Source organism: Poecilia formosa, unplaced genomic scaffold (genome assembly GCF_000485575.1).
Source record: "Poecilia formosa unplaced genomic scaffold, Poecilia_formosa-5.1.2 Scaffold80, whole genome shotgun sequence".
NCBI classification, from domain to species: Eukaryota; Metazoa; Chordata; class Actinopteri; order Cyprinodontiformes; family Poeciliidae; genus Poecilia; species Poecilia formosa.
This window is the reverse complement of record NW_006800019.1, coordinates 2,020,035-2,163,126: the sequence shown is the minus strand read 5'-3', so window position 1 is coordinate 2,163,126 and position 143,092 is coordinate 2,020,035. Positions and strand designations below refer to the sequence as shown.

Sequence of the window (143,092 nt, the reverse complement as noted above, 5' to 3'; positions counted from 1 at the left end):
ACTTTTGGCGTAGTTACGTTTGTGTTGGTGTGTGTTTGTTGTCAGAACGGAAAATGTTAGTATCGTTGTTATCACTCATTTTCAATGTGCGCTCGGCCTGTTGGCGACGCTAGCCACAGCAGCTAGCCATTAGGTTTCTTTTTTGCGAGCGCACAAAAAAGTTGATACGAAGCTTTGGACCAATAAGACTTGGCTCGTCGTTGTTATTGACAGGCTCCGAAAGCAATGTGCGAATGAGATGCGTATGACTGACACGCTGGTGACCAATTGCTGTACAGAATAGGCGGTTTGGTTACGGGAAAAGGCGGGGCTAAAGCGGTGAGCCAAGAAGGTAATGGAGGCTAAAAGAGAGAAACTTTTTTTAAGAGAGTCAGCGCTGTCTGGAAGAGGGAACTAAAGTTTGAGTGGGTCCTTTGGAATTCATCTTGACCTTTTCGACTTTTGCAAGCCCGGATCTCAGCATAAAAATATCGCACTATCCGTGAATTGTAATTCTGACAGCAATTTGCGTCTGCAAGAGGAACCTCAAAAGAACTGAACGTCTCAGGATGCAGTGACATCCACAGCAATGCAATTTGAACTGTCGGACGCCCGACGATCCGTGTCCCCACGCATGTCAACACCTCAGCTAGGAATGTAGGTCATGTTTTTGGCACAGTTGTACCTCATTCCATCACTTAGAGGTGTTGCACTGAGGGAAAAAACCCCGCAGTTTCTTAAACTTCGCAAAATTTGACTCACTCTCAGAAAAAAAGCATGCATTTTAAGCTTTGTGCAACAAAGAAGGAAAGTCCAAGAATATAGAGTGGAGATGTGGGTAGAGTACCCGAAAACTGCAATCAAAAGTAGAGTAACAATATTTTAAGTAAAAGTAAAATGCAGCCATGCAAAAAAAGTGTTTTTTTTTAAAGAAGGTTAAATACTGATGATCTGATCAGAACATCTAATTTATTATTTAAAAATTATGTTGCAAGACAGAAAATATAAAGTTTAACAAAAACTAAACAATTACAAAAAAACAAATTCAAGCACTTTACCAAAATTTTTTTCTGCATAAAATTGATGAAGCTAATATCTACTGCAAGTAGCATACATAAAAGGCCAGGCACTGCATACATATCATTTGAGCAGCAACGCTTGTGTACAAACTCAATCACTTCAGCATTTAAACTGTAGGCTTGTGTTTGGTTCTGGAACATTTTTGGTTAAAAGGTGTTCACTCTTCATTCAGTGAAGATACTCACAGAGAGTAGCCAGAGGTTTTACTCAAGTAAAAGTAAAAAGTGCACTGCAGGAAAAGCAGCCCTAAAAGTTTTTTTTTTTTTTTTTTTTTTTTACTTATTAGTTTTAACAAGTTACTACCCACATCCAAGTACAGACCAGAAAGCTAAAAAAAATTTATAAATGCAATGCATAATTTTAATAAAAAAAAAAATCATTAGACATAAAATTGCACAACAATAACAGCAAAGTTTAATTGTCGCTGCTTCTGTTTTAGAATATTACCATGCCTTTATTTTGCACTGTCCCGAGGGCTTGGCATAGATTTCAATTTTTCTTAGCCATGAAGATATGGGTTTAAGGTTACGTTTGTTCCATTTACTAAATCTTGTGTTCCCATTGCTGACATAAATAAATACTGGCTGCTGGACTCAGCCAACCACCATCCAGATCTCTAGTATCATCTGTGATCTGATACAAATCCATGTTGCTGTACTTAAAATGCCTTGTAAAAGTATTTTTACCCATTTTACAGTTTTCAAATTTTGTCACATTAAGGCCACAGACTTCAGTGTTATTTGAGTATTATGTGATAGATCAACACTAAGTGATTGTGAAATGCAAGGAAATTATATTGTTTTGTAAAATGTTTCAGGAAAAAAAAACAAATCTGAAAAGTGTGGTGTACATATATGTCCAGGTGTTTGTGGAACTGCCTTAAGCTGCAATTACAGCTGCAGGGATTTAGGATTGTCTCCTCCTGCTCTGCATACATAAACTGATTTATTTTTTTATTTTTTTGCCCATTTTCTATGTAAAACAGCTCAGGCTCTCAGACAAAATGAATACATTCTGGAAATTTGCAAAGTTTGAAAATTAGGACATTTTGAGCTCTTCATTCCTCAACCATGTTTGCTGTGTCATGATGATGATGGATTGAGATGCTCAAAGGTTGAGAAATGTATTTGTGTATCCTAACACTGCTCCAAAAATGTATTTTTAAATTGAATTACACACAGATGGACTCCATTTACTGAATTGTGTTCAGGTGCTATGCCACACTTTTCAGATTTTTGTTAAAAACCCATGTGTAGTTTTCCTTCCACTTCACAACCATGTTCTACTTTTATGAAGCGCATAAGAGTACACAACGTTAAACTCAATAAAACGGACGAAGTTTGTGGTTGTAATGTGAAAAAGTTTGCCAGGTGCGACTACTTCTGCCAAGCCTTGCAACTTATTTCTGTTTTCCCTTCTGTCTTTCTTTACCTCCTTATTTGCTTGGTGGGGTCTCCCCTGTCCTCTAGCAGTTTAAGCTTCAGAGTCTCGCGTCATGGCTGCAGCAGGAGCTATTAATACAGTTTGTTTAGTCAGTTTCCTAGCAGGCAGCGTCAAACACTGCCTGGCTGTGGCTGATTATAGCTGAGACTTGTTCCCCTACACCTGCTGAGTTGGAGAAACCCAAAGTTGTGTGGGGTTGTTGGGAGGAAGGTGGCGGGGGGTGATGGCAGTGGCTCAATGAGAAGGAGAGGAATCCGGACCCTTTGAGTGCTTCCATGTCACCTTGGCTGAAAGGAGGCAAAAACAGGTGGAGTGTATTGAATATCGACGACGTGCATCGGCACCGCAGTAACTAGGAGAGTGATTGATTGTCTTAACTCTTAAGATTACTTCCAGAGTTTCCTCAGCGAGGAAAGATGCATTTACTGCAGCATTTATTGTTGTATGCACAGGAATTACGCAGAGGCACATATATTGCATCAGTTTTTAGGGCTCTGACTTAATAAAAAAAATAAATAAATAATTTCAAATTGCAGCGTTGCACTGAAAAAGTGCTTTAATCGGGCCTAAATTTTCATCAAGGCAGCTCCCACAACAAACGGTATTTTCCGCTTTTGTCATTTGCGATTTATGAAGGACTTTCCACAAAATCAAATCCCACGTTTTAGCTCTGGTGCCAGTCAGCCAAGTTAATGTCTAGCATGTCTTTAGTAAGATGTAAACTCTAAAAATCTGTTCCCACTCCTGACGCCAGATGTGTCTGGTTCTCCACTCAGTCCACACCCTCGGTATAACGAGCTCGATGGAGTATCTCGTTTGCAGACGAATCCCTGCACAAATAGACTCGGTAAATTGGAGGCAGTTTGCGAGGCCCCCCTTCACCGACCTGTTGCCTCTGTCCGTCCTCCAGCAAACCAGAGTCTTCTGTCTTTTTGTCCACAGAGGAACAGCTGGTGCTTGCAAATGTAATGCAGCTTATTTTTGCCTCTTGAGAAGAAAAGGCCCGTTGCATGTTCGGCGCACGTCTTCCAGCACAAGGCTTCAGTAATCATGTGTTGGCTCAAGGGCAGCTGTCCTCAGCAGAGCGAGAGATGGCGGGGGGAAGGAGGAGGAAAATTTACTGACTTCAACACTGGGAAAACTTTCAGACATTTATTCCTGGCCAAAGTAATGAATAATATGTCCCATGCAAGAACGTTTGGCAACGCGGTTCACCCATATATTAGGTACAACAAGAGTTTATGTGGTCAGTGCCTCGGTGATATTAAAGGAATGAAATTTGATTCAATATTCTTCCCTTTTCAACTATTTGGGTGTCAGATTCAAACAGAAACCCGGAGAAGAGGCCCGGCTTAGCCGAGATCATTTAGGTTTAAACTTAGCAGGGATATTTGCATCTGTATTACAAACTTGTGGTTTGTACATATTCTGACTGTTTGCCTGTGGTTTAATACATAAAACCATACTATATATTGGTGGCAGCTGCTTTGTCAGTGGGACGGGATTGCATAATAGCAGCCAGACGTCACTTTGTGCCAGCTGAGAATGCTGAAACATTCATGTCTGCCGCCGGCCCTCTCCCCTCCCGTATCCCCCCTGATTTATCTCGAATGTTTTTTTCACTTAACTTTTCCAGTTTCTCTTCACGAGGAGTTTTGTCCAGCTGTGCAGGGCGGCACAGGGTGGAGTTGCTGATAGAAGTAGCAGCCGGCCGCGCTCAGTTTTAGCTTGGCATTACAAGAGGAGAAACCAAACGGGAGCTTGTGCATATTTAACTCTTTACAAGAGCATCCACTCAGAAGGAGCAGGATGAAGTGATTATTTTGAGAGCTGTGGAAAGTTGTGGTGTTTCCTGCGGATTCAAGCATCCACTTATGTGCCAATTTTTGCTGTGTTTACAAATGATTTAGGATGTGATAGTAGGATATCCTGAAATGAGTTTATACACATGACCTCGAAATATAATGTCATTTGGAAATTTTATTTTATTTTATTCAGTGTGCAATTTATTTTAATTTAGTGCATTTTATTCAATCACTAAATCTGAACAAATTTTACATTACCAGCATTAAAGCATTGTTTTGTTAAGCTTTTTTTTTCAGCTGGAGGAAAGTAAAGGTCTTGGTTATACTTGACTTGACTAATATTTTCATAAAGCTAAAACAAAGGTTGCACAGACTTGATATCCAGAATAAATGTCAAAATGCACTTTTGTATTTTAATAACAATATAACATAGAAACAAGATGGAGTTGAATCTGAGGTGCATAATTATTGATTTCAATTCATAAATGTTCAGATTTTCTTCTGTTTTTGATTGTATTACAAAAAATTTAAAAACGGGCAGTAAATGTTGTGCAACCTTGAAATAAGTTTGTGCAAAACCTAAACATTATTGTGCCTTTTTCTTCCAATTATAACTAAAAAGTGCAAAAAAACAACATATTGTATTATAAAAGTTGCATACTGCAGCTGCTGATTTGTGTTGTTTTATAGAGCAACACATGTGAGAGTTTTCTGTGTTTAATCAATGGGGAGAAAAAGAAAATCACATTTTTTGTTTTATTATTTGTGACCTGGTAATCAGGGAAAAATGAGAATTAATTGGAGCAGTCTTGCTTTTACTACATTACATACCTCTATACAACAATATTAAGCAAATAACTAATATTTGTCTCGTGCTACTTCAACATGTCAAGTAACATAAAAAAAGAGGAATCTATTGTGTGAGTTTTTCCATTATTGTCTTTTAGCAAAAACGACTGAGAGCAAATACAATCGGTAACAATTTAATCCGTGAGAGTGTTCCTACTCTCTCTAAGCTTATACACTTTTGCTATAAATTCATAAGTAAGTTTTTAAAAACTAACAGCCTAAGACAGACGGCTGAGTTGGAGCAGGAGATGCTGAATCCTGGTTCGACGGTGCTGGAGAGGTAAACGGAGGGAGTGGTCATGAGAGAACAAGGGCTTGGAAGTGAACTTAGGCGAGGTTGAGCAAAAGGTAGCAGGGGAGGGAGCTGTGTTTGTGTAAACGCCGGCTGTCGCTCCTGACTGTAAGCAGCTCCTCATTGGCCAGCCACAAGCCCCTGTGCGTGAAGGAAATATCACCAGGGAAACTTCTCCTCGCTGCCTCTGTGCATGTTTTCCTCCGTGCCAGGGTTATTTTTGAATAGCGCTCGGCTTCCTGCTCAGACTGAAGTCTACAAGCCGCAGCATCCCCGTTTTGTTGTTTTCGGGATTTGCCAGCTCTGAGATCCATAAAAGCTCGCTGCAATGTTCTCTTCTTCTCTCTCACAGTTTCATTGCAAGCTCTTTGCAAAAATGGGGGACGACAGACCTTTTGTGTGTAACGCTCCCGGCTGTGGACAGGTAAGACTTTTTAAAAAAAAAAAAAATTTCCCCCCACCTCCTTTCTTATTTGTGTCTCTCTACCCGTTTCTGCTCTTCCATATTTAATTGTCACCGTTGGGCTGAAAATGTTGTACTTGTTTTATAATTTAAAGCTGGAACAGATTGATGCTTGGGAAGAGACGCTTCCTTTGATTGGAGTTTGGCGTTTCTCCTGAAGCGCCAACATAAGCAAACTGTCTGTGATTTATGCAACACGTTTAATGAGCAACACGTTCGTAACATTCTACCTTGCACGCTCTGGTGGGACAACGCTGTCTCCTCCAGCCGTGACTCACTCCAAGCTCCAGTGAGCAATCAGAGCGCAGTTATTGTTTCAACCTGTCACTGCTGAGCGCCTGCAGACACAGTTTTGAGCCGAGGCAGTGACTCAGCTGACTGCCAGTAGTACACTCACATGCAGCTTACACGGTGTTCGGCTGCGGCTTTGGCTTAATATCGAAGGAGGAATAAGAAATGATACAAACTTTGTCATCGAACTTGTAATTGTTTAACACAGGAAACATCATGTCTGATCATTTAACTGCTGTGTTCTCTTGGGTGCGATAATCCTCAGACTCTGTATTTAATTAAGCCTTCCTGTGTCTGAAGAAAATGCACATGTAGCTGCTAAAAGATTTAAGTCGTACAAGGCTTTTTCATTCTCTAGATTAATAGTTATCTGTTGCAAATGTGAACGTAGCTCAAACAGAAGTCATACAAACCAAACGATAAATAAGTCATTTGTTTGCCTTTGTTGTCGTGTATCATGGATACACAAGGGACACATGTCTTTTCCCTGACAAATGTTACCAATGTAAATCAGTTCGTATTTAATTAATGGCGTTATTAATTTAGAAGAACAGTTAAAACAGGATCGTGGCAGCTTCTCAAGGCAAAGCCGTGTTGATGACAGTGCAGGTCCGCAGATGTGGCTCTGCCAGCAGTTTCGTTTGAGTGTCAAACTAAACATGTCTGGAGTTGTGTTGTGGTGTCAAACACTGTGACACATTTACAATATCACCTCATCACCTCTCCCTGTGGAATGTAAGCAGATCTAGCTTCAAAAACATTGTCTTTTTGCAACTTTTCAGGGCCATGTGTCAAAACAAAGCCCATTATTGGTTTGCGGTTGCAAAGTTTTCGCCAGGATTTGAGTGATTTATATCAAGTTAATATCTAATCCACCATATCCGTCATCTTTTGGAATTTGTCGAGTGTAGGCGTAGAGGTACGTCTCATTTTTTTGTTTTGTTTTATTTGGCAACTTTTTGTTAATTTTGGTGCTGTTATATTTAGGAATGCCTCAACACGTTTGGTCCTGCTATGAATTAGTCATTTAGCGTGACGTGTTGGTCAATAGAAAATCTCTGTTTGACATCTAAACAAAATAAATGACCCCTTGCATGTCTTTTTTTTGTCACCCCTAAATATTTCTGATCATGAATAATAATAAGTTTCTCTCATAAGGAAAACAAGCTATCCAAGTGTAAAATAAAACCCAGATTAATGATGCTTTGGTTCAGTTCTACTATATTGAAAGGTGACCTGTCAAACGATACTGAAAAAGCACTCGTTTTGATACGGCATAAACCTTTTTTGAATTCATAGAGTTCTTATGAAAATGAGAAAAATCCAACCAATTGGACTTTGAAAATGTTTTTATTGTACTAATTGGGCTAAAATGTGGAAGTCATTTAGACAGTAACTGTTTTAAAGCGTTGCTGTCTAAACAGCATGGAAGATGACACTTAATGATCAGATGTGACCTGAACTGATAGTTTTTTCCCCGTTACCTTTTCATACCTACTTGCCGCTGGACGTTTCTCTGCCTGTAGATGGACGCAGCTGATATGTAGTTGCAGGAGGAAACGTATCCTTATCGGGGAACTAAGACAGGCGGAATATGCTTCTAACACTTAAACATATAGGGTTAGTTCATGCCATTCTTCAGTGTTTCAGATACAAGAGTGTCATTACGCTGTTTAGTCTCTCTCAAACAGCAGTTAGTCTTGGAGATGCTGCGCTGGGGTTGTGGTGCTACTCTGCTTTGTAGTCTTGGCTCTGTAGCACAACTAGCATCAGGACTTGTGGCATCATTCGGTTTTCTCTTTTAGTCTTCCTCATAGACAGTTTTTGTAGTTTTGACTACAGTTGATCAAAAAGCTCTTTTCTGGTCCTACATGCCATATTCCCAATGTTTCAGACTTCCACAACCGCTCATGTGATGCTTAGCATTTAATACTCAGCTATTAGAAAGAGGGCAAAATGACACACAGATATTTTTGTTGCTTTGTCTGGTTACATTAGACATAGAACCAACAAGATATTTATGTAAAAACATTGACAACAACAGTGAAACATGGGGGGCATTGTGTAGTTTTTGTCTGCTTTGCATCTGGACAATTTGTCATTATTGATGGGACTGTGAAATTTGCTCTGTACCAGAAAATCCCAAAGGAGGATTTGTCCAACCATGAGTCTGTCTCTAAGATCAAGCTCACTGAGGTTGTGCAGGGAATAGACGGCTCTTTTCTTAAGATAAAACTAACAGGCTTCATTAGATAAGTCTTCAACCCTATAATTAGGGTTGTGATTTGAGGAAAATGTAAAATATTTTTTCTTATTCTTAAAGATGTGTTTTTCCTGTTTGTTTGTTTTTTTTCCATCTTTGAACATCATTTGTTTTATTTTAATGGTTTTTGGAGGATGAACACGTTCGAAACCTGACCCCACATTTCAAGTATCCCTTTGAAAATATAACAATAATATTTATGCTAAAAAAAAATCTAGAAATTTTCAATCAAACTTGCGGTGAAACATTGACTGTACGCCAGTAGCAGATGTTAAAAGTTTGTCAAATCGGTGACACTGATCTTTTTAAAACGTTATCGTTGGGGCCAGGTTCCACCTTTTTTGTTGGATGTGGACATCCCCTGTTGAATTAATTATTAAAGCAATGCAGTGTCTGGCTGAAAAAAGAAATCGGACACTAGAAATAAATGGACTCATTATGAATTATTGTGCTTGTCCCTGAACATCTCTAAAAGTCAGAATTGAGACCTTTAATTGCAAGAAGTAGTGACTGGGAATCCAGAGCAAGTGACTTAACAGTTGTGATGTATGTGAGCCCCTACAAGAACAAAAGCCTTCCAGAAGCATTTGGATCAACTTGCAGATTGTCCAAGTATCTCTTGTTACAACATTTAATAATAAACTGGAGTAGTCATGAAGGGAAAATAGCTTGCATAATTATCAGTTTAGAGTAAGAGACGATACATTTTTAGAGGCTAAAAACATATCGTAACCAGATACTTGACAGAAACATCCAGAAACTTTAACAAATAAGCCTAATGGACCAAGAGGCTTCACCGCCAACAATCTGTCAGATGTACAACAGGTGTAACATTATGCAACTTGGAGGCATCTCTGTGTTTACAAGAAATGGATAATTGAATATCATCTGAAGGTCCAGCAGCGATGTTACCCAAATGTGATCAGTAAATGGCGCCTTGTGGCGCAACAAGAAATAGAAGTAGAGGCAGGCAGCCAAATGACAAGAATTGCTCAGAGATGAAGAAAACTATTTCAAGGCAGAGCCCAGAACACCCACCCGTTATTGGACGTGATGTGATAATGAGTGGAATCAAAAGCTGAGAGCTGAGTTCACGTTCAGCATGAACAGGACATATTTCAACATCCCCTCGTTTTGTGAGAATGAGGTCTCCACAAGCCAGAAGCCCTGCGGCAAGCTGTTTGTTTTTAAAAACTAAATTTTACATTTTATGAGCTTTTAGGCCAATTGCTGTCGTGGTTTTTATGTGCATTGGACATATAACACCCTTAACGGTACGTGATCTTAATGTCCAAATGCCGTTTTACTGCTGCCCTTTACGTGCAACAGTTGTCTACCAGGAAAATCTGAATCCTGCCCGTAATAGAACAAGGGTGATTGACTTTTGGCTTTGGCCAAGGTTTTCCTCTCACCAAGTTAACCACAACAACAACAACAACAACAACAAACACCCTGAATTGGTGCCCAGTATTTATTGCCTCAGGAAGGTAATCCTAGCCTCCATTATCTTTGGCACGGAGATTACCTGGAGATAGTTTCTCCCACAAAATGTAGTTGTCTCGTTCAGAGGACAGAGACGGATGAGACATGTATTGGTGATGCTTTTTAGTCGGGCTAAAAATAAGGCTCCTGACACTCAACTGTGTTTCCACTGCGCTCTCTTGACTGAAGTCGCAACTGTAACGCAGTGCCCTAAAATAGGCTGCAGTGAATAGTGAATAGGCTGGTGCGAGAGCCAAGATTATTCCTCCTACGTCTCAGAGTGAATCACATTGCCACATCTCAACAGAAGACGCTCCGTGTCTCACAGGACGCCGGCCGTCCCTTCGTCTATATGTCTGATTTGTGTCCTGCAGTGGAGCTCCCGTAGCTGCTAATGTGATACCTGATAGGAGGTAATCCAATATTGAAGGGCCAGTCATAGTTTACATTATCCCTAAGCCTTGCACGTGAACGTTGGTGACATCGAGTTAACTTAAACGTTCACTCCCTGCATTTTTACGCCATTAAATTCATTTGAAACAATTTCAGCTCTAATCCACGCTGATCTTTTATCTTTGTCCGGTAGTTTCATCTATGTAAGGTTATGTGAGCCCATGTCTTCAAGCTATTATTGGCCTGTACTTGCAAGAAACTTTATACCAAAGATTTGGTGTTCTTTGTGGGTTTTCCCTCATAATTTTTGCTCAATTGCCTGCATATGATGTGCTACATCTGTGTGTGATTATTGCAATTTGATTTCTGGATTACAGTAATACGGGCTGCCTCCTTAGGTAACAGTTACAATTATCTGCTGGCTTATTCACGTAATATTCTCGTGTTTCTTCCCCTTCTTCTTGTTCCCTTGCTGCAGAGGTTTACCAATGAGGACCACTTAGCTGTGCACAAACACAAGCATGAGATGACACTGAAGTTTGGACCAGCCAGGACCGACTCTGTTATAATTGCAGGTACATTTTTTGTATAGCATACAGTATTGTTATAAAGCCATTACTCTTCCCTTAGTTTTTATATTCTGCTTCCCAGAAGCCAGAACTTTCTTTTTTTTATCATTTACAGTGGACTTTATGGCTTCTGAAGGTCTTTTTTTTTAAATTCTTAATGTGGCTTCTGACCATTTTTTTAGATTATTATTTGCAACTAGCCATTACAGATGAACAAGCATTGTGTCATTTGATGTTGTCCTGTGAAATGTCATAAGAAATAGTCATACTGCAGTAATGGCAATAAGCTCTAATAAGATTTTTACCAAGACAAAAACTGATGGTTTGATTGGGATTGTTGCTTTTACTGATTGAGCTATTTCCCCCTCCCAATGCTGCCATGACCAATCAGTGCTGTGATTACCTTTCAAAATGTGATTTAATGTTATTATAATAGGGAACAAGTTTATTTTTATAGCAATATTTTTTGTGAGTTTTTAGACTGTATTGAAGAATAGATGAATAGCCAAAAGGCTGGAGAGAATTGTTTTTTTTTTATTCAGTTTTAGCATCTTCGTTATAAGTACAACATATCCTGATTTCAGTTTTAAGACTAGATCAAATCTCTCCACTAGCCTGTATATAAATTTAACATGAAAAGGCTCCTAAACTCAAGGAATTCATTATTGTGACAGGCATGCACAACATGTCACAGATTTATCTTCATCGTAATGTCAGTGTGTACATTATTATTATTATTATTATTATTATTATTATTGCAAATCTATTTAGCTTGCAATATATATTAGTTAACCCACAGAAATGCCATGCTTTTCACTGTCTGGGCCTACAATTTTATTAAACCCAAAGCAGAATGACATTAATGCTGCGTACTAAAGGATTTTCTTATTTATTGCTTGTCATATTGTACATGCTTTCCTGGTGTCATGCAGCCCTAGTCTTCAGTTCACTTGTCAAAGAATCAGCTATAAATGTTGTTTTTGTCAATTTTTTTTTAATAAAAGAAGGCACTAGTAAAGATAGTTTGTTCCTATTTCTTCACAATCTGCACTTAAAGCTGACTTTGAACCAATAAAGTTACTCAAAAATATTAATCAGTTTGGCGAGAATGTTGCCTACCTGTGCAGTGTATGTAAGAAAGGGTCAGAATGAGATTCTGATGGTATAGCTTTCAGTAAAAATATTACACACTTTAATGTCTACGTTAGTTTTTAACTTTTGCAATTGCTTTTAATTAAAATAGAATATGTTTTTCTTACTGTAGCTAGTTATTGTTGCTTATTTTCAACGTGATGGAGTTTATTTATTAGTTTATTAGTTTAATGTTTTTTATTTTTATACATGGACACAATAAGGGACTGAGAGGAACACAAGGGAGCATGTTGACTGTCCTCTATATTGTGTAATCCTGCCAATGATTCACAGATAAAATGTTTGTCAGCTGAAGAGTTTTTTGGCTCTGTGGGTAGAGTAGTGGTGTTGCAATCCAGAAGTTGTGGGTTTGATTCCTATTTTGTCCTCTGCCACGTGTTCTCATTAATACGACTAGAATAGTTCTTTATGTATTCAGTCCATTTACCAGTTAAGTTAAAATAAAAAAATAAGATCTGATCAAGTCATGTAGTGATGCAGTTTAAGGTGTTTTATCTAAAAAAAAAAAAAAAGGTTGTTTTTGTGTCTGAGCCACAGATGAAAATAAAGCAGGTTTAAAAAAAAAAGTTCTGCATGATGTTGAAATACTGAACTGGAAATTATGCACTTTAAAAAAATAAAATAAAGAAATGAGTAGTGATGCAAGACCTTTGCAAAATTATTGAAAAAAAAAAAAAGAAAACAAAACTCAAAAATGTCTTTATCGTAGCTGCTAGGAGTTAACCAAGTGTGATATTGTTTTAAGTCATTTCCTTCGTTGTCGTTGCTCTTTCCCAGATCAAACGCCTACCCCCACTCGTTTTCTTAAGAACTGCGAAGAAGTCGGTCTGTTTAACGAACTCGCCAGCTCCTTCGAACAAGATGACGAAGACAAGAAGGCGAAGAACTCTGTAAGAAATCGAAATTGGGAGGACATCCATGACTGCTTTTTTCTGTTGCGCTAATGTTCATCTCTGCATGCATCGTTATGTTCAGACTGGGGAAATTTCCTACATACTCCAGTGTACTAAAAAAAACCCTCATCTTTACTTCCCTCTTTCGAACTCAGTTGCTGATTTAATCAAAAACTACAGTTTGAAATTCCTGTGTTGCACAGTTTTTTTTTTTCTGCATCATTAGAATTTCAGTTATTGCAGAAGTTTGCAAGTATAGTTCTCAGTCGATGCATTGGTTGTTCATTGCACTGAATATGGATTTTCATGAAGCTCACTGTGACGAGCAGATTTGTATAATAAATGCCAACTTCCCTTTTTAATGCTTTATTATTCTGAGTTTTTTTTTTGTTGTTGTTTTTTTTCTTTTCTTTGTCACATTATAGCTTCCTACAGCCAACTCTGTGGCTTTAGACATGAGCCTGCAGACGCCGTCAGATGTGAAGGTGAAGCGGGAGTCACCTGTGGAAGTCGACTCCTCGCCTCCAGAAAGCCCTGAATCGATATCTGGGAAGTCGGACAGCAACCAGGAGCCAGTGGTTAGAGGAAAGGTGTGAAGGATAAAAAATAAAAAAAAACAACAAACTAATTTATCACTGCCGCTTTGGCTCTACAACATTCAGTTCTAAATGTATTAATTCCATTTTCTGTAAAATCCTGTTAGAAATATATTGAATCGTTTCTCTCTTAGGACACACCACCAAGGAGTTCAGCTCCAACTCCAACTATTGTCCGCCCAGGTTCTCTTCCACTACACTTGGGCTTCGATGCCCTTCACCCCACCATGCCGTCACCCACCTCCGTCATCACACAGGCTCCGCCTTCAAATCGCACCTTGGGGTGAGTAATTTTCAGCCGTCTGCAGTTCACTAAAAATATACCAATGATAATTTGATGATATCCAACTTGGACTTGCTGATGCTGATTTTAGCTGGTGGTTGTTGCACTGCACTGCTACCGGGATTTCACTAAGCAAATGAGTATGAGCCTTCTACTGGATATCCAGTTATCTTTTAGCTGGCATCAAGCTGTATAACCCAAATTGATGCAATGAGTAACTGCTCATTTCTTAAGCATGTTGAAAAACGTAGCCCATGTTAGTGGAAATAGATGCTCGTCTGTTAAGAAGGGTCGAGTCTGCAGTTACAATTAGCATCAAATTGGAGATGGAAGATGTTAAACAAAAGCTAAAAGTGGCTAAAAGGGCTCTTCTCAGCTGGTGGAGAAGAGCATTCAGCTCTTCTCCACCAGCTGAGTGCAAAGTCGGAGAACTGGAAGGGCTTTAAACTGGTAGTTGTGATGTTTTTCTCTCCTGGCGGGTTTTCTTCTGGCCTCTAACTAGAGTTGATTAGTCCATTGGATCGCCTTCGGACACAATGTTTATGGCCTTGAGCCGGGTTCGTTTTTTTTTTTTTTTACTTTTAGGCCTGATAAACTCTACTCCCGTTGTCAATGCACGACTGGTGAAAAATGTATGCAACACTGGATGGAAATAAATCTTGTGACTTTGCAGAAGCTTGTTTAAAACAATGCCACAGAAAATAGCATAATCAAAGCTGAAGGCCGTATAAAGTAATATTGGTGTGTGATGGGTTTTTTTTTGTGGCAACGTTTTTTTGTCCAAGCATTGTATAAAATAACAGAAGAAGAGCATCCGGTATATTTTTCTCAGCCTTCCAGCTGTGAGACACAAGTGATGATTATTATTTTGGGGTCAGAAACATCACAGCTTGTTTAAAAGAGCGTAAAAATGATCAATGGACTGAACTCGTATAGTCATACTGACCACTCAAAGTGCTTTTTATCAGAGCTGCATTCATCCACTGATATGCTGATTGGTCAGCAATTTGTTATCGAGTGCCTTGCTCAGGGGCACATGGATGTGTGGCTGGGCTCCGTCCCTCAGCTTTCTGATTACATCCTGACTACTTTGCTGACTGAGCCAGAGTCAGTCATATCAGGGTTTTACGATTTTAAAATAAAGACAAAATGATTAACAGGGTTTTCCTGCATACTCTAGATAATTTAGGCATTTTTGATTTACATTTATTCTGATAAGCATGGGAAAAAAATCTGGAAATGCATTTATATTTCCAGACTTTATTCCCTCCTTTGTCTAAATGTTGTTGCCTTCCTTCCAACCTGCTTCCTATCCTTCCTTTTATTGTGTCCAGCCTCCCTTCTTTTCTTGTATTATTTCTTCCTGCCTTGTGCCCTCCTTTGTTAGTCGTTATTAGTTTTTTTTTTTAAATTGGGTAGTTCTATATGTTCTATAAAATACTGCGTAGGAACTGAAAACTTTGGGACACTTAATGAGGAAAAGTCTGGGAGTTTTTCAATATAAAATGTGTCGAATCCCTGAGTTAAAGAGTTGTTTTTAGCTTCTTATTACTACTAAAGCTGCAGTATTTTTGTGTATTTCCTAGAAAATATAAATCGCTACTTTAACCACAAACTATTGAAAAGACTCAGTGTTTCCTAATGAAGCAGGTACCCAGATAAACAAACATATAATTAAAAAAAACTAAAATAACAAAAATATATCGTAGAAAATGTTTCTACATGCTTAACAATGAACTAAGGATGTAATATTTTACTAAACAAGAAAGTAGTCTGGATCAGCCTTGATCCAGACTACACCCAGCAATAACCATAGGGAGTTGGTCACTTTTTAGTTAAGTTTATAAAATTCATTAAAAAGAGCTTTTTTAAAGTTATCTCCTCTAAATGTTATCTACAGATTTTAATTTCAGTTTCAGTCTAATCTGCATATCTGACTGTTTTTGTTAATTATTTTTAACCTCTGGTTAGTTGTGGATAACCAGAGATAAACACAGATAAACTGTGTTGAACACTGATGACAGGAAACATTTTAGAAAACCACTTCTGAATTGTCCATTGGTGCTTTCTTATTGTAAGTCTGTTGCAATTTGCTCATGTGTGTGCTGTTTTCAGAGTACTTCACAAATGTACTGAAAAACCCAGAGTGCCAGCTTGTTTAAGGAATGACGGGTTTTTTTTGTCTTTTATGTTTTGTCTAGTTATGTTTGACCTTTAAGAGTTCCCTCAATATGATACAAGGGTTAATACTTCTGCTTAAAAGGATGACTGCACATTAAAAGCAATTCATGCAAACGTCTCCTTTTTTTCCCCTCTTGTTGTCTCTTAATAGTTCACCAACTAGCCATTACCCAATGATGATGCTTCCCACTGGTCAGGCTGTGCCTGTGCTCCCCGGTCCTGTCCAGATACCCTCTGTCATTAATGTAAGACAGACCAGCAGTATGTACAATGTCATCGTTGGAGGGAATAAGTCTGTTATGTCTTAATTTATGTGCATTTATGCATCATGTCTGACTCCAGCTGGCTCGACCCATGTGTATGGTACCCAACATTCCTGGAATCCCTGGTCCTCCTCTGGGAGGCAGCAGCAGCGGCTCCAACTCCCCCTCTGGCTACAGCAGCATCCACTCAGAGGCCAAGATGGTCAGCACTAAATTAGCTCTCTATTTCTGTCTCTTTATCTCTTTTTCTTGTCTGCATCCTTACCCTCCAGACTTGGTCTGCTTTGCCTTACTTTGTACATCATATGACTTTTTACTGCAGTAACTTATTTAACCCTTTCATGCATTGCCACAGTAGTTGCTGAAAAAGTGAAGGCTGCTGCTTTATTTTGGCATTTTAGCTCATTTGAAGAGCAGTAGTTCCCATAAAAGCTTTGGCTGTTTTATTCGTGCCCAGAAAGTTATTGTTGTTGGATTAATGTGCATGTTGTGACTGATAGGTTTTTATACCTTATTGGCCAGGCTTCGTTGCCAACAGGACAATAGAGGATCACAGTGCAACATCATAATAATCGAGTATCATCATCTGAAACTTTTCCCAGGGACATGCAATGCCTCAAGAACCAAGCCCCGATTAGATAGATCACCATGTCACATGAGTGTGATGCAGAAAACAAACCTTTTTATATCCACTCCTCAGAGAATTGTTGCTATTCCCCCTATAAATAAACTTGCATCACACAGCTCACCTTTTACATCAGTGGGAACAACAACTTGCTTCAAACTGTCTAAAACGGGAGCTGGATGTGAGTTATTATGTTGAGTTATATTTTTGAAAAAAGCCTTAAAATGACTTTCCAGGGATCCTATTTTTTTTTCTTTGCTGATGATAGAAAGCTAGCTGAATAGTGGCTTATCCACTGCAGGATCTCACAAAATACTTTTTAAAAAAATAAAATAAAATACACCCTTCGGTCTTACTTCTGCTTTTAGGGGATGTCGGTAAATGACATCATAGGACACACAAGTATCAGGCTGATTGGTGAACCTTTTTGCAAACAAGTGACTTTTGACAGATTTTAACTTAAGCTCTGAATTATTCAGGTTTCATTAGAGTAACAGAGGTTCAACCACCCTCACAAGTCTGAGCTGGAGTTTGACTCCGTTACTCAAACTACAATAAATGGCAACACTGAGTTAAATGGTAACACAATGGTATATTTCTACTTAGATTTTTTTCCATTTGATTTGTTTCCACTGATGTTCGGCTGTGATAAAATAAATACATCCCGTGTTCTGCTATGCCTTGTTATCATTTTCAGCTCAGAAAGTCGATGATGTGCTCAGAGAACTCTGATCAGGGGCATTATGTCTGTTGCTTTAGGGTAGATTTCAACTTGATTGTAAGTAAAGATTTTATCTTGTAGGTGAATGCCATTTAAAATAAATTGGTGTGGCTGGAAGTTTTGGAGTTAACATGGACTTGCTGCAGTAATTTTATTACCTCAAAGCATGCATTTTTATACCCTCTGTGTTTTGATCATGTTCACAACAGTAGTGCCACTTTGCTCATAGTGTCAGCTTGGTATGAGAGTGCAACTTCCTGTGTTTGCCAGTGATATCTCTCTTTTAACTGTTTTTCCCCTGTAGCGCTTGAAAGCAGCGCTGTCGCAGCAGAGCCCTTCGGGTCAGAACTTGGGATCCATGGTGATGGGCAGCAGCCCCATGGTTCCTCAGAAGGCAGAGCAGAGCCAGCTGCTTGTCCAGCATCCGGACGCGCCTTCGCCTGCACAACCTCAGGTGTTTATGTCGGCTCCTGCTGCTGTTCTCCATAGACTTGAAACTGAAAGAAAACGGAGATAAAAATTGATCTTGATCGATTGTGAAGGCTGAATAATCTTTTGAAGTCATCAAAACTTGCAACCAAGCACTGAGATGACTGGAATGTGTTTTAGTTTTAAATACTGAAACTGTGAGTCAAACTTCCCTTTTCTTTCTTGTCTTTCTTCCGCTCCCCTCGCCTGTCTGTCTGTTTCCTTTTGACCTCTTGCCATCTCTCTCCCTCAGGTATCCCCAGCACAGCCTACAGGTGGGCGTCGACGGCGGACGGCAGACGATGACCCAGATGAGCGACGGCAACGCTTCCTGGAGAGGAATAGGGCGGCGGCATCACGCTGCAGACAGAAGCGCAAACTGTGGGTCAGTTCTCTGGAGAAGAAGGCCGAGGAGCTCAGCTCTCTCAACGTCTCGCTGTCGGTGAGTGGGCTCGGAGTGGGTGGAAGAGGACTGAAGGCTTGTACTTTTTCAGAAGTTTAAGTGCTGCAAGACTTAAATCTTGGAGCAGGTACATCTGTTTAAAACCCCTTTAAACAAAAAAATACATACATGAATGCTCAGCTGTTTCAAATAATGGATTCCAGTGGTGCCATTTTATTTTTTATTTTTTTCTTATGCAACATAACCCACAAATGAAGCATGACGTTTGATGTTTTTTGTTCCGTTTCATTTCAGAACGAGGTTTCTCTGCTGCGAAACGAAGTGGCACATTTGAAGCAGCTGCTGCTCGCCCACAAGGACTGCCCTGTCACCACCCTACAAAAGAAAACGGCATACTTAGGTACAGCCCAGAAGATGTGTGGCATTAATAAGTTTAAATACTAAGCAGCCTATAAACGGATACTTTATTCACACGCGTTAAAAACTGACGCGGCCAATATTTGACTTTTCACCCATGGGTTTCGAAAGGCTGGAGTGCTGTGATACGAAGAGGACAGCACAGACTGAAGTGTTATTGAGAGCGGCAACAAAAGAGAAACAGAGGACGCGCGTGTTTGAGGCCTTGAATGTTTGCAGGATACTATCAGAGAGCATCACTGCACCTGACCCACACAGCCACATCCCCAATGCGCAATAACACAAATACAAGCCGCATGTGCACAAAGGACCTGCCGCCCATAAACAACAACTCCTCAACACGCCCCTGGCAGTCAGTTTCTGACCCACACAAATATGACACGCGAAAGCGATTCACACGAAAACGATGCACCTGACAAACCCCAACGCACACGACTCAACACAGGTGCACACATGTACATCTATATATTGTATTTGTTACAAGTTACTTAATTATAAAAAAGGAAAACAAAACCTACCCAATTTCACTTTCCATATTCAGGCTCTGCGTCTGTGCCATTTGGTTCATTTTTTACTCTTCTTGGCAAACATTTCGACCTGACTTAGCTGTTTAAAAGACTCGTTTTTAGTCATCTTCACTGCACAGTCGCATTTAGCTTATGGAAAAGCAGCAGCCACCAAATAAACAAAAGTAAGGTAACCAATGAAATCTTTGTTTAGCATGGACATGTCCCACCCACACAGATGTGCATAGCTAAAGACACAAAGGACAATGTTTAATTCTTTTCCCCACAATTTTGTTAATAACAAAGTGAAAAATATCAAATAATTAATATGAAACATTTTTAATAACTCACAGGGAAAACCTCAATGCGCGCACAACTTCTGGTGAATTTCTGACAGAATCTCAGACATATATTTGCTTCGTTGCAAATAACAAATATCCAGCATTTTGTCATAAATTAGTGCTTACAGTTTTCAAGCCTCGTTTGTCCTGTGTTGCTTTTTTTTTCTCCCTTGCAGCTGCAGAAGAGAGCCTAAAGGAAACCTCTGAGCCTACAGGGTCCCCGGCTCCAGTGATTCAGCACAGCTCTTTGGCTCCCAGCCCCTCTGCGATTCAGAACGGCCTGAGCACGAGAGCCGCGGCCGAGGCCATGGCCATGTCGGTGCTAGCAGGAATGGGTCAGCAGCACCAGAGGGTCGAGGGTGGACCCTCGCACATTATCATGGCTGCACAGTCCCAGTCTGCTGGCAGATGATGAGCAGCGCCACCACTGGCCCAGGCTTGGCTCGCCACCCAGGGGTAGAAAAGATTCCCATCATCCACAGCCTTTAGGTCCAAATTTCACATCTCCCGCTACCCTCTTTCCACATCTCCTCTTTTGATCCTCCTGTGGAGCCATCAAGCTGTGGCCTGGAGCTCAGCAGCAGCAGCAGCCGCAGCCTTCTGGGAACGGACTGAGACTTTTGGGAGAGCTTCCTGTTAACTTTGCCATAAACTACAGGGGCTGGACTCCGATATCCCTTCCTCTTTGCCCTCCTGCTCATCTCCCCTCACCCTCGGTGAATAAGACGACCCTCTCACCAGGCTGCGAGAAAGTGCGTGGCGTAATCTGCCGTGATTATGAACTTCCTATATGTGCACAGTTTCAAACCCACAGGAGTTGCATAAACGTTGTTGATCAAATCAGATCCAGCACACAGGACTTTATGCTGTTTTCAGCTGGGAATAGTGCCTCGTGCCCCTGGACATTAATCACCATGCTCGCAACCCACACGCCCGTCGCTGCATATCTCATTCATCTTCAGCTCAAAAGACGCAACAACTTTCCCCACTTCTGACGATCAGCTTCAGCTTCCTGCTAACGGTTCTGCATCAATGTGATCTGATCACGGACCCAAACACCTTTCCTCATTTACCTCCTCTTTATGTTTAAGACATATTTTAACTGTGTGTGATTGTATACTTATGTACAGAAGAACATGAGTAGTTGCTTCAGATTTGACACATTGTTAGCTGTGATGTTTGCATGTAACTTTTCCCGAGTGGGTGTAAAGTATGTGCAGCTATCTGATTTGGCATATCATCCGATATCGGTCTCTAAAACCAAAAAAGGATTAGATTTTAACTTCAAACAAGTTTTTTTTTTTCCCTAAAATTTTCATTTTAACCTGAAGGGAATTTATCTTCTGCTGTCCGCCATGTTTCCTTAAAAATCAGGCCGACCGTTCAGCTAGGTTGGAAGTTGCTTTCCTTTTTTTTTTTTTTTTTCTTTTCTTTTTAATTTTATATAAAATTACTCTGATCACATTTCTGTGTGGGTCCAGGACTTTGTATAACTGTTATTTTCACACTTTTCAGGATGGCGGATCATCCTTGCTGCTTGATGGAAGTATGATGAACCCTTTTTTAAAGTCGCTGTGCTCTTTACCAAACCTAAACTTAGCCATAATCTCTGAGTCTCCAAAGACCACCTGGTACTTGTTCTGAGACAGGAAGTAGTCTGACTGTTATTTTGTGTCAGAGTGACAGAATCTAGTCTATCACTACTTGTTTCTTGCACTTTGACACAGTCACACACACACACACCCCTGAAGATTTTTTATTTTATTTTTTATTTTTTTTGCCTTAAGATCACATTAGTGCCTCTAATATTTCTTCTTAAATGTCTAAGAAAAACACACCCTGGTATTACTAAACAATTTTTACTTGGAGAAATTATTTCGCATCACCTGCAAATCTGCAAATAACTTCCTAAAACTAAACTCAACAGTTTTCTTATACTGTGTCAGCAACTTACTGTTTTGAAAATGAAGAATTGGGGGAAATACTTTACTTGTACTTGTCTGTCATCTGGTGGAGAAACGGAGAAAATATATTTTCTAGTAAAAGCTTTAAGAACAGAAACATCTAAAAGGTTTGATTAAAAATCTATCCAAGATACTCAACTAAGTACCAATAATTCCCCCGCCCCCCCATAAACACAGAAATGACACGCTTTTCCTGTTGTCCTCGTGCACTTCTGTTCTCCTTTTTGCCTACTATGGCCATATATTTGCAAGATACTATATTTGAAAAGCAAGATATCTCTCTGTCATTATGATACTTTAATATGCACTAAAATAAGAGTGTATTGTGGCTTAGTATTTCTCTTCATTGGGTCACGTTTGTGCAGCTCTTTTGTTTTTCAGAACAGAAGTTTGTTCATGACAATTTTGTAAAAGTCGTACTGTAGATGTGAATGGGGAATTTTCTCACCAACTTCAAAACGTCATGCTCAGACTGAACCTCTCATCCTACAGTCCCAATGGCGACCTTGGCATTTTTTTTTTTTGTTTTACCTGTTGGCACTATATTTAGCCAGCAGTCCCATATAGATATATGAAATAAAAATTTTAACTAATATAGCTCTCATATTTTTGTTTCATTTGTGTGATGGGCACCTTTTCTGTCATTTACTGTTCTTTTATTGTTGTGTGGTGTTGTAAACACTGCGCAACCATTTCTCATACTACTTTTGATTGTACTGATGAATATAGACTAATTTCATTTAACAGCTTGTTTTTATTCTCTATAGAAGAAACTTAAAACCTTTTTCAAAAAGAAAAGTCACCACCCTTGGCTGTCTTTGTCTAACTTATTTTTTTTGTTTTTAAAAATTGGTCAATTTACATTTTGCTTTTTCACTCTTTGGCCTTTTTAATATTTGACTTGTTATGAAAATGACAGATAAATGGAAAATAAAATGCAACTATGGTAACAGTTTCACATCATATATTTCTGTTTTTATTTTTCACACTCCCATTGTCAGATGGATGATTTCAGAAATGTTTATTGTACATATCTGTACTATATAAATATATATACTTTTCCATGCATGTCCAAGTGGAATACCATGAACACTTTAAAGTGCTGCAGTTTTAATTAAAGAAACTACATCATAAGGAAATTTGTGGGACTTTTTTTCTTTCACATTTTCCTCTTTTCTCCATTGTGATTTCTCCCAAATATTGAAGACCCTGCTGTTTGTGTGGAGAAAAGTAATGGTGCATCTGAATTTCTGTTGAAGGACTTTCATGAAGTTTGAAAAGATTTCCTGTTTTTCATGTTTCAGACTTGCTGAGAGCACAACAATCATAGCTGCACTAAGGTTTGGATAGTTTACAGATTCCTTATAGATTCAACTGAACCTTTTTTGTTATGCCATTAAGTGGAAATTAGAGGCATAGTCAGAGGACATGCGGATCTGTATCTCCTGTTGTATCTGCTGTGTAGGTTCATAGTAGCGTAGTGGTAACAACATAAAGTGACACAAGTGAGGAACTGAACCATCTTGAAATGATTTAACTTAAAGTTGTGTTACCTCATCCGCATAAACATCTTGGAAATACAAACGACAGACTTCCATAACCACTAATCTTCCAGCAGCCATTGGGCAGATTACACATTTGACAGGTTACTGGTCTATCACAGAGCTGCATGCTTTACTGGTCTAGCAACCAACTGTGCATGTGTTGGGAAACCATGGATTTTCCTCCTTTAGTTATATAGTACCTTTCTCAGACAGCAGTCATAAATGCTTCACAAACAGTAAATGGAAAACAAAAACCAGCAAAGGCAAAAAACAAACAAAATAAAAATAAAAAAAATAAGACACATTTAAGTAGTACATCATAACAACAGAATTGGCATGGCAGCCCACATACCAGTGTGGCAAGAATCCTTGAGCAAGTAAAAAAAGCTAAAGTATCACACATGTATTTAAGTAAGTGAGGCAAAGAAAAAAAAAAGTAAAAATTTGTCTTTTTTTAACCTCTATTAAACATGACAACTATACTCCAATTAATTTAACATTAATTGGAGTATAGGATTACATTTTTAAGATATCTATTTTATATTTCCTTTGTGAAAAGTTTATGTGCTGAACTTCTGGAAAAAATGTACCCTCATTCTGGTGTCATGCAGTTCTAGTGAGAGGCGTGCGTGTGCTTGTGTCAGTTCGCCGCTAGGGGGAGCAGCTCTAACAGTGCCCTGTCGCCTCGGATGCGGTGAAGCAACAACAGAGGCAGGCGGAGGTAACGTGACTACACGTTGCCGTTGGTGAGTCCCCCCCATTATGGCGGAAGGGCAAGCCGTGCGGATGGGCCGTCTCTCCCTCTCCGATGCTTGTTTTGTGTCTTGAGGGAGGGGTTTTATTTTTGTTTTTCAAAATCTCTTCGCGACGGCCAGATTTCTTCCCACATAGACTGTTCTCGTGGTTTTCGGCGAAGTCATGGCGGACCGCGGCGTGGATCTGTCCGCCCTGCCGAAGGAGGTTCGAGACCAGTTGGCGGAGTTGGACCTGGAGCTGTCTGAAGGTAAAGGAAGAGAGGGTTGGAGGTAGACGGAGGATGCTTTAAGTAATTTTTCGGATAGCATCGTGTGTCTCCTACCTCTCTGTGTCTGCCGGCTTTAATTAAAACACCACTTCTTCTTCACCTGCTCTACTTTTCTCTATGGTAAATTGAATGGGAGCACACGGGAGGCGTTCAGGCTTAGCTGGTTTAGAGCTAATACAGGATGTAGGGACTACGAGCTAGCAGAGCATGACAAGCTGCATTGTGTCGGAGAAGACAGACTTTCTTCCATTTTTTTTTACCCCCTTTCTTCCTTAATGTCGTGAACCCAAACGTGACTTCAGACATGTTTGGCAAAAGCAATTCTCTTCCTTTGTGTATAAAATGTCAAGGCCACAGCTCATTGTGTGTGGCTGTCTGACCTACTGGGATAGCTTCTGGGAAGGTCTGACTACCAGAGCTGGACTCTCTTGTCACCTTGGCTCCTCATGTTTTTTTTTTTTTGTCTAATTCTTCTTCACCTGTGACCACATGTTCGTTCAGTTGAACGTCACACAAGCCCCTGACAGGGTGTGTTCCTGCTCAGGTTTCCGCTTCAGACAAGTTTTATTGCTGTGCAACTGTGACTCACACTGATTACTGTTGACATGTACTGACTACAGGCCTACAGTCATCATCTGCTGTGGTGTCACAGGAACAAAGAGACTGTTCTGAGTGCTGGAACACGTATGTAGCTATATTGCCGTGTGCAGGACCTAATTCATCTGTGTAAACCTGCCATTATCAGAATTACAGGCTTATCCTCCTGTGCTGCTCATCTTTTCTCAATCTTGTGGTCAAATGACTGTACGGGCATTTTGCAATTTGTTCTCTAGTGGAAGTGAGTGGCTGATTTATCTGTTTATTTTGATATCGCTGGACATTATCTATTTATTTATCCATCCATCCAGTACATGGTTGAAGGGAGCCCTTCCCCCAGAGCAGCTGTGCAGCTTCCCTACAGAACCAATGACACACTGTCACACATCCCTGACAGAATCCCCTTTGCCCTGCTTCTCGTAACCGAGACTACACGGATCCAAATAAGTGCAGTCCTTCTGTGCAGCGGTCGTGTAAATCCTTCACAATCACGATTCTATATTGATTCCTAGCGGCGTGATAATTATATCGTTACTAATAGGGTATGTTCTTGTTGACAGTATCAGGGCATACTTTCAAAACCTCTAAAATGTTCTGTAATACCGTTATTACGGATAAAATCTGTGTAATAAAAGTTCTGAACTAAGTGGATTGAGAACAAGCCATTTGGTGCCCCTCCCCGCTGTGTTGCTACAAACCGCTGGTCAGCTGGCTGAAAAGGAAAGCAGTGTTTTTGTATTTTATTCATTTGAAAGAAATTGAGAAATTTGGCCATCTGGAAATTTTCCTAAAACTGCCTTACAGTTATGGTGTAGTGTCAGCCATCGTCTTATTAAGGCTGTTCTAAAACTACAGCTGAAAACTACCTTTTAAGTTTATTATCGAATGCTTTCTATTTTTTTGTGAGAATATATCAAAATAATACACACATAGCATAGACAACATTGTTATTACTGTAAAAATCAATGTTTTGGTTTTATCTCTGTAGGAATAATAGTTGCTTTTTATTTTAAGTAAAAGCAAATAGATCGTGTAATGAATATTTTGTAAATACTGTGTTACTGCAAAACTGATATTCTTACTCAAGGTTGTACCGCGAGTGTTTGGTTCTTAATTACTAACATTTTAGATATTAGATGAGGGCTCTCAGTTTTCTAATATGCGATCCAAAGCTCTTTTTCAGTCAACCATATAATTAACGGCTTACAAAGGGCATTGGTGCTTGTGTAAAAGATAATGACTCTTAAAAATAAAAAAAGAAAGAAATTTAGATTGTCTTACATCTTTGAGCTACTGATTCTGAAATCTTTGAACTTCTTCTTTCTGCGTTTGTGTCTAAGGCTGAAATCCCATTCAAATTTTAGAGATCGTACAACTACAGATGGACCAAGCAGAGACTTTCTGACCGACTTCTGGTCACTGACTTTGAACATCTCTGATCAGACGATAAACTTTTATTTGCTGACATTAACATTAAATAGTTTCTACTGACTGCGTAAACTGAAAACCAAACCGTCTTAAAAACAGGCCAAAACGAGCAGATCTTTGACTTTAGTTTTCTGAGGATCTACAAATAGAGTGAAATTCCTCACGTTGTGGTAACAGAGATATCGGTAAATAAAATCCAACAGAAAAGATGATTTTATTTTTGATATTATTCAGCAGTAAACGAGTAGCATTGTCCGACAGTTTATTCTTTTCATTTCAAAAAGTAGTCGGTGTAGAACCCACTGGTGATTACGTTTTATTTGTTAGTTATTAAAATCAACATGCCAGATTTGGTCATTTAAGATGTGCTTAACCTCCTATAGATTAGTATTTAGGGCAATTAGCACCATTAGCTTGGTTAACGTTGCTGCTCTGCCCAAACATTTTTCTTTTCTCTTGCTTCACTTTTGCACACTGATTCTGAAAATGGATGACGGTCGCCTTCTCACAATAACAGCTTCCGCACCGATGAGTTTGAGTGTCGTCAATGTGACACGTTGAGCACGGAGTGATCAGATTTGTGGCTTTTGAGCAGGTGATCACTGACCAGAGCCAGTCAGCCATAAAATTGTCTGATGATGGTCACCAGACAACAACAACAACAAAAAAACCCCACTTCTTTCTTTTTCTTTAGCGAAATACTTAATTCCTGTCTAATAATTGAGTATTACTGAGGTCCCTGACATTTTAGATAATTAAGAAGTTCCTAATTAACTCCCTCTCTATTGTCTTTATTCTGTAAATGCCGTCTGTATGTTTTCTGTAGCCTGGCTGTTTTGGTTTCAGTAGTCGTCTCATCTCTCTATTGGCTCAAGAGAAGAAACATCTGTCAGTTTTTTCCATTTGGCTTTGCTGTAGCTGCGTTTCACTGCCATCTTGTAGTCCCTGTTATGTGCAGAATATTGATATACACAAATGGCCGTTTTGATATGGATTTTTTTCTCCTAGAGAGTGAAAGCTGAAGCAGAGTTTTTAATCTGATCTACCACCATTTTAGGTTTTTCTTTTTTGTTTGTTTTACATTCATCCAGATACATAATGTGTAAAATCACGATGCTGTCATTTAAGTGGATAGAGCTCGTGGTTTTGCAGCATCCGTTCTTAAAGCAAGCAATGAGCACACACACAAGAAGTGCAGTGCCTATGGCTAAGGTGCTAAGCTTAACGCTTTAAGGCTGCAGCCCACAAACCCAATAAGAATGTTACACAATCTCTTCTTTATAAACGGCTCATGTCAACTAAAGACTCAGCGATCAAGGTCTTCCTGGACGATGCTGAGATCTGGTTTTCTTTCAGGTCTGAAATGCAGATTCCAATTTTGACACAATCCAATGTATGTTTCTAAGATTTCAGAGAGTCAAAAGGAAAATAAATGCAGAAAATGACAGAATTGTAAGATTATCTCTACGTCCATAAGCTATATTTGCTTTTTACCAAACTGAATGACATGCCGTTGGTTGATGGGGAGGGAAATATTAGTTTTGAAGCATTTTTTCTTTTATCAATTGACATGTTGACCACTGATCAGATCAAACGATCAGATTCCAATCTGTGGTCGATTTATTCTCAGCTCGCTCTCTCTCCAGGGTCAGAGACAATTGTAGTAGTTTTGTGTATTATCTTTCTATTACACATCCGTCACTGCTGAGGGTGATGCTGGTCTATGTGCTGCAGAGCCGGCTGACCCATGAGGTTAATGTGTTTTCCATGTTCAGTACGGACACAGTGACTGCAGACCTGCAGGGATTCTGGTTTTAGATGTTTAGAAAATGAATCATTGACAATATGCAGCTGCAACACTAGATGATTAAAGTATATTATAGATGTCTGTAGTGACTGTTATTTTAATGATTAAGTTCTCTAAAGTAATGTTAATAATGTGAACATGCCTATTTTATCTGGTCAAAAATGTACATTATCTTTTTTTTTTTTTTGTTATGAATTTTTTATTTTTTTTTCTGCCTGGGACTCTGCAGTAAAAGTTAACAAGATGGTGCAATGAACCATGAAAGCACCAGGCCAGGGATGTGTGCTTTGGGCCAGATAAACAAACAAGTCCACTTGCACCAATAATAACTTTGGCATACATAGAGAGTAAAAGCACAGCAGAGTGAGGAGATGTGGTCTGGACATCACAGGAGGTCTCTCAGCAAGTCTAACGGGGGTCTAGTTCTACAACAAACGAACCCGATAACTGCACTTAAAAAACCCTCAAAACAGTCCAGTTGATGCGTTAAATATGTGAAATATTTAAGCTTTTCTTGATCTGAAGGTATAGTTCTTACCTGGTTCTGGAAAAGAAGAGGGTTTATTTATTTCTTGTGTGTTTTTGTTTTTTTCATTTGTATAAATGATTTTCTGTGGGTTTTTTTTTTTTGTTTTTTTGTTTTTTCATGTCAGAAAACAAATGTCTGTAAGGAGAAGAGGAGCGACACGCATTACAGAACCGCTTTCTTTAACTCCTGTCAAACAAACGTTTCCCGGCAGGATTCACCAAACCGACCTGGCAGTATTGAAATGAAGACTCCGTCTCTGTGAAGTTGTTTCGAAACTGAAATTCTAAGTAATCGCAGCTGCACCGCTCTCTACCACGCACTGACCCTCACTGCTGTATTGTGAACCAAATCAAAACAAATAAGTGAACATGAGAGTGAACTCTTGGCACCTGATCGGTAATGTCACCTTCTATTCATGTTGAATAAATTTAAAAAAAATATTATTTCAAATATTCAAATGAAAAATAAAACTAACTCATGGGTTTTGGTAAATGTTGCTGGTGGGTCTTCTTGAACACAGCTCCATGTTCTGAGAGGAGTAATGTTATGAATCTCCAGTCTGTTTGCTCTTGAAGGTTCCAGCTTTACAGGCAAAACGCCGTCCCATTCATCAAGCTGCTTCTTTTTCTTTAAAATTTGTGGCCATTTTCACGTGTCAAACTTGTGACGCTTGCTTGTGGGGAAGTTTCCTGCTGAGACGTTTAACCTCGATGTTTGTCCAGTTAAACGCGGCATTGTGGCTGCCACATGAGATATTTTCAAGTCTCTTCTTTGTGAACTTCTGCTCCTCATCACACGTTTGAAATTCAAGGGTTTGTTTCTGCTGCGTTATGTGTGTTTAGGTTCACTGTTGGTGTTTATATTTCTTAAAAAATCCGTCTACGTGTCTAAATGTAGTGTGCTTATAAAATCGAACAATCGTCTCGACAAGCTACGGTTGCTTCACATTTGAGTCTTTGCAGTAATGTAGCTGCAAGTATGTCTTCATCCTGTTGTCTTTTATGGCTGGAAGCCTGCTTCATGTCACTACCTGATGGGATTTTTCTTTTCTTTTCTTTCCTTTTTTTTTTTTTTTTTTTGGGATTTTTCTTTTCTTTTTTTTTTTTTTTTTTTTTTTTTTTGGGTCCATTGCAAGCCTCCATCTGATCCAAGTGGAAATGCCTGTTCCATGCGTTGCTGGGATAAGAACACAGGCCTGCCAAAATGGCCTCCTAAAAAACAGCTCAGCTTTGCTAGCCCCCTGTTGACTGTGGGGACACAATGAGAATCATTCAGCTGGACTCTGTTGCTCTGGCCAGAAGCTCTGCTGCCATTTAGGCAATTTTTTGTTGTTGAACCCAGCCTTTTGTGTGCATGAAGGAATGAGCGGCCCCCGTACAAAGGGCACGGAGGGCAGAGCCTCTGATTATGACTGGAGAAGATGAGTTCTTCTGCTGCACATGAAGTGACCCGCATGCCAGGCTGACATCCACCGTCATCTGGAAAAGTTTGTTGTGAAGAATTTAATGTTGCTGACCCAAGCAAAAAAATTTTACACGCACATGTTTTCTGATTACCTTTCGTCTGTGGGTTGTCACCTGATGGTGCTTGTTGACAGGCTGCTGCAGAGTTTTAAAAGTCAAGCGTGGTGAGAGTGGGGTCAGCTCGTTTTTAGCTGCTCCAAAAACAAATAGAGATTTTATTTTCCCACGATAAGTCGACGCACCATAACTAAGCGCTACCAGTGGAGTTTTCCTGCAGATACTGTTATTGAAGAATACGCTAAGCTATTGTTAGTTTCATGAGGTTTAGACTACACACTGCCTCCGGGACAGTGAGCTTTTACAAATAAGACGATGGAGAATATTTCAACATTAGTGGGAAAACCTGTTTTTGCTGAAGTTATATAGAATCGAGAAACTTCCAAATTGGAAGAAAAGCAGTTGAAGAAACTCATACTGATTTGATGTCTGAAGAAAGAGCGCACTTCTCATAAGTTTCTCAGTGGTTTGAAAGTGGAAAGGTTAGCTTTAGGAAAGCAGCATCTTAAAGAAGGGGGTATTTTGCTGCCAACGGTGATGATAGAGACACACTGAGAAACTAATTGATGACAGGTTTCGGACAATTACCTGATTAGTGTCCAATCAGTTGGGAACTGGTAAGCTGCGGCTGGTGGGTAGAGTAGTCGTCTTGCGATCGGAAGGTTGTAGGTTTGATTCCAACTTCCTCCTGCCACATGTCAATGTGCCCTTGGGCAGGGCACTTAAGCCCAAATTGCCAAATTATACACCGACTCAAAGAGTCTGTGTATAAATGTGTGAGTGCAAATGGGTGAATGTGACTCTAGTGTAAAGCGCTTTGAGTGGTCAAAAATGACTGGAAAAGCACTACATAAGTTCAGTCCACTTAAATTTGATGTGCACACTGACTGCAACGCTGTTCAGTGGAAGTTGAAGAAAACTTGGTCTACTATTTTAGTATTTCTGGGCTGTGTGAAATGAAGTCAGCGCAAAAAGTTATTAAAAAGGGAGCTAAAAGCCCCTACGACACGTCAACACGACGTCTGTGGTGCATTTTAGCAATGGAAGAAAGCGGGACTTTCAGCAGATAACAGTAAGGCTCAACGTGTAGCTGCAAAATAGTTTCAAAAAACCTCTTAAACTTCTTGGTTGTGGAACAGGGTGTATTTAGAAATGTTGGTGATCTTTCAAAAGTCTTGGGGTTAAAGTACGAGTCTTTGTTCTCTAGATGACGCACATAAACGTCTTAAAATGTCTTCTTTCTGTTTTAACATGACAATAAAACTCCTCATTCTCTCGCAGTAGGTGTGACGTTGCTTCTGCTCCTAATTTGAATAGTTAATGACTGTCTGTGGCAAGGACTCTTGAAAAATACGCTGAATCCTGTTCAGTTATCTTCTAAAGTTGTTGCTCTGAAGCTAAAATCTAATCAGTCTGCTAAAATTGGTACCAGTTTCTCAGAGCTTTACAATAACCAGAGCTGAAAAATAGGCCACAGTACTCTGATCAGTGAATCTTCTTAATCAAGTTTACACTTATTTGGAAAATGTTTTAAAACCACAAAAAGACACAGTGACTTTGTTTTCCCACTGACAAAAGCGCAAGTTAAAATTTTTCCAGTTTTAGGTCAGTTAAGACCTATTTGCTAAACGGCAGAATAATAATTTCTTTTAAAACAGTTTGCATATTCTTAGACAATGCTTTTTTTTTCTCTGTGCTCTACCTTTAGACAGTTGTGAAAGGCCCAATTATGATTTTAGGCCTTTGTGACTTCTAATAGGTCATGTAACATTAAGTTAAATTAAGACACACCTGCTGATGTGTTTTAAAGGCAACGCCTCAAACACACCGCTCACATGTGTGACGACACGGGAGACAAAAAAACAACGACAATCTGCCAAGGTATCAGGAAGAGAACGGTCTGGTTGATCCATGGGAACAGTTCTTAAATGTCTGAAACTAGGGCTACGTTCATCTGCTCACAAAACTGTATAAACACAAGGACTATAAAAATGTAGAAAATGGGCTCGGTGTCTCAGTGATAAACGTGTTTTGTTTCAAAATCTGTGAACAATAAACAAAAGGCCTCACAAAGACACTGGCTGAAGCAGGTAAAACGTTTTTATCCACAGTGAAAGAAGTCCTGCACCTACATTTGCTGAAAGATCACTCGGAGAGGAAGAAGCCAATACTCTTAAAAAGCAGCCTAAAAAGACAGATCACACTGTTCTAATTCAGTCCAGTGCAAAGACCTCAGCTATTTACGGCAAGAGGTGGGTACAGGAACCACAAATGTTTTTCACGTCAGCGTCACTTTAAGATATTTTTATTGGAGTAGAAATAAAAGTTACCAAAAAAAAAAACCCTCTTGTAAGATGCTAATCAAGTACAAAGTGCTTCATTGTACAGATTAATTTATCTTAATCTTTGAATAGAATAGAAGAGAAACGACCTGTTATTTTCTAAGTGGAGAAGTTCAACCAGCAGTGAAGTGACAGGCAAGCAGAAGCATGTAGCGTCGCACAGAGGAAAATATATAAAACCAGAAAGTAAGAAAAGGAACTCAACAGAGAAGGCAAACATACAACAAGAGAAGAGTGAGGAAAGATGTGATCATACGGATAAAATGTAGAATTACGTTACTTTAGATGATGATCCTAAAAGAGAAACTTTAGTCTGATTTACTGTGACTTTGTGTTCAGACCTGGTTTGTGGAGCCGCTGCTTGTTTTCATCTGATCCGCTTGTGGAGGACGGCTGTCCTCATGACTGCCACTTGATTTATTTTGAGGCCCTCGCTCTGATGCAGCAGAAAGTAGGGTGCGTGCCATTGTGTATTAGGGAAAGGCTCAGCAGAGCATGACGGCACCGATATGGACCCGGTTCACATCGGCCATCTATTTTCTTGACCTTACCTGCCAGTGGCAGCGAATCGGACAAAACCTGACGACAGGCGGGTTTTCATTAGACAAAGAGCCTCCTTCTGAGACAGATTGGAGCCAGAAGATCTCGCTACTTCCTAAAACTTAAGTGTGTGTGACGAGGAGCCATAGTTTTACATGTTGAAGTTTAGCACCGTCGCAGCAAAAGAGGAACTTGAGTCATACAGAGACTGAGATATCTTCACAGCTTTTGGTTTGCAGTCTGATGCAGCAAGATTTTCTGCTGTCAAGTTCAAACTTCATGTGTTTCGTTATGCCAAACATATTTATTTACATGAAACAATAATTGTACACCAGACAAGAAACCTGTACACTTAACAAATGCAGAAAATTTGACAGTGTTTGCAATGAGGCGCTTTTATAATGAAAACAGAGAGCCTAACGTACCAAACAGATCGGTGGAAACGAGGCATTACAGTTCGCCGACTGATTATCTGAGACAGTTTTTCGATCAAACTGAAGTCTCTCACAGTTATAAGGAAAACCTGCGGTAAACCAAAATGCCTCAACATGAGGATTTTGTAACAGTATGATTACGAAGACGTATGCAGAGCAATAAAAAAAAAAAGTTATTGATGTGTGCTGCTTGGAACTTGGAGCATTTCCCCATTATTTCACTCTGCAGGTGAGTGTTGAATTGTTTCTTATCAGTCTCTGTTTTCACCTGCAGGTATCCTGATAGATGTTGTAAGTTTGTGCCTCTGTTGGGTTTGAGCGAACTACTACGTGGGTCTGAGTAAAGCAAGTAAATAAATAAATGGGTTTCCTTGAAGCTTGGTAGGCAGAGCCTTTGGGGCTGGCAGATGGCTGGGTACCCTTGGCAGGAGCCTTTTGTTATGTATATTTGTACATTTACAGTATGTTTGCACATGCGAGTGTGTGTCCATCTGACATGATGCTGGTTCTGTGAATAGTTAATGATAGCTGCAGTCCCTTTTCGATCTCCAGGCCATTGGTAGGGGTGAATTATTCACACGCGCTCGTTAAATACGAGGACACACTCACAGAGGGCGGGTGGTGTGTGACTTTTTGATGTTCCCCAAGTCGAGGCATGCAGGAAACCTTTACCCTCCATCTTTTTAATATTTACTAGACAATGTATTGACGCTCCCTTATTAGCTCTTTGATACTTTCTGTTGTGTGATGTCATTTTTTACAGACGCTGAACTTGTTGAGCCGGCTCACGTGGGAGATCTATCAGGGCTGGTTATTACGACAAAATACAATCAGAAAGTTTCAGTAATGAACAGTTTTGTCTTATTTTGTATATAATTCTGTATTAATATTGTAGAAGTTCAACAAGACGTGATTTTTTTTTACACCGTTTTAAGTTCTACATATTATTGCTGCATCAGACAACTCAGATTATGTTGTAAATTATTCTGATGATTAATAGGTTTATCAGGTAAGACTGCATTTTTCATTTAAGCTTTTTTATGCAATTTTGGAACTGCATTAAATAATTATTTCTCTAAGGAGGAAAATAAAGATTTTATTACCTAAAATTCAATAACATGGCATTTCTTTAGTGCATGCTTGATCATTTGCAGCAAATGATCAAGCATGCATATATTTCCTTTTACAGTTTTTTCTTAATTACGTCTCTAATGTCATTCTTTTGGCCTTTTTTGAGTCTGTATACTCCTGTTTAAGATAACTCAATTACTCAATTAGTTGATGATTATTCCAATAATCAGTTCTTCAATTGATCCGATGAATTGTTCCAGCCCTACTAAATATAAGGGTTGGGCTTTTTTATATACTGTTTTATAAACTGTGTTACTTTCCACCTAAATAGACTTGGCATCTAATTTGTGCTATTTTCCTGACCGATCAACAATCTATCATTAGATTATAGGCCCAGCACACAAATATTTTATTTTTATAGAACAAAGTGATCTTCATGAATAAATAAACAATCAAAAAAACAACTTATTACTGTTGTCATGTTACACAACCAGAGATCAACCTGACAGTAGATTGACCTAATCAGGTCTTGAGCAGAGAGTCACAGACATAATAAGTTATTACTCAGCTTCAGGATTAATGCTTTTGTATGCTGAGAAAGTCTGAAATGGTTCTTGGAAGTCATGAAAAGCTGAAGTGCTCTGATGAGGGACTTGAGCTCCGAAGCATCCATTCTCCACTAAGTGTTCTCCAAGCCCGACCAGCTTTGACCCGAGGCTCACGTTACATTACCACTGATGGGATATCTGGCTGACTTCTGTGTCACAAGTCAAAGTTTCCAAGGAAGGACACATTTACAGCTCAGACATGTCTCGTACCCTGCGTCGTCGTAGGTCCATGACTCACTGCTTTTAGGCGTGTCCTCGTCTCCGGGGCATCGCCGTCGAGCACGGAGTGAAAGAACCTGTTTTAGGCTCACGAGTTTTGGAGGTAGAGGTAAATGGTGACTCATGACAGGGAAGAACGAGCGCGGATATTTGAGGCATCAGACCCAAACTCTGGGCTTGCACAACATTCACCGGCTTTCGCCATATTTCGCCAGCGTCTGATCCGTATCTCTTTGGCCCAGGACGTAAACAAAGAAAGCGTGGTTGTTAATTCACGTCAAGGTAGTGCATTAAGCAGCAGTTCTCCGATCTATTAGTGTCTATAGCTCCTGTCCAGCGGGGGCCACATGACTGCTAAAGCTCAAGAATGCCCTTGTGAATATAAATAGACCTTCACGGCAAGACGGATTTGCTTTCATGCCCGAGGAGGAGAAATGAAGCTTTTTATTTGACACAAAAGCTTCAACCTGATTGTGCTGAAAATCGGGCTTTCTAAAGTCTGAAGGAGCCCAGTGTGATCGTGTGTCGTTCTTGCTGAAAGCATTTCATGGTTAGTGGAAGGCAATCGTTGGTAAATGCGCCTTTCACTGACGGATGGATGGTTGATTGCTGCTGTGTAAATGTATGTATGCACTAGAGCTGCACTGCTCAGAATTTTGTGGCCATTATTTGTTTGTTTTCTCAAGCTTTGACCTGCTGAAACCTTCGGTAGTCTGATATCCTGTTTGAGGATTGTGTTAAATGAAAGGCATTTTTTTGAAGAAAGTGGATTGCGTTTAATCACCTCTAGTCCCTCTAACCTCACTTAGAGTTATGAATCAGTAAAAGACGTATGTTTGCTATAAATGTTGACGTATACATTGGAGTCCTGCATATGAGTTGTGGAATGTAACAATAAATTCTTGATGGAAAATCTGTCTATTCACGGATTTTTAATATTTTTTAGTAGAACATAAAACACTTGCTTCTTGGTGGTTTGGATAAGTCATGTAACAAAAGATTTTCGCAGATTAGACTTTGTGAGGGGAGTGTGCTTTGGTTTGTGTGTTGCGTTATTGTGCAGGAGGAGGGTCAAGGACCACCACTGGTTAAAACCTTGTGTGTGCGAGGACTGAGGCAAATGTGGAGGATTGTGGCAAATGACGCAAGTTTTACTTGCGTGGGGTCGGTTGGACCCCATTTGTGAACACAAGGGTTAAAATATCTCATCTTGACAGAAGCTGCTCTTCTATGGCCAGCAGTCAGACTGTCAAACTCCTGAGAAACTTGTTATAAACCTGCTAATTTTCTGAGTGTCAGACCAGTTCATGCGATTGTTTTCCTTTTCTGCAAGGTTTAACTTTTATATCTTCATGTTAGCAAATTAGGGCAAATTCAAAGTATCGCCACCTCTCTGTTAAAATATTTAGCAAATTATTTTCAGAGATAGTTAAAAGCTTGTCTATGAAAAAGATAAACCGGGGACATTTATCTAGTTTTTTATCTCTATGTTTTATTAGTTTTACCGTAATGTAGCCGTTAAAACTCTGCTCATAAAAGCCCTGGATAAATGTGACGGTCATAAATCCCGTCACTGACTCTGACACGCTGACTCTGTCTCCCACGTGGCCTCCTCAGCCGATCATCCACAGATGAACGTTCAGGCCTTTTAAGTGGGTGTGAGGAACATGAGGCATTTTCTCAGCAGTGGCCCAGTTTCTATATATGAAAAGTGAGGCCCGGGTCACAGAAAGAGCTGATATGGAAACACAGATCACGGGTCAAGCAGTGCTGTTAATGCACCAGCAAACTTTCAAAAAGGTCAGCTACTTTCTTTGTCAACTGCTCATCTGGCTGGTTTTAAATTCTTTTTATTTATGTTTTTTTGCTTGGCTTTTGGACGTTTGCCTTCCCTTTTAAATAGTCCCTTCCTAAATCTGCGTCGAGCCCGGAGACTTATCAAACATTCCCAGTGCTTAGAAATCCTCAGGAAACCCCTTCAATGAGCCGATGTGTATCTTGGCCTTTCAGACCACATTGTGCTGGAGCTTGGCTTGCAGTTGTAGACTCCCTTCAGTCGAGTCCCCAGAGAAACAGGTAAAAACAAAGCACAAACAAAGTCAAACATGAGAGAGACCGAAAGGGCGGGGCTTCGGTTTAATTCCTGCAGTTTTTATGCAAATCTATTAGTTGTTTTTTAGTAAATGCATCAAGTCGGCAATTGAATTCCTTTGGCAGAGTTCGCTGCTGTTCCTCTTAAAGTGGGTCTTACTCATTTCCTGGAGATGAGCTAAAATTGATTGTTTATCTGCGTGCCCGTAGACTGTGTTGTTACAACCCTGACATGCATTTTGTGATGGATTGTGTTAGCAACTTGCCTCAACGAGTAGCGCCATAATATCAGTGCACATTATTTTTTCACACCCTTACATCAGTGGCAGGGCCAAACTCCGAAGGAGGGTTGTGTCGTGCCTGAAATACACCCACAGGCACTGACGAGACTCTGGCAGTTATGCAGTTATTAAAATGACTTGGCTCCACCGCCGTGGCGAAACAGTCGTCTGAATTTAAAAGCACAAGAAGATCAATTGAATCCTCGTCTTGGCTCGGCATGGGGAAAAAAGAAAGAAAAAAGAACACGATAATGCGTGATATCATTTTCTCTGGCAGAATATGTTTGGTCTCGGTTTCAACACCTCAGCCCTTACCAGACCACCCAGTCACAGACCGGCTGCTCCCATGCATGGTCAGTCGTTGGGGCATGGTGCTCAAAGCTACATTACAAGTTTCATTGTTTGTGTTTAGTCAGAGTACTTTCAGTTATGTACAGTCAGGTCTGTAGCTGTAGTTAAAATCATCTGACATTAGACAGTGACTTGACTTTTAATGTACAGTTGACTATGTGAGTGTCCGCTGACCTAAGCTTCTTCGGGTATCTTTACCGCAAAAACACTCCGATGGCTTCCAGTGTCTATGGACTTCCTAAAATATTTTATTATGCTTTCCATATGTTTATAATGTGTGCCCTCTGAGTGACCTTTTAGAGTGGGAACATCTGTAGCTGTAATAGGTTGGGGCAGGCATTTTTATTTATTTATTTTTAATATTTGTGCTGCACGCAACAAAAAAACATTCGTCATTTTTAGACGATGTGATTTTAAATGATTTTTAGATTTGAATACCAGCCTATGGAGACACCTTTCACCTCCATGTTGTTTTTCTGATTTTTCTATTTAGTCCTTTATTTTTCCGCACATTTCTTTGACATTACGCTTTTGGAGCCATAAATTGCATGCAGCTTATGGTTCCCACACGGATGACAGGCTGTTTAATGAGTGTTAGTGGTGGTGGATGGGTTGAGGTCAGCAATGAGCTGACCATGAGCTGTCTGCAGAGGGTACATGTAGGCTTTAAGGTTTGCAGTGTCAGCTTTAGACTCGGTACTTAAGTGTTTCTCATACAGGCTAGTCATGGCCAGTTATGACTTATTAAATTGATTTAGTGAGTCAGCTGCCAGGGTAACATGATTCCTTTCACATTAGTGCCTACTTTCAACTCAAAAGCAATTAGGCACAATGAAGGAGCATCATTTATCCGTAGCATGTTAAAGTTAATCCAGAAATATGTAGTTTTATGTGCACTTGCAGTCTACGTTTGTGTCTGTATCAGCAGAAAACCGCTGGAAGGTTCCAGTTGACAGATGGGGCTCGGTGATCCTTGGGTCATGTTCGCCACATTATTCTGACCTCTGTTTGGTTCCAATACTGCTGTGCTGAAATCTGAAGCCTCTTAATTCACATTCAGCACTCAATGCTATGTGGTTACTTGGCAATGCTGAAATACTGGTTTGTTGAGCACTTTGGATGCAAGTGTGTCTAAATAAAACACTAGATAGAATTATGGCAGCATATATTGATTTTTTTTTTTGGACTTTAATAGTTGTGTTATACCTTGGTGGCACAGCTTGACATCTTTATTGATCTTCTACACAAGAAGTCTTTATGTTTTGCCGCTTTTTTTCATTCATCAAATACTTGAAACTCCTTGTATTGATTGAGTAAATAAGTTTTTAGTTCTGGTTAATTTGCAAAGGGAGAGGAAAGGAAAGGAAACGGAAACGGAAACGGAAATGTAATTCCTCTGAGACCCGACTTCTTTCGAGTCAATACGTTGTCTTAACTGTATTTTTGGGTCATGTGGTCGGTCACAGCACCAAGGCTACTGGACATTCCCCGTTGCTCACAAAAAAAGATGATTTTTTTTTTTCTCTCCAGGGAAACAATTTTGATTGTGAAAAACAGTTGCTTCTTTATTTACTGGTGTCTCTGTGAAATGATTAAGGTTGGGATCTTGTTTTGGTTGATCTTTTGGGTGATCATCCAAGAATAATAGACAATGTTAGACTCATAGACGGTGTATGCTGAATGTCTTTGTTTGAAAATGATTTATTCCTTAATGGAAGAAGACATACTTGTTTGAATTTGGACTGGTGTCAGTGGGTGAGAGGCCATACCAGAAACTAATTGAAGCACTTTTATTTTTTTTTCACGATTTTTAGAAGCTACAGCGGTCTGGGGAAGTTTAATGCTAATATTTTGTAAATTAACTTATATAGCACCTTACCAGTCATTTTGACCACTCTTCACACTAGAATCACATTCACCCATTTATACACCAATACTTTTGACCAGAGGCACATCGATCGACATCAAAGCTGGAATCGAACCTGCAACCTTCCGATCGCGAGAGGACTACTCTACCCACACAGCCACAGTCGCCCCACTCAAAATGTCAAAAATAGTATAAAAACTCCAGGGAGCATCTGATTGTGGGAAAAGTACAGAACTTTAAAATGGTATAGAAAGTCTGCTAAAAGGACAAACTCGTGTTTGCTAAATCCCTGTGGGAGTCACGTCGTGCCTTAGGGCAGAAGGAAACCTCCGACTGCTCACAGCCGACTTCGACGCTGACGTCAGCTGACTGATTGTGTTTGATCTTCTTATCGCTTTTCAACAAGCTTAATTTATCTGTATAAAACAGTTCACCGCTCTAATGGCTGAACAACCTGTTTGTTGTTGTTTCCAGACAAAGCGACCTACATTGGAGTTAAAGTAGCGTAACAATACATGCAGTACAGTCGCATTAAGGGACAAATGAAACGGATGATATAGCTCCTGAGATTGGTCACTTAGTGGAGAGAAACCGCCTTCACTTTTTGTTATTTTTTTCTCATGTAACAGTTCTTCAAGCGTTCCCGTGTCGTTATAATTTACTGCACTCTCTCAAACTGATGTCAGATCAGCCAGTAATAAATAGATCTAATGGAGGAAGTCTGCACTCAACAGAAAGTTAATGCGGTAAAAAGTTTGGAAACGACATTAATTTTCTTTCTTTGCCAACACCAGCTTTCAGGATGCTGTCAGTCGAGTCTCAGTGAGCCACAGCTGCCCAGAAAGGTTGTGCATACTTCTGAGTGGATCTAATCTCATTTTTTATTTTTTTTATTTTCGCAGAACACAATTGAGCTCAAGTGTTTATGTCCCGTACAGGAAAGTGTGATTTTTTACAGTATAAAACAATTAGGTGCTCTCCTCTGGCAGGGTGTTTACGTACACGCGGGTGTGTCTGTTCAGGTTTTTTTTTTTTTTTTCCTTTTGTGGTTAACATTTACAGAGTTGAGGAAATTCTGCATTTTGCAGGCTTTGATGTCACTAGAGTCGAATGCTGTGTATTTCCCACCATCTGTTTGTACCGCCAGCGGCCCTTTAGCACAGTTTTGTTTTGCCGTTTTCACTGTTACTCGTCACACCCTATGCTACGTCTTTTCATGCTGCCTGCAACCTATTTGGAGCCGTGTGACAAGTTGTATAATGACAAGTGTTAAACATCCTTGGAAGTTTAAAAAAATAAAATAAAATAAACTTTTTACTACTTTTAAAACTAGTTCAGTCACAAGTTCTAACTCAAGCAGCTGTTAAATATGTTTGATTGTGATGTGCTGCCGTTTTAGAAATGCGTATTTTTCTATTTACCCACTGAAAGAGAAATCCCTATTGTTTTCTGCATCATTCATCACTGTGATTAATGGCTCTTCACTGTATTTTTGCCACTGCAACTTTGTCAGTGATCTGTCGAAACCTCCCTCGGAGCAACCGAAGTCGAACGCGGTCCAGTCTCGGACGGAAAGTCTGCCAGGGGAACCGAAACTCCCCCAGTTCTGTTCTCAGATGGCCGGCAGATTTCCACAGCCGTCCAGAGATTACTTCATCCTCCCTGTCTGAATGAAAACCCCCACATGAACTTGTCCGTTCCCAGATGAATTGTTGGCTGGGGTTTGGAGTTGAAAACGGAGGACTTGGGGGTGGGAAGTCTATGAACAACTGTTTGAATCATCGTTCAGATATGGACGTCACCACCCACCGCCCCCCTCCGCCCCCCCAGCCTTCCTCTGAGGAAAAACATTGATGGTTTTAAAGCTGGGGTTTAACTAAGAAAAAGTCTTTACTCTGCAAACTATAAACCCTTGGCTGTGCCTTTGCAGAAGTGTTTATACGTTTTCAACCTCTCTCCCCCCCCTACATTGTATCAGGTCATTGGGATTTTTATGTGAACAGCAGAAACTAGTGTATAATTATGAAGTGCACAATAAAAAGATGTCTGGTTTTTAATTTTAGGAAAATACATTTGAAATGTGTGACCTTGGTTACTCGTACACCCCTCGATAAATCCAGTCCAAACATTTGTCTTAGCAGTTCACATGTTCGTAACGTCTCCTCTGTTTAAATCCAGCTGTTCTGTGAAAACTTGAGAGGTTTCTTAGAGAGAGTTAGTGAGAAAACAACAAAGAGAAAACCTTTAGTGGGGTTCATACTCTATAAACCTGACTTTTGTGGAAAAATGGAAAGAAGAAACCAATTGTTGATGAGCTAAAATGTGATGTGATCGAAATGAAAGTTTGTTTTTTTTTTGCCTACATTTAAAGGGCAGTGTGTGGAGGAGAACTTATTCTGCACATCAATCTGACACACCATGAAACATGAAGGCGTCTTTATGCTGTGGGCGTGTTTCCTCCAGTAGTTAATGTAGGGCAGGGTTAGAGAAGGGTTGAAGGTTCACCGTCCAGCTAGACACAGACTGAATATGTACAACCAGAGCTGCAGTGGGACATTTTAGGTAAAAGCATATTCATGTTTTAGAAATGGCTCAGTTAAAGTCCAGATCCAAATACCAATAAAGGCTCTGCTTGAGCTATTTTTTCTAGAAAAAAAAAATGGTTAAAATGTCAGACTATATAAAATACCCCAAAAGTCCTGTTAATTTAATATTTGCAAAAGGTGGTGAACGACATTGTTTCCTAGGAGTTTCCTTGGAATTCCAATGCACACCGCACATTTCAGATTTCATTAGTAAAAAAAACCCCAAAAACATTTCAAACCATTTATTGGTTCCACTATCGATTTACAACTTTGCGTTTGTTGGATAAAATTCCAGTAATACTGCTTATAGTTTGTGATTGTAGCTTGTGGAAAAAAAAAAAAAAAAAAAAAAGCTCCAGGGATATGAAATGTGTTCATTTTTTTAGCCACTGTAAAACCAAAACACAAGGTTACATAATGCACCAAAAAAATGTGAATGAACGCAGTTGTAGATCCTGTTGCTCATCAGAGAAATGCTCTTTAATGTATAACCAGTCACTGTAAATATTTTCTAGCTACTTGCATATCCTTTGACTAATGACCAGGTGTCATTAAATGTCCTTTGTGTCAGGTTCAGTCATTTGCATTTCCTGTTAAGTGCTGTTTAGCCATGTTCTCAGCACAGCCTGCCCATTGTTTTTGCGTTTCTGCTCAGAGTCTCTATAAATAAGATCCTGTGGGTGACGTTAGTTCCTCCTCTCTCAGCCCTGTGTTTATCTGTGTATTTATATGTAAATGTGCATTCTGCGGCTGTTTGCACGATTCGTCTCTCTTTTATTTTCGCGCGCGCGCACACACACACACACACACACACACACACACACACACACACACACACATCTCTTGGCTTTTTGTCATGTTGTGGCAGAAGGTGTTATTGGTGTTTAGCGTCCGTCTCTCCTGTGTAACAGTCCATAAATACAAACACCTCCGAGGAAGCAGAGGTGTTGCTGCAGGGCAGCGGGCTGCTAGGAGCTTCGCAGGGTTTAAAAACAGTCCAGCGCTGAACTGTAATATATTAATATTCTGATCCATGTCACGTAAGATGTACGGATGACATTTGTTTTTGTTAGAAAAGCCTCACGCTGCAGTGGACGACGGCGATCTAAAAACGAGTCTTATTTTTCACGAAGTGAAAGGGAGCCTCCGTTTATTACTCATTCATAATCCAGGCTTTATGTGGTTCTGTTAAAGGTTGCAGTGTGTGTTCGTGTGGCGCTATGTGGTGCAAGACACCTGTCAAATGAATGCGTGTGTGTGTGCAGACAGCGGAACTGATTCAGTGAAGCAAGAGGAAATTGTGGGTGGCAGTCATGTCACTTGCTAATCTGCCCGCCTTTAATTACACAGCGCTCTGGGTCTGGGGGGGGGGATAAATGCTTATATACGTAAATAAAGGGAAACGTATAGACATGTATTAATGGTAATCAAAAATTCCCAAATCGCATTTGATCTTCTCCAGTAGGGAAAAAAAAAAGAATAATCCAATGTAGCATCAGTAAGTGTATAGAGCTAGTCAGAAACTGAATTATAGCACAACATGGGCATGAATCTTATTATTTTTAGGCTTTGAAATGACATATAAGAACATTTTTTTTCTTCAGTATCATAAAATGACATGACGAGGAAAATACAAAATCTACAATGAAAACATTGGGTTTAAATTTGTAATTGGCTTTTTTTTTGTTCCCTCCGAACCTACATATGTTGAAAACTAATAATTATATTTTTCAGCATGTGTTGAAAAATATGTCTACAGTCAGAACAAAGACTGAAGCTTTTTGACCTCCAAAGAAGAGAAGTTCCAAACTTCTTCTCATTTTTACATTTGTTAAAAAAAAAAAAAAAGGTAAACATTTAAAAAGCAGAATGTTTCATCTTTCAAAGTGTTTTTGTTTTGTCCTCTTTTATTAATCACTTAGTGGGATGGTGAAAGCTTTTACTCAACAAATGTATCCTTTCAAGGAAGCCCTTGTGTTTTAGGAAGCATTTTTAAACAAAGTCCAGGTTGTAACGGTCCAGCTCTCATATGTCATAACAGGCAGAACAGTCTGTCATCAGATACCCCCACATTATTGAAAGTGTGCTAGATTCCCTTACCAACATTCAGATCTTTTTTTTTTTTCCCCTTCACTTTTGAGTAGGAAAGACAGACACCCATGTTACTACATGAGATGACTTCATGTAGTATCAACATCCTTAACAGACGAGTTCAAAACTTATGACTCAGTTGCCTTCTTGTTAATTTCACATGAATGTGAGTGTGCTGGAGGGCTAGTCAGCTGATTTCTAATGCATCGCTCCCACATCAGTCTTCTGCTCTCTAATGTGCTTTGCTACCATTGATCTGATTTGTGTATATGTGGAGAAAGTGAGCGTCAACTTTCCATTCCAGACTCTCTTGTCTGCTTTTTTTCTTTTTTCTTTTCAGGATATTGGGTCACGTTAGAGGGGCTGCTGGCTGTGAACCGGATCGGGGGGGAAAAAACCCACCAAATCTTTTCTGCAAATTATCACTGTTTCTCAAATGAAACATGTTTCTCAAATGTTTCATTTGAGAAACATTTTGAAAATACTTTATGTATTGGTAATAAATAGTTCTGTACATACGTGCAGTGATTTGTAACTAATTGTTTTCTACAATGCTAAATCGCTAAATTAATTTAAAGTCATGTTTTATTGGGGGGCTGGGGAGGTTATGTTATTGTTTGAGACATTGCTGCACAAAGTAAGGGAAATATGCAACACTGCTTGCCTGTATTGGTTGACGGCAAAAATAAACCACTGATGGTAAGAGATCTATTCACGTACTGTGGGAAAAAAAATCCATCTCAGCAACAAGGTTTTAGGGAAAAGTTGCCAACATCTGTTGTTTGGGTGTTGAAACAACTTGTTGTTTCTTCTTGATTTCATAAACCTCTTGTGAAGTCATATGTAAAAAGTTTTAAGACTTTTTACACTCCATTATACTGCAGTTTGTCCCCAAAGACATTTGCTTGTTTACACTTCTTGCAGTCCAGGTTGTTCTTTGCGATGTGCGCATTGTGCGCAGCAATAACGAGGTAATGATTAATAAATGATACGTCGAAAAGCTCCAATAGATGTCCTAAGTGCACAAAGGAGCGTTTATGTAAATCTTTCCTCCTAGCACCTGTTTGACTTTATGACCATCACTGCTCCCAAAAAACTGAATAAATGAACATCCCTGCCGCTATTTGCACAGTTTTTATATCTCTGTCAAAAGTATTTAGTGTTTCAAATATCATACTTGGCTTACCTGAGTATGCCGTTTTTATTAACTCTCTTTTTCTTATGTTGTAAATTTGCCCTTACCATACAGTCTTTTACTTCATATTTTTGTTGATATAGTTTAACTTGAGATGCTCATCAGATATGGGTTAATATTGGTGTTAAAAGCCGATGTTTGTTTCCATCATGTTGCCGTTTGTGTTTTCTGGCACAGGAAGTGAAGGGTTTGGCCATGTTGTATTTGTTTGGGCATGCGGCAGTGAAGCAGTGCAGGATTGTGGGGTGTTTACCTAAAGCAGAGCAGCAAAGTCAGGAGTCAAAAGGCTAGGAAAATAGTATTGGCAACTATCAGTTATTGACCGTAATGGCAATATCAATATCTGGCATCAGTCCAGATTTGTACTGTTCCAGTGCTGATTGAGTCTCCAGAAATATTGATCCAAATTAGTGACGGATATTGATCACTGGGTTTATAAAAAAAACCCAAAAAAAAACCTTTCATTCCTGAAATGGTTTTAGCTAGTTTTGTTTGTTGGTGTAACTGGGATTGATGCTGCATCTCTCCCCTCTGTGGCCTTGTATGGTCAGCTGTGAGCGGATCAACCCTCTTTCTGAGCTGGCCTCAGGTCAGAGATCAGTAGCTGCAGTTGAAAAGAGGAGCCAGAGGTCACTGCTGCGCCGCCTCATATGAGCTCAGAAAGCGTCATTGCACTGATCAGACATTTTTGAAGCCAGTTTGGCAGATAGATCGGTAGATGCAGGTACCAATCCGCTGGATTCGGTATTAAGTGGTTTTCTTGTGATCTGGTCGGGGAAAAAACGGTTTTCATTAAATGCATCGAAACTAGACTAGACTTCTGCCATATTTTTTATCTTTAATTACAACATCAACAAGCATATACCTTAATTCACTTTGTTGAGCTTTAATGCACGAAATAATCTTGTTCTTTCATTTTTGCAGGAAAAAGAAAAAACTAACCTGTACTGAGAGAATATTTCCCATATGTCATAGTACTTATGAAGAGGAAAATTAGGAATCTCTGTTGGCCAGGAAAAGCCTATTAACACATTTCCAGTTCATTATCTGGTCATTACATATGTGTAACTGAGAAATGTGACCCTCCACTACTAGTTTGGCTGGAAATGTTAAGCAGGGTCAGGCTGACATACTGACACACATCTGACACAGAAAAGCCTTGTACGCCACCATCCTTTTGCCCTGCGTCAGCATTCATTCCTCTTGGTTTGTTGCACCTTTAACCTGTACCAGCTGCGTACACGCACTCCGGTTTTGCTGCAGCTCAGGGGGGTGTGGGGGATTAGTTGGCCACCGAACGGGCTCTCTTGGCCAGTTGGCTGTCACCGTCAGCTCGGTGCTTTTCCAATCAGCACATTCCTCGTTCTCCAGACAGGCACAGGGAGACGGTTTTTTGGCAGCGCGCTCACTGGGTGGGGTAATGTTCATATCCTGTCCCCTGACCTCAGATTACACACACGCACAGTTACTGTACTGTTTTGCTTGTTCTTGCACTCAAAACACCACATTCTTACTCTTAACGCGCACAGCTTTTTCCTTCTGTTCGGAATCAGCTGTTACAGTCAGTCTTTCAGCCCAGAGTCCTTCAGTTTCCTTTCCGCTCGCCGTCAGCTGCTGAGCCAGTGCCAATCCGTGCCTGTTGTGCCCCACCAACAAAGACTCTCTTCTGTCAGCGTTAATGACTGTCCTCCCCCCCGTCTTTCCATCTATCCCTCTTTTTTGTTTTCCTCCCTCAATGATGCCGCTTGAGCTACAGATCTGGGCTTGGTTTGACCCTCGTCTCGAACAACAATGATGCTCCAGTCTGCTATGATCAATATGCTGCTGATAGATGGCTCATTCTCTGGATGTGTTTGAACACGCAGCCAGCCTCTAGCATGGTTAAAACTTTAGGAACCCACACTTTTGTTGGCATGTTTTCCTCCTGAGTGTGTGCACCCAAGGGTAAACACCAAACTGAACGACAAAGAGCCAAGCATAGAATTGCTCACTCCCTCTCTCTGAAAGGGTCTGCCTTTTTTTTCTTTCTTTTTTTTTTCCCCCTCTTCACAACAGTCACTCCCTCTTCCTCTATTTCTTATGATTTCGGTGTTGTGAAACCTTTAAGAGAGAATCTGAAGTTACAGGATAACTCAGACCTACCTCACAATGGGAATCTACGTGCTCCGTTCAAGAGGCGTTCCCTTGATGATTTTGACGTTTCTCCGGACAAATCCTGAACTCTTGTTCATAGTAACATGAAAACTTTTGGAATAAACACTGTGTGGGACTCTCCACAGAGCCCTAATAGATCCCACCTCCCTGCATTCTGTCTGCTGAACTCTGGCACTCTACACTCTTAATTTCTTTCCATTGTTGTTTCAAACACTCGAGGCTACATTTCTTTCCCCACCCGTGGCCCTTAGCATGTGTTTATCACCCACTCTCACACAAACTAGCTTTGACTTGGTAGATATGTGGTTCTGGAGACTGGTGAGAAAACTCTTTCCCCTCTCAGCAGGCTGGATGAGGGTCTCCAGTCATTGTGGAGTAGGTGTCAGAGGATTGGGACACCTTGTATAGCTAAAGACAAAAGGAGGAGAACAGCAGTGTAGGGATTGGAGGATTGGGATTGTTTGTCTGTCCTAGAGGGGTTTGTGTTGGTTAACTGGGCAGGGCGTGTTTGCCTGCATGTTTGCTGCGCAAGCAAGCTGTGTGTTTTGGGGTACCAGAGAGGTGGACTCTGTCATACCTCTCTTGCCATCTACCAGACTGAGTCAGCTGTGAGAATCTTGCACAGTCCAAGGCCGAATGAGGGAGGAGAGAGTGCTGGAAGAGATAAATGACCAAATTGGTTTGTGATACTCCCTCACATGCACTAATTTTGTGGCGGAGATGCACATTCAAGAAATTTCGGACGATATCCAAAAAACGACTCGCATAGAGGAACAGCATTGTAAAACTTGGGGTCTCTTGTTACAATTTTTAACAATTTATATTTGGAGTAAAGCCATGTTGTGTGTGTGAGAGAAACAAGTTGCTGCTGTATATTAAGACAAACTAGTTAGAGTTGATATTTTAGGTCATCTTTAGCATGACTCGGTGGTAGCTTTGCATAGTGTTCCTTATTAGTTAACTACCTTGTTTTATATATCATATTTTGTTATTATGTTTTCCATTCGACTAAATAAGTTGTCTTATATTAGCGATTAGCACAATCAGTGTTACTGAACATCAGCTTAAAATCTATTTCTGTTTGAAGACTCAAGAGAATGCAGACCCTTTCTTTACCTCTTGAGGTTTCCAAAAGGCTGCCAATGTATAGTTGACCATTCTGATGGCGATATTATTGACATCACTACACCATTTGTTACCCAATCATCTGTGTTGCCGGATTTTTTTGTTGTTGTTGTGATCCTTCACACCCTGGTTTGGGTCAGACGCAAGGTATTGCAAGGTAAAAGGTGCCGCCATATTGTAGTCCCAACTTCTCCGACTTCTTTAACTGGAACGCTGTTAACTTGGGTGAGTCGTCATTGCCAACTCCGAATTTTGACTTCCAATGGAAGGCATCATAAATCCAGCATGTTCCGTGACACAGAGGCTGATAGTTTAAAGAGAAAACAGCATCGTTTTGCTGTACTTTGAGTCTTACTGTCTCTCCAGCTGGAAGACTAAGTTTGCCAGCCAACATTTTGAAGTATTTTCTTGCATCTCTAAGAGCTGAAAACAGCCAACTTTGAGTCTTGGCGTAGAAGGGTGTTATAAACATAACCAGGTGGGTCTTGGATTATTGGTTAAGATCAGATTTTGTCATTTCTCCTTCTGAGCCAATGACGCTTTCTCAGTGTCTAGGTTTTGCTCCGTTTTCTCCAAGTCTCCCGGGTCTGTCATCGTTCTCGTCTACCTTCTGGAATCACGGTTGGGTTTCATTGCCTGGAGGAGCTGATCATTTTCTAATCATGTTTGTTCATAGCGGCTAATGGAGAGCCTCACAATGGTGTTATCTCTTTGTGTAGCTGTAATTAGACTTAGCTGGCAACATGTGGAGTTCAGAAGATTTGCTTCAAAGAGGATTAATAAAATGACTCAGCTACTTAAATGTGTTAACTAAAGCAAAATCCCTGTGTGTGTGTGTGCATGCGTGTGCGTGTGTGTCAGAGGAGTGGCCTGTGTGCGCAGTTGTCTGGTGTTTGCGTGGTAATTATGACTAACATGACGGTGTGATTTTGCTGTCCTCTCTCCTAGGTGACATCACACAGAAGGGCTATGAAAAGAAAAGAGCCAAGTTGCTGGCCTCCTACATCCCTCAGCTGCCAAGTAAGACCGGTTCTTCATTCTTTCTCTGCGATTATTCCTCATGTTAGATCTGAGATGTCCTTCCTCCAAAGTCTTGCTATGACCTCTTTGCTATTTTTGAGGCAAAAACTTGATGTAACTGCATCAAAGTGAACTCATCAAGTACTCATTTCCCCAAATTGAAAGGTTAAAACGTTACGGTAGTTTACTTAAAACGTGACATGTTTTACATAAAGCAACCTTTATTGTTTTTCATGTTGAGTTGATTTATAAAAAAAATGATCTTTTTTTGTGTGTGTTTTAAGTATTTTCCCTTTTAGTCCAAAGGAATTTCTGGATTTCTGTGGCCCCCTAGTGTCGAAAAGTGAAGCTGCATTTTCCATATGAACAGGCAGCCTAAGAAGAGCAGGAAGCTCTACAGTCAAATCAGCATTTCTTTTCGTCTTTGTTTCTATTAAATTAAGTTTCTCTAGGGACTCAAAACAAAACAAGTTTATAAAGTTTTTATAAGGATGTAGATTTTTTTGTAAGTTGTGGTTAAAAAAACAGTTTTTTCTACAAAGAAACACACCACATAAAGGAAAAAAAAAAATCTCATAGTTTGCTTCCTGGTGGCATTGTTTTGCTTCTCTCTACTATTGATTTCATTCAGATGTGGAAATTGTTTGCAGATGTCACATGATGACACATAGAAAAGCCAGCATTTTATGTTTTAAAACACTGCTCATTCCTATGCCGGTTATTAAAAGCCGCTGTGGAGGCCATGATATGTGTCACAGACCCCCGCCCTAATCGTGCTGCCGTTGTTGATGGTTCACAACATTTCAGCCACTTATCTCAAGTTGGTTTTGGATCATAGTTTCCTCACGCTACAGTGAGACTTGCTGATTCGAAATCCAATCTGCTGAATGTCTTTCATTAGCTGCTGCTCAAAAGGGTGTCGTTTCCTTAGGAAGAACTGCACCACAGTTAGCAGCAGCATGGAAAAATGTCCTGTTTTGGTGCTTCATTGTAAGCTATGTCATGTTTAAAAAGAAACACTGAACTCACTTTTGTTTTTAGTTCATCCTTGGCCTCATTTAGCTTGTGCTGCCACCTCATTCTTGCTGAATATTCATGCCCGAAGGCAACGAGAAGACCTATATGAATCTAAATTTGAGTGCTCTAGTACTTGAAGCATATTTCTTAAAGTGACCGTTGCGTTCTGTTGTGTGGGTTTATGGTACTTGTTTAATGTCAGTGCAAATAATAGAAAGCCTTGTTTACCTGAGAATTAACTTTGTTTTGCTCAAGATGTCTCTCAAGAATTATTTTATTCTCAAACTATACAGTCTATATTGCATTTACTCCATTTAAGTATAAACTGCATCGCTAACGATGCTGTGTTATTGTTACCTACATGTTGCCATGGTATTATGCAAAGTGGGTGTGCATCCTGTCTGTGTGTAGCAAGGGTGACTTCACTCATTTGCCTTTTGTACTTTTGCAGCTTTAATTTATTTTTTTTTTTTTTTTCACATGGCTTTTTTAGTTCACAAATGATCAATTTTAGGGTCTGGAGCAAGAACATATTTCATATTTAAATTCTTAAATGTAATTTAAGTCTTAAATATACCCAGATGTTCAATACTAGGTCTAAAATTAAGTGTTAAATTTGTAATTTTCTAATACTGGTAAAAACAATTACCATACATAAGTAAAGGTAATAAAACCAATTTAAACAAATGAAAATAAATTATTTCAATACATTTCTAATAAAATACATGAAATAATATAAATACAAATAAATTAACACAAAAAGGCATTCGAGTCACATGCTGAAAGCTGTTATATTTAACATACTTTTAACTTTTGTCAAACAAATCTGTAATCAAGTTTCTTTGATGTAAATGTTTAAGTCCCTTTGCCATTGAGCTTTTATTCACAGTTTATTTAGGCCTTTTATTTAAATAAAAGTATCTTCGAAAACCACAAGAAGTCCTAAATTTTACTTACAAAAAAAAGCCTATATTTGACTTACACATATGTGTCGTACTTTTCTGTAACCTGCTCAGATGTTTGGGGAAGGAAATATTTGACTATATTTGATAAATGTAATGTGTTATTAGCCAAAGGTCAGTCAGGGTTGTTTTGGTTTAATCAGGGGTCATGATGATCTGTCTCAAGTCATTTGGTTCGATTTTTATTTATTTATTTAAAAAAATAATCATTTATGTCCATAATTCACAAGAATCAAGAGAAATAAATCAACATTTATTTGAAACTGTTCACTCTCTCATACTTACTTACTTACCTCTGTTTTCTAGAAGCGGACCTTTCTCTGCCAGACGTCCAGCCTTCCCCAAGCCACAGTGCCAACCCCAGCCCAAGTCCTGAGGCCCCGGGCCCCTCCACCTCCTCAGCCTCTAGACACCATCGTGCACATCGCAGTGGAGGGGCCAGAGATGAGCGCTACAGATCAGGTGCAAAGCTCACTACTGTTGCCTCACAAACTCTGCAAAACACCGTCAAGCACAATTGAGGCCGTTAATGCACTGTTTTGTCTTAATGCCTCGCCCTGTGAATTCTTTCTGTTTAGACATCCACACAGAAGCTGTGCAGGCGGCTCTGGCTAAACACAGAGAGGAGAAAATGGCGCTGCCCATGCCGACCAAGAGACGCTCATACTTCGTCCAGTCTCCCATAGATAACTGCACACCTCCAGGTAGGATTAAATGCCTCTTTGTTTGGATGTAGCAGCTTAAAAATACGTTGGCTGAGTAGCCAGTTAGACCACAGATAAACAAAAATGTAAGCGCGAGGAGCTATAAGGAACACAAAGTCAGATATTTGGGATTACTGACCAGACGGATGTGGTAACCCACAGGATGCTGCTACTTTTAAGGAACTCATGAACTAAACTGATTCTAAAGTAAGATTCAAACTGAGATGATGGATTATTGGAGAAGCGCTGGGCCTACAGCTTCAGCAGTGTGTGTTTAGGTGAATGAGGGTAGGTGAGACTCCATAAGCACCAAGAAACAAGCCTCATTCGTTGGGCAACAAAGTTATATAAGAAGTTATATAAGAAGTTAACAAGATTTATAGTGAAAATGAAGAAGAAACAAAACACTTAAACAGCAGTCAGAAATGCCTGATGCATTTGACCAATTGCCACAGCCTAATTCCTGATCCTTTAACTTTTTATTTTTGTATCTATCCTGTGTGAAAGAGTGAGCAGAAGGAAGCCATTGTTGAAAGTAGGAGATCCTATTTTCAGTTTTACTAGAGCCTTGCTGAAGATGCAGGAATCGCATGTAATGACTTGCTCTGGTCACATGAAACAAATTAAAATGTTTTGGTCTACATGCAAAATGGCACATGTGGTGGAAAAACAACACATCGCAGTGAAAACGCCGTTCCTTCTGGACTTTGGAGGAAATGGATGGAGCCAAATATGGAGCTGTAAGAAAACCTGTTGGGGTACGGACAAGACTAGTGACTGGGGTTCAGGACAAACTTAAACATTCAGAACTACATTGGAGTGGTTCAGATCTGAGCATGTTCATGAGTTAGAACGGCCCGGCAAGCCCAGGTATTAATCCAGTTAAGCTCCTGTGGCAAGGCTTAAAAATAAATGTTATCTATCCAGTCTAAGTTTGAGCCGTCTTGCGAAGAAGAACGGACAGAGTTTTCCATCTCCAGATGCACAAAGTTGGTAGAGACGTAAGTCTTGCATGTAAAATGGTGGTCCTGGAAAGGATTCACTTGGGCAAGCTGAACACGGATACAAACAACGCAGATTTTTTGTAAAAAAAACAACAACAAAAAAACAACATTAAAAGAGAATCTAAAAGTAAATTTTTTTCTTGTTCTCAGATACATCCTCTGCATCAGAGGATGAAGGCTCGCTGCGCAGAAAGGCGGCTCTCAGCGCCATGCTCGCCCAGACCCTCCAGAGCTCCGATTACTGGATCAACCGCTCCGTCCAAAGCTCTTCCACTTCCTCGTCTGCTTCCTCCACCCTCTCCCATGGAGAGCCCAAGACTCAGCCTCAGCCCCAGCTTCAGCCGGGGGTCTCGGTGCTGGCCGACGTCCTGGCCCACACGCGCATAGGTACACCTCAGCCGTGGAGACGGCGACGACGATTTCATGGTTAAAAATCCATTGATCAGGTTTCGTCAGTGATGCTTTCCGTGATCCCCACCGATAGAAAACAGCGTCCCCCCAGACGTGACCTCCTCCACTCCACAGGAGAGAGGAGGATCCAGAGTGGACCTTCCTCCAGCCATCAGGGGCATGAGCCGCGGTCAGAGCCGCTCCAGCATGCTGGATACAGCTGACGGTACACTCACACATGCCAGGATCTGTACGAAATGCCCGTCGAGGGACTCGTATGGGGTCAAATCCGGAACCTGGGCTTACTGTCGTCTGGTTCTTCCTTTAATTTGTGGGATTTGCTATTGGTGGGATTTGCTATTGTCATGTTGTAATTGTAACAGAGGAGTGATTTCTTCCTGTAATACTTTGACAAAGTGGTTCTAAATGAATGTAGAAAAAAAAAAACTAAACTCAGAGGCAAAATGATTTCACAGTGTGGTGAATGGTGCTAATGACAGATGTTTTGTGTTCTTTCTTTTGGGTCCATTAATCCTGTCCCTGTCTTGCCTTTGATTTAAAAAAAGGAAAAAGAAAAGGTAATATACAACAAACCCGGGGAAGGGGAGGGATGCTGACGAGGCCCCGACCAGCTTGCTTTCCAGCATCTTTTTCCATGTTTGTCTGGTGTCTTAGGTTTAGAAGTAGAGAACTTTCTGTATTTGGTTTCTCCTTAAAAAAAAAAAAAAAAAGTCGTCCAATCTTTGTGTCTCCTTCTTCCCTTTCGAATCCTTCCTGCTGCTGATTCTGACGCTGACTGTGCTAGATTGTAGCGTTCTGCCTGCGTGAGAGATAAAGTAGACATGCGTGTTGGGGCAGAACTGCATGCTTGTTTCCATCCCCGGCTGTTTGCCTGGGTTCCTGACTGATTCTTGGTGTTTGTCCAGGCGTGCCGGTCAGCAGCCGGGTGTCCACCAAGATCCAGCAGCTGTTGAACACTCTTAAACGGCCCAAACGGCCGCCGCTCAGCGAATTCTTCCTTGACGACTCAGAGGAAATTGTAGAAGGTGAGTCCAGTCAGGGAACAGGGGAACATTGCTTGGATTGTCAAAGTTGGTTTTACAAAAGTGTACAATCTGTTGGAGGTGTCCTTCTGTTCTGAATGTCTTAATTTTTAAGTCAAGCATGAGCACAGTGAATGTTCATGCCGAGCTAATAAACACGTCTTTAGCTGGTAATTGGCACATATTCATTTTAACAAATGTTTTCTTGCTGTTCTCCCCTCCTTCATGTCCAGTTCCAAGGCCAGATCCCAACACCCCGAAGCCCGAGGGGCGTCAAATCATCCCGGTGAAGGGAGAGCCTCTGGGAGTGGTCAGCAACTGGCCTCCCGCCCTGCAGGCCGCCTTGGCCCGATGGGGGGCCACGCAAGCTAAGAGCCCTGCCCTCACTGCCCTGGACATCACTGGCAAACCCCTCTATACACTCACATATGGTGAGTGTTGACGATAGAAACTTTAACTTAATTATTTGTTCAATTTTTGCTCCCCAAACCCACGTTGACGTGTTTGTTTTTTGTGTCAACTTTATCCAGATTTGATATTTATTACTTGTATATAAACTCGTTGTTTGTCGATTTACCTTAACGCAATGGTTAAAAAAAATATACTTGAAGGAGTATATTTTGCAGTTCATGCAGTGTGCAGCTACGGCGCCCTCTTCACTTTCTCCAATAATGAAACGGCATTCTCCCTCAGGCAAACTATGGAGTCGCAGTTTAAAGCTGGCTTATACTCTGCTGAACAAACTGGGGACGAAGACCGAGCCTGTCCTACAAACTGGTGATCGGGTAAGAGATGATCAGAGACTCATCTGTACTAAAGTCTAAAAGGAGCACAGAAATGAGACATTTTTCTGGCTCCCAGGTGGCGTTGGTGTATCCAAACAGCGACCCTGGGATGTTCTGGGTGGCTTTCTACGGCTGCCTGTTAGCTGAGGTCATTCCTGTCCCCATCGAGGTGCCGCTGTCACGTCAGGTAAATATTTATGCAGATGCTTAAATAAACTACCCTCAAGAGCCTTGGTTATTTTAGATGTTTGAGTCCCTCAGTTTAGCAGTACGTGCGTCTGAAAATGGTTTTTTCATTCCCCTGTGTAGGACGCAGGCAGCCAGCAGATTGGCTTCCTGTTGGGCAGCTGTGGTGTGAGTTTGGCGCTGACCAGTGAGGTGTGCCTCAAAGGGCTGCCCAAAACCCCGAATGGGGAGATTGTCCAGTTCAAAGGTCAGCAAGCTCAAAATTCGAAAGACGACATTGTCCGATTAAGACTTCAACAATAAACACTTAAAGTTTTCCAAGTGCTTTATTTTCTGACGCTCGTTTTTTGGGATGTTTTTCCCAGGATGGCCGAGAATGAAATGGGTGGTCACCGACACAAAGTACCTGACCAAACCATCCAAAGACTGGCAGCCTCACATTCCCACCGCCAACACGGACACAGCCTACATAGAGGTGACCTAAGAGCAGGAAACCTGCTTAATTCTGCTTAATTAAGAGCATCACTTAGAGGTTGTGGTTAACTGGTGCCTCTCCACTTGCTTAATGCATCAGACTGACATTTGTTCACCTGTTTCCGTCTGTGACAGTATAAAGCGAGTAAGGAGGGAACGGTGATGGGAGTTGCCGTTTCCAAGATCGCCATGCTGACACACTGCCAAGCCCTGACTCAGGCCTGTAACTACTGTGAAGGTTAGAACTGCAACATATGAAACTTCTCTCTCTCCTGCTTTTTTTTTTATTTTTTATTTTATTTATTTTTTTAAATTTGTATCACCATCAAAATCTGAAGCTAAAACATGACGTTTCCAACACAGGGGAGACGCTGGTCAACGTGTTGGACTGCAAGAAGGACATGGGCCTGTGGCACGGCGTCCTGACGGTGAGGCTGGTGCATCTGGGATGTTTTTCACCTCCGCACTCGGACAAATAATAAAAACTGACTGTGTGTGTTTGTTTTGTCTTGCAGAGTGTTATGAACAGAATTCACACCATCACTGTGCCGTATGCCGTCATGAAAGCCTGTCCCATGTCCTGGGTGCAGAGGGTGCACATCCACAAAGGTTCAGACTGTTTTTTTTAGTTCATACTTTCAGTGTCGGCTTTCATGTTTGTAGTTTTTATGCGTCTTTTTAAGGCGATTTGGATGTAATGGTTTCAAAATCGACAAATATTGGGTGTGGCGGTGGCGCAGGGGTAAAGCATGCGACCTGTTGACCTTTGCTGAATGTCTTTCCACTCCCTCATAACGTATTTTCCTGTCCACTCACTGTCAAATAAAGGCCACTAGAGCCAAGAAAACCTTTAAAAAAAGCATGACAAATATTTGCCTAATTGCTCACAGGTTCAACCTTTTTACTTCTTCTGTCTTTGTCTTGTAGCACGGGTTGCCTTGGTGAAGTGCAGGGACCTTCACTGGGCCATGATGGCCCACAAGGATCAGAAGGACATCAACCTGTCTTCTATACGAATGCTAATAGTGGCTGATGGGGCAAATCCATGTGAGTGACTTCCCCTTTGTAGCAATTGAAAATCAGCAACGTGGCAGTTTCAGGCAATGTTTTGTTGATGTTGTCCCCCCGTCGTTCGCTGTCAGGGTCCGTCTCGTCATGCGATGCCTTCCTGAATGTGTTCCAGTCTCACGGCCTGAGGCCGGAGGTCATCTGTCCGTGTGCCACGTCCCCCGAGGCTCTGACCGTGGCCATACGCAGGTATGAACATCAACAAGCTGAATCTGATCTGGTAGCCCTAAAAAGATCAAATTGTTCTTCAAAAGTTGCCAGACGAATAACTATTATTATCATCACTGTGTGAATGGAGTTACTTCAAAAATGTGTTTGAAAGTAGACTTGCTCAGTTTTGAGATCATCTGAGATGAATCTTGGCTTAATTTTGGAGAAAGCATCCAGTGAAACATTTTGAGTATATGTTCTGTGCATCATTTTTTATTATTATTTTTTTTTATTCCCGTCTTCTCTGTAGACCTGGTGCCCGTGGAGCTCCTCTCCCAGCCAGGGCCATCCTGTCCATGGGTGGGCTGAGCCACGGCGTCATCAGGGTCAACACGGAGGACAAGAACTCGGCTCTGACCGTGCAAGACGTCGGCCACATTATGCCCGGAGGTGAGCCCCTGCAGCTGGATTTTACTCTGCGTTTTAACCGTTTTCTTTCTCGCACACGTAGATTCTAAACATGTTCAACCCCAACATTGGCACCTTGTCGTCTGTTCCAGCTCTGATGTGCATAGTGAAGCCAGACGGGTCGCCGCAGCTGTGCAAGACGGATGAGATTGGAGAGATAGTGATCAACTCTCGGGCTGGAGGAACGATGTACTACGGCCTTCCTGGTGTCACCAAGAACACATTCGAGGTCTTTCAGAGTTCAATGTTTATTTTTGCTTATAAACTTGTTGCCTCTGTATTTTATTCTTAAAACATCCAGCATGTCAGTCTTCAGTTTTCTTACCAAAGAGCAGATCACAGGTGGATGTAAATTATAAAATGAGGCTGTGATCAGTGCTAAACTAACAAATATTGTTGCAAATATTGTCTTGCTAAAAATCATCAATTTAAAAGAGTCACAGACATCATGAACTCATTAGACTAATATATGATGTGTAACATATTAACAAGAAGCTTTCTACAAGTATTTCCTTTATCTTTTAAAAGTTATTTTATTACTTTTACTGTACTCCAAATGTTAACTCTGGAGTCTTTCTGGCGTTTTCTCTTCAGGTTATCCCTGTCAACCAGGCCGGAGCGCCCATAGGAGAAATCCCCTTCGCTCGGACTGGTTTACTGGGATTTGTGGGACCGGTAAGGAGCAGGAGTTTCTCTGTTGGAGGAAAAATAAAGCTTAAATGTCTCAAAGTAAAAAAAAACAAAAACAAAAAAAAGGATCGTTAATTGCAGCGGGAGTCACACCAATAAAAACTAAAGATCCCCCACCTCCTCCATTCACTTTTAAAAGAAACCTGACATTTCTCTAAGCTTGATGAGGATATGAAGTTGATTAGCAAAAGTAGTCAGGGATCTGCTGAAGAGGTGGAGTGTAAATAATATAATATCATTTGATGTGAAGTATTTGTGCTTACAATTGACCTTGTTCTAAATGTCTCATTTATATCATTGTTAGTACAGAGACGTTATATTATCTACTGTTTTCAAAGGAAGTTATGGCAAATATGGTCAGATAGGACAATGTGTTGTTTACATTCTTTCCCATTATATATAAAACAGTACCGCTATTCCCTATTTTATCACACTAGATCCAAGTGCTAATCTGTGTTTTTGGGAAGTAATTGGACTTAGTTTTGCACCTTCTCACTCATTAAGATGATTTTTACACCTCCACATTAGGATGAATGAAGTCCTGGTTAAAACTGTGTATTCTCTTCTCTTTGCTCCTCAGGGGAGTCTTGTGTTTGTTGTGGGGAAGATCGAGGGACTCCTGATGGTGAGCGGGCGACGTCACAATGCTGACGACCTGGTGGCCACCGCGCTGGCAGTGGAGCCTGTCAAAACAGTTTACAGGGGGAGGTACGACTCTGCTGCCGCCGCTGCTGCTGCTGCTGCTGCTTGAGACCCACGGAGACCAGTCGCCGTTCGTGTCTTCCTGTGCAGTTCTCTCAAAAGAACGCGTCAATCCTGAAAATTGCGCTTTTAATTGCCACCAGGTTGTTTTCATGTCAACAAGCGATGGCTAAAGGTGTGTTTTGGTGTCATCCACTCAGGATTGCTGTGTTCTCAGTGACAGTGTTTTATGATGAGAGGATAGTGATCGTGGCAGAGCAGAGACCTGACGCCAGTGAGGAAGACAGCTTCCAGTGGATGAGTCGAGTACTGCAGGTAATTTACTACATCTGGCTCCACATCGAGCATCGAGTTCATCCTCTTTAGGAACTACAGGGCTGGGAGATGATTTTTGCTCCCTTGCAAATTCTTTCGGTCTTGATTTTTTATTTTTATTTTATTTCACACTTTTTAGTCTTTTGTTTCAGTAAACTAAAGTTTTAGCAAAATTAATAAGTCACATCAACATCCTTTTTTTTTTTTATACCCTTCTTAAGGAAATATAACATTAAATATGTTAATTTTGCGTCCTGCAGGCCATCGACAGCATCCATCAGGTTGGCCTTTACTGCCTCGCTCTTGTGCCAGCCAACACCCTCCCAAAGACTCCGCTGGGAGGAATCCACATCTGTGAAACCAAGCAGAGTTTCCTGGACGGTAACCTGCATCCCTGCAACATCCTCATGTGTCCACATACGTGTGTAACAAACATGCCCAAGCCTCGACAGAAACAGCCAGGTGAGCCTTCATCTTTTACAGCCTGTAATCTGTATGGCACTGTGGCTAATAGATGATAATATTAGCATGTTCAGTTCTGATCCATTTCAGTCGTTTTGATTCAGTTCTGTTATATATTTAGGTAGTTACTTTGGTGGGGATTTGAGCCCAAATTTGTACTAGGGAGTAGTTTTGTGTGTAATCCGGCAGTGTGACCTTTTATTTGTGCTCATTGTAGTTTTCGCTCTCGTTTCTGGTCTCCTCAGTGGATGTTGGTCCGGCTTCTATGCTTGTTGGGAACCTGGTGGCGGGGAAGCGGATCGCTCAGGCCACGGGCCGAGAGCTGGGCGTGGTGGAGGATCAGGACCTCACTCGAAAGGTAACACTCACAGACTTATGTCGCTATTCAACACAATGTCAAACAGGAGTGTAGGAAGACTTTGTGGCAGAAGGTCTTGCTGTTTTAAGCCGCCACAAAATGTCTTTCCCAGTTGCAGCGTGACTTTAATCTGAATGTAAAATACTTGGTCAGACATGAATTAAACTTTTGTCTTCTGCTTACCCTTTCTTTAAGCACAATTTATGATTGGTTAAATTTACTTTCAGCACTTTTTTTCAGCTACAATATCTGTTTTATAGCTTTCACTCTAGAATAAAGGGATATTTCACAGATTTTATGAAATCTGAACTTTATCTCGTCATCTCCGATTCAAAATTAGTGAAGTTTTTAGACTGATTAAACTTAAGCAGATATGTATTGCCTTTACTTTATTTGTAAAAGATAATGTGTGTGTGTATATATATATACTGTAGATAGATAGATAGATAGATAGATAGATAGATAGATAGATAGATAGATAGATAGATAGATAGATAGATAGATAGATAGATAGATTGATTCAGGCAAAATATACAAGTGTCCTGTGATGCATATCTAAGAATGCACAGATCTAATCCTTTCTGACATTATTCTCTTTTTATGCATTTGCTGTTTGTGGGGGAAAAAAAAAAACTTCCCATGGCTGAGATCCAGTGATCTTTCTCAGTGCGACACATGCTGTGTGTTAATGACTCTGATGTGCATCCAATGACTCATCTTAGTGTTTCCAAGAGGTTTTTGACTTTAGTTTTATTTGAAATATTGATAAAGTCCTGTGTCCTTCTCACGAAGCTGATGTTCTGTATTATCCTATGATTACAAAGTATTGCTATAGTCATTCCTCTCTAAGGTGCAGTTTATTTCAAGGTGATGTAGCGTCACTGAAATTGATCCATTTTTGAGTGAAAGTGAAATGAAGCAGTAAAAGACGCTGGTATCCAAATGTGTTGAAATAAAACTGATGCATAACTTTGAAATGCTCTGAATTTATTATCAAAGTATGTGTCTTGGAAATTGGATGCTGATGTCTTATCCTCAACCTGTGCTGTTGTTTTGCTGGGCTACAGTTCTGTATGTGGCCCACCATGATGGTAAGGCTCTAGTCTGGCCCCCACCCCCTGCCCGCCTCTGCTTATGCTGCTTTCTGTCAGTTTCCTGTGCTTCTGCAGCTGTAACAACCCTGAGCTCCGCCCCCCGTCCAGCTCCAGCTCCACACAAACCAAGCTAACTGTCCTGGCTGGCTCCTCGTCCAACAGGCTTCATCATCCAAAGTGGAGTTTGAAGTCGCTCAGGGTGCAGAAACAGAAGAAAACTTGAATTAAACGATTACTGCCAGTCTGTGCTCAGCGAGGACCGCTTTTTGTTTCAAACGTGACCCCCATGTTTGGGAGCGTATCGGTGTGTGCGCCTCGGCTTCCTGTCGTCAGTGTGATGCTCCCACATGCAGCATGGCTTTGAGTGGTCAGAGCTGCAGCCTGCATGTTGATTCAGAGCACGACATGTTGTCTGACTGGTGAGCGGGTCTCCCGAGGACGCCGCCGACTAACGACGCAGTAACTCTGCTCGGTGTTTTTGTGTGTCCGGAGAACTTGCCGTTTTAGTTTCTGTATTTGTTTTTTTTTTTTTTTTATGTGTGGCCTTACATACGCCTGTCTTTGTCTGTAAGGGAATTGTTGGATTGATGTTCTTGCCTTCTGTGATTATTTTTTGGCAGATGTTTGGAAATGAAGATGATGATAACTGTGTAGTAACAAAATATTGAGAGAATTGTTAATTGTAGGATGTTTTCTTTTAGAAATTTTATTTTAAGGCAGTCATGCTTTCCCCCCCACCCCCTCCTTCCAGTGTGACCGTCCACTTGCTAAAGTAACGTTTTAGGTGTTCCTGTGATGCTGTCTGGGTTTATATGGGAGGTCAGCAGCAGAACAGGATGTCTTTGTTGCATTTGTAGTTCCTTTTTATCAGTAACATGAAAACAGCAGAGGCTGTTTTTCATGTTCGCTGTCTGAGGGGGGTACTTTTTATACTCATTCCCCTTGCATTTTTAATCATTATATTACGTGTATTTCACTGGGATTTAATGCAACAAGCGCAATGTAGAGCAGGATTCTGAAGTGAAAGGAAAATAATGCATAGTTTTCAAGATTTTTGTAAAATACAATCTGAATTTGAAGTTGTACTTAGCCCCCTTTACGTGACTACACCTAAATGAAAATTAGTGCAACTCATTGCCTTCAGTTGCTATTTAACAGAACAATTTTGGTTGGTGTAAATGTTTAGTGATACTATAAGTCTCGTGCCTTTGGGCTCTAAGGACGTCCGATGGCCAAGCTTGTTGAGTGCAGCGGAAAACATTTAAAGAAGGCATTAGGATCTTCTGTTGAAGTCAACCTCGATTGTTCAACTGCAACCACGTTTTGTCCATGTTAAAGCACCATGTGCAGTCAGATGCAATATTTTCACTAAATGCTTAAATGGAAGTAATCATTTTTTCTACTATATCTGGATAGACTACTCTATGCTTGCAGTGAAACTCCAAGAAAAGATCATGTTGCAATTTTGGGAAGTGTCCCTGCAGCACCAAAAGCAACTTCGACTGGATAAAGCGATGAGAAATTCTTGTTAGGGCGTCCCAACCCCAGGGACGTAAACACAAATGAAAATATGTGGCGAGATTTAAAAAAACGATTGCTCTTCATCCAGGCTGCCTGAGCTGGAGTTAGTTTGAGAACAGGCAAATATTTTAACACTTTTTTCCTTTTCTGACTTGAGTCTAAAATAAACTACACACAATACTAGGATAAGTAGTTAATTACAAGGCTCGACCTGCTTATTAAAAATTGCGCCTCTCTCTGTTTGGTAAAATGACTCGGCTGTTATTTTTCTTCTTTTTTTTTTTTTCATTCGTTTTCAGCACCAGTTCCTGTCTGAAGCTTTGCAGTGGAGAGCCCAAGTCGACCCTGACCACGTTCTCTACGTTCTGCTCAACTCTAAGGTAAGATCGGACACACTTCCACAAACGCAACACTTCGTCACGGAGTTTCGGGATGGCTTTTTGTCGCGATCCATGATGACCAGCGTGTCTTCTCCGTCGTCTGCTGCAGGGTGTCCCGGTGTGCACGGCAACATGCGCGCAGCTTCACAAACGAGCTGAGAAAATCACAGCCACTCTCCTAGAAAGAGGAGGCCTCAACACGGGCGACAACGTGGTGCTGCTTTATCCCCCAGGTGAGCCGCAAAGAGCCAAACGATGCACATTGCTTTTGTGTCGCCTTTCTGGGTTTCGCCTGTTTTGAAATTAAACTTGTCGAGTTTGTGTATGCCAAAGGGTTTTCGTTTACATTCTGTTTCTCCACCGCAGGTATTGACCTGATTGCTGCCTTCTACGGCTGCCTCTATGCAGGGGTGATCCCCGTGACCGTGAGGCCGCCGCACCCCCAGAACCTGTCTGCTACGCTCCCCACGGTCCGCATGATCATTGACGTGAGTGCAGTCCATGCTGCAGAAATGTGAAACACAACAACTGTTGCAGAATCTGTCTTTGAATTGAATCCATACTGGGCACCACCCAGTTTCCCCCGATTGCATGTTTTGTTTTTTGTTTTTTTTCTCCTTTCAGCAAACCATCAGTCGTCTTGTAAATAATGATCGACCCTTAAAGCAGAGTGTGTGTTTCTGCCAGAATGACCCTGTGTGTTGTGTGGTATGTGTGTGTCCTCCTCAGGTGAGCAAAGCAGCCTGCATCCTCACCACTCAGCCTCTCATGAGGATCCTCAGGTCCAGGGAGGCCGCCGCCAGCGTTAACGTCAAAACGTGGCCGACCATCATCGATACAGGTGCGGAGCGCCGCCGCGTGTTCAGACCGAGGACCGCACTAAGGCAGAGGAATCGCTGCAGAATGGAGCCGCTTCCTGAATCTTAACACTTTTTCTAAATCAGCTCTGAATGCAAAGTGTTAACACAGGAATATATTTGTCTTTTCGCCACTAGGTGTCGTTTTCCCTTCACTGCATTAGAACAAGATCAATGTCTGCTCTGTAGTTTCAAATGAGTGGCAAAATTGTGTGGGGGGGGGAAATCATCCTACTGATTATCCACCACACAGCAAACACATTTTAAAAATGTGATTAATTAAAATAAGTTTAATATAAGATCATTTTGCCTCTCCTACCAGATGATCTTCCCAGGAAGCGTCCTCCACACCTCTACAAACCTCCTACTGCTGAGATGCTGGCCTACTTGGACTTCAGTGTGTCTACCACAGGCATGTTGACTGGAGTCAAGGTAAATAAAACGTAACATTCCTTAAAGTTACGCTTTGTAGCAGCAAATGTTTCTGTGAATAAAAAAAAATGTCAAATTTTTAAAAAGCAAAAGGAGAATGAGGATGTATTTAAACGAGGCTTAAAGGTTTAAAATAAGAAGTAGGAATCTATGTGACGTGAACTCCTTGTTTGTAAATGATGTAATCAATACTGTGTAAATTTGAACATAGCAATCCAAAATGCATCCGGTGGATTTTCAGAACCCTTGACGTTCAGTTTCAGGGCGCTGAAAGGGTTTTCCGCTGATGATTCTTCTATCTTGGTCCTACATTATCCGCCTGTTTCCCACACAGTAGAACAGCATCTTTGATTTAACCAGATTTTTAGCAATGCTTCAGTTTTTTTCCTTGTTGTTTAAATGTTCAGTTTAAATCACGACGATGGTCCTAATTATGGCACAAATGGAGGAAAAAATGTCAAGCCTAGCTCTTCCCTCATAAACATGTTTTGAAGAGAGAATTGTGTTTATTTCACCTAGAAGTTTCTGACAGGATATGAGACCAACATCTTAAAATGCATATGCGGTCGAGCAGAGTGTGAGAAATCAGTAAATCCTCCATGAAGCTTTGCTTGGTGCCGTTTGCCTTGTTGCAAGAATGAAAATGTTTAAACAAACCAAACTCTGTGAATTTCTCTAGATGTCTCACGCGGCCATCAGCACTCTTTGCCGCTCCATCAAGCTGCAGTGTGAGCTTTACTCCTCACGCCAAATAGCCATCTGCCTGGACCCGTACTGCGGCCTGGGCTTTGTCCTGTGGTGCCTCTCCAGGTACACACACACACACACACACAATATGTTGCTCTTTCTTTAAAAATATCTCCTATGAATGGTTCCACCGATGCTGCAGCTGATCTGTTTTTTTTTTTCTTCTTCTTCTTTTTGCCTCAGTGTTTACTCAGGTCACCAGTCTATCCTTATTCCTCCGCTGGAGCTGGAGACCTCGCTGCCTGTGTGGCTGAGCACGCTCAGTCAGTACAAGATCAGAGACACCTTCTGCTCCTACTCCGTCATGGAGCTGTGCACCAAAGGCCTCGGCACGCAGACCGAGGTGCTGAAGGTCAGTGTCGCGCTCGACACTGAGCGACAAGAGGACGCTTTCACACGTGTTTACTGCACGTTTGTAGCTGATTGGGTTTGTAAATGTCAGAGGTAGGAGGACCAGAATAGTTTGGGGGGAAAAAAACAAACATTTGTGTTTAATCTTTTAAAAACTGTTTTATGTGCAAAATAGCTGAAACATTTTTATACTCAGTGTAAATTATTGATTATTTTAATTTCTGAAATGGACAGATAAAAGTACAGACAAATAAAGCATTTGTTAAAAAAAAAATCACACTATAAACCTAGATGATAAAAAGAAAGATTAGCTCAGAAAAAATTGCATTCACACAGTGCAAATCTGAACATGCAACCCGAGAAGGTAAGCCACACATTGAGAACAAATGTAAAGGAAGAGCATTGAAACAGCAACACTGGCCCAAAGATTATCCACCGTTTTCTTTCACGCTGTTTGCCGTTTCCTCTGTCTGACGTTTTCAGCCATGTTGTTGTAAAGTTCTTAGCGTAAGCACAGAGATACGGAAAAAAAAAAGAGATATGATCTGTTGTTCTTGTGGTTTCATGCAGGAAGTTGGTGAGCATGCATAAAATGGGTCACGTCTTCATCCATTATAAAAAAATCATCTTTGTCAAACCCAGAAGTGCCACAAAAAACTTTAATGGCTTTTAAATGTCTCATCTATTGACTCTAGAAACAAACACTTAGGTAAATTATATATTAGTGTTAGTCCAATAATTGGGAAATATAATTTAATTAATTTATTTCATCTGTCAGTCTTATCAGAGTTCGTGGGCGGGGCCAACAACACTCTGTTCAATAAAACTGATCAGAAGTTGCTGTGCAGGTTAATCAATCAGAAGCTCAGACTAAATACACACATGATAAATGTATAAAATATAATTAAATACAGTTTTATTATATACTGGCTTAACAATTTAGTTAAGGAATTTCAAATGCATTTAATTACTCATTTCATAAATTATTAAAATATTTAAAGAATTATAGCTAAATGTATTAAATTAATCAATTATAAAAAAAATTATTTTGATTATAACAGAGACGTAATTCATTCATTCATTTCTATTTAATGCTTTCTGGCACTAATTGATAATTGGACACGGCAATATTTTAAGTATTTCTAAAAATAAGTTTGTCTCACAGGAACAACAGGCAGAAAAAAACCCCTCCATTTTGCAAAAATAACCATCTTAATGAATACTGGTTTTGAATCCAAATATGACATTTTTTTAAATAGGAAACTTGTTATATTCTTGCACACAGGGGGCTATTTTTTGTATTTCCATATTTTTTTGTGTGTGTCCATTGCTCGCCGTGCGACAGTTTCTGCCATGAGCTGCGTGTGTGTTTCAGGCTCGGGGTCTCAACCTGTCTTGTGTGCGAAGCTGTGTGGTGGTGGCTGAGGAGCGACCCCGCCTCGCGCTCTCGCAGTCCTTCTCCAAGCTTTTCAAAGACCTGGGCCTGTCGCCTCGGGCCGTCAGCACCGCCTTCGGCTCCAGGGTCAATCTGGCCATCGGCCTGCAGGTGAGCTCCATGCCGCCTTACCGAACTCTTTAGCTGTTTAGTTTGAGCCACTGAGTTCATGTATTTCTTTCTGTTCCTCTAGGGAACTTCTGGACCAGATCCCTCCACCGTTTATGTTGACATGAAGTCCCTGCGTCACGACAGGTGGGAGCAAACGACTCGAAGATGACTGTAAACAAGTATAAACTTTATAATTTCTTTTATTTGTTTGATTTCAGAGTGCGACTGGTTGAAAAAGGAGCGCCACAGAGTCTTCCGCTCATGGAGTCAGGCACTGTGAGTGTTTACTGATGAGTAAACGCGTCTATGTGTTTCCTTCAGAGTTCAATACGTCTTGTGTTTTCCTTCTCAGATCCTGCCAGGAGTCAGAGTCATCATAGTTAACCCAGAGACCAGGGGCCCGCTGGGAGACTCGCATCTTGGAGAGGTGAGTTAGCTGAGAATCTTACGAGGAAACCCTTACATTTTCTCTTAAATTGGTTTCAGATTCACATACTGAAATTTTTAAGTCATAAAATGAAATATGACACAAGACATGTTACAGTGACGACCCCCCGTGTGTTTGTGCAGATCTGGGTGAACTCCCCTCACAGTGCCAGCGGCTACTACACCATCTACGGAGAGGAGAGCCTGCAGGCGGATCATTTCAACACCAAGCTCAGCTTTGGGGACCCCCAGACCCTCTGGTCCAGGACGGGATACCTGGGCTTCATCAAGAGAACGGAGCTGCTGGACGCAAGCGGAGGTGGGACGGCTTTTGATGAAAGTGGCGTTTTGGTGTTTAAGTTATTTTACTTTCCAGCCAGAAATGACGTTTCTCACGGTGAACTGTTCCAGATCGCCATGATGCCTTGTTTGTTGTTGGCTCTCTGGATGAAACTTTGGAGTTAAGGGGGCTGCGCTATCACCCCATCGACATCGAGACGTCTGTGTCCCGAGCTCACCGCAGCATCGCAGAGAGGTGAGGGTTTCATGCTGATTAGCTTTTAGCTACAGCAGCAAACTGACTTCTCTCTGTCTTATCTTTAGTCACACTGATTCCTACATTAGCATCTTCACAGGCCTGCCTAAAGAAATTAGCTGATGCAAAACGCTGCTGCTCGCCTTCTCACTGAAACCAGGAAGATAGAGACATCACCCTGGTTCTAACGCCATCTCATTGGCTGCCTGCAGATAAAAAAAATAGATATTATCTTAACCTTATTTGACCAGGTTAAAAAAAAAACCCATTGAGATTAAAACCTTCCTTTTCAAGGGAGCTCTGGCGAAGAAGTAGAACACACACACACACACACACACACACACACGCACGCACACAAACTAAATACTGTTGTTGATTTATAAATCACCAAATAGCTTAGCACCAAAATATATTAGAGATCTACTGTTCCTTCCAGACCAATCAGGGCTTCCGGGTTCTGGTCTTTGCATCCACAGAACCAGAACCTAACATGGAGAAGCAGCCTTTGGTTTTTCTGCTAAGCAAATCTGGAACAAACTTCCAGAAAACTGCCAAACTGCCGAAACACAGAGTTCCTTTAAATTAAGCCTTAAAACCCACCTGATCATTGATCCTTATATCTTGCTTGATGACTGTGTTTGTCTTTCTGGTGCACAGCGCTGTGTTTACATGGACCAACCTGCTGGTGGTGGTGGCAGAGCTCAGCGGCTCCGAGCAGGAGGCCCTGGACCTGGTGCCGCTCGTCACCAACGTGGTCCTGGAGGAGCACCACCTCATCGTCGGGGTGGTCGTCATCGTGGACCCTGGGGTGATCCCCATCAACTCCAGGGGGGAGAAGCAGAGGATGCACCTGCGGGACTCCTTCCTGGCAGACCAACTGGACCCTATCTACGTGGCCTACAACATGTGAACATGCGGTCAGAAACCGATGCAGAAAACTGAGCCAGGGTCAGAGAAGACCCCCACAGGGACCTGAGGGGTGTGAACAGCAGCTGCAACCCTCCCATCCCCCCTCCTTCTCCACCACGTCAGCTTTCGGACTAAATTTTAAAAGAGAAAGCGATGCGGGGGATGCAAGCACAGCGAACGTGCTGCTACAGTGAAATGCTTCCCTTTCAGAAACTGATCCTGCTTTCGTTCCACCTGCTCGATTGCTGCAGTCCAGGTTCGCCGAGACTTCTAAGAACGAGGGCGAAACCTTCTGTCCTCCTCAGAGGAAACGTTCACTTTGAAGAAAGTTGATCTTCATCTGCTGTCTGAAGCCCGTTTCTCCCTCGGCAATCCTAAATCATGTTTTAGTTTTTTTTGTTTTGTTTTCTTTTACACATTTTTTAAATAACATACTCCCTTCAAAGACAGAAGACTTTTAATCGTTTAATTCCTTTTGTTCATTCTTTTCTGTGTGTTTTTTTTTTTAACCTCCATACTCTTAAAGACAGGGGGCGCACTAGAACTTCCTTCATCTTTTGCACGTCTTTGCACGTCTGGCTCCATGTCCTGCCTCAAGAAGAGACCCCACTGCCCACATCTGCTGCTGCCGCCGCTGCTGCTGCTGCTGCTGCTGCTGCTGCTGCTGCTTCCACAGGAGCAAATCCACATCAGTATTAAAAGAAAAACAACAAAAAAGAAAAGTGCCACCAGCAAGTGCTGCTGCTGCTGCTGCTTCCACAGGAGCAAATCCACATCAGTATTAAAAGAAAAACAACAAAAAAGAAAAGTGCCACCAGCAAGACCCGTCTCGGCTCTGTGACTCCCCACCAGGGGCGCTGCGGTTCTCACCTCCACACCCGTCCTGCTTCAGCCCGCAGGAACGTACGTCGGCCTTCGCTCATCACAAAATGTCCTAAAAATACACTTGAATAACATTTGTGTGTGGAAAAAAGAATAAAACCTCAAACATTCCCTTGCTCACAAACCTGGATTAGAGAAAATAAAACAGATTTCTTGTTTTTCAGTGTGCAAGGACTTGCTGAGTTAAGATAGGATAACTGTGATTGTCTAAGAAGTTTTAGGTTGTTTTTTTTTGTTTGTTTGTTTGTTTTTTACTTTGAAGCGCCTGTTCTTTGTGGGACCTCAGATGTTTCTGACATTTAGGTGTGCATGCTTTTTGGAAGTGCAGCAGATGTCTGCATACAGACTAGTAGAAGAAAAATATACAGACATAAGCCAAACAGGTCATAAGCACATCAGGAGCAGAGTTAAAGATTTTAGCTGCAGTTTGGGCCTCTTATTAGCCACAACGCTAATTATGTTTACTGAAAACTCTCTTAGAAATCTGCAGCCAGCTAAAGGATCAAAACAGGCTGAGGAAAAGCATGTGGACATTAAAGATCTACTTCTTCCTGCTCATCACACGAGCATCACATGCAATGCGTTAATTCCCACATTACATGATGCTTAGCTCGTTCCAGCCGTGGCTACTTTATGAGAGGCACAAACCAGCTCATAAATCATCGCATTTTCATGACGCGTGATTTCCATTTTCCGTCTTGGTTACCCAGCTAGTTTTTCTCAAGGTGCAGATTTGAGCCGTGAGCGGTCGAACCCGAGCGCAGAGGCGAATCTGAAAATCCCAGCAGATTTCACTCGCAGTCCATAAATAACGTGTAGATGATCAGAAGGCAGGGTAGTGCCTTTTACCTCGGAGACATTTCTGATTTATAAACTATCGAATTTTAAAAGAGAACAACATGCGAGGAGTGCGGAGAAAACTTTTGCCTTATTAAAAACCTGTGGAGCTTCTATGTGATTTTTTTAATTTAGCGTTTTTAAGGAGTTCCACTGAGTCTTGTTCTGGTTTACCTTATTTTCAAGCCTTTTTTTTTTTTTAATTAAAAAAGTCTGAATTGATATTTAAACCAATTCCTTCCAAATCTCTGTGACACTGAGGGGGAACAAAAATAGGAGCAAATCCCTATGAAACCTGCATTTAAAAATGGCAGAAGACTTTAAAGGAAAAAGTACAATAGATAAGGGTTAAAAATGTCTGTATACTGTATTTTAGAAGTGAGATACTGTATTGCTAGTGTTACTGTGTACATGGCGATGGAGTCTGTAGATAAAAACTTGACTGATCTTTCATACTTGACCGGGTTTCTTTCTGCATTGCGTGTTAAATGACGTCTCATTGAAAAAGACAGGGAACAGAAACAATGTGCACTTTCCCAATATCATCTGACGTATGTGAGAGAGTGAGAGAGAGAGTGTGTATGTGTGTGTGTGTGTGTGTGTGTCTGTGTGTGTGTCTAACAGTGATATTTGGCTTTCAAGGTGCAACAAGATTCATCTTCTGTAAGAATCCCAAACGATTGAATTTTTTTTTTTTTTGTAAATGTCGCCTCCACTGTATTTTTACTCTTTCCATCCATCCACGTTTGGGATTTAATATATTTTTAGGGGTTTCATTGATATTTTCCCCTCTGATGCATTTTTTCATCCGAAGCTGTTTGATTTCTAAAGCAGCGACACAACCACAGACCACTTTTCACCGAGCACATGTACGCGAGCCAGTCATTTGGTTACTCATGAATAACTGTGTGATAATTGCTTTGTCGCCACTGTTTCACTCCAACGACTTTTAATAAAGTTTTATAATTTCATGTTGGCCTTCAAGCCTTTTCAATAGACCTTGGTGCTATTCAATAAGGTGCCGTACACAGACTTATATCTGTCAACGTCATTGTAGAAAGGTTTCATCCTGGATGTCCTTTTCGGTGTGGAAGTAAACATTTCCGTTTGAGGTCCTAAAGACTTTCACTTTGTCAGAGCTTACGTTGTTTTTCATTGTCAGTTTCTATCAGCTCTTAAGATCTGATGCAAAAATCTCGATGGAAATGATGCAACCCGTCTCATCTTTTTTGCCCTTTTTTAAAAAAAAAAAGTTTTCCACCTGAAAATTCACATCTCACACCTTCAAAGTTGTTCTAAGCACAAAATGTAGAGATGAGGCAAAGAAAAGGGATCATTTCACACAAATAAAAAAAAGAAAAAAATAGTCAAGGGTCCACTGTGTATACCTCAACAGTCTGTTCACTATGCATCGTTCACTTTGCTGCAGCAAAAACACATTCTGGACTAGTCAGTGGTGCGATAACCTCTAACAACATGTTTTACAAAAAATAAAAACACTGTCACTCTGTCATTGGATGTGTTTCATGTCGAATAAAATTGCTTTGTCAGACATTCTTCTGGCTTTTTTCTCTTCTATCTTGATGCTTTTCTGGAGCTTACTAAATACCGCCTTTTTGCCACCAGGGGTCGCTGTTTCTGCTTCTTTATAAAGCAAAACAAAAAACGCCACATTAAGCCAACACGAGGTCTCTGCCAAGTGGGATTAATGAAGAACTACAGATATTCACACTTAGTAAGGCTGTTTTTTTTTTTTTAACTTAATCTCTTACAATTTTTGTTGCACTATTTCCTTTTAAATATTGCGTTTTCATTATTTGCTGGGTAATTAAACGCGCTTGGACAAACTGTAGTTCCTCGAGTCGCTCTTAATAAAGTAACGCAAAATAACAGCTGGACTGAATAAAACTTGACTTTTTGAGAGATTCTGGATTTCTTTTAGTATTTTATCCATCAAATAAGGAGTTTGGGTCTGAGATGCTCTAAAATTAGCAGTTGAGAATGATAAATAAAAAGACGACAAAAAAAAGCATTTAGCCATTTAGCTAACGGTTTATGACGTCCAACTGTCCTCAGTGGCCTTTGTCCTGCTGGTGTTAGATTCGTCTCTGCTCCAACACACCTGGATCAAATGGCTGAATTGAATGGCATAAAGCCATCATTTGATTATGTTAGAGCAGGGATGCTGTGTCTTGGTAGCTTTGTAGCTGTGTCGTACTCCATTTACATGTTCAGATGATGACCTGAACCCTGCTGTTGTTTATAGCCTTACTCTGCTGTAAATGTCTTCACAGCGTTGTCCCTGACCCGTCTGCTGTGCTCCTTGGTCTTCATGAAGGTGTTTTGTTCACTAATGTTCTCTAACAGACCACTGAGGCCTTCAAAGAACATCTGGATTTATAGTGAGATTAAATGGGTGTACTATATTTATTACAGATAAACCGTAAATTAGTCACAACCCCTGGCAGATGAGGGTTTAAAATAACCTTATAATCTTGACACATATTAAACATTGCATATTCTTTCTGTCTGTATAAATGATGTGCTATTTTCAGCTTGTCTATCACATAACATGAAATGTGAAATCCTGATTGAGAGCTGTGATTGCACCCAATGGTGCGTTTGCTAAATACTGACTTGAAAGGAGTGAATATTTATGCAATCAACTATTTCATGTTGCACTTTTTTTTTTGAATCAGTTTTCACCTTGACATTAAAGTTTTTTTTTTTTTTGTAAATGTTTTAGTCAAAAAAAAACCCTCAATTTTGTTGATCATTATGGCTTTGTAAAAAAAAAAGCATTAGGGGCAAGCAACCTTTTAAATCAACCGTAAATTATAAATGAACCAAAAATATCGAAATGTTTTTAACCATTTGTAAAATAAAGATAGCATGCACAGCTCATGTTTGAATAGTGGTTTAGTGATTCTGTCTTTTGCAAGACAAAGAGTGAATGTCTCAGAATAACGTCAAGGGAGCAAATATCGGAACTAAGAGCAGACTGCAGAAGAGCCTGTGTGAAGAAGCTCTATCTTTCAGCTGATTTTCTGCTAACCACTTTCCAAATGCGCTGGTTTTCGAATAGACTCCTGGTCTGTGGGGGTGTCCACAGCTCTCCCCGAAGCTCGTCACTCCTATAAGGTAATATCTGTCGTCTTTCTCACTGTAGCACTGCAGTGGACTTCCGCTGTCGCCCTGCACCGCCACCAGGGTGTTACGCTTGAGTAACTGAGCAGCTTAGAAACATACAAAAATATAAAATAATCACCCAACCTGACAAGTGTCAACTCCTCCAGAGAGCATTCCTGCACAGAGCATGTTTTCTGTGATCAGCCCGTTGTACCAGTGTCTCTGGTTGCACCTGAACGTCTCAATGAGCTCCAGCTCAGCTTCCTGCAGCATGTCCACTGCTCCACCTGCCAGAAGCGCAAGCAAAACAACCTAACATATCAACATGAAATAAGTGACTGCACAAATATTCAGCCCTTTCAAGTCAGTATTTAGCAGAGTCATATCGTTAACCGCTGTGGGGACGGGTCTCAGTCAAGTTTGCACATCTGAACACTGAAATTTTGGTGGGTGGTTGAGTGGATGGATGGATAGCCAGGAGGCTGTCTAATTGTAAATATGACATGAACAAAAACTTTTATAGTCATATTTTATCATAAATTCATGCTTTTCTGCACACCTGGTGGGGAGAGGGGGATGCCATGGTACCAACCTTTGTAGTTGATGCTCCCCCAGCCGGTGATGAAGCAGTTGCTCAGGTTTAGGGCAACCTGGTGGTTCATGCTCATCGGAACGCAACACGGCTGGATGTAATTTGTGAAGACGAGGGGGCTCTTGAGCATCAGGAGCGCCACGTCGTTGTTGGATGAGTTGAAGTCGTAGTTCTCGTGTATGATGACGTTTTTGACGCCGCGTCTCTGGGATTGAGGCCCAGGCTTGGACAGCATGGTTATTCCCACCAACACGGTCAAGAAGCTGCTGTGCCATCTGGACAGAAAACCAAATCAATCCAACTCTCTGCTGATGATGTTGACGAAGATGCCACATCAGAGCGAACTTGGTTTCGCAATCCCTCTTTTGGTTTTCGTCGCAGACAAACTCTGTGATTGATTCTTTTGTTTTTTTCTCTACCACTTTGTATTCTCTGAAGACCGACTGTATTAAGTTGGACTCACATGTAATTGTGGTAGCAGTGCGCTGCAGAGACAATCCACTTGCTGCTGATGATCGTCCCTCCACAGAAGTGCGTGCCCAGGAACTGGATGCTGGCCTGCCAGGGCCATGCTCCCTCCGGGGCATCTCGGCCACCAATTATCCGGGATGCCCCAGGTGGCCCTGCCAGTTTCCGCTTCCCACAGCCTGGTCAACAAAATAATAATAATAATAATAATAATAATAATAATAAAAACCTTCTGCCTGAAAATAAAAACCATGCCATGTGTTAGATGAGCTGTTGGTAAAAGTTTGACATAAGTTTTTGAATGTGGGACTCAACCACAGAACAAAAGCAAAGTGTCTTGTGAAGATGCTCAAGCTGGCAAGATGCTGTGTTTATCCAAATACTCTACTGATATTTGCTGAAAGGTCGAGCAGAGAGGAAGAAGCCATCCAAAAGCAACACAAAAAGCCAGATTACTGTTTGCAGATGCACTCAGTGGCAAACACCTTCATTTTTAGAGTCATGTCCTGTGGGGCTAAAGCTGGAGCAATTGCGTCTGGAGGAAAAAAAAAAAAAAAAAAAGGAGAAACTTGCGAGCCTGAGAACATCTTCTGAACTGTGAAGTAAGGGGCAACTAGTCCACAATGTCCCACAATGCTTTAAGGAATTGTATAGTCTATAGTATTTTCTGAAAGTAAACTAAATCGTGAATAATGCCTACTTTAATTAATTATGTTAGTTTTATATCGAAACTTGAATTGAGTTGTTAATAGGTACCATGTCTTACGTTCTCTTCCTTCGACAGGTTTTCTTCAGGATTTGGGTCGGAGGACCGAGACGGGCCATGGCAGAAGGTTCATTTTGTCTTGGAAAAATGTTCTGGATCAATGTTGAAAGACCCAGTGATGATCCATTTTTCAGTTTTCTGCTAAAGCACACTATGTTTATTTTAATAAGTATCCTGGGTTTTAAGTGTCTGACACAATCCTCTTTAATCAGACATTGCTTCCCCAGTGTTTCCCCCAGTGTATTATAAGCCTGGTGGGCCACCAGGCTTTACTTGTGCCCCCAACAGGCTAGGCAATGCTTTTTTATTTAAGTCTTTTTAAATGTTTGCATTTTTTAAGACTTTGTAGTTAGTGTTCAGGCGTTAGTCTTCCAATCTCTCAATGACATATGATTATCAAGTGATATTTCCAAGTTTCCTGTCAACTTTAAACATTTTTTTAACTCAAAAACACGATGGACTGTTGGATGAGTGACTGCCCTGGCGTCCAACCACCGTTTTCTGGGGGAATCCTTGAAAGTCTTTGTAAAATTGATCTCACTTTACATACTTATATTTGATAGAAGGTTTGAAAATCTCCAAAAAACATATAAATAACAACAGTTGACATGTCCTATGGTTGCTATGGAGACTTAGTGACCCAACAGGCCTCTGTTTTTTGCTATTTTCTAACAGCAAGCTTTGGCAATTGTGTTTGTGTAGCCTACATATTGTTACCTGGGTTCCCAAAAAATATGCACAACTCTCTGATGATGCATATGAACAATGGATCATCAGATAGATGGAACTGAGTTGTTATTTGGGATCCGGTCCCAATTAACAACTCAGAAACACAGAATTGGGACAACTCTGATTCTTTTTTTTCTTTTTTTTTTCTTCCTAAGATCAGAAAGAGCAAAGGTGCTATAACTCTGCACTTCTTTTTCTCTCTCTCTCTCTTTTTTTAAAGATAAGCATTTAACCACATAACTTTCCAACCCGTGTTTAACTTACTCTGATTTGAAGCTGCTGCGGCCAAACACAAGATGCTTGAAAACTGTAGCAAAAACTTCAGACCCATCATCAGTTTGACCCTTCTGGACTTTTTCTTTCTTTCTTTCTTTCTTTCTTTCTTTCTTTCTTTCTTTCTTTCTTTCTTTTTTTTTTTTAAAGGTAAACCAAAACAATTCCTCCATTGACGTCATAATCACTTTAAACTGATTGGTGAAATCTTAAACTCGTTAAACTCGTACAGTTTGTATTTTCCTGCAAGAAGAAAGTTTCACTCAACTGAGTGGAAGCTACATTTCAGCATATTTCTTCAAATACAAAGTTTACTGAGTTTTTATTTTATTTTATTTTTTTTATTTGTTTAATTAGTTACATCCTCTTATGTAAATCTAAATTATATTTAACGTGATTTATCCCGTATAAAATATTTTAATTTATTTTACTTCCTTTGAGCACGATCATGCAGTTTGCCTGCCGTAAAACTGAAAGCCCAGAAACAATAAAATAAATTCCTTCACTGAACTCGGTCGACTCGCACTCAGTCAACCCGTTCAGTCAGATAGATAAAAAAAAAAAAAAAACACACTTGGTGTCTCCTGATCGGGATAATCAGTCGCGCTGTGGGGTTTTGCAGGAGCTGCAGGCCTGAATGACCTTTAGGATTTCTAGTCCAAGGCGCGCTCCCCGACACTCCCTCACATTCTGCTGAGAGTCATCAATTATGCAGGGAAGCTGCTGCTCGCACTGAGGGGGGAAGATAGCAGCAACAATATGGCGACAACCGCAGTTCCTCCTCAACCTTTCCCACATCTGCAGTCCTGCACCGACTCACCGGATTCACTGTAACCGTCGCATAAGTGAGTATCATTCATATTTGCAGCCGGTTTGGGATGAATCGTGGCTGGAAGGTGGGGTTTTTTTGTTCCTTCAGTGGGCTGAATGTCGCAGCGCCGCTCGCTGCTCCGCGTCTTCTCTCTTTTTTATATATATATTTATATATATTTTTTGGAGCGGGAAGGAAGAGGGTGTCAGCGCCTTCTGACAAATCTGTTATTTGGATTAGAGCAAAGGGAAGATTTATATTTATGTCTGATTTAGTGTGGATTATGCGGAAACGTTGGAACCCGTCGAACAGTTTGATTAAAAAAAAAAAAAAGAAGATTTCTAAGTGAGGTTTGGTTTGGTTCAGGGCGCAGCCTGCATTGAAAATCTGCAAATTTCTTGCATCCTTCTTTTTGTTGTTGTTTGTTTGTTTCACTCTTGGGAGTCCAGGATGATGCATTCGAAGCAGAAGGCTTTCAGAGCAAGGATGTGTAAGTATATAGCCATGATGACAGTGAAGAAATGCCCGGTCCTCCAGGTGATCTTAGTGTGGCAGTAGCCGTCCTCAGCTGATCTAACGGGATGTCTTCATGCTTCAAAACTATATGTGCTGCTTTATTATTTCCCCCCCACCCGTTTCGCTTTAACTCTCCGCGCTGTGTTTTTTTGCACATACTCACACAGACGCTTATTGATTTGGCAGTCGACATGGCTCCTCGGGTGTGGTGCAGATGCTCTGCGCGCAAAAACGCACAGAATGTACTGAGGGAGGAAAAAAAAAAAAGAAGAAAAACAACAACATCGCATTTGATGCATTTCACCACCGCGTATCTCCAGGCTTGTGTTTGTTGGGAGTGATTTATTTTGTGGGGGGAGAAAGAAAAAAGATATAGGAGGAAACGCGCAAGTCTGGCGAACCCGTGTCTCCCAGCGTGACATTTGCAACATACAAACCACCCACTGCAGCAGTGCTGCCTCGGCCGCTTTGGTTGGAGCGGGCCACTTCTCTGCGCAGTATCACCTCCAGCTCAGAGGCGGACCAGGACTTTTCCTGCTTGATGAAATATTTACCAAAAATGACAGATGATGGCGACTGGAGGCCCATCTTCTGTCTGATCGGTTTTGTGTGTGTGTGTGTGTGTGTGTGTGTGTTTTAGCAAACACTTTATTCAATGCGGTTTGCCAATTTAAGCGAAAACACGCCCAGGATGTGATCAGATAAACCCAGCGTGGATGACTCAGGCTGAATTCGTGGATAAATCTTAGCCTGCATGTTGATACTTAGGAAGCGTAAGTTTTTATTTTAATTCAATCCCATTTGCCCCCCTCCTCAGCCCCCACCCCTCTCTTTCCAAAGCACCCCGCGTTTACGCATTCACGCGCGCCTCGCACGTGTTTGTGCGCGTGCGTTGGCGCGGTGCTGAAGCGGACAGCGCCAGCAGAGCAGCAGCAGAAGGTTCCGGGGTCCATTTTATAAAACGCTCGCCTCGGTGTTCACTGCGCGCTTGTTTGCCTTCTCTCCTCTCTCTGCGTGTATGGGTACGTTCCTTCGCTCCCTCTCATCCCAGGTCGGGCGGATTCAGGTGTTTTTTTTGTTGTTTTTTTTCTGCTTCACACGTCGAGCATTTGCAATTAGAGAGCGTTATGCAAGAGGGGAGCAGGGGAGTGACGGGCCTTGTGTTTCAGATATGGCTGACGGTCCTGTTCAGGCTTTATCCACCTTCCCTTAGTCACAAGCTGAAACATGCAGGTGCTTCGTCGTTTTGGTAACGTCAGAAAGTTCATATGTTTCAGCAATTAATGCCAAAAAGGGGAAGCCCGTGTGGCATCAATTCATTACATTCAGAGTCAAATGTCTTAATTGTTTATTTCTGTTAATCTGAATCATTATGACTTGCAGTTTCTAGAGTATTACATATATGCTTTTAATAATAAAGAAATATTATCCTAATGTGGCCTAAAGACTGCTGACCTGATGGTGGCCCAGCACACAGTCATATCATCAACAAACAGTTATTTATATAATATTTTACAACACCCAAAAGACGACCAAAGTGCTTTACAGCAAAAATAAAACAGAAGTAAACAAAAAATCACGACAAGTAAACTGAAAGCATGTAATCACAGTGCTGCTAGTTATTAAAATGTATTTAATTCAGTATGTTTTAAGTCCAGACAGAGTCCTGGGTCTACAATAGGGGGTTAACTGGTGGGTAGCAGGTTCCACTGATTTCATCACTGGCAAAAAAAAAGAAAAAGCGATCTTTAGCCACAAAAGGACATTACTAAAGAAGTTTGATGTTCGCAAAGTGCTACTTATTAATTGACGTGTGGCAGAAAAAGGGATTCAAACATTAGGGAGAACAATAGCTTGGAGGAGATTCAAAAAGACGGCAGCTGGAGTCAGATGTCTCCTACAACTGTCTGATTCCTGATCCAGAAACAAGGCATCTTATCTGGGCTGAGGAAAAGATGACTTGACTGTTGCTCAGTGGACCAGAAGTCCTTCTCAGATGAAAGTAAAAGTTTGCTGATCCTGATTTTATTTACAGTAGGACTTGTTCACATTGTCAAAAAATACCCCCCCACCAAAATCTGGTTCAATGATCCTGGTTTCATCTGTTTTGTCATCAAACTCACCTTGGCTAAAATCCACACAGAATCTGTGGAGTATCATCAAGCTGAACACCAGACCCAACGATGCAGACCAGCTGAAAGTCAATGTTAAAGTAACGGAAACTTTCTTAACACCTCAGCAGAATAACAGATCTCCTCTGTGCCATGCAGCAATGTATGTAAAAGGAGGTCAAACCAAGTATTGAGTCCATACGCTACATGTGCATACGTTGCAGAAGGCTGACATTCTTTTTTTTATTAAAAACCTATTTAGGATTAAAAATCCTTCAAGTATGTATTACGCAGAACTCCTCAAGTAGCCTCGCTTTACCAGTTCTATTTAAAAAAAATCTACTAATAAGCAAATTTTGCTTTCCAATTATTAATCAAAAAAATAATCAACACATCAGCCCTATACTGTATTGATGTTTAAGTCAAGCAGAAACTGCTGAGCTTTTCACATATTGGTGTTAGAAATATGTTTCAGCTGCAGATGCTTCCTTTCCTATATATTATCACTAAAAAAAAAGGAATTTAATTATTGATTTGCATTTCCTTATGTACTTCTATGTGGTAACTGAAAAATCTGCAGAATGTGGTATTAGCCGATTAATTGCTAGAATAATTGATTCCTGAAATAATCGTTAGCTGCAGCCCTGTGTTCGTCCATCACTGTGTGGTTTAGTTTGCAGAGAGGATCATCAGGACTTACCATGCTCAACTTAAACATGCTTAGTGTCAGAAAAAGGGCGGCTAGCATCCTTGCAGATCCCACACATGCTGGATCCAACCTGTTTAGACTTCTTCCTTCAGATCAACACAACAAAGCGCTGCCATAGAGGCAGCTTTCCCCCTCAACCTGAACTACTCTGCTGTGAAACAAAGTAATCAGATCTGCATTGTGATCAACTGCTTTTAAAAATATGAAAATATATGAGAATGTATCTTTTTAAATTTTTTAGCATGTTTTTCAGGATTCTCCTTCATGCTCCTTCCTCTTTCCTTCCACAGCAGCTTGAGCAGGTGTCCTGATACAAGAAGCCATGTCAGAGAAAAAAACAAACAAAAAAAACCCCTGAGTCATGCAGCCATCAGGCCTTTCTTTCAACACTTGCACAGCTCTTGAAAAAAATCTTAACGAGTGAAACCGGGGATCACTGCAGAGCCTTCTGTGCTTCTCGGAAGAAAGAAAAAAGTAGTCGTGTGTTTCTGCTGCACTAAAATGATAAAATACCATGATGTCTATAGCTTTTGTTTGCTCCTGTTCTGGAAATATTAAATGCAGTGAATGAGCCTAGTTACCTAAAATAAAAAGAAGTAATGAACCATTTTATCATCATTTTGTTAAAATTCTGGATAAAATTCTTTCACAAATGTGTTTTCTGCGTTTATTAAACGCCGCCGTGCTTCATGACCTCATCGCCTTCTGTTCTCGCAGAGCTGCTATTGTGGATGGGACAAACCTAATGACCAAGTAGCTGCAGGATGAAAACATGGCTGCACCCCTTCTTGCACCGCCAGGACCTGATAGCTTCAAGAAGTTCACGAGGGAATCTTTGGTGGTCCTTGAGCAGCGCCTCAAAGAGGAGAAGAACAAGAAGCCACCCAAGCAGGACAGCAGCTACCGCGACGACGATGACGAGAATAAGCCCAGACCCAACAGCGACCTGGAGGCCGGGAAGAGCCTGCCCTACATCTATGGGGACATCCCTAAAGGAATGGTGGCGGTACCACTGGAGGATTTGGATCCGTTCTACCTGAACTCTCAAAAAGTGAGTTTTAGAAGACCCTCCTCTAAGGGTCTTTTGATTTTTGTTTTACTTTTGATGAGAACTGGATGGATGTTTCTGGTTGGTGCGGTTCGCCAGGGTGCCGGGACGCTCCGATTAGACTTTTCTTGGCCGATATCGATGTTGACAGATTTTTATTCTTGAGACTAAATTACTTGAAAGAGAAGGAAATGTGCTGCTGGTATTTTTGGTAGAAGCAGTGGTTTTTAATGCAAAAGAAAAAAAAGTTTTTTTTTAATAAACTCGCATGGAAAGAGCATGCCGTTTGTTGATAAGTTTGACTGTAAATGGGGGGGGGGCGAGTTTTGTGTTTTGGATTCATTTTTTTGAAACTCAAATGTTTTAGTACTTCACTCGATAATCAGAGGAAAACTATTCATTTTGAATCTCTGCCACGACATGGCACAGACATTTTCAGGCGATACCAATCCAGATTGTTAGAGAAAAAGTAAACTACTAACTCCATTAGTTGAATTTGAGATATTAACTACTTCTGTCACGTAAAAGTGTGTTTCAGCAAGTATTCAGCACGGTTTTAGGGATTGGTTGCTCTTTCTCAAGCTGCCAAAATCACAAATTAAATCTATTATAAACCGGGGATTTCATTATACATGATATCAATCACATGCCATCACATTTCACCCTTCGTGCTTGGCCTGTTTTTTCTTTATATGCTACGTAAAAGGCTCTCTTTGTTGTTTGTTGGAGTTTTTGACATGAGAAAATCTCTGTGATGATCAATCAGGCTCATTGCAACCAAATGCAGATGTTTTCTATGGTAACATTATTTCAACAGAATTTTTTGCAATGTGCGGCGTTTGCAGTTATTTTGGTAATCTGTTTCATTTGAGCACAAATAATATTTCTTTGAAGGAGCGAGAGGAGAGCCGCTGTCTCCGACGTGCTCTCTGGGGCCTTTGAGGAAAAGGTCAGGGACAGCTAAGGTTGAAAACCTCCTGTTCCACATGACGGCGCTTCCAAATTGTTCTGGAGTTAATCCGCTGCAGGAAGAGGAAGCGGAGACGACTGTCGTCGTCTTACAGGAGGATACTTGTCTCTCTGGGGCTTCTGTCACGCCTCGCGTCACGTCAGCGTGAGCGAGGAGGCCCAGGTGTGACCTTGGCTGGCTCCGACTGTAATCGGCGACGGGTCATCCTGAAACAGCTGAAGGAGACCGAGGTTGTCTTAATGTGGGATGAGTCAGACTGAGCACAAGGGAGAGCTGTTTACGGATGTCACAAGTACAAATGACATGATGTAAAAAAAACAAAAAAAAGAAACAAGTCGTCCTTTATTCACCCTTGCTTGGAAGCTGGGAAAATCTTTCATAAAATGGCTCTCAGTGAACTTTCCAGCAGTTATCTTCTTCTGTGACTTGTTCAACATAGAAATGTAAATAAAAACGTAAACAAATCACATACTAATTGTAGGAAATGCTGCGGAAATGTATGCACGTCCATACATTTCCGTGCATGCTGGTAGCTGGCAACGATGTGTTTGGTCATGATCAGGTGAAGTGATCGGTGTTGATTCGGGGCATGTGTGAGCGAGCGAGGGGGGTGCCCTGCGCTCCTCTTCCTTCTCCGTCTGTCTCCGTCTCAAACCTCCCCGTCTTCTCACCGTGCACGCTGCCTGTTATGTAACGCACCAGCCCGGCGCACAAGGAGGAGACACGATTCAAGTGACACGTGGAAAACATGGTCCAGCGTTAATTGGGGCTTGTTTATTTTCCATCTTCTTTCATACCTTCATCTTTTTTCTTTCTTTTTTTTTCCCCTCCTCATTCCTCCTCTGTTTTGGTCTCGAATGCACTCTTTCTGGTTCGACTCGACTTTTGCGCCAGTCCTGTTTCTCTCTTTGTGCTTCCGGCAAATCCAATTATGGTCCATCAACCCAGCCTCATTCCGAAGGGAGAGCTGATGCCGCTTCGGATGTCGAGCGGCGCCGTGACGTCAGGTCAGGTGTTGACCTTGGTGGTTGAGCTGTGTGTCTTTGTTGTCCACAGTCTGCAGGACGGAGGGAGGGGTCAGTGGGTTCAGATTCATCTTTCACCACGGCAGGTCCTAATTTGTGACTCTCTCTCGTATTGTGCCGTAGCAGAGCCGGGTGATGACGCGGCGCAGTCCTCCCGTCCTCCCGGTTTAACTCTGTCTTGATTTTTAAGGAGTTGGAGGGAAGTCAAGCGACAGAGGGAAGGAAAGGGATGAAATGGACTACATGTGCAGGGATGCATGAGCGCACCTGCTAACCTTCCTGCTGCAGCTTATTGGCTGAAGAATGCTTAAAATATAAAGATGCACCAATGGGGCTTTTTTTCCTGGCCTAACATAATTTTTGGTTTTTCTCTCAGGTTTAACTTGACAATTCTTTTTCCTTTGGGCTATAATGCATGAAAAACACAATGTGTGTCAGGTACTAGTTTCAAATGTAGAAAAAAAAAAGAAATTGCACAATTATCAGCATTTATGCAACATATTTATCCCCTAACTTTCAGCAGATTTTTATGAACCTTTTAAGGTCTGTAAGGAAAACATATTCAGAATGGATGACAACATAAAATAACAAATTTTACTCTACGATAAATTGTCCCAGAAGTTATTGTGATAAATGATAATATTGTTTTGAGACTATTTTCAAGTAATATAATGGTAATGGCTTAATAATGTAAGTGCACCCTCTCAAGTATCAATAAAAGTCAATTTCTAATGAACACTTGACACAGTAACTGGAAGATGATTTAAATATCCAAAATAAATAAACAAAACAACAAAGACTCTGTAAAGAGATCACCTGATCACCTAGTTGACACCAATGCAGCACACTGAAGCTTTTTGTCATCCAGTCTTTGGTAGAAAGAAAGAAACAACAGAAAAACAGTCATTCAAATGAAAATTATCAAGCTCATTTATCATTTATCATGCGATTAATTGATTCATTGGGGTTACCAAGAAGGTACGTTTTGTAAGCATCATAAAAACACATGATAAACTTAAACAGGACTTATATTTTTTTTACACAAACTGCATAGCATCTTTTGCAGGCACTTGGCTCTTTTTTTTGTACAGGTATATTTATTCAGAATGTACAACCATCCAATATCTACATCCGGTGCACAATAGTACATTATGTTTTTGATTGAAAAAACAAACTACAAAAATAAAACCCACCCGCTCTCTCCACGTAGCAACACATACAGTAAAAATTGCATTTAGCATTACACATGATGTATTTTTGAAAAGCCAGAAATAAGAGAAAAGTAATACGACAAAAATATTAAAAGAATTGAAACAAGACAGTGAAGATCAATAACGATCAGTCTCTCAGGTCTAATCTGGTTAAAGGCGCTTTGCTCTTTTAAAACGATTCTTTTAAACCAGGCGTGTTGAAGCAGGGAAACGTTGACCCTTCAGGGTCAAACTTGACGACCCCTGCACTCTAAATGATTTGCTCAGTCCGAGTGAATCTCGCTCTCTTAGTTTAAGTGATTTGCATAGAAATATCTTGCATAGTTAGTAGTGCCTGACATGACCATAAATATTTGTTTAATTCCAATTTCTATAGATTTCCACCTGCCCATGTCAATGTTATTATTGACATGAAATGTGAGCAAAGTGAGCAGCGACAATCGTAAAATGGAAAAAGCCCAGATTTAAGGAATGAATTCGGCGCCAGTGACAGAAAACATTCCCTGAATGGGATCTGAAAGGCTCACAGCTGATATAAATACATCTTAGTTATCTGAAAATTTACAGAGATAGACTTTTTGATGGGTGGAGTTAACACACTTTTATAGACATTGTCTCTTTGTCTTTTGCCGCAATAAGACATATTTTCATGTATTTAACTGCCTCAAAGGCAAACCAAAAGTTTCTTTTTAAATGTAAAATTTGTTCACATTAATACTACAAATGTCAATTAGGAATTTATGTGATTGACCAACAGAAAGTACTGCTGTATTTTGAAGAAAAAAAAAATGTCTTTAGAGCATCTTTTAAAATAACATCTGAAAAGTGTGGTGTGCATTTGTATTCAGGGGCTCCACTCTGATACCCCTAACTGAACAACCAAGTGCGAAGCTATGGCCCTCACAAATGATCTAATTAGTGAATGTTGTTCATTTGTTAACAGTTTATTCTTATTAAAGGCCTCAGATGTTTAACTGGGAATATTTGTCAACAAACAGCGTCTTGAAGACCAAAGGAGGAGCAGCAGATATCTGATGTGGGGAATTATTTAGACAGCTGTCAACTCCACAGATCGGTGAATCTTTAACGATTCACCCTGGGTGCCAGCTGCCCATCTGGACACTGCAGAGAGGCACAGGTCCACAGTTCAGACTCACCTGGGTGCCAGAAATCAGAGTACCGGCACCTCACATTTTGCTGGATGATAAATTGTCCCAGAAATTATTGTGAAAAATGATAACAGTGTTGTTGTGAGACTGGTTTTGGGCATAAAAATGCGAGTTTGCCTTCTCAAAGACAAATAAACTTTAATTTTGTTCGGAGCACTTCGCACTGGAACAGGAAGACATTTTTTTAATTTCCAAAACAAAGCACACCGACTAAAAACAATAGATAAAAAGGAAATAAAAACCACACACAACCCAAAAACACAAATAAAATTGATTATGATGTCACTAAACAAAACTGCCCTTCAAAAAATATTAATCATCAGAGCAGAAATGACCAAGCTCATTTTAATTTATCATGTGATTAATTGATTAGGGTCATAAATTGCACTTAGATGCTTTATTCTTCCTGTTCTTAAGTGTTGTTGTTGTTTTTGTGATGCTGTACGAAATGTGTGGCATCTATTCACTCCCAATTCCACTTTTGTGACGTCCCAAAGGAGGGAGACTGTGGTCAGACTGGGACAGTGTGCTTTAAGCATGTTACGTTTTTATTCACTTTTGACCAAAACCCATAGATGGACAGAGATATAACGCCTGAGAGAGTGTGAACATTTTCACTTTCAAATCAAAGGTCGAATGGAGTAACTTATGGAATGACTGAAGTGCTTATGCAAGAATAGCCATTATAGAAATTATAAAGGCCTCTGATAAGGATTTATATTTGCACCAGCTGTAATGATAGACTAAAGGTATGAGGCAGAACAGCAGGCTAGCTCAGCAGCTCAGCTTTTGATCTATTATTGTGTGTGAGGTAATGTGAGCCATGAAATGCAGCCCATCGACCATTTACCACAGAGGCAGGGAGAAGACGCTCTGAATGGCTGCTGTGGCTGCAGATGCTGCATCCCTGCCTGTCTGCTGGCTCCAGTTTTTGTGTGGAAGCTGCTTTCCCCCCTCTCTCCCTCGCTCTCTCTCTCTCTGTCTGCCACCCTTCTCCTCCTCTGCTCCTTCTCATCCTGCTGTCTTTCTGCCCACCTCCGTCGCTCCGGCTCCCTCCACCCCGCTTCCCCTTCAGCCTGCCGCTGCCACAGTTGCTGCCTGCCTGCATCGCCTGCTTCATTTGCTTTCCATCTCCCCCGCTCTCCTGTTTGCTCAGCTCCGTATTATGAAATTTTCAGTAGCTTTGCAGCGGTTTAGTCATGCATTGCCAAAAAGAGACTCCATACATTTCAAGTTTTTTTTTTTTTTTGTTTTTTTTTTGGGTGAACGTGCGCCGCTGTATTTTTGGTGATACTGGAATCTCCCCTTTCCTGTTCGTTCATTCAGATTTGTGGATTAGTCTGTGTGGATCAGGAATGTTCAGCTGTTTGGGTGAAATGTCATGTCATAGTGGAGGGGAAATTTCCGAGTCTATCATTATGTCTGACTGTGTTGTTTTCAGGAAACGTTCACGGCATATTTAAGATTGTTAATACTGCTCTGACTGAGATCCACTTAACATTTGATTTCTATCAAATTAGCGTCGTTAGCAACCATTCTGTCATTTTCTCGTCTCAGGTAAACAAAATCTTATTGCAGTGAGTGAGTTAACATCTCAGGCTTGTTTTTTTTTTTGTTTTTTTCTCTCCCTTCAGTCATGTGACCTCATCACTCATCTCTCATGCCTCCGCTCCTTTATCCTCCTCCTGCTTCCTCCTAGCTGAGCCGTCCGTCGTGATGCTATGCAGAACTTAATATTGTCAGGGCTGCCTTGTTAAAAGCACAAGGACCCATATCACTTGTGCAAATGCACAGTTTCATTAAAGTTTCAGGGAAATTGCCATGTTTTATTCAGACAGTTATGAGGTTACCCACAGAAAGTGGTGTGGCAGCTTCTCGCTTGTTTCCTTCAGCTAAAACGGCTGGAGTGTTTGGCTGATGGCGTAAATGAAATCAGAAACATCCTGAAGGTTCTTCCTTTTTTTTTTTTTTAAATCAAACAATGTAAACGCCCGTGCTGCTTTGTTGACTAACTCGAACTTTTCCTGTCTGCTTTTCTTCTCTCCACAGACATTTATAGTGATAAATAAAGGGAAGACAATCTTCCGTTTTAGTGCCACACCTGCCTTGTACTTCATAAGTCCTTTCAATCTGGTTAGGCGAATAGCTATTAAAATTTTGATACATTCATATCCTTTTTGAAATGGTGCTGTTAACTGCAGCCTACAGGAGGGTTTCCTGCTCACATGCATTATTCATGGTGATATGTTCTGTATTTCTGCCGCCGATGTTTCCAGCGACTGCAGGAGAGGATCAGTGTGTGAGAGTCAGAGCACTTCCACACATGTTAAGACTGTTCAGGCAGTAGCCATTTTATCACAGAAGGAAATGGCTGGCACAAATGATGAGTCATTCTTTACAGTAAACCAAGCAAACCCTCACTATTTGTGCAATCTACCTGATTACCCCCCATGAACTGCACGAGGTTGTGCCTGACTTTGTTTGGTGGGCTTATAAAGACTTAGTAAGAGCTGGAAAGTTGTTGGTAGATGGCAATTTGGAGATTATCGGAGTCAAATACACTCAGTCTGGTCAAAATTGCCAAATGAATGACTGCATGGAGAAATCTGATCCTGCATCTAAGTAGTGAAAAGTCTACATCCAGATGCTGTTTTTAAAACAAACTGATGTACAAAGTTTTTCAAATTTGTGGTTTCCTTTTTGACCTTCATGCCGCTTTGTTGTGACAGATGTATATATGAGATACTTTTGTTTAGTTATTTGAAAATCTTTTTGTGTCCTCTGAGACACTGAGATTTGGATATATTAATGTTTTTAAAGTTTGTTTGTTCACCATGAATGGTATTTTTCCTTAACACATGCTCCACTCTTTTCAGCATGATCATTATGTGTACTATTTTGACCAACTGTATATTCATGACCTTTAGTGATCCCCCTGAGTGGTCAAAACAAGTAGAGTAAGTATCCTTTATCCTATCCCCACACAATATTATGAATGCATGCAAAGTGTTTAAGCATTTGTGATTCTGAATGTGCCATTCCCATTTCTGCAGCACAAAGGTAGGCACACTTAATGTACATTAACTGGAAACTGAAAACAACAGACAATGTTTAATTCATTTAAACCCTGATAGCTGCTAATATTTGGAGCTACAAATACATTATAGTTTGACATTTCTGTTTTAATTTACCATAAACTTTAGCTAAAGCAAATATTAGAAGCTAAGCTAACTAACCCCAGGAAAACATTTGGCTAATTTTATCTTCTAAACATTTTTTTTACAGCAAAAATATAATAGTATAATAAATTACACAAGAATATTTGGTTGTTAGAGTACTTGGTAACTCTTAGCTAAATGGCTGTACCTCTTTAGACTATTATACAACATTCTGTTCTAGTTGTGACGATGCTAACAGCTTAGCTTTGGATTTTAAGAGCAGCTGCTGGCTTTGTAACATTATCCTATAATATTGCTCCATAGTGTAAACAACACAAGAATACTGTAATAATAATGCTGCTGTGTTCAATCCTATAAATATCCTTCTATTCAAAGCCTTTACTTGCCAATTCTGCTTTTAAGCTAAAACGCTAGCATCATAAGAGGTACAAGGTTGAAATGTTATGGTATAATATAACAGTTCAGTGTTTTATTGAACAATGTTCTGCTCTGTATAACACCAATATTTTCAATTCCTGACTTTATCTAGTAGAAACTAAACAGCTGCTAATTTTAAGAGCTAACATGTTGACAAATGTTGGTCTCTGATATTAGCAGCTGCTTGACTGCAAATTTTACATCTCAAAACTTGTTTTGTTTCAATACTATTTTAGCATATACACAATAATACTATGGTCTGTGTAACAGTAGGCCTATGCATTTAATAAAGTATTAGCTGCCAATTTACTTAAATGGTGTTATTACTTATTAGTAGTTGAAATAACAGGAGGCCACTAATATTACCTTCTGTGTAAAACACAATGTTCTTTATTAACAAAATCAAACATTTTGTGTATTAATTTTTTCTATTGAAAGAGAAAATGTTGCCATTGTTACAAAGTTTCTTTTTGGTTGCTAAATTTAAATGTGTTTTCTTGGGTGTTTTAACAGTGAGTTGCTGCAGGTTCCTGTAAATGAGCCAGATTTGAGCCGGTCCAGTAAACTGATCCTTTCCACACTTTTGTCTTTCAGGTACACATTCACAGGAATTTATACATTTGAGTCTCTTGTAAAAATCACCGCACGTGGATTCTGTATAGATAATTTTACATTCCTAAGAGATCCATGGAATTGGCTGGATTTCATGGTCATTTCGATGGCGTAAGTATTTCTCTTTTCTTTTGCCATTCTGATGCACAGAGTCTATTATTAAATGCGAGTATCTAAATTGATGCGTTAGTGATTACATTTCTTGCTTTTAGAGCTTTTACGGTGTTTTCTATCTGATAACTCATCTTTGCGTTTCCTCCATTTATCTAAAACTTCTCTGGTGTTTCTTTTTGGGAATCAAAGCGGCTCTCCATCCAGCACTGCGCAATCCAGTGACTACTCCCATACCTCAGATTTAGCTTCCTCTTGCCATCTGACTGTCTGCCTCAGTCACCTTTTTGGTCTTGATCATTTGGTGTTGACATCATCTTCACAAAGACTCTTTGCCTTAGCTTGTTATTTTACATTAGGTAGATCATGCCAGTTTTTGCCCCAGAGTGCTCAGTAAATCACATTTCATTGTTTGTCGGTCTGTCTCTCACAAAGCCCACCTGTGGGGATAATTCATCTTTTCATCTTCTATATGCATGTATATAATGAGCTGTTGTAACTGTGGTTTGATCCTGCAGGTATATAACAGAGTTTGTAAACCTAGGCAATGTCTCAGCTCTGCGCACGTTCAGGGTGTTGAGGGCATTGAAAACTATTTCTGTAATTCCAGGTAAGACAGGATGGGGCGAGGGGAAGGTGGGGCGGGGTCGGTGTTAGGTGTGTGTGTCTTTCTTTCCTTTTACCTTCCACCCTTCTCCTCAGTGGACAGGCTCTGTGAGTGGCGTCGTCTCCTCCCGGTTCGGTGGTGTTGTGCTCTTGGCGTGTGTGGTTTTTGTCATCGTGTTTGTTCTGTGTGTGATCCTTCCCCTATTTCAGATATGTAACAGAGTTTGTGGACCTGGGCAATGTATCTGCGCTGAGAACGTTCAGAGTTCTCCGAGCATTGAAAACTATCTCTGTCATTCCAGGTGAGACTCAGTTTAAACACTAAGGCTGATCCTCGCACCCTTTGTTTTTCTACTCACTATTATTATGGTTAAAGTTATGATTTAAGCAGCAACAAAAGAATTGGAGACAGCCATGTTTTTATTTATTTTTCCTCCAAAATTATCAAAAATGGTACTAATACATTTTTGATAGGCTTTGCAGTCTCCTCTGAGGTCATTCAAAGTGTCTGCACTCTCTCTTGCCCCACCAGCGCTCTCATTACGAGGCTCGTCTCCAAGGCAGCTTGGTTTGCCTTAAATGGAACCCTGAAGTAAAAGGCTTACGAAAATCCTCCAATCACGTCGTTTCACGATCGAAAAGAATAACTTCTCATTCAATGGAAACAGTTTGATGTAAATAAATATGATTTAATTCACAATGCACCAAACTACAAATGACTCATGGGTACTTAAATGCACTAAAGCTAAATTATAAAAGCAAGCTAAATTAAAAAAATAAAAACTCTTTTATGACATACATGTGATGAATGTTGGATTTGAGAGGTAAAGATGTGTTAAAATAAGCTTTTACAGCTTCGATCTCACCTTAAATTTGAATGCAGTTATTCTTTTGTGATGTGTTTGTTTTTTTCTAAATCATAAAAGCATTTTTAAATGCATACTTTTTATTAAAGTTTATAATTGGTTCTTGGCTTATGATGTTAGTAATACACCACCTTCTGTTTCCTGGTGATGATACATTTCTGTTAGCCACTCCTACGAATGGGAAAGAGAGACATTACATTCACATACAACATATACAGTATATGTTGATCTTTACAGTTTAGTAGAAGGACAAGCAATGAGTAAAATGCCAATGAGTAAAAGCTTAAGTACGACTAACCGAATGCTAGGCCAAGGATGACGTCCCATCGCGTTCAGTGAAAATAATGGGCGGAAAACAAAAATCTGCAAAGATCTTTGCTGAAGAGCTGCAGCCAAATTTTCAGTGTGAGATCCTGTTTTAGCAAAAAAAGGTAAAATGTCTTCTTTTTTTTTAACACATCTTTACCAGAGATGCTTGTGATCTTTGTAAGCTCACCAGCCCTCCACATTTATTGGTCATTTTCAGCACTTACACTCTGATTGGCTTCAAACTGTCTCAGTGTACACGTCAAAACATCACACCAACATGGGACTTCAGCAGAATCTAAATTTGAATGCAAACTGCAATAATAAAATAAGGATAAAGTTTAAAGAAAACACGCCTGAGGTGTTTTTAGGTATCGGCGTGAATCCAAAACGTCACAGAAGTCAGGGTTCCATTTAAGCAACAGCTTCAATCCCCTCCTTTTACCTGCTTTTCAATAAGTGGATGCTCTTTTGCTTTAGCAAATACTCAACACCGCTTTTTGAGAACCAAATCAGGTTAAGAAGCATGAAGATAAAAATAGAGGACAGCTTGTCAAATTTCCCATCGCTACTTTATCTTGTCCTGAAAGAGTAATGTGTTTTGTTGCTCCTGCTTTTGCTGAAGGCTGAATTGGAACGAGAGGATTCCTGCTAGCAGGACCCAAACTGATACTTATGAATAGTTTTCTAGAGATCCCACAGAATATGTTTATTTCATGTGTATGAAGACTGCCAAGCCTAGCTTGTGAACATATCTCTTATGCTGCATGATGCTTTTCAGTCACTTGCTTTTATAATACTAGCCTATAAAGAGCTTGGCTGACAAATGGCATTGAAAGTTTGATTTGCCCTAATTTTTGTTTGGTTATCAATTTTTCTTTCTCTTTATTTTATGGGAGGGTTTTTTTCAACAGCTGTGAGACATGTTGACATTATAAAGGTTGGGGATTCAAATCATATAACAACTAAAAGAAAATGTTGACAGCATGTATTAACTATATTTTAAATCTGGATTGGCTTTGTATTCTTTATGTGGGTATTGGCTGTGATGAGGGAAAGGTAAAGTTCTAATTTAACTTATATTTTACGATCTACAAATGTGTTTGTGGAAAAACAATTTTTCCATGTTGGGAAACAAACATTCTCCTTGCTTTTACATTTAATAACTTCTGGCGGCTGCTTAGCTTGGCATGAAAAATAGAGAAAATAAGGCCTGCTCCGTCAAGAGATGCACAATCCCTGCTAGAGGCGACGTTTTAAGAGGTGCATGATAATTATCTTTGAATAGATAATAAATAGCGTTTATGTTTTCTTGTTATGAAAGTCTCATAGTTCTGATCTGTTCTGATGTATTTCATGGAAATAAAAATATTACTTACAAGAACTTAGTGGGTAATGAAAACACCGCTTTTCATTACATGCTTTTTTGAATCATTTAAGGCTTCTGTGTTTGAAATAACAATTTTGTAAGTTCTATTCGAAATATCAAACCACATAGTCTCTGGAAACAAATAAAATATTTCAAAAGCGTATGCAGGTTTCTCCTTGGTAAAGCTAACTGGGTGCTGGATGTTGACACACCTTTTGTTCTAAATTACTCAAACAATGAGGGATGCACGATTTATTTTAGTAAATATTAATTATCAGCCGTAATAGTATTGATCTCAGAAATCAGTATAGGCCCAAATTTTCACGTTAGTGCATCCGTACAAAAACAGGATTAAATTGATTATGTGTGTACATTTTCAGTTTTTTACATAATAAGGCTAGCAGTCTCTCCAGTGTTTAAGCTAGGTGCTAGGCTAGTGTGGTTGGGTGTTTAGATGCTTTTTATGGTGAATTACTCAATAAACTCAATCAAAATCAGTTCTGACAATCTTTTTATAAGATAAAATCCTATTTTTGAGGTTTTTTTAATAAGACAGGTGCTTCAGTTATTCTTTGGATTGAGTCAGGCCAGCATTTATTAACATTTACAAGTCAAAGCTAAATGGCTGCTGAACATAGTGTTTAGGTGTAAAGGAAGTAATTATTTTTACCTTTTAGCTTTAGAGTTACTAATCAAAAAAAGGCTTGTTTTCATTAAAAACCCAACCACTATGGATTGTGTGGTGACGTAGATTTGCTATATGGGATCTTCTCATTAAGAAAATGACAAACAGCAACAGACGCAGCCAAGCTGATGACGCTTTTACTAACATAGCCTGAGTATGAAAGACTAAACTGAGGGCATATTTTTATTAGAACATATTGCATGTGCCGCCGGTAAAGCCCACTAGGCTGAACAGAAAAGAGGGTGTGGGTCGCCCAGCATCCCTGTTTGCGTTGCCTGTGGACCCCATTGTGAACGCTGCCAGAGGGATGCCTGTTCAAAGAGGTAACGTTGCTTTGTGTTCTCCGAAACTGTGGATGAGACAGGTCGCAGGGCCACAGTACGGGGAGTCAGTGCTTTCGTAAATGACGCCTTAAACAAGACAGTTCAAGAAAGTGCCTGCAACTGGCACTGGCATTGAATTGCTCCTGTTCAGCCTTGGAGTTTAAATGACCTGCATGTGGTTTCCAGCCCCCTGCCTGTGCCTCAGTCCCTCCTCATAGCCCCTCGTTGTGCTGCTGTGCTCTTTTCCTTATGGATTTCCTTTCACTATTTTGCAGCCCTCCCCCTCTTTTATTTTTTTATTTCATCCCTTATTGGCAGTGACAAACAAATTTTCCCTCAGTATACATGTTTTGTCTGGATCTAAAAAGAGTGGAATGGCTTCTAAATATTTCCTGTTTATTGTTCTTAAGGTGTTTTGTTTGTAATTTGTAATTTTATGAAAAAACCCCCAAAACAAAACATAAATTTACCCTTCAAGTCGTTTGAAGATTAAAAGTCAACTTCTAATTAAATTTGCAGTTGAATTGAACATCATAATCTTATTGTAGAAAGATTTTTTTCAATAACAAATTAATAAAATGTATTGAAAATGGCATTAATGTTAAGCCATAATTTCTAGCAGGATTAGATTTTTCAAAGAAGAGCTTGTTGAAAATTAGCGGCTCCTATTTCACCTCCGTGGTTTGTGCACGTTTGTGTGTGCGTGTGTGTGTGTGTGTGTGTGTGTGTGGCTGCCCACCAGGCCTGAAGACCATTGTGGGAGCTCTGATCCAGTCTGTGAAGAAGCTTTCAGACGTGATGATCCTCACCGTCTTCTGCCTGAGCGTGTTCGCCCTGATCGGCCTTCAGCTCTTCATGGGGAACCTGCGGCAGAAGTGCGTCATCTGGCCAATCAACCTCAACGGGACTTACCTGAACAACGGCAGCAAGGGCTTCGACTGGAACGAGTACATCAACAACGATAGTAAGTAGAGGCGAGGCGCTGCCACCGGTGACCTGGCAGCGATGTCGCGGGTGAGTCAGGCCATATGCTGGAACGGGAAAACAATATGTCGGTTTGGCAAAACTTGCTGGCTTGAAATGAAATGCTCCCGATCGAGTTTGTGCGAGCAAACCAAAGTTTAGAAATTTAAATACACAATTTAAGCTGCAAGAGACAACAAATTAAACAGTTCATTATTTGTTTATTTTTTTCTGCAGCCAATTTCTACTTCCTGCCTGGTCAGCTGGACGCTCTGCTCTGTGGGAACAGCTCCGACTCTGGGTAAGATGACTCCTGTGTCCCCCTCATCCAAAAGCAATTATTGCTCCCAGTGACTTGCACAAGAACTCATATCCCTTCAGACATACTTGCATATTATTCACACAAACTTTTGTGTCTTTTATTTGAGTTTTTGTGTGTGTGTGTGTGTGTGTGTGTGTGGCAGAATAAAATAAATTAGCACATAATTGTGAAGTAGCAGGAAATGGTATACAGTTGTCCAAAACTTTCATCAGATCACCAAAGTTTAGCGTACTGGCCAGCGTGCAGAATGCTTTGTGAGGCGGAGAACTAAAACACACCATTCCTATGGTTGAGATCATCATGTTGTGAGGATACGTTTTTCATCCCGCACAGTGCAGCTGGTCAGAGAGGATAAGAAGATGGATGGAGTTAAACGCACTGTAAGATAACCTGGTAGGAGCTGCAAATTCAAGCTGACTGATTTCGAGCAGGCTGTGCTAAACTGTAAGAGAAATGCATCTGAAGACATGCAGCTGTAACTGCACTGGCTCTGTATTCACTCAGGGAGGTGAAATATGCTAAAAATGCTCATCACACTTCAACTTTTTACTTAACAATTATAGTTGTGCAGGATTTTATTCATGGGTATCAGAATAAAAGGGGTTGGTGAGTATATTTGCATGCCACACTTTTGGGGTTTTTTTCTTTTGAAAAACATGCATGATTTTCCCTCCACTTTAGAATTATGTATCATTGGGATATCATTAAAAATTCAAATGAAACTTTTGAAAGGCTGTGGTTCTTATCTGTGAAAATGGAAAAAAAGAAAAACACATTAAGGGCAGTTCATAGTTTTATAAGACACTGTCCTCGGTAAACAGCGCTGGATGCTCTACTCTCATTCTGTGCCTCTCCTCGCCTCTCAGCCGCTGCCCGGAGGGCTACATGTGCATGAAAGCTGGGAGGAATCCAAACTACGGCTACACCAGCTTTGACAGCTTCGGCTGGGCCTTCCTGGCTCTCTTCCGACTCATGACGCAGGACTTCTGGGAGAACCTGTACATGCTGGTATGACAGATGTGCTAACCGGTCCGGCATGCTTTTGCTGCACAGCGCACACCCATCTTCAAATAATCCTGTTTAAGGATTACATGAAAGTGATTAAACTATTATTACTAGATTCCAAAGGTGAATATATCAATTTGCCAAATTTTTGTCTATAAATGATCAGGTTAACTTGAATTATCATTGCAATGCTGTAACAAGAATATCATTTTGTTTTTTGCCATTTTTGCAAAAAAATAAAATGCCAAATATCTCCAGAAATATGAACGTTGTAAATCTAGAAGAAGATAACCGTTTCTGCTTAAATTGTGGTAGATCTCCATTTTCTTCATCTGCTACATTTGACCTGTTCAATTTAAAGTGTGCATCCCTGTCTCCCTCCCTCTGGCCAGACTTCTGGACCCTTCAGTGCTGAGTTTAATATAAAATGGTGGCAAAGCTCCTGACTTCAGCTCTATAGGATCAAGTGGAAGGGATAAATGATGAAATATTCAGAGCTTTGTAATATGTAGTGGTCATGGAGGGAAACCTTAGACCTCATTGAGATTGAGAATCATAACACGTATTTGTTTCTCTGTTTGAATTTCAACACCGAACTACAGGATGTGGCCGTTTCTGCCTTTAGATTATTTATGAGCTTACTGGATGTTGTTTAGATAAATATACAATAAATTCTGACCGATTACACCGTTTCTTCGGCTTAAAGCGACCCTGTAGAAATAAATGTTGCTTCTTTTATGAAAGTACAAAAAATGGCTTCATTTATAGTTGATGTTTGAGCAAAATTCTCCTCTTTCTTTCTCATTTTTATGTCAGGAGCTTTTTCACAGAAGCGGGTGGAGTCACATGACAAACCTTGAAGATGCAGTCAGGAACGTAGCAGCTGCATTTCTGCACACACTGCAGTCGGTCTAGAGAGGCTTTGGTTTGACACGTGTGAAACGCATTGCAGCAATTTAGAGACATGAAACAAAAGCATGACTTAAAATTTGCGTCTCAGGACAAGAGAGAATCTGGCTATATTTGTCAGATGGCAGAAGGATGATCGAATCAGGGATTTAACATGACTTTCCAAGGTTGTCCCAAGGTTTCTAACCAACGATTTAGCCAAATAACCAAAAGATACTGCTATTTTTCTGATTACCGTCTTTTCCGCACTATAAGGTGCACCTTCAATGAATGGCCTATTTTAAAACTTTTTCATATACAAGGCACACCGCATTATAAGGCGCATAGAATAGATGCTACTGTTAGTGTTGTCCCGTATTGAATGCAATTTGTTCCGTACTCTACAAATGTGGATGTGTAATAATGAAGAAGTGGTCCCGAGTACTTTATATAGTAGGCTGCCCCAGTCATTGTTTCACTCACGGTGTTGGTGTTGCGACACCAACACCGTGCCCAACTGCTTTCTGGGTAACACAAACCAACCGACACGCTGCCGCCGCAGTCCCTGTCTCTCTTCCCCCGCCCCCGAAGCACCCCGGATGAATGTCTAAAGCCACTTTGTTGACATAAAGGATGTCAACAAAGTGGCGAGGAGATCCTTCTGCAACTGGGCTGGGGCGTGGCCGGACGATGGTCACCCTTCTCCGTTCGCTCACAGCATGTTCGTGGAGAAAGTGGTGCTAAATGACCTGCAGACGACCTGAATCTAGACAGTCGATAGGTAGATAGGTCAAACTTTATTAACAAACCAGCGTTCTGACAACTATCCCAGCATGCACCGCGCGCTTCTTCTTCTACGGGCGAAAATGAAGTCAGCGGCTGTTTACCGTAGTTGCTAGACCTGTTGTAGCTGCTCAATATCGGTCCATATATAAGGCGCACTGTTGGCTTTTGAGGAAATTGAAGGTTTTTAGGTGCGCCTTATAGTGCGGAAAATATGGTACTTCAGTTTTCTCTGGTCACATATGTTCCTATAGTACATTTGACTCAACAGAAGTAAACTTAAATCCCCATACATGTCTGCGGCACTTTTCTAGCAGCTGGTTTAATTTTTCGGATGAGTCTCGTGTTAGATGCCATGGATCTGATATGTTCCCTTTTCCCAAACACTTCTCGCTGCTACCAGACCTTGAGGGCTGCAGGAAAGACCTACATGATCTTCTTCGTCTTGGTGATCTTTGTGGGCTCGTTCTACTTGGTGAACCTGATTCTGGCTGTGGTAGCCATGGCGTACGAGGAGCAGAACCAGGCCACCATGGAGGAGGCTGCGCAGAAGGAGGAGGAATTTAAGGCCATGCTGGAGCAGCTCAAGAAACAGCAGGAGGAGCAGGTAAAAATCTCTGCAAGGCCATTTTTTTTACCTCATTGAGGGAACTTGTTTAATTTGTTGGGGCTTTACTTGAATGCCCGTTTCTCTCCAGACGGCGCCCCCTGCGACCTCTGCTGGCACGGTGTCGGAGGATGCGGTGGAGGACGACGGAGGAGGCCGTCTGTCCGTCAGCTCCTCGGAGATGTCAAAGCTCAGCTCCAAGAGTGCCAAAGAGCGCCGCAACCGCAAAAAGAAGTGGCGGCAGAAGGAGCAGGAGAAGGAGAAAGGTGACAGTGAGAAGTTTGTGAAGTCAGAGTCGGACGACGGCAGCAAGAGGAGCCGCTTCCGTTTCCCTGACAACCGCTTGGGTCGAAAGTCTTCCATTATGAACCAGGTGAAATAAAATCCCAGGGCAACTATTTCTGCTTTATTTTTAATGTAGCATGAACTCTACATAGTTAAAGTGAGTCTTAAAAAACTGACATTTCAGCAGTTCGGGCTGCTGGTAGACATCCTGTAGAGGAAGTATTTAATTTTACTGGCATAAAACAAATACATCTGCCTACAGATAAATATAAAATATAGATGTGTGAGAAAACATAATAAAATTGCTCATCTTAAAAACGGAGACCAACCAATATCCCAGAAGCCCCAATTCTGGGCTCCCCATGGGTTATCTAGCTGATTTAAGTCTATTATTAAAACATAGATATTAGCGTTTAAGATTTGAAATACACAAGATGTGGTTTTTCACATGGTTTCAAACGATGAACCTTATATTAGCTGTAGATGAAGGACATGTCCAGATTCTGAATTATTTACTGCAAAAACATGAATGTTTCAGAGAGAAACTCTGCTGCTTTATTTTTGCCTTATTTGGACTCTACTGGTTCCTACAGAGCCTTTCAAAAGCATTTATACATTTTTTTTAAAGCTTTTTAATCCCTTTGTCACATTATTACCACAGTCCCCTTTGTAACTCTGGAGGAGCAGCAGATGTAAAAATTACATCTCATTCTTAATCATTATTCCTCTTCCTCCTTCCCCACCGTCCAGTCCCTCCTGAGCATTCCCGGTTCGCCTTTCCTCTCCCGGCACAACAGCAAGAGCAGCATCTTCAGCTTCAAGGGCCGCAGCAAGGACATGGGCTCAGAGACCGAATTTGCCGACGACGAGCACAGCACGGTGGAGGAGTGCGAGGAGCGCCGCGGCTCCCTCTTCAGCCCCTACCGGCGGAGCAGCTACACCGGCTTCCATGGGAAGAGGAACAGCACGGTGGATTGCAACGGAGTGGTGTCGCTCATCGGCCCAGGGCCCGGTGGACGCCTTCTGCCTGAGGTGAAAATAGATAAGGCAGCTTCTGACGACAGTGTAAGGAAGTCAATGAGTAGACTTATCTAGGCATGGCCCCCCCCTCTCGTCCGTTACGTTTCTTTCTGGCTCTCTTTCTTCTACTGTCATCTTTGCAAGTCCGTATGTATCTCTTGGCTAAGCGCTCGCGCCTGCCCTCCCCCAGCCCCTGCAGTGTATGCTGCCCTCCAACAGCAGGCAAAGGATGGAGAAATTTAATTTAATTACTCAGACTAGACTTAGCCATTAGCCAGCCATGCTTTCAGATATTAGGTAATCTGGGTCTGCAAGTGGCTTACAATGAATTTTGTCATAAGAAATGAATGCTTAAATATATGCTTTTCTGTGCAAAAGTCATTTCCTTATACTTTGCATTCAAATACTCAGACTTTCCTGTAATCTTTATGAAGTGGTCAGTATCCGTGTCCTCTAGGGTTTAGATGTTTTTCTTGGGGCTCAGGCATCTTTGCAGTGTTGACAGTAGCAAAGCCAATATTGTGTTTGCATTAGTGCAAGAAAAAAACAAGAGCTATCAGTCTGCCTTCAGCTTTGAGCTGTTGGGGAATCGCCTTGCTGCGATGCAGATATTTAACCAAACAAGCAGGAACAAATTGTGTCTTTAGCAGGCTGAACACAACTTGGTCTGAATTCCCTGAAGAGCTGAATTAAACCTGCAAATGAACTTTTCTAAGCCGATCTGAGAACTTTTAAAAAAAGAACTGCATGAAAGATGTATTTCTGCATATTTCATATTTATTTAAATACACACTAAGTTCAAACAACTACTTAAGTGTTCAACAAGGATATGAGAGTTAGTGATTAATGTAATCAAAATTTCAATTTGCTATAAAATACACTTAGGTTGTTTTTCTAAATTAAAAGAAAAGTAAATAAACAACCAGAATAAAAGGTACTAAAAAATTATTCTCTATGATTATAGATTAGAAGAGTTTTATGACAAGAAAATTATAATTTAAAATATGATCTTGACTGATTAAAGATCCAACATTTATCAAGGGTTTTATTATTCTCTTTAGAGATTAAAAAAGGGGTTTTCTCCTTAAGTTTTAGTTTTAATTGCCAACGTCAGTCTGACAGGAAAAGCAGACCGATCGGATTTGGTCTGTGAACTTTCAGAATCACAAACATCAGGAATAGAATCAAGAAGACGACTGTCTGGGTCAGATGTGCTGCTCTGCCTCTCAGAGACAACTTGCAAACATACGCTGGAGATAGTTAGCATTTTGTGTTCCTACTGTACTGTCGTCTTTCTCATGCTGGACGTGAGTAATAAGTCACTCAGTGATGGTAATAATTGGCTGAACCGTTCTTTAGACAGGCGATAAACCAAAAATATATTGGGTACTGTTTCCAAAAAAAATAATAAGGTTGCTTTTACTGTTTTCACATTGCTGCTAAAATTTTATTATTTCAAGAAAACAACAACAAATAAGATTTACAATTAAAATATGATCAATATTTAAAGTTACGACTAGCCTTCAGATTATTGACTATTATAGACTATTGGCAAGCAGAAAAGCAGTTCATGAAAGGTTCAATGTAGGGTGTTTGTTTGTACTATAATTGGTTCTTTGTGAAGCTGTTTGCTCCAGGTAAAAAAACCTGGGTCATCCTCTGAGCACAGGAACCTTTTTTTATCTAAATGATTTGTGGGTCAGGTAAATGGCTTCATAAAGCTGCGTTTTCTCTGAAAACTGTTAGGTATTGTACTAAAAATGAGAAACAAATCATCCAAAGTAAAAAAAAAATAAAATAAAAAAAGACATTTAAAATATCTTTAGAATGCAGAGAGGTGTGGATAATGACCGCTTCATAAAAGTCTTTTACAAAAAAGTCTGACTAATTGGAAACAGCATCTTTTAGAGGGATATATTAAGATTTTTGCATTATCATCAAATCTTATTCATCAGTTCATTTACAGAATCACTGAAACTAACACTTAGGTCAAATCCTGGCTGAAAGAAAAAATCTCTTTTATGCATAGAATGGGATGAATTTTCTGTTTAACACTCAGTTTTTGTTGGCAAAAACTACCTAATGATGTGTTAATGTGCTTCAGTGTGTTGATGTGTTCCTCCAGGCATCCAGGTCCTCTGCTATGTGTGGGTAGATCTACAGTAAGAGGCGGAGGACATAGGGGACCAGCATTGTAGAGCCAAAGACATTTTTATCTGCTTCCCTAATTCCCCTATACTATACCAAAGCAGATATAAAAGTAACACACATAGACNAGACACACACACACACACACACACACACACACACACACACCATCCTCTTAGGCCTTCATAAAATACCTAAAAACAAAACAAAGGAGGGCTGCTGACCTTGTCTGTCTTTACCTTTCTCTGTTTTCCAAAATCTCCCCCTGGTCAACAGTAGTAAATTAGTTTCACCTTCCTCTAGTTAGCATGGCATAAATAAGAGCCCAATTAGAACAAGCATGTTGTAGAAAAGTAGAGAAATGGTCATGTTATCCGTAGTTCTCCTCTCCTCCTTCTCTTTGACTTGGAGCATGCTCATGCATGACAACTGGATGGATCTGAACTACCTGCCTCCATATTATGACTTGATGGTTGCAATATAAGTTGTATGATTCAAAGTAAGAAGATATTGTATAACAGCATCTATTTGTTTAAGTGACATAGAAATGGCCAGAATTGGGAGACTCTTTAAAAAAACAACAACAACAACAAAAAACATAACTGATTATATTGCAATGGCAGCAAAGCCTCCATTATTGCATGACGTGACTGATAATGCATTCATGCAGAAGCGGTTCTCCCTGCACAGTATCTCACAACCCATTAATTATCTAATCTGGACGAGCAATCGCATTCAAACACAATTAGGTCAAATAGCCCTGGCCCACTGCTCCCACTTTGGCTGAGACCTGCATGAATTTACAGCATACGCAGACATAACACGTCAAACAGGCCCTCTCCCCAGTAACCGCCCCAAAATTCTGATTCCTCAACTACTTAGCCTACCAACGCTGTGTTGCACTTCCCTCCGCCGGCCACCGGTGGTGATGTGGGATGGGGTTCATGTCGTCTCCATGGGTGCTTGATTCTTCCTCTCCTCCTGACAGCCGACTACTGAGGTTGAGGTGAAGAAGAAGCTGTCGGGCTCCCTGATGGTGTCTGTGGACCAGCTCAATACCTCCTTTGGGCGGAAAGAGCGGGCCAACAGTGTCATGAGCGTCATTACCAACACATTAGCGGAGGGTACTGCCACTGTTTTACCCAGCTGTTTTACCTGCTCTTTTCTCATTCTTCTTTAACTAGGGCTGCACTCATTGGTTGACTAGTTTTGACATGAATTTCCTGCTTATCTGCTTTGCAAATCCAACAATACCAGATACATACAGTGCATACAATTTTTTTGTATCATATTATACCATTGCATGCCTGCAGTATGCTCTCGCATGCTGTTATGTTTGGTTTTGATCTGTGATCCGCGCTATGTCTTCAGAACTGGAGGAGTCTCAGCGCAAGTGTCCGCCATGCTGGTATAAGTTTTCTAACACATTCCTGATCTGGGAATGCTCCCCAATGTGGATTAAGATCAAGGAGATTGTAAACTTGATAGTCATGGATCCCTTCGTGGACCTGGCCATCACTATCTGTATCGTCCTCAACACCCTCTTCATGGCCATGGAGCACTACCCCATGACGCCCGACTTTGAGGACATGCTGTCTGTAGGCAATCTGGTGAGTGCCAGTTTTCTGTTCCGTGTCTTTGTTATCTGATTCACTCACGAGGAATCTTTTCAACTTCTTCTCAGTAGCTCCCAGATTGGTGTTATTTTTGGACTGCAATTGGCAGCAGCTTTCATTGTCTATCTAGAGTTAAGAGAGAAAAGGGGAGAACAAAAAACAACAAAAAAAAAACAATGTCAAACTGGGTGCAGTTTTCCTGGATTTTTCTTCTCTTCACTTGCGTTCACACATTTGTTCACAGGCCTCTGTCTATCTGTTTATCTTTAATTACAAGAAAATCCTGTTTTCTGCAGTGGGAACAGCCTGTTTTTCTGCTGGTTGGCTAGCTACTGGGAGGCCAGTATTAATATTTTATGGAGCTACATTGATGAGCTCAACTAAATCTTGGCTCTCATTATTCCAGCTTACTCTTGGCAATTTTGAGGGTGTGTAAATGTGAGCATGGGTAGCCTGATGTCTGTCTACGTTCAGTTACTCTTGCTGTAGATAGTTTGCACAAGAACAGCACTTAGTCTTTTTCAATATTTTACAGATAGAGGGATCTTTGGCCATTCTTTTTGCATAATCGCTCTGCATCATCCAGAATCCTCGGTTCTGTCTTTTGCGCTCTTCTCTCCAGGTTTCTGTTTGGTCTAGGTAATTACAGATCAGTTTTGTCTGGTGAATCTGCAAGACCCAATTGCAAATTATGTCCAGGTATTTTGAAGATGTCCTGATGCCGTACGCTATAACAAATTTCCTATGTCCTTTGGAAGAGAATTGGGCACCTTAGCAACACAAATCGACTACCTTTATTAACAGTGAGGTCGAGGTGCATGGCTGATGGATCCCCATAAACTGTGGGATGGTGTAACTTATGGGATTGTTGATGCAAAGGAAAATTCAGAAACCAGTATGGTTGTGACTTCTGGACCACAGGCACCACTACAATAGGTGCACTTAAATCTGCAGCTGAAAACCATGTTGCAGGCCCGTCAGGTGCCGAGGTTATCCTGTATTTGAGTCCTGATCTTGAGCTATCGCTTCCCCTTCTCTCTCCATCCTCTTTCCTCTCAACTTACTACTTAATAAAGGCCGGTGTGCCAAGACAATAATAGAAAAATTGCGCTCATATCACCAACCGGTGTTTTTTGTGAACTTTCCATCGCCTCTCTTTCCTGCAGAACATGCTGCTGAACCTCTTTTATTTGTTCAAATCATGTCTCCTACCCCGTAGGTGTTCACAGGGATCTTTGCAGGGGAGATGCTTTTCAAGCTCGTGGCCATGGATCCGTACTACTATTTCCAGGAGGCCTGGAACTGTTTTGATGGATTCATTGTGACGCTGAGTTTAGTGGAGCTGGCTCTGGCTGATGTTGAAGGCCTCTCTGTGCTGCGGTCATTCCGATTGGTGAATACTTATTTTACCCCCCCCATCCTTCCCAACACCCCTTCCCCAAAATCCCTTAAGCAAGAGTGTCACTGTACTTCAATGTGATGACTAATCTTTCCACCCGTCACTCCCTTTCTTCCCACCCTTCCCACTCTCCAGCTGAGAGTGTTTAAGTTGGCCAAGTCCTGGCCGACCCTCAACATGCTGATCAAGATCATTGGTAACTCGGTGGGAGCCTTGGGAAACCTGACTCTGGTGCTGGCCATCATCGTCTTCATCTTTGCCGTGGTGGGCATGCAGCTGTTTGGAAAGAGCTACAAAGACTGCGTGTGTAAGATCGCTGCTGACTGCGAGCTGCCTCGCTGGCACATGAACGACTTCTTCCACTCGTTCCTGATCGTCTTCCGGGTGCTGTGTGGAGAGTGGATCGAGACCATGTGGGACTGCATGGAGGTGGCGGGGCAGGCAATGTGCCTCATCGTGTTTATGATGGTCATGGTCATCGGTAACCTGGTGGTAAGCGCCCGCCCTGGCAGGCTGTTGTTATGTTGGCCGCATATTAAAAAATTGATGCTCATTCATCAACTTTATCCGTGTGTGTTTCAAGGTGTTGAATCTGTTCCTTGCCTTGCTGCTGAGCTCGTTCAGCGCCGACAACTTGGCTGCGACAGACGACGACGGCGAGCCTAACAACCTCCAGATCTCTGTCATGCGCATTAAAAAGGGCATTGCCTGGATAAAAGCCAAGGTGCGCATACTGGTGGCGAGCCTGGTGCGGAAACCTCCCATGGAGGACGAGCAGAAGCCTCTGGAGGACATGTGTGACACCAAGGTGAACTACATTGGCAATCACACCGGGGTCGACATCAAACGTGACCTGGATTACGCCAAGAATGGGAACGGGACCACCAGCGGCATCGGCAGCAGCGTGGGCAAGTACATGATCGATGAGGACCACATGTCGTTCATCCACAACCCCAACCTGACGGTCTGCGTGCCCATCGCTGTTGGAGAGTCTGACTTTGAGAACCTCAACACAGAGGATTTCAGCAGCGAGTCAGACATCGAGAACAGCAAAGAGGTTAGTAACTCGTCAAACATGCAACAATTCATGGAAATAAAGTGCCTCAAAAAGGACTTTTAAACATTTTGTCATGTTACAACTAGAAATGAATTTATTGGCATTCTATTGGCAATTTTTAAAAAAGAAAAAAATAAGCTTAAAAATTTGCCTTGCAATGATAATCAAATCTCTTTACTCTAATGAACCCGAAAAGCATCCAGCATCAGATGTCTCCTGATTCTCCTGATTAGTAAAGGCCACCTGAGTGTAATTTAATGCCAGCCTAAATCCAGATGTTCTGTGAGAGCCTCAGAGGTTTGTTAGAGTACGGTAGAGAACAAGTAGCATCACGAAGACCAAGTAACACAGCAGATGGGTCAGAGAGAGAGCTACAGAAGACCATGTTAGATTTAGGTCATAAAACAATACCCCAAGCTTGTGATAATTCACAGAGCAAAGTAAATCTATCAAAACTATCTGAACATCGAAGAAGAAAGCCAAACCTAACAATGCAGTGGTGTTCCACCTAAATCACAACTATCACACTCCAGTCCTTGAGGGCAGGTGTCCTGCGACTTTCAGATGTTTCTTCAATCCAACATAACCGAGTCAGGACTCTGAAGCAGACACAGTGACTCAGGTCAGGACTGATGGGAAGATGGATGGAGCTAAATACAGAGGATTCCTGAAAGAGACCCTGTTTGAGGTTGAAAGAGAAAAGACTTGAGACAGACAGAGCTGCACTGGGATAGTTTAGACCAAACAATGTCATGTGTTAGATTGGCCTAGTCAAAGTTCTGACCTACATCCAATTAAGAATCTGTGGCAAGACTCAAAAATGACAATTCATAGATGCTATCCAGCCAATCTGACTGAGCTTGAGTTATTTTCCAAAAGAAGTTTGTTGTTGTAACCTGAAAACGAATGAAATAGTTAAAGGAGAAAACACTTTTTCAAGGCACTGCAATGGTCCAACTGATGTTGTTTTTATTTGTAATCCTGCTTCTCTTCACTGCGAAGTCTTCTCACTCTGGACAGTAAATGGTTGGGTGCGGCTAGCTGCTTGTGCTGTGTTTAGACTCTAATGTAAGTCCATTACTCTGGAGCAACGTCTTGTGTGACCGAATCAAGCAGACGGAGTAGAAGAACGGAAGCCCGCTAACATATGTCTCCTGATAAAATGCATTTAAAAAACTTTCAGTGCAAATGATCTGCCATTTGATATTCTATTTAAGTGGTCATCTGGATAATGTCTGATGCTCTGGATTGCTGTAAAGTGGTTCTCACTACAAAAAAATAAAATAAAATAAAATTTCTGAGCTCACTTAAATACTTAATAAATGCAGCTTTCCTAAACAGTTTTGCAAGAGCTTCCTGAGATTTTTTTTTTCTGTATCTGAGTCTGTCTGTGTGCATCAATAATTACGTTGTTTATTTGCATCTCTGCACAAGTTTGAGCTTGCGCGTCTGCTTATCTGCAGCTGGACGACACCAGCTCGTCCGAGGGCAGCACCATCGACATCAAGCCAGACGTAGAGGAGGTGGTGGTAGTGGAGACGGTGGAGGAATACATGGAGCCAGAGTCATGCTGGACAGACGGTGAGGCCTCTGCTCGCACTGCACCCCATTACCTCCACTCCAGTCCACACCGGCTTCCCTCTTGGCTGGATGGGAAATAGAAACCGGCAGGATTTCAATACGAATGATCATTCATGCGTGGTCACTGCTCATCAGTCTGTCTGTCCATCTGATGCTTATCTATACGAGCAGAACGTCCTTGGAAAAATAAAAATGGTTTCTCCCATCAACGTTGCTTCAGGAAGCAGCAGTGCAACCGTGAAAATTAAATGCAACTGGAAACATCTTCAAAAGCTTTATGCTCAGGATAAATAAGCACAATTGTATACATTTTTGCAAAATGCAACTCCAAAATATATCATGTTAATAAGACTCTGTTATCTCTGTTATGTTAAAAGTTGGTATGGTGTGGTATGGTATCTAGGAAACATTTGTCCAGTAAGAGTCCAAGATAGACATTTAATAGAATTAGTTACAGTTTAAAAAAATGTTGGCTATTAAGTTGTCCCAATCAAGGCTGTTAGCCTTATGCAATATTAAAAGTACAATTTAAAATTGAAGACAACTAGCAGGTATAAAATATGTATTCACTCTGGCCCAGGAAGATTTCTATTTTTAGACACGGATCAAAGGACTGGACAGGATTTTGCATTTAATGTTTCTCGCCACTCTTTTTTTTTTCTTTTTCCTTTCTTTCCCTGCGTGTTCACAGCCTGCGTGGCCAAGTATAAATGCTGCGACGTTGACATCACCATGGGCTGGGGGAAGAGCTGGTGGTTCCTGAGGAAAACCTGCTACCTGATCGTGGAGCACAACTGGTTCGAGACCCTCATCATCTTCATGATCCTCCTCAGTAGTGGTGCCCTGGTGAGGAGGACTCGTTTTCACCTTTTGCATTTTTTTCGAAAACAATGAAATATACTTTAATTATCTGTATTTCATTTAAACAACACATTCCCTAGTATAATTTACCTGCAAATGGAGCTCCAATCAAGAGATGGCCGGTTTCTGATTTCTTTGGGATGCACTTTAGTTGCTCAATGTAAACAGTGGCCAGAATATTTTTTTCTAGCCTACTTGCCGTGATTGTACACAAAAGAACATTTAGTCCTTTAAATCAATGACATAAAGGTGTTAAATTGAGATTTACACCGACTTTACCATCTTCTTAATATTATAAGCAGTTAGCATGTGTAGATAGCATCAGTCTCCATGTGTCTTGCTTTAGAAATCTAGACTCTTTCCTTAATGCTGAGATTTCCAAGATTTCCAAATCTAACACGTTCCACGACAATCAGAGGTTGAAAGATTCGATCTATAAAGCAGAGCGCTGTTGTTGTATTTTCAGTCTATCCGCTGAAGTCAGATATGATCAGTTATCGTCCCAAGATGAGCTGAAAATAGAGGTAGAAATGACTAAAACAGCAAAACCACAACATGTTAAACTTGGTGGAAACTCGGTGAAGTCCAGCCTTCGCTTTTAGCAGCAGCCCGTAATAAACGTCCGACTTTCCTCCAGAGAAACTGGTTCTGTTTTCATTAGCTTCCTTCAACGTTTCTGATCCCTCTGATTTGATTTAAAATACCTTAAATTCTGAAAGTAGCTAACTTTAAACTTTAAGGACAAAGTTTAGTTTGTAGTAGATGCCACAACAATCTGATAGCACTTGGACGTTCACCGACTGGGAAAAAGATTTGAATTTTGAGGTGAAAATTGTTCAGTTTCGATGATCAGCCAGTTTCATGGTGCTTCTTTTCTTTAGTTATTTTGAATTAAAATGAGAAAGAAAGTTTTGGTCAGACTCCAATGTTTTTGTGAAAGTAATTTAAATGTAGGTTTGACAGCCTGGTTGGTGGAGGACCTTCAGTGCTTATCACTGATGAACTGTCCCATGCGTAAATCAAGGTATCTATTTCTGAATAGGGTTGAGCTCAAGCTACTAAAAGTGCTGCCAAAATGAATTCTCTAAATTATTACCTTAAGGTTTGGTGTAAATCTGTCGGAGGAGGTTTATGTCCTCTTGTTTTTGTCCCGTCATGGCCGTGTCTGTCTTAACTTTTCTGCTTTCTTGCAGGCCTTTGAGGACGTGTACATCGAGCAGAGGAAGACCATCCGCATCATTTTGGAGTACGCCGACAGGGTTTTCACCTACATCTTCATCCTGGAGATGTTGCTGAAGTGGGTTGCCTACGGCTTTGTCAAGTATTTCACCAATGCTTGGTGCTGGCTGGACTTCTTCATTGTGGATGTAAGTCAAACTCTTCATTTTCTTATTTGCTGAATCACACCCTGGTCCAACAACAACAACACACTGTTAGACTCCTATAGACTGTAAATGAGCAAAGCTAAATCTTATCTGCAGTATTGCTATGACAATTTAGAAATATTTGGTTGTCTTCTATTAGAGTGTTTAAAATCAAATTAAATGCATTATACGGCATTTGATTTGCATTGTTCTACATATGTGTTACCCCTTTTGTTGTCTATTGGGTGTGATTATGTTTAAAAGGTCAAGATATTTCATAAATATCTGCTTCATGGTTTGCACAAGGTGGGAGAGGATGTTTCATAGAATAAAAATATGTTTTGCAGCTTTTCTTACAGGGATAATGTGACATGCCTCTTTCGCCTTTTGCAAATCCATCCAGCAACACTTTGGGAATCACTCTGAGATGCTTGAATATGTTCGCCACACAGTGTTTATTTAGGAAAAGTACGTTCAGACAGACTTTTGCTCAGACAAAAAACTTTGTGCAGGGTTCCCACTGAGCCTTGAAAAAAAGGTGCTAATGTTTATTTATTTTTGGCTTGATTAAATACAGAAAACATAAAAATGAGTTCATGGAAAATATGTGTATTTCTTTCTCTGTTGTGTTTTTAAATAAGTAATTATTTAATGTATCCGCCTTATTCCTGGTGGTGCTGCTGGAGGATGGATTGTGTTTGGTACTGAAGCAGCAGCTGTAGCAAAAATTGTTTTGTTTTGGTTTGTAGTGATGTAGGTTTTTGAATCAGCTGCGATACAGTTTAGCCAAATTATGTCTTATTTAGTTGCAATAATCGTACACCTTGACCTGTTCAGGCTCAGACATGTCGAATAGAAACTGCAGAAGCTGGTGACAGTTAAAAATGGCCTTGAAGAGTCACTGGATAAAAAATGTAAAATGATGTAAGCAAAAACATTTCCATTGGATATTTTAGATTCAAGAAGCAGGTCAAAAAGAGTTTTAGATTATGAATAAGGTATAGTAAGACTATAAAAAAATGTAAAACGATCCTCTTATTGGTTTGTCTTTGATAAACCAGCCATATTCAAGTCATACTCAGAGCAATGGGAAGTGTCAGATACATGTTTCTGTAAAACTGTTAGTCCCTGATGTTTGATCTGTGCCTCTGTCCTCTCTCTCTGTGTACTGCTCTGCTCCTTGTCTCAGTCAAGACAGAAAGTCAGGAACAGAATATCTTAACTCTATTCCTTGGCCACTTCACCAGTTATTCCAGTACTTTGATGATTTTGAGACACTTTTGAGTATTTTATTTGAAAGAAATGTGTAAATTTCTTGCCATGTTTCTTAGTAGAAGTATTTCTTATTCTTTGAGTATTTAAAATATTCGAATACTTAAAGCATAAATAATATATTTTTGCTTATCAGCTTGATATTGCTTGATTGATCTCCTCCTTTGTGGCACAAGTGTTTAGAATAAGAAATCTGATTTCTGACCTTCTCCTTGAACTAACCACCTCTCTGCAGTGTCCAACACTTCAGCCAATACCTGTGAATGGACTCCTATCAAATCAATTGCCAGAAGTTGTCTGCTGGTTTATGTTGAGCTCCTCTGATATCCCCCATTTAGTGTTCTTGCATGTATTTTATCACATTGCATTCTCAAATTTAACTTTATAATTTATGAGTATTTATGAGTATGTGTAGCCTAGAATAGAATTTAAGCAGACTGTTCCAGCTAATTTTAATTGATAATGTCAAAGTTTGCCTATATCTGATCATAGATTTTGTATTGATTTTAATTATAGCGTAACATTTGGTGTTTCTGGTTATTCCAAATGTAGATTCTCTTCCTCTTGTGTATCGTCTACCCAAAGTACTTCAGGCAATGCGGGGGTCATGCTTCTCAAGACGTTAAAACATTTAATATTGAGTGACATCCCTCTTCCCCTCTTTGCCCGTCCTCCTTTCATTCCCTCCTGGAAGTGTAACCTCAGGATTGTGGTGATATTGTGCTGAGATGGTAATGATGGTGGGTGACAGGCAGCTGGCGGTAAGTTTGGTCTTCACTAGCGCTCCCCCTTTTGAAAAACAAGAGCTAACAAAAGCAAGAAAACAAGTTCTTGATGAGTCAGGGCTGTTGTGGCCTAATTGTGCCTCTTCTGTTCTGTGTTGTGGGGTGAAAACATTGCCATTGACTCATAAAGGGGGGCACCATCATTAGACCAGCCTGTTTCTTTGAGTGTGACTCTCTGTATGGGTTTGCTTCTCCTTATTTCCCTGTTACTGTGTTTTTTTGTTGCCCATTTCATTTGCCAAATTTTTCATGTCAGAGGAAAGTAAACTGTGTATGCTGAAGGAATTGTTTTGCTTTTTTGTTGTTGTTGTTGTTGTTGCTTTATTTAGTTTTTGAGGAGGGTTTGTGTGATGTAGCTTTTAGCAGTCTACAATAAAAAGAGGTCAGATATTAGCGAATCAATGATGCATTTTATTAGTGAGCCAGAAGACATCTAAGGTTTTCACAAACAAATATATTAGCAGAGAATATGTATTAAGCATTTATCTGCAGCATTCTAGAGTAACTTCATTTTCAAACGTTTCTTCTCTGCTGACACCGACGGTATTAGCAAGATCAATATTAAAACTTACGTACAAAAATTATCTTGCTAAATAGTTGCCAAAAGAAAAAATTGGTTAATGGGTCATAAGAAACATTCCTTATTTTGACAAAAAATAAGCAGGGAGTCATAAAATATTAAGTTTCTAACTTCCGCTGGCAGCTAGCTAATGCTAGCTATTTGCTAAACCAGAGATTCAGTTTTGACTGATGTTCAAATTTCTATCCTTCTCTATGACAACAGCACTGGTAACAACACTTTGTCTTCTAAAGAACAACATAACTTTGATGTTATATTTAGCAAGTGATCTAGAGCTTTTATTTTCTTTCTTTTTTGAGACTCTGCAAAAAATAATTAGCATTCTTAAAGACAACACACACCACATTAGAAAGTATTTGGTCAAATTGATGGGCCCTCATATTAAAGTCAGGAAATAGTTTCCTAGAAAATGTACCATTTTACTGTAAATCCCTGTAATCTGAAACAACCTGAATTTGCTGTAGAACGGTTTATAGTGTTGTTTCTTATTTAACTAAAGCATCTTGTAACACTCTTACCGGTCTAGTACAGAAAGTAAACTTTAGCTAATTTACAGAGGAAGGACCAGAAACACTGGACCAGTGTACGATGGCAGCCATATTGAATGCAGTTTACTGCACAGTTAGCCTAGCAACAGAGACATTGCTTGACTAGAAAGCTTGCTACAGTGTAAAGAACTGCTTCATGTAAAAATGATGAAATATGTAAGGGAAAGCTAACAAAACCTTTAGTTTTAGTTGTTTAGATTTTGTAAATTTGCTTTATGATAACCTATGATGTGTGTAGGTTTTAACTCCATAACAATTTCTTCTTTATTCTCTGAGCAGAAAACAGTTTTGACTAGTTAATACTGGATGTAGGAGGCAGACTGCTAATCACCACTTCACACAATCTACCTCAATTAAAAAAACTACTACTTAACCTCAATAATATAGCATAGGTGTCATGATCCATTCATCTTTCTTTTTCACTCATAAAGCTGTCATGTTTTGTTGTGTTTTCCTTTTGTTTTTAGTTTGCTTTTGTTTGGTCTGTGCTATCGTCATCATGGGATCACAGCCCCAGATGTCATTGGCCTTGCCTTGCAGAGCTCTGTGAGAAGGACGCTGAGACAGTGAGGCCACTGCGGCAGAGCTGGCCCAGCTGGGGGCCAGAGCCCAGGGGCCCCAAAAGGGGGGCTCTCCAAAGGGGTCAGGCTGAAGGTGACAATTACCCCAACACTGTAGTTTAGATGAAGGCAAAATCTTTATTTAACTGTGTGCCCATCAGAATAGCTGCTTATTATTTTGAAATGCAGAGTTTTGGACTCAAAAGGGGTTATACCACAGAGAAACTGCTCTGGCAAAACCTAAACGAGAGCCCTGTCTAGATGTCTGCGACTCGATGTTTCAGCAGTATGAGGAATCCTCTGAGAGGAGAAAGACTGAATGCATTGTGACATCTACCCAGCTGCTTTGTTTTGACATTCATTCAAATGGTTTACATGCTCTACCTGTTGTAGTTTTTCGCTGATGATTTCATCAGTCAAAATGAAGATTTTGCCAGTCTCAAACCTCCCTCCGTGATTTTGGTAAGCTTTGGATGTTGTGTACTTATTGCAGTGAGTTTGACCAGTTGGTGTCGGTGGCTGGTTGGAGGTGCTTTCACATGTGTTTACTGTTGATATTTTTTCCTTATTTGTAAGGAACTGGGACACCCCCTGAGCCACTACTTCTACCATCCAGCTCAGCAACATTAATTCAAGGGAAGAAATGAGAATGAGAGAAAACATTTTCCGTAGCAAAGATTTAATTTTTGCCTCTTTAACAAAACAGTATATTTTATAACAATGTTTGAAAGACCATTTCTTCAACATGGAATGAACCAGTTTAGATTTGATCAACCCGCACTTTGTAGATTTTGAACCAGACATCATCAAATGCTCTTTGAACTCTTTGAGGAATGTTAACGCTACATAAGGCAGCCATTATGGCACTCTCACTAATGCCTGTTGGTGCATATTTGACACGTACCTATAATCTTATTGCCCCCCTCAAATGATCAATGTTTGGCAAGTTAAAGCTTATGTCCCTAATTTATTATTTTAGTTTGTATTTTGAGATTAACTATATCTACCTTATTTAGCACAAATTATTTATTTTTAATATAACTATATAAAGTGTTAATAAAACGCACTGATATGATGAAAGGCACTTGCTTTAAAGTGTTTTGTGTAAGAGGCTTTTGAATCGTATTCCTGCGTACCGCTCAATGAAAAACTTCATCTTGAAAATCTCTTCTTGTAATGGGGTTCCTAATGAGACTTCCTTAAGCTGCACCAGTCGCTCCAGTCTCACCACTTTCCAAAGAACATTAGTGTAGCTAATGGACCACACTTCCCATTTTCCATTTCTTCCTTGGCCAACAATGCAATCCCGTGTTAAGCCCAGATCCAGCTACACAGCCTCAAACCATAACTCTGGCCACTGCAGATAATGTTCCCACTGATTTGATTACTTATGCTTTTGAGATAGATGCAGTGATGTTTGTGGGATAATGACCCTACTTAGGGATGCATTGAGTGTCTTTAACTGTGGTGGGTCACTTTAAGCGTTTCTTAGCTGCAGGAATCCCTGGGTTTGCTGATGCTGGATGGGAATCAGGGGCTGCACCAGTTTCTTTAAGATTATGTCCTGTTATTGTTGTTAACTGTGCGTAACTCGACTGTATTCTGTGTTCTTTTGTCCTTTCAGTGCCATCCAGTGCTAATAACTATAACCGGTGTGCCCTTGACCTCCATCCCTGTTTTCTTGTGTGTGGTTCATGTGACTGTGGCTCTCCTTTTTGACTCTAAACGCTGTGTGACAAGTTGATTTGATGTCTGAGAAGGAAAATGACTATATGACACTCTTGTACATGTTCACCTGTATTCTTTCTCTTAGGTTCCATTAGTTTCTGTGTCTTAAATTATATGGGAATTTATGCCTGAAGAGCGACAAGGAGAGACAATGTTAGAGGGGCAAGGGTAAGGCTCTCAAGTCTGTTGGGTTTTTATCAGCTTCCACAGGGCAATCTCTCTCCTTAACCTCCCTCCCCAAATCCTCCTCCTCTGCTCTTCCAGTCCTTTCACTTGTATCTTAACCATGTAGCACTCTTCTCTCTCCTAATTTACCCTCTGTTTGAGTTTTGTGTTCTTATCTCGTCTCTCTTTCTCTCTCTCTCTTGCTTTCTCTCTCTGTTTCTCAACCACAAATTTCTTTGCAGGTGCACAGGACTTTTCACTTCTCGTCAACAGCCCCAAAATAACAGCCAAATCCCCCTAATGGCCTACTGCTTCTAAAAAAATTTTTTTTACCACACACGCAAAACCTATACTAAACAATGACCTTCTCTCTCAGTGTATATACATGTATAAATGCAATATTATACATGCATATACATGCATAGATTTATGTGTGTGTGTCAAGCAACTCTCCGCCTACACCAGGGCCGTCTCTCTTCCTTAGTGAATATTCTCACTTCTAACAGTTTGGAACCTCTTTTGCTTCTCTGTTTTTGTGTAGGTGTCTATAGTCAGCCTTGTAGCTAATGCGCTGGGCTACTCCGATCTAGGGCCCATTAAATCACTCAGGACACTAAGGGCCTTGAGACCCCTCAGAGCCTTGTCACGTTTTGAAGGGATGAGGGTAAGATCCAAAGCTAAGCAGCTGATCCTTCCGCATGCCCATTCAACAGTTTAAAGCATGCTAGAACTGATCTAAAGGCAAAGTAAGAGAACAACAGAAAAGAAAAATCAGAAAGTTTGGGGGACTGGTTCTAGAAAGCTAGGAAATGAAAGCCAAAAAAAAAAAAAAGTCACCTTTCCATGCGCAGTGCTGCACCGTGCCTTTGTTAGACCGAAAGAATAAGTCATGATGCAGCTGGGAGTAAAGTAAGAGCGAGATCACATTTATTTGGATTGGATGTCTTTGATAATTAAACGTTTTTCAAAAGCCTACAGAAAACCGATTTGCTCGGAAATCTAAATTTTTCCACAAAAGCTGCCTCATCACATCAGAGACGAACTAAAAGTTCAGACTACCTCATTGTTTTCTTTTCTCACTGATTGGCCAAAGTGAATGTGAAATTGGTCAAAACTAACCTAACTTACATGTCATCTCATAGAGCATTCAAACCAACAATTCAATCAACCACTGCTTTCAATTGAGACCCCCTCCCCCCCGCCCGCCCCTCCACATGCCCCCCCTTTCCTCCTCTTCCTCCTCCTGCTCCCATAACCTCCTCCTTCCCCAGTTCACACCATTCCCCAATGCATTGATAACAACCAGCGGGAACCGGGGGGGGAGCTGCAGGATACCAAAACACCTCTGCCCAAAACCAGTCACACCAAAACCTTCCCCTTAGAGGAGCCGTTTTATGCATTTAATCGGCTGAAATGACTCTCTGCAGGAGTACATCTTGTTCTTTCCTTTCAGCAGCCTCATCCAGTTACTCTGGGCGAGCTGCATCTTCAGCGCCCCAACAACATCGTAACAGTTATGCATTAAAACTCTGAAAATATCTTGTCTTTTCGCAAATGGATTAAAGGTTTTGTGTAAGTGAAGTTGCTATAGAGAATTTTAGAAGAACATTGTCCAGGTTTGACCAGAGAAACCCTAACATAGTCTTAAAATAGATACAACAAATGTTACCAAATTTTATAGTTTTAATAAACTACAGATTAAATGTTTTATTAAAACAAACAAATTAGTCTGCTAATGCATTTTGGAAAATTTCCTGGTGTTATGTTATAGAAGTCACAGATGGCTTATGTATCCACTGCTCTAGCCGCCCCCCGGGCTGTGCCGCCCTGAGCAGTAGCCCATACTCCCCATACCAAAAACCGCTACTGGTCTCCTCCTAAAAATGTGCAGATCTGATTGGCCGTCCCTGTGACTGGTGTACCGATAGTTTGCTCCTGGTTGTTGTCACCCGTAGTTCACTCTTTCTCTTTCTGAATCTCTCAGTTCAAGTCTCCTCTATCTTTCGCTATCTTCATCTTCTTGTTTGAGATTCTCCTCGTTAGCTCAAGCTTTCCCCACCTCCTCCTCTTCATCCCCAGCTTCCTCCCCTCTCCTTCACCTCCTTCCCCCCTCTTCTCCCCTCCCTCCCTGTTTTTCCACTCCACCTCGACCCAGTGTGGCTGGGCCGGTCCGCTGAAGGGTCAACACACTCTTTCCCGCTTGTCCAAGACCTTTATACATCAGAGATGGAGACATAAACCACACACTCACAGAGTTGTGGCTTTGGGAAGAAAGTATTTGTTAAGCTTCTGCCGTCGTCAGATGTTGGAGTGAATCATCCGACTTACTGATCTGCCATCAGCAAATTCTGCAGGCAGATTTATAATTTTCCGACACCTTACACTCTGAACTCTTAAAAGCTATTTTGAAGCCGTCTTGTTATTCGCGCATGCAGGCAGAAGCTTAGCTAATACGCTAGGCAGCCATTTCACTGACAACATTTCTGCTCTCATGTCATAGCACCAGACACTTTAGCACATGTAGCAGTCTCTGGGTTTCTGTTGCCTTCCACTCCCACAGGAAGTGAAGCTGGGAGGCAACAGTGGGCCCAGTTAAACTCTGACTTTTGAGTTCTGGGTCGACGGTGGCCCACAATTTGACAGCTGTCCGACAAAACCCTTAACCACACGCAGAAACTGTGTCTCCTGTATCTCCCACCACCCAAAAATGACAACCAGGAGCAGAAGGCCTCTGAAATTGACAAGAAGCCTGATTCCTTTAAATTGTAGATATCCAGCGACTAAAATGTGATGCCATTGCACATCAGCAGGCATCAATGCTTTTAGGCCCTGGATAAGCTTTACGGTTTATGGTTCGCTGAAACTGAATTGGTTTTAACTAAAGATCTTGTCATTTTTGGGGCTGAAAAGCTTTCCACATTTGCTTAAATCGACCGTAAATGGTAGCACCAGTGCCCCTGTGAATTAGCGCATTCACTGGACGCACGTGGTGAGAAAGGTGAGGGCGGCCCAGTAATGCAAAGATGCAAAGGAAACAAAATAATAATTTGACCCTGCTGTATCAGTTTCTTTTCTTTTTCTTTTTTTTTTTTACTATGTCTATGTTCATAAATTGAGTTACTGTTTTGTTTGAACTGAAAATGGAAAATTTGAGGTCAAAACAATAAATAAATGAGTGGGGAAGTACATGAATGGAGAGATGACACAATAGGGAACTGATGAGAAAATATTTTATCTTTGCTGCTGCATCTTGTCACTTAAACTTTAATATATTTCATTGTTTTTGAAATAGACAAACACGGAAAGGAATTGTTGTTTTTAATGCTTCTTTGTAAATAAAAATCTGAAAAGTGAGGTCTGTTGTGGTAAGCCGATACACAGGGAGGAAAGTCTAATAGTGGGACAACTATGAGTAGTCCACATTGTTGAGTTATGCTCTAGTCAGTCAAAATCAACGTAAAACCATTTTGCATCACCTTGAGTATATGACTGCAGCCATGGGGGTCAGATTATGTTGAAAAATGGGAGTGAAGGTGATAGGAGCAGAAATAGCTGCATCATGTTTGTCTTTTTTAGCTTTTCTTTGTTGTTCCTATCAGTTAATTGCTCATCAATATGTCAGTGCAAAGAGTTAAAGTTGGATGATGTTGGAAAAAGTCACTGGGAGTTTTGAGAAGCACAAAGCACCTTTGACTATCTGCTGCAGGCGAGTTTATTTGGGATTAATCACAGGTATGAGAGAAGCTGAAACATGCAGCGCTATAATAAAACCTGTACATCACTGCTAACTGCTCCACTTTGCTCCATTGTTCTGGTACCAATGATCCCAACCATCAAACATGGCGGTTGCTGCGTCATGCTGCGGGGAGACGTTTCTTCACTACGGACAGGGAAGCTGGTTAGAGTTGCTTTGTTCCTGGAGCAGATATTTACCCTGACAGATCAGCAGGTGCAAACGCCGGATTTACTTAATATTGATTCAGGAGGGGGGCTTTGTGTACAGGCATGCCACACTTTTCAGATTGTTATTTATAGAACATTTTGAAAACCCTGAATAACTTTCCGTCCACCTCACAATTACATGCTAATTGGTGTTGATCTGTCTCTTAAAATTCAAAAAAGTCAAACAAATGAGGGAGCAGAAAAAAGTTGTAATGTGACAAAATGCTAAAAGTTAGCAATGCGTTTTCAGTCTGAAACTTTGCTTGACAAGCAATGTCTATGGACTGTTTTTTGTTCACTTGTCTTTCTTTTTCTCTTGATGCTGCTTGCTTTTAGTGTTTTGGGCAGTGTGATTAGACTATTAGTGTAACATAACATCAACCAAGTTCCAGCATATTATTTTTCTTCTGGCAAACCTGCCTGAGGAAAATGACACCTAAATAAATATTAGTTACTGCCAATTATGCTTTTGTTTTTGCAGAAACATTTCAAGGCTGATCCGTTTGAGGGAGACACTCGTTGTACGTTGCGCTAGCAAACTTAATCAATAATCTCTCTATCCACACATTTCTCTATTTATTTATGTATTGATTTGAGCGGATTCTTGAGATTGCACAATGCCATGTAACACGCATGTGTAATAACTGCCGATGCACATTCTGCATTTTTGAAAGCCATTTTCCCTCTTTCTGAGAATGCTTTCTACACACAGCATGGCCTTTGTTATTGAACAGAATTTATTTGAAAGCGGTAAGATTGTAACTCCAATCAAGCAAAGAGTCATTCTCTCAGCGAGTTCGCCAGGCACCACTGTGGAAAAGTAATTCTGGAGTCTGTTTTGTAATCTAGCATTTGAGATTCGAGGAATTTTCACAAGCGTGCCCTCCATTATTTCTGCGTCCAGCGCTGAGAGAATCCCGCTCTTAGAGCTCCTCCCTGTCTGTTTGTTAAGAGGAGGGAATATGGCTCCACAAAACGAGTCTGCCAAAGAAATGCATGCTCAGCTGTCTGCCTGAGAGCTGCTGGTTGGCCTGCCTAACACTAGCAATGAGCAGTTCAACAAGTGCTGAGCTTTTGAATCTACAGTAAGAAAATAAAAAAAAAAGAAGAAGAACTGATAGGATTAGAGATTTGAAGTGTGGGAATTTTTCCCTCCAAATTTTTCCATTTTGTTTTGAGATGGGCTTGTTATGGAGAAGAGCTTACTTAGAAAGATGAACTGCATAAGGTTGGGGGGCGAGAGTGGGCACTTCATACTGATATGGCAAACACCTTTTTTTGTCTTTTTACAGATTCATCAAACACTCAAATTTTATTGTTGGTTGATTATATAAATATCTGCTCACACATTTCTGAGTATGAATATTTGAGGTTAGAACATGAACCTATTATCAGCAGTTCAGTGAGATGTGTGTGTCATTTATTACATTTATTGTCATTTTTAGAGAAATATTTTGTTAATTACACAATTATTTTCTGATAATAATTTGAAGTATATTTACTCACAGTATTGCTTTCAATCGTGTTACTAAAGATAACAAAAGCAAAACATTATTTTAGCAACACTAAATCCAAAGCTGCACGTGCATCTTGATTAAAAGTTAGAATGTAGCTGAAATTTCAGTAGTAAAAACTTAAATTCATATATTATATGGATTCATTACAAAGATAGCTAGAGATCATTTGAACCCTCATTTCTTTTAGTTTGAGTATGGTTTGCAGATAATGCAAGATGTGGTTATCTCTGTTGCTCTAGAGTCTTTTTCTGATACATTTTTCCTTCCACTTAACTTCCCATGACTGTGCTTTAACACAGGTTATTGGCTAACTTTCAATCATTCAGAAGTCTGAGCAATATTCCTCATTATTTCTGCAATAAAATCATGTCGTTATTGGTTTCTCAGAGGTTAATTTCTGTTTCTTTTTTATTAACTGCAAACCATAATTATCAAAAAAATAAGAGGGACATTGAAATATATTTGCTCTGACACTTCTATATAACAAATGATTTGGCTTCTCTTTGTAAATTGGATAACAAAAAAACTGAAGCTATTCTTCTTCATTGAGATGTCCATTTATTGGAACAAAAGATAACAAATCTCAACATGACTGCTGACATCTTTATATGAAAGGAAAAAAATCTATTTTTATCATATAAATTAAACATTTTACATGTGATATTTAATAGATTTTTAAAAGCTCGTTTTTTTGTGTGAGAGAGAGTGTTCGAGTGCGCTCAGAGCAGTTTTAGTCCCATTCTACTGATCATCCTGCACTTCAGACTCTTAAGAAGATTTAGTAACAGTTTTAAGGATTTTTGTGTGACGCCATAACAAGATGCAGTGTCCTATCTGAGGGGTGAACATGAGCTGGGTTGGTTTCATGCTTCTCACACTGTTGTTGTATCCTTTCTCCCCTGGTCTGGTTTAGGTGGTAGTCAACGCCTTGGTGGGTGCCATCCCTTCCATTATGAATGTGTTGCTGGTTTGCCTCATCTTTTGGCTGATTTTCAGTATCATGGGGGTCAACTTGTTTGCGGGCAAGTACTACTACTGCTTCAATCAGACATCAGAGGAGTATTTTGATGTCGAAGTTGTCAACAACAAGACCCAGTGCGAGGCGCTTATTAGCGATAACCACACTGAGGTCAGGTGGAAGAACGTCAAGATCAACTTTGACAATGTGGGCGCTGGCTACCTCGCCTTGCTGCAAGTGGTGAGAGCGCCGCTTCTCCTCTGACTTCGTCTCCTGTTTCTCACTAACTTGCATTTATTTCCTCATTTTCCTGCACTTTCTTTGATGTTTTTTGTTGTTGTTAATTTTAAGCGTCACTCGAAGGCCTGCCTATGCTTTATTTGTGTTTTGTCTTTCACAGCACTACGATAAAGCCTTTGCTTCATGTTCATTGAGCATTTATGAGTGTGCTTCTCCATGCCTTTTTTCTTTATACGTGTTTCTTTCCATGCACAAGCTGTACTACAGGACATGCATCAGTTTCGGTTTGAGTTTGAGTCTCCTTTAATGATTATAATCATTTATATATGTATGTTTTTTTTTTTTTTTTTTTTTTTTTTTGTTTTTTCTGGTCTGCTGAATTGGGTTGAACAAATGTAAAATATAATATTGTCTCTCTTTCAAAAGGCCACATTCAAAGGTTGGATGGACATAATGTACGCCGCAGTGGATTCCAGAAATGTATGTTCACTGATTTATTTGAATATTTATTTACTGCTCCCACTGTGTACTGGACTGTGAAAAGGAAACTAGGATCATAAGGATCTGTTGTTATTTAGATCTGTCAGAAAGCCTAAAACCTTTTTTTTTTCTCCAAAGGATGATTTTTGGTATATGCAGTAAATTCATGAAATTATACCTAAAAAAGATGAGAAGCCAAATTAAAGAGTGAAAATGTAATTAATCTCCTTCCTTTCTGCCTTTTCTTTGTCCTTTATTTCTTTCTTACTTGTATTCTCTCTAAACCCCACTCATTTATACATTCGTTTTCTTATTTCTGTACTTTCTTCATTTTTTTCCTTCCTTTCTTTCTTTATAATTTAATACCTTCCTAATATTACTTCTTCTTTCTTGCTCTTTGTCCTTTATTCCTTCCTTTCTTGAACCTTTTCGTACTCCTTTGTTTGCTTTGTTCTTTCCTTCCTTGTACTCTTTCTTCCTTCCTCACAGTTTCTTGTTTTCATATTTTATTTTTAAACTCGACCCGCTTTAGAAATATCTGACATGAATTTGGGGTATTTGGATAATTTGACTATTTTCTATGTTAAAAAACGAAGTAGTGATTTTTTTTTTTTTTTTTACCTCAGGTCAGATTTAGGCAGATTTTTCTCGTCTGTATGAGTGAATGAAAACATATTTGAAGTCTAAATATTCTGCCTCTTTTCCTTTTAAGGTGGAAGACCAGCCCAAATACGAAGTCAACATTTACATGTACATCTACTTCGTTGTCTTCATCATTTTCGGGTCCTTCTTCACCCTGAACCTCTTCATTGGTGTGATCATTGACAACTTCAACCAGCAGAAGAAAAAGATAAGAGCTGCTCTACCTCCAAATGTTTTTCATTTTGCTCTTGGTGTCAAACGGGAACATGGTTATAACCAATGTTCTGTTTCTCCCTTTACTTTGGAGGTCAGGATATCTTCATGACGGAGGAGCAGAAGAAGTACTACAACGCCATGAAAAAGTTGGGCTCCAAAAAGCCGCAGAAGCCCATCCCTCGACCACAGGTTGCTCATGGTTTTTTTGTTGTTGTTGTTGTTTGTTTGGTTACCATGCATGCAGTTCGTTCATCTGATTCCTCAGAAATCTCACCGTCTTTCCTCCCTGCTGTTCCAGAACAAGATCCAGGGATACGTGTTTGACTTTGTGACGCAGCAGGTCTTTGACATCTCCATCATGATACTCATCTGCCTCAACATGGTCACCATGATGGTGGAAACAGACGATCAGTCTGAACAAACGGAAATGGTTCTCTACTGGGTCAACTTCATCTTCATCGTGGTCTTCACCACAGAGTTCTTGCTGAAGCTTTTTGCGCTGCGCCACTACTACTTCACCAACGGATGGAATATCTTCGACGTGGTGGTTGTCATCCTCTCCATCGTCGGTGAGTGGAAAGTGTGGAGCAGTGAGCAAGTTTACAGTCTTTCATAAGCGTTCACGCCTCTTGAACTTTTAGTGATAAACACCGAGTTGTTTTATGTAACCAACACAAAGTAGCGACAAAAATAAAATAAAAAATAATGTTTTTGCTTTTTTTTGTTGCACCTAAACATTTTAGATAAATAATAAACTGTTTAATATCAGGTACAGATAGAAACCTAAACCTAATAAGTGGTTGTATCACCCTGAAGAAACAACAGTGTCTTACTTTGGTACCATTGAATTTTACTGACTAAATGTTTTAATTCACACCTTTTTCTGTTCTGTTTAAGATCATTTCACAGCATCTCAACGTAATTTAAGTCAGGACTTTGACTAGACTGCTCCAAAGCATATTCTTAGGCAATTCAGAGGTGGACGTCCTGATCTGCTTCTTTTCCTGCACAACACAGGAGAGCTTTAGCTTAAGCTCCCAAACTGATGGCTGCATCAGGATGTCCTGGTATCAAGCAGGGTTTCTGTTTATAGCAAGCTGTCAAGGTCCTAAAAAAAAAAGCAAAGCAGTGCTTGACCTATGTTCACATACTACAGGGAATGCTCTGCTCCGATGTGAACAAGATTTAACCATTTGGTCGACTTTTAAATTGCTGTGTGTAGCAGAAAACTTGTGAAACGTGATGGTGGCAGCAGCATGCTGTGGGGTGCTTTATTTCAGATACTGGAGGCAGCAAAATACTGTAAACAGAGCCAGAGGTTCACGTTTCCGCAGTTTCTAATGTCACAGACTTGTGGTCGCATTATGTTAAGTGGTATTGACTCGTTTGCTGGGCACTATTTTTCTAGCGACTTTCTTTTACTAATTATTCTTCTTGTTCGCCTCAGGTATGTTCCTGGCTGACATCATTGAGAAGTACTTTGTGTCACCGACCTTGTTCAGGGTCATCAGGTTGGCTCGTATTGGCCGGATCCTGCGTCTGATCAAGGGAGCCAAAGGCATCCGGACTTTGCTCTTCGCCCTGATGATGTCCTTGCCGGCCTTGTTCAACATTGGCCTGCTGCTCTTCCTGGTCATGTTCATCTTCTCCATCTTTGGCATGTCCAACTTTGGCTACGTGAAGCACGGAGCAGGTATCGACGACCTGTACAACTTCGAAACCTTCGGCAACAGCATGATCATCCTGTTCATGATCACCACGTCGGCCGGCTGGGACGGCTTGCTGCTGCCGATTCTGAACTACCCGCCGGACTGCGACCCCAACCTGGAGAACCCTGGCACGTCGGTGAAGGGCGACTGTGGGAATCCCTCAGTGGGGATTTTCTTTTTTGTCATGTACATTATTATTTCCTTCCTGATCGTGGTTAACATGTACATTGCCATCATTCTGGAGAACTTCAGCGTGGCCACCGAGGAAAGTGCAGATCCGCTGAGTGAGGACGACTTTGAGACCTTCTACGAGATCTGGGAGAAATTTGATCCCACCGCCTCCCAGTTCATTAGTTTCGCCAAGCTGCCTGACTTTGCCGACGCTTTGGAGCACCCGCTTCGCGTGCCGAAGCCCAACACTATAGAACTGATCGCCATGGACATGCCTATGGTGAGTGGTGATCGCATTCACTGCCTCGACATCCTGTTTGCCTTCACCAAGCGTGTGCTGGGCGACAGCGGCGAGCTGGACATGCTGCGGACGCAGATGGAGGAGCGCTTCGTGGCCGCCAACCCGTCCAAGGTGTCGTACGAGCCCATCACCACGACGCTGCGCCGTAAGCAGGAGGACGTATCTGCCAGAATCATCCAGAACGCCTACCGCGCCCACCTCATCAGGCGCGGCATCATCTTCAAGCGGCACATTTTGTCCAGTAACAAGCTTGAGAACGGCGGGACCAACCAGGAGAAGAAGGAGAGCACGCCATCCACGGCCTCTCTCCCGTCCTACGACAGCGTGACCAAACCTGACAAAGAGAAGCAGGACAAAAGCAAGGAGGACTGGGCCAGGAAAGAGAAGGACAAAAACCAGAAAGACGAGTGGGAATCCAAATGTTAGGATCCAGTGACTCCAAAATCTCAATTTAACCACAATGAGAACAGACTTTTGGGCCCAGACACCCAACAAAATGTAGAAAAACCATTTGCAAGTAAGATTAAAAACAAGAAGGAAAAAAATAAAAACCCACAAAAAATGTTTACATACTCAAATGCTACTGAGGCAATGTGGTTTCCTATGTTGTCAAAGACGGCTGAACCAAACGCAATCAGTTTACTGTGGAACTTCTGCTGCACAGCGACCAAGTTCATAGAAATGAGGAGTAAACACACAAAAAAAAACAGGAACTCACGCATTTCTTCGGGGGACCAACTGCCACAGCATCCACCGCTCGGCGTTTGGAGCGACGCGGATCTCCTGCCACCACCGAGCGTGGATTAACCCTGCTGCAGAGCTCCGGCGCCGTGGCACTGGATCGCTCAGATCCCGACAGAACTGTGTCAGCAGTCTGAAGGAGGGGGTCTGTAACTCCTGAGTTTACCGTCTTTATCAAGAAGAGAAGCATAATCACCCGGAGGAAGTTCAGCTTTTTGACGGATGCACTAGAGGCGGGGAGGAGACAAAGAGTTTTATTTTTCATTCATTTGAGTAAATGTGCATCTTCACATTATTTGAGCAGCAAAAAAAAAAAAAAAGAATAATAAGATAACATTTATCCCATGTCACCGGTCTTTTCATCCACTCTTTGTAATACTGATGCTGAAAAAGACGTTTTCTAACATGGGCTCTCATGCTGGGATGGGTACGACTCACTAGTCTGTGTCATTTGGATGGAGTTCCTGATAAAAATAATTTTTGTGCTTGTTAAATGCATAGAAATGACTTGCATGAAGGCATGTTTTGATCAGGAGTCATGCATGAGTAATCATAGTCCACAAGACACTAATTGTCAGACCACCGCAGTGGCTCGAGTAAACGCTTGAGACTGTCCGCCGAGGAAGCTAGGAGAACGGCAAAGGGAGCACGCAGTTATAGGAAATATTATAGGACGACGTTTGTATTTCACAAATTGTTTTTTACCCGATTTGTTTCAACCTCTGCTGAAGTGAACACGGGAATAATCAACGCAGGCGCTCAGAGCCGCGGCCTCGGCCGGAGTCTCTGGATGTTGATAGCTTTGCAGGTTTGCGGCGCGGGGCAGAATATCCTCATGTTGAGGCTGCACAGCACTTGGAAGGACATTCAAGCAGTTCTGATCGAATCTGAGGATTTCTTGGTGAACCTACTGCCATTTAAACCGTCTCTTTCCTCACTGAACTCTGGTGTACGCTACAACCACGAGAGCAGGGGATGTTTCACGCCAAGGAATCCAAAATCCAGTGTGCTCACGAATCGGTAGGCGTCCCGTCTGTCGCAGAGGGATCAGGTACAAGATTTGAATTTTTGTTTTGGTTGCTTTTTTTTTTTTTTTTCTTTTTTTTTTTTCCCTTTTTGTGTTCTTGTTTCGAGGCAAGAGGAAGGACTTAAAACTGTGTTGAGGCGAAGGCAGTGGGTAATAGTTTTACTGAGCAACTTTCCCTGAAGATAATCGTTTTATTTACAATGTGAGTTCAGCGTAAGATTGTCCTTGGGATGCGCGTTTCAGGCCGTGCTGTTTAGAGAATTTGAGTTGTTAGCTTTATATATATATTTTTTAAAATTAAACAGCCTTTAAGTCTTTCACTGATGTCCACACGATGCAATCTTTCCCAAAAATAAAAGGCCGATGATCGGTGAACGTGACATCTGATACAGCAGAGGTAGCAAAACTTTTTTTTTTTGCAGGGACATGTCTTGTTGTGCTTAGCATTTGTGGAAGGTGTGGACTAAGGAGGAACTGCGAGGCTTCAGGGATGGGTGACAAATACCAGCGGACCAATATGTAGACCAAGACCCTCCCTTCACAGTGTTTCCGACCGACTGCCATGAGAACAAGAGATGGAAGGCGGGAGCAGCAGGCGGCGAAGGTGCTGTATGGTCTGAGCTGGGAGTGCTGAAAGTCCCATGTTTGTCAGTGTATCATTGTGCTTCTGTGGGACCTCTTTGAACACTGTGTGGTCTTGCACCATCTCTTCGCGAACCTGCAGGCTTCCAAAAACGCTTATCACCTGCCTAAAAAAAAAACAGAGACAGAGGTAGTGGAGGAGCGGGGAAATTATGAACAGACCTCACGTCGAAGCAGCTATGTTGTCTAAATAAGCTTTGTGGGTGTTTTTCACAAATAAACTGGAGGCTTCACCAGCTGCCTCCGTCGACGTCCTGCCACTTATTTTCTACGCAGTGGAAATGGTCCTATTTCTTAGTGGATGACCAGACACGAACCTGGCATCCGGCGTCACACCACTGTTGCCATTTGGTGTGCTCAACACTGCCTGTACCGACCTATTCCCCCCCCCTCCAACTCCCCGTACAACAGCAAATGAGGTCTGTTTACAATACGAGGTCTCTGAACCAGTTTGGCGGCTGCACACTGAAACCAAATACATTCCCAATGAGAACCACAGGAGGAGCGAGTAAGGTCATCCAAACTTACCCATGTTCATCTTGGATGTAATATTTTAGAGTTATAAACATTCACGTTTAAGAAAATATGAAAAAAGTAAAAAAAAAAAAAACAACAACAACAAACAAAAAAAACTAAAAGAAAAAAAACACATGTATATGTACAGTGCAGGCTATGATGTAAATGGCACAATCACTGAAAAAGAATGAACTTTTTGAGAGAAGCTATAAATATTGTATTATATTGTTTTATTTTAATGGCATGCTTTGTTGTGTTTTTTTGTTTTTTGTAAATACAGAATTTTAAAAATGTTACTACTAATAATCAAAAGGTGAATAATAACAATAATATAGAATGGCTTCCAGCTATGCCCTTTGTCACATTTGTTACTTTTTGGATTTTTTGAGACACTTTTCACTTTGTTGACGGAAACTGAATGAAATATAGATATTATATAATTCAAAAAGATATATACATGTATACATATGTGTCTATATGTATATACATGAAACAGGAGAACACTGTCACATTTGATTTATGTGCAACACGTTCACGTGGATGTCTAAAGAAAAAAAGAAAATAATTACAAACTGGTTGTTTCCAGCACTCTTTTCAATGTTGGGGGGGAAAAAAATAGCTCATGTGCAATGTTACTGGATGTAGCCCGATCATGACTTTAAGAGGATATTGTTACCAGCACATTTCTCACTTAACTGTTGTATCTATCACACTCAGAGCGCAAACACACACACACACACACCATTTCTACAGACACACGTCAAGGAAACTCTTCACTGCCCACCAAGTTTACAGGTGATCTCATTCCAAGATGACGTCAGCAAGCGTGACTGACTTCTTCTTACATACTATGATACTGCCACCTAAACACACACACACACACACACACACACACACACGAGTGCCATTGCAGCTCCACACACCTGCGGTCATTTTCTCATCATCATCATCACTATGCTTTTGTTGAACAGTTCGTTTCTCGTGTTCCACTCTATGGCATGTGCCTTTTTTCTGCTTTTTCTGCAAATTTGGATGTCAATGCCACTCTGAAGAAAAAAACAACTAACAATGAGAAACGTGTCCAAATTGAAGAGGATGGGGATTTACCGTTTGGGTGCTTTTTTTTTTTTTTTTTTTTTTGAGGGGTGGGGTTGATTAGTCAGGGATGTGAGGTCAGGTGTACAAGTGGAGGATCTTCCAGAAATTCAGCTCCCATCGTACTATTTATGAGTGTGTGATGTTAACAGATAAAAATCAAACTAACTCGAGAAAAATAAAAAAATAAAAAAAATTGTCCTGTTCTTAGTGCTATACGTGTCACTCACTTGGCTTGTGAAAAAGCAGCTTGCCTTCTGTACTTTGGTTTGATTTCTTCCGTATTTCTGTTTCCATCTGAAATTTATTTTTGTATCAATATTTGATTATAGGAGTTATTCTTTTTTTTTTTAGCATGGTTTATTATGAGCTTTTTTTTTTCTTTTTCTTTTTGCCGAAAAACAAATTACTTAAAAAAAGTGCTTTTCAAACTGTTATCATTTGACACCGTGACAAAAGAGGATATACAGTACAATACGATGGTGTGTTGCACAACCACTTGGACTCTTGGTTTAGAATATATGAAAGATTGTCTTCATTTGAGCACGAAACTTTTTATTACCAATAAAGCAGCCTTCCAGTTACAACCTGTGTGGCTTTTTGGATGTTGACTTGAATGTTTGTAACTTCACCACATGCACTCCAAAAGGTTTAGCTTTGTTGTTGTTTGACCAGACCGCCTGGTTAATGTAAACGACCACAAAGGACACATCTTGAGAGTTTCCATGGGCCTCCTGGCTTTCCGTTTCTGATCGACAGTTGTGCCATACGCTCCTCTTTTTCAGAATTATTGAACAGATCTTTCAAAACAAAGCTCCTAAAGATGGAGAAATTGGGATGATATTTTAAAATATTTGCTCAGAGCTGTGTCCCTTGGTCTTCTTGAGGCTGGTTGTTCACTAATGATCTCCATCAAACCCATCTGGATTCATAAGGAGACTGAGTTACACACAGGTGGACTCTTCACTGATATATTCTGAATATAAATAGTTTCATCATATTTTATTAATTAGTGTCAGAGTAAAGGGGGTGAGTACCAAAGCATGCCAAACTTGCATCTATAACCATTTCCTTCTGTTTTACTCTCTGCTTTCTGTTGGTATGTAACATAAAATCGCGTTAAATTACACTTTAATTCTCTGATAGCTGATGAAATGTCAACTATTGCAGTTCAGCTTATTTTTGTTGCGTTGCAGTATGAAAACATAGCTGAGCTTTTTTTCGTTTTTTTGCTCTAGTATTTATAAGTTTGCATCTCTGCCAGGAGATGGACTCTGTATCCCAGATACCTGGAATTCGATCCCGTAAATCCTAGGAAGTATCGGAAAACCAGTTTGTGTCTTACTTCCTTTTACTCACTTCCATTTTCATCTTTAAAACAACATCATCGCCCAGGCTCCGGCTCTCCCACAAGTCACGTGTACTCTTCAACTCGCAGCATCCTCTCCCTCCCTCCTTCCCTTCCTCCTCATTTTTCAAGCGACCTGCTATTTTAAAACTCCCACCGTCTCCATGTGTTATCTAAACATGTTGGCGAAAGAAGGAAAGACCCGCTCCTTTCCCTCATGATTTATCGACCCCGTTTTGCCGAAGCTTTGTTGCTGTCATGTTGAACACAGGACGGCCGTGTGAGATTGCAGTCAGGTAGAGAGAAAAAGAGAGGCAGGGAGAGTTCAGACTGGGAGGAGGAGGAGGGAGGGAGATGGGAGGTGGTTGAGCACTGCAGTGCAGATAAATTAATGCAGCAGTCGAGGCTGAGTCAGCAGCACACTCCCAGTTTACCACTGGGCTTCAGCTAGTGTGTGCCACTGGTCATAATTCACCCCACCCCCTAAATAAAGGCATAACATCCTTTATTTGAGAAAAAAAAAAAAGCATGGGCGTTAAAAAAGAAAAAGAAAAAAAAATCGCCGACGGTGCAGGTGACGCCGAGTGTGGAGGAGCTGTCCCTGGTGCTGGAGGTGGAGCAGCAAGACGGACATCCTGTGCTCGGCTGTGGTGGGGAGCTGCCAGGGTGCATGGGCCACATGGATGGGAGATCGCTTTATGAGGAAAACATCATAATGATGAAGAAGAAGAAAAAGAAGAAGAAGTGCGCTCGGAGTGCGAAGAGGGTGGGAGGTGGACGGGACTCGACCTAATTCGTGCAGAGCCACACCTACACACTCCTCCGCTTTTCCTCCTCTCACACCTCATCCTTCCCTCTGAAGCTGACACAGAACATGTGGTTTCTCTGTGGGCAAACCTGGAAGCGGCTAAATATAACGTTTTAAAGTGTCACCTACAAAAACAACCGGCGCAGTTTTCTTTCTTTCTTTCTTTCTTTTTTTCTTTCTTTCTTTCTTTCTTTCTTTCTTTCTTTCTTTCTTTCTTTCTTTCTTTCTTTCTTTATATAGCTCAATTGAAGGTCATGCAGTGCTCTGAAAAAGCTTCACATGACGCTCGGTGTATCGAAATAGACAATTATTTAAAATCTATTAGTTTCTTGTACTTTTATATAACAACTTTTATATTTATACAACTTTTATATTTTACAAATAAATCTACTATTTATTTGTAATTTTTATTTAATTTTTTTTTTTGGAGATATTTCAAATTACATACTTTTTTTTCTAATTTTCTTTTTCTTATCTTTTCAGTGATGCTTCTCTAATTTCTTATCGGTAATTTCTTGCTTGAAGAAAAACAAACAAACAAAAAAATTAATCTAAATCTACCAGAAGTATGAATTATTTTAACTGTAAACTTCCTCTTTATATTCAAGTTTTATTGTATATTTTATTTCAAAACATCCCGAACATACCATCCCTGTAGATAAGCATGGTGGTGGCAGCATTATGCTGTGGGGAGAATGATCTAATGCAGAGACAGATGGAGCTAAATATGAGACAATCCTTTTAGAAGACAGCATGTTTAGGGTTTCTGTTTAGGACAACAATCCTAAACTTGCAACCAGCTACATTTTTCTTCTTTTTTCACAATTAAGCACAGCTTTGCCTTCTCCTGACACACAAAATCTCAATACAATTCATTAAAACAAGATGGGGTACCTGCAAGGCACAGTGCAGACTCTACTCCCATGGGAACCATTGATACCTTTGGGTAATTTTTATGTCGTTATAGCGCTTCTGTTCCTCCGTCCTGTTTTTCTGCAGTCCTACTGTTTAATGTATTCTCACACACACAGAGAATCTGAATAGTGAATGAAGGGGGTTTTCCTGCAATCTAATCCCATATCAGTCCATGACTGAGATCAGGTGATTGTGTGTGTGTGCGTGTGTGTGTGCTTAGCTCATATTAGCTCTATTCCTCTTTCCTTCTTCTCGTTTTTTTTCACCCCCAGGAGTCAGACAGAAGAGTGGTCTCCAGAAGCCACAATCCCTGCCTGCTTTGAACAAAAATCCTCCCTCAGTGAGGAGCCAGGCACACCCCGCATACATTCCTAATATTTAGATCCAGGCTGCGTGAAAACCTACACATTCGCCATGAAATGCAGCCCACTGTTTTTCTTCCACCAACCTAAAATCCACCATCCCCCTCTTCACTCAATGTTGGCATCGTTTATTACATAAGATTATTGTGCAACAATGCAAATTTGTGTGGACAAAGCGCAGGCTGTGTGCTGTCTGCGCTGCAAAAGGAAAATCTAACTATTTTTCTTTGCAAAAATGCACTGCTTCTCCTGCTAAACGTTTTCCCAAACGAACCGGGATGAGTTGCGCAATTTTCGAAACAACAGCGCCCACATGTGGTCAATATTACGTATTACACATCGACTTTTAATCTGTTTTTTCCCTCATTAGAAATCAATGAGTACAACCTGTAGGAAATCTCAGTCTGTTTAATTCTGAAGGACATCAATCTAAATTATGTAAGTAAATGACTTTATTTTTAAACTATGGTTCCAATTAAAGACACATTTCATTCATTGGATAAATAAATCAAATGTTCTAATCATGCAAAACACAGTTTGTTCCTAATTTAATTAAAGTCATTCAAATCAGTTTAGTCCAGTTCTAATTCCAGTATAATGCAATAAAGTTTCATATATCTGTACCCGTCTCCCTCCCAACAGGCACCAGTTTAAAATGTGTATAAATTATTTTGAAACCATGGTCACTAAGTTTGGGGGTGATGAGGCTAAAAGAGCTAGTCCTATACGAAATTAGAGGATTGCTGCTAAATACTGCAGCGTCTCTATCTGAGCAGTTTGCATTTTCATTTAAATATTTCATCCTTACAAGGATTAGGCAAGTGAAGTTTGTTCTCAAATGATACTGTCAGGATCTTGTTTGAGTTTGCTTTTGGTTTTGTCATTATTCGTGTTCACTAACCCTCTATTAGTTCTGCATTGTTCCTATTTTTACATCAGTTCCTTATTTATGTTTATTTCATGTGTCTAGTCCCTCATCAGAAACATACCTGAAGTGTTGCTTCCAGAACTTAGGCACTTCATTCTCAGTCACTCCTTGCTGGTTCCTCATGGTTTTATCCTGACAGGTTCTGTTACTTCCCCGGTCTACCCCATGTTCTCCTCACCTCTCCTCCCTGTGCTCCCATGGATTTTTTTTTGTTTTTGTTCTTATGTTCTTATATCGTTAAATTTTCAAATTCACTTTGCTCCATCCAACTTTCTGCATTTGGGTCCAACATCAACCACTCACCAATCATGCCACATACAATAACGTAGCCCATAGATCAGCTTTGAGAAATCTTTGACATAAGTTCAGATCATCTTAATATGTTTTCAGCTAAAAAATTACATGATGTAAAAATGTTTATTTGATTTGACAACACCTCATTAAATATAAAATAATCACTAATATATAAACACTAATATTGTTAATCTGCTTTAGAGGAGGAGTCTTCTGTTGTGCTGCTAGCTGAAACAAAACGCCATCGTCTCATCCTTCTGCTGGACTTTGGAGCAAAACCTCACGACATCTGCAAAACATGCATGCATGGGTAAATCACTGTAAACCTTCATTACACCTACAATACAATTCAAAAGTGGTCAGGAGGCATTATGTAAATGTGACTTATTTGAGATTATTTAATGTTATAAAATGATTCCCTCAACAGAAACGTGTTGCTTTAATTATTTCATGCATGTTTGAGAAATCCTTGAATGCCTGGTGGCAGCCATTCGGGATTACTTAAACACTTGATCCCACAAAGAGGCGCCTATTTCCTCCTTGGAACTGCACTTCCCCTCTCAGCTCCACCAGACTAGCGGCGCCTGGTGGAGCTGAGAGGCTGTTGAGCATGAGTCACTTTTCAGTTCAAACTCTTAAGAGGAGTAGGAGCTTCTTAAAGAAACAGAGGCCAATGTCGAAGTCAAATTTATGTTACGTTTGATATAGACAGCATTTTTAAAACTGAAAGTAACATTGTTATGTGATTGTGCTATAAAATTGGACTACATACCTGGAAATTACATAGTACCTCCCATTTAAATTATTACAAATCCTTGTTGCATGCCCTCCCAGTACAATTTTTCACATAGGTGACCTTTAAGCTCACCTCTCTTGTTTGAGGCAGGACAGCCACTCCACAAAATCTTTAGCCTTCATTCTGTCCAGGTTGTTGATGAAGTCGCTGGTGAACGTCCCGTCTGAATGCCTTTTAAAGTTCTGGATGATGTCTGGTCCAATTCTTCTCTGATGTGAATACCAACTGAGAAGTACAGCACTTGTGAGAAAATGGTAACATTAAATGTATTCTTTCATCTATTTACAGCAAGTAAAATACATCAATATTCACACTTAGGTGCTTTTCAAAAAAGGAAACAGAGCAAAAAAGACTAATGTCTCGATTTTGGCCACTTTTTTTTTTGCTCAAGAGTGTATAAAGTTTAACAACTGTAAAAAATACCTGTATGGTTTTGTTTTATTCAGAACCATCTCCTTAGTGCTTGAACAGAACGAAAGTAGTAAAATGCATAAGATCACTATCTTCATCCTCAGAGCACCTAACAAAAACGTGAGCATAAAGACAAAATGAGAATCCAATAATTCAATCCTTTAAACTCATCTTGGAATATTCAGACTTACCTGTGGGACATGCACCTTTTTCTCCAGTGAAGTGTTGCTCCGGATTGTCGTGTGCACATGCAGAGGATTGTTAGTGAAGCCACAGATCAATCCTGCAGCTCCTTTTACAACGCTCTGAAGTTGCGCCGTCACGATGCAACGAGCCGCTCCAGCTCCATGTTTTTATACAGACATCAGGTGCCATCAGGTGACACAAAGGTCCTCTCCCTCTCATTACAGAGGTTTGGATCACAGCTGATCTGAACTACAGTGGTGTCTAATCTCTTCAGAAGTCACAGGTTGGAGCCCCCTCACTCTTACTCAGACTGCAGCAGGTGTGAGGAGACGTTGTTATGGTGTTTGGCGCCAAGAGCATGACTCCTAAACTGTATTACTCACTTCTTTAATGTTGGAAAGCTAGGAGACTGACCATGTTCAAAGTTTAAGAGAGACACCTTTTGTTACGGAGAAGAAACTTTGGATCAAGTAGTTATGGTTTTGTATTCAAAGTTTTATTGTGGTTTTATGATGGAAGCCAAAACAACATGAAGCATAGCTGGAGGAAAATGTTACATTGTTTACAGAATGTTTTACCCCCCCAAAAAGAAAATAAAAAAAAGAAAAAGATCTTAAAAGTTAATTTGTAATTAACTCCTCTTTAATCTGGCACCGATACATAGAATCCAGCAACTCTACCTCCTTCCAGATATCAGATAAATAGTATTGCCTGTGTAAAATTTAATCTTAGAAAGCATTAAGCTGTGAAGGCGTCAGATGTTTCTTGGAGAACATTGCTTAACAAACAGCATCATAAAGACCAAGGAGCACACCAGACTGGTTAAGGATAAGGTTGAAAATAAATGTTAAAGCAATTTATAGAACAATACCCAAAGATTTAAACATATTAGAGAGCGGTTTTTAGACCTCCATCTGAAAAAGGAGAGACTTGACTGTCCTCCTCCAGTGACAGGCTGGTCAAGCTGAGCATTAATCAGATGACAAGCCAAGAGAGCCATGGTAACTCGGGAGGAAATGCAATTCTATTGCTCCGGTGGAAACCGGTTCTGACAAGACAACTGGGACTGTCAAATTTGTCCTTTGGGGAAGAGGATCAAGAAGACAGTCATTGTAAATTAAAAGCAAGCCACAAAGCAGAGGACAAAATGTTTCGGGGAGCAAGATGGGGCCAAAGCTGCCTAATACACAAAAGGTTTTGTGTGGTGGAAAATTATGTCTACGTGTAAACTTCAAACCACCACAACGAGACATGTTAGTGGCAGACTGGAGTCTAAACTCACAGCCTGAGCAACAATAATGTGGTTTAGATTAGAGTGTGTCAGTGACCCAATCAAGTCTCTCTAACACATATGTCAGTTTTAGGTTAAGTTTTGACCTAAAACTGAACATTTCAGATTAAACTATTTTACCAAACCCCAGATGGCATAATTTAAATTCAAAGCACACAGACCAAACATCCAACCTTTCAACTACTTAAAGATTGTCTTCTTCTATTTTGATCGGAAGGCCGGGGTCGGTCACGTGATGACTATTAACGATGCTCGTGCTTGACGTGCCTCTACGTCTTTGCGAGGGAGACTACAGGTAAGTAGGGTGTACTGTATGGGTGTACTGGGTTATTATATGTACGTTAAGATGCAGGTGGCAGCTAAGAAAGTGAAATAAATATGCGGTGCGACAAAACATAACCTTTTTACTGACTGCTAAAGCACGGCCGCCTGTGGGAGGGGTGAGGCGGGAGAGAGCCCAGAACTGATCAAACAAAAAAAGAAAATGCAAGAATACATATATATTTTTCAAAATAGACCTGTTTGTAAAGAAAAATGGAGTCATGATATTTAAGTTACCCCCCCGACCCCCAATGTTATTTATTTATTTATTTATTTTACTATCAATTGTCCTTGCAGTTGTGAGTGAAGGACCCTCTTCACGCCCCGCCCCAAACACAGAAATGGTTTGGCCACAGAAACAAGTTCTGAATGAGTTCATGGTTCTGCAGCCCCCAGCACCGTATGGCTGCACGCAGCGCTACAGACAGGAAGCGGAAAATACAGTCAGTCCCTCCGCTGCGGGTAAGAAAGTCTCCATAATTTTGATATAAAGAAACGGTACAGCGACAGTCACCAGAGAAACGAAGACACACCCTACTTCCGGTTCGCTCTCACCTCGGCATCCTCACCGCCTTACCCGGCGGGATCTGAGCTGGAGGTGTGAGAGAAGAATGAAATTACCCCCGAGATTTAACATTTGGAGCTAAAATCTAAAAATTAATCAGTCACATATAGTTGCCTAAAACACTGCACCAACAATCTGGACCGCGCAGCCTTTGGGAAGTCAACAATTGGAACAAATCAAAATGTCCCAAAAATATGTGAAAACCTTATTAATACTTGAGATCTATTTATAAACTAAATTAATCTCATCTTCATAAATTAATATTTTTCTATTTAACTTACATGGAATTTTGTTAATATTTGTATTTACTAGAATAATATAAGGGCCAGTCGCACTCCTGGAGTGTCCCCCAACGCCAAGTCCACACAACACATGCAGTAGCGTCGAAGTGACTCTCTATATTATGACTCTCTATTTTGACTCTCAGGATTATTTTTGAAGACCATTCATTTGAAGCTGGTGTTCATACACTGCAGACATTTTCAACTCAGTAAGTGTTTATCGTGTACTAGCTTGTACTTTTTATTTCTAATTTCATTATGTAGGCGAGGTTTAAGTAGACAGAAGTGCTTGGGGCGTAACTGGACCTCCTTTCCTATCACCAGATTGGACTTCTCTTCCTGGATGGTTTCAGAGTTCGTTGAGAAGTGAGGAGGTTCACCAGAGGACAAATGATGACTATCAAACCTTCATCTCACACCACAGACTCATGTAAGTTTAAACTGCTTCGAGTTGACCTTTTAGTTTACACCTGTGCAGCACCGATTAATGATCGGACTCTAATGGAAATGGAAAGGTCATTTGTTGGTCTGTAATGTATAGTTTAAAGGATTTGACAGTGAAGATTACAATCTTATGGTGCCGTAAAATATCGTAATATATGTCATTGGTAAAGTAGTGCATTTGCTGATATTTATTTTGATAATACAGGTGAAGTTAAAAAAACATATTAGAAGAGCACTCAATCGTTTCTGCTGTGCATTTACACAAACACAATTAATGTTTTGAAATTAAACATTTCCCAGTTTCAAATTTTATGATTTCCAGCACAATATTTGTGCACACCTTTCAGTGTGCACAAATATTGGGGAATGGCTAAGTTGTAATCTTTGAAAATCTACAAAGCTCTCATTCAATCCAAAATCCATCATACTTCAATATTTAAAAAGAAGTGAGATTCCGGCTTTCCTAGGAGAATATGTATCTGTGGACAATTATTGGGCAACACTAAAGAACAACATTATCATCAATCTAAATGAAAAAGGCAACCCGATGAAAATACCAAACAAATAAAAATGAACAAACCTGACATTTAAAACAAATCATGGGCCGTTTTAAATGAGAGAGTTCCTGTCAGAAAAACGGTTCACCTTTTTGAATAGAGTCCGAGACGTTGCAGCTGCTGCTACACAAAAAGTTGATCATCAGATTAATAAACCGTCCATATTCACTAGCTGTTAGTCATTGATTATGGTTCAAACTCTGAACCTGGGAACATTTTTGTATGTCTTCAGCTTCTCTCTCTGCCCAGTTCTTGTCTGATAAGTGACTAAATACCACTACTGCCACAAACCCCTCGAAAAACAAAATTACCTGAAAAGAAATTAAATTATATTTGACTGCGAAGCAATTGATTATTAATTTATCTTTAGTATGGGAAAACATTTTTGTATTAGTTATTCGTTGTCATGACTGCATGAAATAGTTGATTTTAGCAACAGTAATGTAGCAAATGTTGCTGTTTGTTTTAAATCTAACTATATTAAGTTATGAATGTTTGCTTTTTTGTTACAGCAAAAACTTTATGCAGGGCTCTTCATACGTCAGACATTAATACTCAGACATTTGTGTCTCTTTCTGTGATGGATTGACTATATTTTTAAATACAAATATTAATTACATCATATTTGTCTTATATGACATCTGTATAAGAATTTAAAGTGAACAAGAACACAGTCTGCAAGGTTAAACTTGTAATTTCTTAACATTTAGGAGACAAATTAAATTCTCACCAGAGTAAACTGTCTGGGGCTCAGAAAATTTAAATTAATTTATAGACAAATGAGTTGATAAAAGGAGACCACGTGGATTGAAATGATCTATTTAAAGACAAAAACGCTACAGATGTGACTTTTACAAATTTCACTTGCTGGCTCTGACCACCAGGTGTCAGACTTGACCACAGGAGCTATTACCATCTTTTGGTTCACTCGTGGTAAATAGGTGCTACTACTTCCAGTTAAACCAGTTGTTTAATGCTGGTGTTACATGCTTCCTCCTGTTAAATACAGTTTTAAGTGATTTCAACATGCTGGAGACAGCCTCAGATTACCTTTGTTGAAATTTATGATTCTTGAGCTGTACGGAGTGAGCCAAATGCTCCAGCTCTTCCTAAACTCCTAACCTGGAAATATGAAATTAATTATTTGCTAATCTGTAGTTGTGTAAATATTGGTTTGAGCAGGCCTTAGAAAAACAGATAACTATATCTGAATTATGTTTGACCAGGATGGTCTGTTAATAAATGTCTGATGTTACGTTATATAGTATTCATAGGAACTGTGGCTGAATCTTGGAAGACTTTACACCCCTGGCCTCTCCCCTTATACATTGGCTGCATTACCAGTGGGAGTATAAATGTTTAAGTCTATATTCAAGATATTTCAGGGGCAAGAGAGGAGAAAGGAGCTTCAGCTCAGGCTGTACACACAGCTATAGACGGGGTCATGTTTATGGGGCTGTTCTCTGTGCAGCTGCTTTATAACTTGGTGGTGATTGATATATTAATATTGCAATGATGTGTTCTCTTCTGTCACATATAAAATCAAGGTTGTGTTGGTGATTTGAGTGTTTCCTGGGTGCAGCATCCGTTCTTTTTCTGTAGCCTCACGGTTTTTGTCATCACTCTGCACAGTTTATATTGAAGTCTGTTATTTTCCTACTTGATCAGAAGCAAAAAAAAAAAAAGAAAAAGAATGAAAGTAAAAGAGTGCTTTGTGTGAAGGTGGATGATGCATGAGGTATGAGTTGGGTTCACATTGAGAAGAAACTCTCACACTGTGACTCGTGTGAGGTTTTTGTGTGATTCACAGTGGATGCTACACATTAGGCAGTTTATCTGTAGCAACAAACACCTTCCCCGGTGACCAAAACAGATCTTTGACACACCACAGGAGACAAAACAATAAGGCTATCCACCCATAAACATCACGTCTGAGGGCCGTGGTTTTACCCTGAGTTTTCCCCTTTGCTTTATTTGGGCAGTTAATGACAGGCTATCAGATTCCTATCTCCCCTTTCCTGCTCTCTATCCCCACTTCTGCTCCCCTCTTTAGCCTGGAGGACTGTTTTGGGAAGCATCTGGAGGCAGGCTGTTGAATGGGATTCATTCTTGCAGGGCCTTGTGCTCCAGTGAGTATACTCGGGGCAAAGACGCCTGTCCACAGTCCACAGGGGAGACAGAGCTGGGATGGGGGTGGGGAGAATGGAAACCCAAAAAGGAGCCCTGCAAAACAACTTCAACTGTTCTGGACGTTTTTCTTATCACTCCAAATTTCTCCATTTTTTGTTGTTTTAGAAACCAGATCTTTGTGTAATGAGTGAAGGTGGTAATGAACAGTCCTTCAGACTTTCTGAAGATTTCTCTATAGATTTTCTTTTCCTTTCCACCATTTTCAGCCCAGTTTTTTTTA

At 40.6% G+C, this 143,092-nt stretch overlaps 5 protein-coding genes across 19 annotated transcripts in view; 4 read left to right on the top strand and 1 right to left on the bottom strand.

The window, feature by feature from the left end:
* atf7a (activating transcription factor 7a) overlaps positions 1-21,585 on the top strand; it is a 21,971-nt gene extending 386 nt beyond the window's left edge. Inside the window, exons 2-12 of one of the 4 annotated variants that reach the window (XM_007556696.2) lie at positions 5,801-5,872; positions 10,819-10,915; positions 12,839-12,951; positions 13,380-13,544; positions 13,685-13,833; positions 16,166-16,259; positions 16,357-16,479; positions 17,928-18,077; positions 18,345-18,533; positions 18,789-18,894; positions 19,935-21,585. In XM_007556696.2, coding sequence (XP_007556758.1) covers positions 5,825-5,872; positions 10,819-10,915; positions 12,839-12,951; positions 13,380-13,544; positions 13,685-13,833; positions 16,166-16,259; positions 16,357-16,479; positions 17,928-18,077; positions 18,345-18,533; positions 18,789-18,894; positions 19,935-20,170 — 1,470 coding nt within the window. In that variant the 5' untranslated portion in view covers positions 5,801-5,824 and the 3' untranslated portion in view covers positions 20,171-21,585. The other 3 variants (XM_007556694.2, XM_016673628.1, XM_016673629.1) reach the window with 3 other exon arrangements.
* Positions 21,586-23,995: 2,410 nt separating this feature from the next.
* On the top strand, positions 23,996-70,431 carry dip2ba (disco-interacting protein 2 homolog Ba). Of its 4 annotated transcripts, XM_016673625.1 has the most exons (40): positions 23,996-24,269; positions 50,074-50,145; positions 52,431-52,586; positions 52,703-52,828; positions 53,983-54,219; positions 54,317-54,448; positions 54,789-54,800; positions 55,149-55,268; positions 55,499-55,696; positions 55,959-56,050; positions 56,127-56,237; positions 56,360-56,483; positions 56,602-56,711; positions 56,846-56,948; positions 57,074-57,138; positions 57,226-57,319; positions 57,638-57,757; positions 57,853-57,967; positions 58,239-58,378; positions 58,489-58,625; positions 58,991-59,071; positions 59,667-59,794; positions 59,989-60,103; positions 60,364-60,565; positions 60,811-60,923; positions 61,991-62,014; positions 63,838-63,918; positions 64,028-64,151; positions 64,285-64,406; positions 64,648-64,759; positions 65,098-65,207; positions 65,887-66,017; positions 66,138-66,306; positions 67,681-67,851; positions 67,934-67,995; positions 68,070-68,127; positions 68,204-68,278; positions 68,422-68,596; positions 68,689-68,812; positions 69,470-70,431. In XM_016673625.1, exons 1-40 carry the CDS (start codon positions 24,185-24,187, stop codon positions 69,720-69,722), a joined length of 4,779 nt encoding a protein of 1,592 aa, XP_016529111.1. In that variant the 5' UTR covers positions 23,996-24,184; the 3' UTR covers positions 69,723-70,431. The 4 variants fall into 4 exon arrangements, with proteins under 4 accessions (XP_016529111.1, XP_016529113.1, XP_007556754.1 ...); XM_016673627.1 differs by lacking the exon at positions 54,789-54,800 and having other exon boundaries at positions 69,470-69,722; XM_007556692.2 differs by lacking the exon at positions 61,991-62,014 and having other exon boundaries at positions 24,185-24,269; positions 69,470-69,722.
* A 3,910-nt stretch (positions 70,432-74,341) lies between these two features.
* LOC103141210 (acrosin) lies at positions 74,342-77,478 on the bottom strand. Its single transcript, XM_016673630.1, has 5 exons — positions 77,389-77,478; positions 75,625-75,808; positions 75,162-75,436; positions 74,714-74,856; positions 74,342-74,635 (listed from the first exon to the last, which is right to left on the bottom strand). The coding sequence occupies exons 1-5, from the start codon at positions 77,456-77,458 to the stop codon at positions 74,399-74,401; spliced, it is 909 nt and encodes a 302-aa protein (XP_016529116.1). The 5' UTR covers positions 77,459-77,478; the 3' UTR covers positions 74,342-74,398.
* A 532-nt stretch (positions 77,479-78,010) lies between these two features.
* Positions 78,011-131,146, top strand: scn8aa (sodium channel, voltage gated, type VIII, alpha subunit a). Of its 7 annotated transcripts, none has more exons than XM_007556684.2 (27): positions 78,011-78,242; positions 82,262-82,595; positions 89,017-89,135; positions 89,835-89,924; positions 91,158-91,286; positions 92,103-92,194; positions 96,184-96,405; positions 96,642-96,705; positions 97,593-97,734; positions 99,806-100,009; positions 100,101-100,382; positions 101,045-101,326; positions 104,451-104,586; positions 104,834-105,072; positions 106,298-106,471; positions 106,613-106,969; positions 107,061-107,534; positions 108,998-109,115; positions 109,807-109,961; positions 111,170-111,343; positions 117,520-117,642; positions 123,351-123,635; positions 124,062-124,115; positions 124,828-124,965; positions 125,058-125,162; positions 125,272-125,542; positions 126,421-131,146. In XM_007556684.2, the coding sequence occupies exons 2-27, from the start codon at positions 82,317-82,319 to the stop codon at positions 127,578-127,580; spliced, it is 5,868 nt and encodes a 1,955-aa protein (XP_007556746.1). In that variant the 5' UTR covers positions 78,011-78,242; positions 82,262-82,316; the 3' UTR covers positions 127,581-131,146. The 7 variants fall into 7 exon arrangements, with proteins under 7 accessions (XP_007556746.1, XP_007556752.1, XP_007556750.1 ...); XM_007556690.2 differs by having other exon boundaries at positions 101,045-101,359; XM_007556688.2 differs by lacking the exon at positions 92,103-92,194 and adding an exon at positions 91,805-91,896.
* An 8,011-nt stretch (positions 131,147-139,157) lies between these two features.
* Positions 139,158-143,092, top strand: part of fignl2 (fidgetin like 2) — a 51,859-nt gene continuing 47,924 nt past the window's right edge. For 2 of the 3 annotated variants that reach the window (XM_016673697.1, XM_016673698.1), the window contains exons 1-2: positions 139,158-139,297; positions 139,946-140,111. In XM_016673697.1, coding sequence (XP_016529183.1) covers positions 140,072-140,111 — 40 coding nt within the window. In that variant the 5' untranslated portion in view covers positions 139,158-139,297; positions 139,946-140,071. Of the gene's footprint in view, positions 139,298-139,827; positions 139,891-139,945; positions 140,112-143,092 lie in introns of all 3 variants that reach the window. The other variant, XM_016673696.1, reaches the window with a different exon arrangement.

Bases quoted from the DNA above. Each gene is read 5' to 3' on its own strand.
- scn8aa (XM_007556690.2), top strand. From the start codon at position 82,317: ATGGCTGCACCCCTTCTTGCACCGCCAGGACCTGATAGCTTCAAGAAG. The intron at 96,706-97,592 runs GTAAGATGACTC...CTCGCCTCTCAG, and splicing joins GGGAACAGCTCCGACTCTGG to CCGCTGCCCGGAGGGCTACA. The intron at 124,116-124,827 runs GTATGTTCACTG...TTTCCTTTTAAG, and splicing joins CCGCAGTGGATTCCAGAAAT to GTGGAAGACCAGCCCAAATA.
- dip2ba (XM_016673625.1), top strand. From the start codon at position 24,185: ATGGCGGACCGCGGCGTGGATCTGTCCGCCCTGCCGAAGGAGGTTCGA. The intron at 60,924-61,990 runs GTAACACTCACA...GCTGGGCTACAG, and splicing joins ATCAGGACCTCACTCGAAAG to TTCTGTATGTGGCCCACCAT. The intron at 63,919-64,027 runs GTAAGATCGGAC...CGTCTGCTGCAG, and splicing joins ACGTTCTGCTCAACTCTAAG to GGTGTCCCGGTGTGCACGGC.
- LOC103141210 (XM_016673630.1), bottom strand. From the start codon at position 77,458: ATGATGGGTCTGAAGTTTTTGCTACAGTTTTCAAGCATCTTGTGTTTG. The intron at 74,857-75,161 runs GTTGGTACCATG...CGCTTCTGGCAG, and splicing joins GGGGAGCATCAACTACAAAG to GTGGAGCAGTGGACATGCTG. The intron at 74,636-74,713 runs GTTGGGTGATTA...GTGGCGGTGCAG, and splicing joins GAGGAGTTGACACTTGTCAG to GGCGACAGCGGAAGTCCACT.